The following is a 144,179-nucleotide window of genomic DNA, read 5'->3' as shown; positions in this document are numbered from 1 at the left end:
AAAGTTAAGCCAAAGATCTCATTATACAGAAAATATGATAAGATTACTATTAACAGTAGAGGTAGAGCAAATAGAGTCCAATGGATTTTCCGATATATATTGGCCGATACAAACCTTTCGCAGACATATGGTTGTATGTCTATCGATATATGCCCAATATGAAAAATGTGATCTTAGAGAAATAACACAATTGTTGTAGAGTTCAGTATTTGAGTCGAATATTAGTCTGTAAAGTAACAATAGTTATTAAACAAGCTAAATCCCTTTTCTCTGTAATGTAGTGGAGTAATTATATGAAACAGCATGATGCCAGATTGCTCGAGCTTACTGTCCGACTGGCAGAGTCCCCTTCTCTCAAAAGCACCAAAGATGGTTTAATTCTCACTGTAAGTCAATCAGCTAGGATCTTAAGATGCTTCTGGGAGACAGGGCCAGGATGTTGTTTTTAAAGATTTCTCTACAAAACAACCCTCTGCCTTTTCATAACATATCTCTACCATTGAGCCATCCTGTGATATTAATGCAGAGGCGGCAGCTTTCAATTAGGCCTGATTGGTCTTTCAAGTGTTACTTCACCATTAAGTTTTGACCGGCGTGGGAATTCAAAAAGTGCCTGGGAGGCGGAGCTAACACACACACACACACACAACACCCCTCCACGCACAAACATACACAACATACTTGCTAAAGCTCAGTTATCTAGGTTTTCTAGTTATACGCGACGGCTCCAGTAGCAGCACACACACTTTTTTTCGACAGTAATCTCACCTGAAGTAAAGGCTTCTCAAATCCGGGGTTTAATGACGCCCCAGACCAAGGTGGTCCCGAGTCAGGCTGAAACAGCAGAGACGATACCACGTCTGAGGAGCGGCGTGGTCCCTCGCCCTCGAGCCTTTTATAAATTTGGTAATAAATGTGATTTTAAAACCAGAATTAATTACCCGGGAACAGCCTAATAATTTAGTTTACAACTCAAAAACACAATAAAGTTTGCAGCATCACTTTGAACATAAGAAGAAAAACTTGTTTAAAGTGGACTTATGGGTTAAATTTTGATATTGAGATGATATTTTCGAGGGTCTACCTTTACTTTAGAATTACTAAATGTTGATGGAAGCCTCTATAAAATTAATGGTCTGCAACATTTAACGGTCCGCAGCCTTCCAGTGAAATAGTCTATAAAGTTGCATTAAATAAAAACCAGAGTACGAGTGCCTCAACATAACACCAGTCCTTATAGGTTTTTATATTCCACTGTATGAACTGTGTGCACAACCTTTAGAGTCAACATGTGCTCAGACCCACAGCCACATAAACACACAGAAAAACAACATATATACGATCACAGATCCACACGCACACACATGCAAGCGAATACGTGAACAAATAATCACACTCAGAGACTCACTGAAGTACTCTCTCTCTCTCCCTCCCTCCCTCCCTCCATCTCTCCCTCCCTCCTCTCCTCTGTTCGTTCCCCTTGCCCTCAAACACTACTCAGAATATTGATACATCACTCCCTCCTCCTTTTTCTCTCTCTCTCTCTCTCTCCGCCTCTCCCCCCCTCTCTCTCTCCCTCCATCACTCACTTTCTCTACTGAATACTGATAGGCTGTCTACTCCGTGGTCTGAGTTTCAAATCTCTTTCTCTCTCTCCCTCCCTCACGCTTCCCTCCATCGCTGCACCCGCTACGGCAGGAGAAAAAAAAACCCAGCAACATAAAGGAGGAAACAGCAGAAGTTAATGCACTGAGGTAGACATAAATTCACTTAAGTACCATTTCAGATTATGTCAAGCTAAAAATGGGCTTAACATTGTGGAGAGGAGGGTGAAGGGGGGGAGGGGGGGGGGGTGACAGAGGGAGAAAAGTGCCGCTTTTGGTCGGCGGAAACTGGCCGAGCGGCTCGCAGCACCGTGGTGAACAGGCAGCCGGCAACAAAGGGGGAAAGACGTGTGAAAAGTTCAGGCAAATGAAGACGCATTCAGTGTTTCTCTTTTTTTTACTCCTCCTGGGTCTGACTCCCACCCTCCCGTCTCATTGTTGGGCATGTCGGCTGTGGCGCGGCCGAGGGGGAGAAGAAGGGAGTGAATGAGGTCGTCAAAGAGTCCCAGCGAGCCCCCTCCACTTCACACACACACACGCACACGCACACACACACACACACACACACACTCAAGAGCTTGAAACAACTGAGAGCAGGAGACGGTGACAATAAGAGAAACAGAAAATGTCCTGCTTTTCTCAATCGGATGGGAAGGTGGAAGGACCTTTCAGGGTGTTTGTGTGTTTAAGTGTGTGTAAGTGTAAGTGTGTGTCTGCATGGGTAACAGAGTTTGTGTGTGTGTGTGTGGGTTAGTGTGTCTCGTCTCTTTGGAGGAGGCTTTCTGTCTGCATTAGAAGTGCAGCGCGTCTGAGACACTGGGAGAGGGAGTATGTGATTTTGTCCTCCAAGTCTTCCCCAGGCGTCCTTGAAGAAGACTTGCAGGGAATATCTGACTGTGAGTGTGTGTGTGTGTGTGTGAGTGTGTGAGTGTGTCTGTGTGTGTGTGAGTGTGTGAGTGTGTGTGTGTGTGTGAGAGCGCTCTCAGGCGTGGTTTAGAACCGGAGGCTTGCCTCGCGGAGAGGTATTACAGGTGTTCCCTTCACAACCCAGGGTGCTCTTCGAAGTCACACAAAACCACAACCTGAGGCTGATGGAGAATTAATGTGATGAAAATGAAAAGTAATTGAATCAAGTGGGTAAATTAAAAAATAAATCATTAGTCAGTGCTTATGTGTGTTTGTGATGCGTGTGCATCAGCACATGCATGTGGAAGGGCGTGTGACGGCGGCTGCAGGCAGCGAGACGGTCACACCCACGTCTGACCTTGTTTCCCTGCCTGTCTACAGATGCTATTGGTTGTGGTCGTTCAGTGTATCGACTGAAATCTGCCTTCTCAGAGACTCACTTCAAACGATCCAGTGACAGAAGACATGTTTCAAAACTTTAACATCTTTAGAGTGGAAATAACATATTCAAACTTCCTCAATTGAAAGGAAAGATTCTGAAAAATGGAAAAAACTTTTTTCCTCATCATTAAGAGTTTTGTACTCCCTCATATCGCCCTGACTACTTCAATAAAGATCTAATGCCAACTTATTTGCCGATCAAGTATTGTATAAGGTCTTATCTCCTGCTGGTACAAACTGGAGAATATGGATAAAATAAGAGGAAGAGAACTAATTGGTCTGATGTGTAAATACTGTGTAATCTTTATTTTCAGTCTGTGAGCTTGTTACTGGTTTTTCAGGGATCACAGGTCACTGCTGTTTACTCAAACACACAAAAGCTGAGGTCACTAAACAATACAGGGAACAGCTCCAGTCAGTTTCAGGTTTGAGACTGATCAGATTTATAACCACAGACTCTCTGTGAAACCTGGCCGACTCCTTCACAGCTAAAACACACTGCGAGTGTGCGGTGAATGAAAATGAAGCCGCTCTGCTGAAATGCTTCCAAAAATAAACCAGACGATATCAGACACATGCACACATATTTACATTTGATCCAAACATACTGTGTCTTAATCTATGGATCACACAAAGAATAGCCACAGGCTTTTTTCTACGGACAACACCGTGTCAGTGACATGTCTGTTAGAGTTCATTCAGCCTGAAACTGCTGTTTAAATGTGATAAATAGAGATAAGATGGTAAAAAGGTAACACTGATAAGAATTTGTACTGTGTTGTTGAATGTTTTATGAGTCTAGTCTGGGATTTATTTGATACAGAACAAGACTGAGTCACTGGACCAGATTGAATAAGATTGGACCTTGGCATTGTGGGTCAGAATTGGATGTAAGGGAGAGAAGTGCAGTCCAAAGTAACTAAGTTTTGCTCTTAGTCCAACAGGCGCACCAGGATAGACTCTTAATGGACATTGGGAACTTTGTGGTTCAGTCTGCTCAGTTCAGTCAGAGTGTGAAAGGTGACCAGGGTCTAGACCAGCGGATCCAAACTTACCCTGACTAAAGGGGGCTGGTCTCAGTCTGGATCAAACCACGGTTTATTGGATATGACCAATGCAAGTTGAGACAGCATATAACCAATAGAAGAGTAAAAAGAAGCGGAGGAGGCTCACAGGTCTTTGCCTCCCACGATGTAAAGTTTTAACGATGTGGATGTTCTTTTGTATTATTACCATAACGTTAAATGAGTGAAATAAACAAAGTGAACCAGTTCATTCATTTTCTTGAATTCAATGTGGAACACTTTTTATTATGCACTTTATTCTGAAATGTTGACAAAGACAATAGACAACCGGCCGATGTGAGATGAAAGCCCGTCTATAAACCGATCAAAGTCAAGCCTACGTAGTTGTGGACAGGACGGTCATTGGTCATTTCTCTCCATGTGATTCATTTGTGTACATTTAACTTTTAACTGAAAGAAAGTTACCAGTTAACTTTGCTGTTCATTGCATTTTCTGTGCAGAAACACAGGGATTTCCAAAGCATCAGTTTAATCTACAACGTCAAAATCTATCGAGATCTGCGAGATCGGCCGATGTTCTCGTCTCACTGAGGAGAAGTAGAAACTTGACATCTGTGTTTCATAACTCCACCCGTGCAGCCGCCGGCAGATCAAGACAGATCAAGTCCATCCTGAACGCACCTATTGCTTCAGCTGGAACTGGACTCGGAGCTTAAAGTGAGAACAAACAGCTAAAAAATCCATAAATCAGAAGGAGAACCTCAGTCCAAATTTCTCTAAAACTGTTTTTGTTTCAGACAATATATTGAAAGATTTCTTTGCAACCATGAAATCATTTTTTCTGATCTCTTTTCAGTTGAGACGTAACACTGCTACACAGACTCATCTGCTGTCAGCCTGATATTTAAGACTATACAAATCTAGCGTAGCAGAACACAACATTTACGTCACCTTCCCCTACAGCGACTCACAGCCATGATAAGTATGAATGGTTGTTCAAAGATAACTGCCAAAGAGGAGATAATATTCCAAATCTATCAGACAATAATTCTTTGAGGCCATGCGGCTATTAAGGAGCCATTCCATCTTTTGTTGCGTACGCTCCTCCATATTTCATTGAGATGCATATCTGCCTTTCACACTGTCTGCCTGCTCCGCTATTCTCTATTCAACAGTGACCCATTGCTCCCTGCCATACAATCCCTCACCTTTCTGGGCTTAAAAGTAATTACCACTTTAATTTGCTGTCCGCTTTTGTGCATGCCTGAGTGTATCTGTAACTGACTGGGGTGTGTGTCTGTGCGTGTGTGCGTGCGTGTGACGTGGGGGGGGGCAGGGGTTCATGTGTGCATACAGGAGGCAATGGAGTGAATGTGTTCATATACATGTGATTAAAACTGAAATAGTCAATATATTATTAGTTTAGATTGAGCCGAAAAAGGCAAGTTAACTGCCATTGATCAACCGAAGGTAACACTAGTTTTTCCTTTTAGCATCTTTGCTGCTTTAGTTTTCGACACCATTGCAGAGAAGAATTTTATCAGGTGGGAAAAACCAGTGGACTAGCTTACTGGTTAACAGTGTGTTGTTCCTTCATCATGCGTTACAGCAGGTATGACAGTTAAAAGGCAACAGAGATCAAACATTCAATAATAGTCAATAATATATATATAACATATATATTTACATTTTAATTAAGAATTTTAACATTTCTTATTTTATTTTAATTCAAAGAACATGAATACAAATTTACTGTAATTAGAAGATTTAGTGTTTTCATGTTGTGTGTGACCATTAATGTTACATACATGTTTGTGAATGCTGCATCAGCGTTTGGTCTCTGGAGTACAGGCACATAAAATATGTATTCAAAGGCATGTGTGTATGTAAATGTTCTAATGTTTTTTGTGCGTTTTGTTTATGCATCTTTGAACAGAAATTGTGTGCATGTTATTTGTGCGCACCTAAAAGTGGAAGTGAATGTGTGTTTTTGTAGTTTTTAAATGTGTATGCGTGTGTGTTCATGGTTATCCTCCCATTGGCCCAATTACTCCAGAACCAAACTCCCTCTGCTTCCCCCGCTTCCCCCCTAAAATCCCTCACCCCTCTCACCTCACGGTCCCAGCGGTGGACCCCCCTAACACCCCAACCTTCCACCCCCCCGCCTTGCATCCCTGCATCGCCAGATTGCCCATTACAATACACCTGACCCCCTCATGAGGACCTCCACCACCTCCACCTCCTCTCGTCCCTGCAAGTCCCGCGTAGATCTTCACCAAGTTGTCCCCCCACTTTGTCCATCTCCTCCCGTCATCTTGTCTTTCTCCTCCTTCATTTACCCCTTTAACTCCTCCTTTTGCCCCCCCCTCCATCCTCCCTCATCTCTCCCCCCTCTTCATTGCTCCATTCTTCCCCCTCTGCCCTCCCCAGTCCCAGGTGAGCTGACGACACAAGGAGAGCAGAAACACTTGGCGAATATTAATGGTTTGATCTGAATATTAATAAACCATGCATCTTAATGATCTTTAAAAAAACACACACATGCACACAAAGAGCCACAGTCAAGCACTATATACAGCCAGGATACGCGTGTACACACACACAGACAAAGAGAAAGGCCTATATGCTCGCGCACACAGACACACACATACACACACTAAAAGAAAGGCCTATACACACACACACACACACACACACACACACACACACACACACACACACACACACACACACACACACACACACACACACACACACACACACACACACACACACACACACACACACACACACACACACACACACACACACACACACACACCGAGCTGAACTATCTGTCCTGCACACTGTAGATTAGTTAAAACAAGCCCTTATCCTCCGACTTGCTGTTTAAATGCTGGGCATCACGTTCAAGACAAATGCGTTGTCGTTTTTTTCCCTCTCAGTAAATGAAGACACCTCTCCTTTCCCACGTCCTTCTCCTCTATCTCCTCCTGTTGCTCTCTTCATTTTCTTTTTATCTCTTTCTACTTGTTTAGTTCGGGCGGCCCTCCTCCCCTCCCTCCACCTCTCACGGTTGCTTCACTAACCCGCCACCCCTCCTCACCCCTCTCCCATTCCTCTTTACCCTCTCCCTCCCCGTTCTTTTCTCCCACCCTCTCCCTCACTCTATCACTTTCTCACTAGATTACCCCATCTCTCTCCCTCTCTCCCAGCCTCACCTACTCGATATTCCAGCCTTGTTCTCCTGCAGTCTCCAGCACAACTTTTTGACCCACTTCCTCTCCCCTCCCTGGCCCCCTGATCAAAGCCTGCAGGACGGCATCGCCTTGGGCAGAGGAGAGGGAGAGCGCGAGATGGGGGGATGAAGGGATCCGAGTCGAGAGAAGAGAGGAAGAGACAGATAGAGAAGGGGATAGAGCGGCACGAGAGAGGGGGAACAGAGAGATCACAAGGACGGGGAAGAGGAGCCAGGTGCCCTCTCAGCCCAAGGACAAAAGCTCTTCCTGGCTGATCACACACACACACAGTGAGTCCTGTCAGCGCCGTCAGTCCTGCTCATGTACGCTGTCTGTGACGCCGGCGTTGACATTAATGTGGCCCGATAAAAAAATACATTTTTTTTCCTCTCTCCCTGCGACTCAAACCCCCAAAACAGCTCAACTTTACAAGCGATGGCCATTAAAATTCAACAGGATGTTTAATAAATTACACTTTCAGATTACATGTTGTCCCATCTTGTTATTCTGTTTTGCATTCAGGCGTTGCACAGGTGAGCGCGCTGACAGTGTGTATCTGTATCTCCGCGGGTGTCAGTCACAGTGTAAACTCTACTTCTTACCGAGTCAATTTGACCTGAATGTTTTATTTTCTTAAAACAAGCGATTAAATAATCATGTTATGTTTATTTTTTACTTACCAGTTCATTCAGTAAAGCTGGATTTTTCTATATTTTACAGCATAAAACGTCCTTCTCCTTTTTCTCGGAAGACACTTGCGCCGAGAAAATTACGACAGTTCATTACAAATGATTTGCGGCGACCTCTACTAATTCAAATAAGTGTTTCAGGACTCAGTTATGGACAGGAGTGATTTGATAAAGGTGGAGTTGTCTCGCGGTGCGCAGCCTTTCCTCTCGGCGGAGTCGTTATAATTTAAAGAGTCTGCGTCTGGACTTGGGACAGAAGATCTGTCCATCCCTGTGGCCTTGTCGGCTGGGCAGTCAGGGCGGGCGGCGAGGACGGAGGAACACCAGCCCATTTGTACCCAGAGCGAGGTGGCGTGTACGTTAACATTCCCCGCGCATCCCGACAAAGAGCACTAATTATAAATAAATTAGGGACACGACACGGTGTGCCACAGGGGGACCAGCCAGAGCAGTCACAGAATAGAGAGACTGATAGAGAGAGAAGAGGGTGTGTAAAAGAAACAGAAAGGAGGATTGGGGGGGGAGAAGGAGGAGGAGAGGAGAAGACAGAGGAGAGCAGACAGGAGAGAGTTGCCAATGACATAGAGGAGCAAGTAGGAGAAGAAAGTAGATAAGAAAATAGAGGAATGGAGCACGGGGAGGCCTGGGGATAGAGGAAGTGAAGGGGAGGGGAGGGGATACAAGGCCTGAATTCTCAAAATATAGCTTGAACAAACATCTACTGCCAAAGACCTGACAAGACTCTCTCTAGATGACACGGGCAGAGCAATATGTTTGAAAAGAGATAGAAAAAGGTGGCAGGGAAATTAACAACCGAAATGAAACAGAGGGAGGCAGCATCGGAAAATAAATAGACGCGATACAAGATGAACCCTTCAGGAAACACTAAGTAGAAAAAAATTTGCATTTGCTCCGTATCTGTTAGGATGCAACTTTTAGGATTAAATAATACAAATCAGATTAAATAAATACTACGCAATCATCGTAAAGTGGCGATATCTAGCAAAGTGTTCTACACACACTAGTAGTCAACACTCCCTACCTGTCACTCAAGCTTATCTGAGAGGACTTGTCAACCAAGCAAGTGCATGTCAAGAGACTGCCGCATGTGTGTGTGTGTGTGTGTGTGTGTGTGTGTGTGTGTGTGTGTGTGTGTGTGTTTGTGTTTGTGGAAAGAAGAGATCTGTTTCTGTCCATGCGCACAGGTGTGTGTGTGTGTGTGTGTGTGTGTGTGTGTGTTCACGGGCGCACACGTGCTCACGCCTGTGTTTGTTTGTTGCACGGTGTGTGTGTGTGTGTGTGTGTGGAGTAAGTGTCTGAGCGGCGCCGGGAGAGCACCACGCCGCTATCTAAATGGATCACACTTCAGAGTGTGCCACCATTTCTCAGAAGCTGCCATCTCCGTGCAGACAGACAGACAGAAACACAGACAGAGGTAGTTTTTGGCGGGGGTGGGTGGGGTGACGTGGGGTGGGGTGGCGTGTTGTGGGGGGCTGAGCGGGGCTGAGCCGACTTGCTCCACACTCAAGGTTACGTCCTGCCTGAAGTTGAGAACTGATGACTGTCGCCACGGCAGAAAAACACCCGCCGTCTTTCCTCGCGGGGCATTTCTCCGTGGGACGCGCCGTGAATGTGTCTTAAATGATGGAGGGACAAACCTGCCCGCATGATGAAGCCGGGAGACATTCATCGTCTCTGAACAACTGCTTTGTGTCCCTCGCTAGGGCCACGGCTCAGAGCTGACGGGCGGGGGGGGGGAGGTCAGAGGTCAGCCGACTGTGACACAGACAGAGAGAGGTCGGCGGACTGACCCGCGATCGGCCCCTGACATAGTGACCCCCCCCGCTGACACGGCAGGTAGTCATGGCTACTGAGCTGCAGACAAACATGGTGACAGAATAAAACTTAAAGGGGGGGGGGGGGGGGGGCTGCAGGAAAGAGGTACAAAAATGAATAATATGCGATTCCACTCATATCTCTCACTCACACACACACACACACACACACACACACAACAACCCATTAACATCATCATCACACACGCACTTGATTTGCAGAACCAACACCCGCACACGGTTCTTCAAGGTGCAAATAACAGGATGGCGTCAGGGTCCCCCATTATCAAAGTCCACGCTCGTGTCTATAGTCTCTAAACTTTCTGTGCGAAGGAGAGTTGAAGAAGAAGAAGAAAGGTAAAGAGAGGGGGGGGGGGGGGGGGAGAGGAGCAGCTTGTTGCATTAGCATTCCGGCAGCAGAGAGGCTGTCTGTTTGCCTCTGGCAGCAGCCGAGAGAGGGGGACACTCTCTGCATCCTCACACAGCCCGTCTATCTCTCCCTCTGTCACTGTCTATCTCTCCCTCTGTCTGTCTCTGCCTGTCTCCCTCTCTCGGCGCGCCGCTCTGCCTGTCTGTTACGTTCCCTCGCTCCACGCCGCCACTTCCTGTCACCGTTTTTCTCCACTCTGGACAATTTTTACCTCCGCTCTTTTCGTAGCGGTCCATCTTTCCCATTTTATAATTTCTGTTTTGACCCTTTCCCCCCCCACACACACACCTCACAGTCTCCCCAAGTGACGACGCTATTCGCTCACAGAGAAAACCCAAAGGCTTGAGCCTGAGGGCCACAGGGGAGTCCTGAGGCTGCAGTTCATCCTGTAGCTTGACGCTGACACTTCAAACCTATTTGTTTCCCTGTATGTTTACCAGGTTTACCCACGTGTGTATCCATTGAATGAATAAATACACATTCAAACATGCACAATTAAACATTGTGTGCTATTGAACACACACTCTCACTGGCGCAGACGCTGTTTCACGCAGCCAGTCACATCTGTTATGATCGCCTCATTAGATCCTTGCGTTACAACCATAAATGTCACAGACAATTTGTGAGGGTTAATCTGAATTAGAAATTCAATATTAAACCGTGTGTGACCACGTCTTCAATGTAAATACAGTTGTACGGCCCGGCGTCGCAGGAAGTCAGTTAAGCGCAAAGGCCCCCCCGCTGTTGCCATGGTGACTTTAATAAACACAGCCTTGACCATTCCAGATACATGCAGATACATCAAAAGCGATCCATTAAATAGTATCATGTTCACTCTCAATTATTCATTGAATGTATTAAAGGTTGCATTTTTGCATTAATTATTAAACGTAATTCCTGCTGTAAATGAACATAAGGAGAAATGGAGGAGCACGGCCGAGGCAGAGCGTTCAATTTAATCTCCTACACTCAGACTGTAGGTCTGAGGAGAAGAAGAAGAAAGAAGATGTCCCCTCTCCAGCTTATCTGGGCTGGAGGATGACAGCATGTGGACAAATGTACTGTGTCGTCCATAAGGAGCGGAGCAGTGATTACATCGTTCTGGTTCTGTTCTCAGAATTGGATCTGAAATGAGGTTCAAGTCTCGACCTTCAGCTTTTAGCCTTCAAGGGTGTTTGAATCCATATTAGATGAAAAGTGTTTCGTTGGCATTTTCCCTATGTGGGACAGCACAGGGGCAGCAGGACTATAATAAAAAGCACAATGCTCAGGCTTTTGGAATATTTGTGAGTGGACTGATCCAAACTATCACGTCTTTCCTTTGTTGGAGACCAGACTGAAATCTGAAAACCTCAGAGACTAACTAAATTAAAGTGGATGCAGGAAAAAATTCCCCATGTTGATATAAAATGTCTGAGGTCTCTGGCCCTGAACAAAATTCGTACATATCACAAATTCGTACATTCACATTTAAGACTCCTATCACGATTGGTTTCCTTCACATAAAGGTTCAATCTTCATGGAGCAGGTTCCTTTTTGTTGACTGTGTTCACCACCATCTGGGTTAAAGCTGTTTGCTGAAGATGTAAGATCATTCTGATATGGATAAAATCTGTGATTCACAGAGATTTAATGAAAAAGATTTTTAAAAGCTGCAGTTTTAACTATTTAACAATTATTTCAAGAAGACAGTGTTTTCCTTCTGTCTTCAAACACGTCTGGGAGGGTTCGTTCACTCGTGCCTCTGCCTCCCACTGCGCAACTGTAGGGAAACAGTTACAGTTAATCTTATATGAATTTTATCACTTCGTTAAGGTTGAACTAGAATCCTAATAAGATAATACACAAGCCATGGCTGAGCAATCCGCTTATGATTGTCTAGTCCTCAGTAGAAAACTAAAAGATACAAGTGGTCTGATAACCTTTGTCATTTAGGTTATCAGTCCACTTCTTTCATAACCTCCTTGGCTGATGTTGTGAAATTAAAATCCAATTTGACTGAGTTTAACATAGTAGCCTCCTAGAACAATAAAAGTAAAAGAAAAAAATGATGTTAAATGATGTAACCCATAACATACAAACTAAAAACAGTGCAGAGCCCAACAACACAAATATGGGCTCCATCCCACCACATCCAGCCTGCACTGTTTGTTCAGGTGTGTGCCCCCATTTGACTTGAATTACAACTTCTCCAGACCCAGTCTGTCGCTCTCTCTGAAACGAAAGACCTCAAACATTTAGAGAACTCAACTTTGGTCTGCATTCTCTTCTGGATTATGTGAAGATCCAGCAGTTTACTGTCGCCCTCTCCCTGAAAACAATGAGCCAGACTGCAAGACAGTGACTACGGCTTAAAAACACATTCAGACGACAATGAAAAAAAAAGAAGCCTTAAATGAAAACCTTCTATCAAGATGGAAGGAAATCAGCGTATCAGTATGATGAGTACTCACCATAATACTCTGAAGATTACCCTGCTTTATCAAATTTAATTAGATTATAAAGGCTTAGCCTCTGAGTAGCTGCGGGTGAGTGAATCACATGCTGTTCGGGAGCTGAGCTGCAGCCAAGCCAACTTCTTACTGTAGCCAGTGAGACCAAATGCATTCAAACAAATTAATAGTCCATTAAATAAAAGCTAAACTCAGCCAGCTAATAGTGCCTTAAGAGCACATTAGCATTAGCAGAGAACGGACACTCGTTTGTCTCATAGGGCAGCGGGAGGAGTTAGCGGCTGTGGAGATTCTTTTCCTTACATATATGGGGCATCTGGAGGTCTGTCCCCCCAACAACACTGTGAGTGATGCTTTGACCTCAGCCCAACACGATCAATTCCTTGGTTTCTTCTTTTCCTCCCTCTTTCTTTCCTCCTCACGCATTGTCACTGAAACTCATCCCTCTCATTTAAAAGCTGCTGCATTTCCCTCGTCTCAATTAATCTCACTCTTTCCCTCCGTTTGCCCTTCTTGCTTTTCCTTTCCTCGCATCCCTGCATCCATCTTGTTGCGGTCCTCCCCCTTCCTCTTTGCCCTTCCCCCCCCAGGCCCAGCCACTACTCTGGTATTCCCAAAGTCATCAGCAATCAGACATCTTCAATGGATTAATTACACCGTCCTCACACGCGGCTCGACCGAGCATCCACGCTCCCCGGCTCCTCCGACCCAGATGCTCCCTCCTCACCTCCGCCCACTGGCAGAGCCTCCGACGCTTTCTTCTCGCCCTCTTTTCATCTCTTTCTTCCACTAAACCTCTACCTTCAACTCAGGACCCCGACCCAACCGCCCCGCTCTCTAAGAATGACCACAGCAGTTGTCCTCGTCCTCTCTGGGCCTGCGGAGCCTCGCTAATTGGACATTGATTGGTGGGGCCCTCTCCATGATCTCCCCTGAATATCGGGATCACACTAATTGAAGAATTAACTTGGTTGAGACTTGAACCACGGAGAAGGAAGAGGGAGAAAGGTAAATACAGACAAAACGCTTCAGCTTAAAGAAAAGCGATACGGTTCGCGCAGGGGTGTAACCAGGTGCACGCACGGGCACTCATGTACAAAATGAGGAAAAGACATAAGACATAAATCGGTATAGACACTTTGCCACATGGTGGGATTCACGAAATGCTGCACTGATCATTGTTGTCTGATATAGAGTAACTTCAACCGGTGAAGCAGAGGTTTACCAGTTTACCTACCGGCCTCTCTTTATTTTGAGCACAAACACACACAGTCTCCTTTTCTCACTCCACACACAGAAACACGCACACACCCACTTCGCATCAATCACGGATCCCAGACCATAACCCCCAAAAGCGTGAGTGCTGCTTTGAGTCATTCTAAAATCATGATGGATGACAACTTCCCAAAGCAATCCCTCTGCGTGCCAGCATCATTTAACTAAAGGCATCAACCTGCCCCAGCCAATAGCACTCCTCCATTTCCCCAGACTCAGAGCGCCGGACTTCGTCTTTCAAACCCCCCTAACATGATTCTGGCAAAAAAAAAGAAAAATAACAGTCCCCCCCCCCCCCCACCCCCCCCGAGGTGACGTATGCAGGATGCCACAGAGGGATGAGTTTCACCCAAGCTCCTGATCATGAATCCCTTTTCACGAGCGGCGAGGACGTGAGATGAGGCGGCGAGGAGGTTAAGCTGACCTCAGGCTCACGCTTTCCCGAGCAGGCTTACCCCCGGAGTGCGAGATGACAAAACATTTAGCCCGCTCTCGCTCGCAGCTCACTGACAGGCGGAAACAAAAGAGCATCCTCGGAGGAATTCAAAATCATTGAATGAATGTCAATTAATTTCACAAGACAGAGTTGAATTGATTAGAATATAAAACAATCTTTCTCGAAAGCAAAAGGGAATTGATGTCCAAGGCCTTCAAACAGCGAGAGGGGGAAGACAGAAAAACGACAAAATGAAAGAAAGACAGATGATGCTGTGTGTGTATGTGTGCATGTGCTTGTGTGCCCAGGTGCCCAAGCACATGCACACATACACACACAGCATGTTGTGTGTGAGTGTATGTGTGTGTGAGCTCAGCAGTTGTGTTGCACGCTTGGTTGGCAGGGTGTGTGTAAAGTAATTAACATGATAGGCTCCCTCTCAGCCTGATAGCCTGTTCCCTGCAGCGAGGTCGTTCAGCAGACACCTGAGCTGTGTCTTAGACACAACCCTGGATCACATCTCTAATACACACACACACACATGAATGCACGCACAAGCACGCACGCACGCACACACACACACACACATACACACACTCACTCACTCACTCACATACACAAACACACACCAGCGCCTGGCACTGACAAATGCTTTAAACATACAGCCATCAGCAGGAATGACATGGTACAGTAGAATATTGCATGATAGCTGACAAGCAGTTCATTCGATATGAAACTGGCATTTCTTAATTCAGTCAGTCAATCATACAGACAACATGCAAAACGATGTATTCAACAGACGTGTGGCAGCAAAACTAACACACTGTCAAGGCTGCATCATGTGGATATTTTGTTTATTTTTAATAATAAATAAATCTAAGATGTTCGTCATGCACATCTGGATCTGACCTAGAAGATGCATTCTGATATATTTATTCTTTGTCTAATATTGTAATGTATTAAAGATTAGATACAAGAATAGATTTCCAGTTGGAGAAAGTCTGAAGAAAGTCCAGAGGCTCTTAATCGGACATTTGAGTTCAGACAGGAACGTCCTGCTGAGAAGCTGTGGAGGATCTCTGGAGAACGTGTCTGGAAGCAGCTTCATAGCAACCCAGTCTCATCAGAAAACGTTCAATGGCAACGTTGGTCCACTTGGAACGACGTTACCATCTCACAATCTGGCCTCTCAGATTGTGAGATGGTAACATTTAGTCCTCCCATTGTTTTGCATTGGCGTGTTCTCACGTCACGTGACTCTCAAGCTCCCGTCTGCGGAGAGGAAAACATGGCGGAGATTCCTTGTTTTTTCAGATAAAAATATAATTTTGTAACTTAGTTTGGGCATAAAAATACATTCTGACACCATTTCTAGCGAGAAATGTGCTCTTTGCTTCCACACTCTTCAGCCAGTTCGTGCTTATGATAAATATTTTAATAGTTATCACGCATGTGTTTATCGTTGCTATGACGGTTGCCATGCCACCACGGCGCAGCGTGGTGTTTAAATCACAGTCCCTGTGGTGTCCTTCAGTGATCGTGAATGTTATTCATGTTATATAATAGTAATATTTGAGGCTAGATAACATCTCTAATGAGAAGGAACCTGCGAGTCTGCTCATACCGAGGCCGGCCCGAGTGCGCGAGCCGAGCGGCCCGAGTGCGCGAGCCGAGCGGCCCGAGTGCGCGAGCCGAGCGGCCCGAGTGCGCGAGCCGAGCGGCCCGAGTGCGCGAGCCGAGCGGCCCGAGTGCGCGAGCCGAGCGGCCCGAGTGCGCGAGCCGAGCGGCCCGAGTGCGCGAGCCGAGCGGCCCGAGTGCGCGAGCCGAGCGGCCCGAGTGCGCGAGCCGAGCGGCCCGAGTGCGCGAGCCGAGCGGCCCGAGCGGCCCGAGCGGCCCGAGCGGCCCGAGCGGCGCGAGCCGAGCGGCCCGAGTGCGCGAGCAGAGCGGCCCGAGTGCGCGAGCGGACATGACGTGTGGCTGTCGTAAAAACCCTATTTGTAAACAACCAGTCCTTTAACTAAGCGCTACGTCATAAACACGGCGCGCTTGGAAGACCACGATGTCATCTTCCTTCTGTCAGGTAAGTAGTTTATTGTTTTTAAAGATCGTTACGATCTAGGTTTACAGTCCGAGTGCGGAGAGAGTCCGTCAATCCACACTATGGACGCTGTTCATCAGCTAATACGCCATTGTTAGCCACATGCTTCAGCCCAAGGTAGCCTGTGCTACCTGGGAGGTAGCACATTGTTGTTGAAACCAGTTCAAGACGCTTAGCTCATCATTGAGGGACGCTACAATATAAATATAAACATGAATTTGATTTATGAATGCTTTAGATTAATAAGGAGTGTATTTCTCTACTATTACTCCACAATATCAGTTGTTTCATTTTATAAAACAATTGCTATGTTCTGTTTTTTAATCAAGGAGGATCCCAGTGAAGCTACAGGAGTTTCATTAACGTCAACAACTTGGACCGAACGGTTTGTTTTGCTTGATGAAGAGCAGGAAGGGCAGCCTGGAGAGAAAGAGAAGCCGGGTTGAGCCCACTACCATCATCCACGTACCACGAGGAAGATGAGGGAGAGAAATGATCCTACCATTAAAGAGGTACTTTTAAGTTACATACCAGAAACACCATTTTATATAATGTGCTAAATATACATTTTATTACATCCCCAAAGTACGCTTGCTGAAATACAAGTTTATATCACACTGAAAGAATTTTGATCAATCATGCTTCCCTGCTGTGATTGTTTAACTGGGAAAACAACTTTTTCCACAGGAAGGCAAGTAAATTTAAGGAATACATGTGCAAAGTTTTCCTCTGTTATGTATAATGATGACCCCCATCAAACATAATGTTAGCAATATTTACACCTTTTAATTTATACTGATTATTTCTGTCTACATGTGTGAATTTGCCTTCATTAGTTTCAGAAAAGAGCGATGATGTATCGGTCAGTGGGCAGCAGCACGAGACTCCGCAAACTAGTCTGTAAGCAAAGCAGACGAAGGCATCGAGGTTGCGGCCTGCCATCATTGTTATTTTTGCTTAAAGGGCCGAATATGTTTCATGCAGGAATATTAGCATTTCCCTTATATCTACCAAAACTGCTTGTTTCCCAGACTGCAGTTTTGTTTTGATCCGATGTGGTGTGCAAATACAACCGTATCTGCAATGGGTTGTGGGGCATTAACATTTGTAACTCTAATTTTGTTTTGACAGACTGTGAAAAGAACGTTGAGAACATCACCACTCTACAGGAAGACACAGTCCAGTAATGGGTGTCAGAATTTCAGTAGTGAACGACAGGTACTGTGGAAAAATGTGTGTCATTGTTGTACAATGTCCTTTGACTCTGTTTACACAACGTTAACACAAAAAGGTTTGATTGTAAACTGATATTGGTATGAATTCATGTTATTCTCCTCTTCACAAGAAACAAACAATCCAAATTACCTGCAGAAAGCCCTTGATGGACGCTTCAGCTGCATCGTCAGACTGGCCAGACAGCAAGATGCCAACTTTAATGCCAATTTATTTGTGTAACATTCTGTGACCAAATGTATAGATAACTTTTTGTAGATTGTAAAAAAGATAACCCATTTATTAAAAAAAAACTACACTAGAATTATCGCACTGCGTTGTATGACTCCGCTAACCAATGCAATGTCCGTCTACATATTTCTACATATTTTCTCTCGTATAAATGACACTGTATCTCTTGACAACTGAAACCATAAGATGAGGTCAGTGTGGCCTTGACCTTTTGACTTTAACACAAATACACAGTTAGACAATCCGAAAACATACAGTTATGCCAAAATATATTTTGTTTCACATTCTAGATGGCATAAGCAGAGACATCAACTCAGGAAAAATATTTCTGTAGAAAAGAAAGCCCTGTACGTGTGTACGTATGTATACATACACACGTACAAACGCACTATTGAGACGTTTTGTTTTTTATCATATATTCTCAGGAAGGACTGATGCATTTACTGAGACGGGACGTGAGGGCCTACTCTGCGTGCTCAGAGTTCAAGCCCAGCAGGCTGCAGCGGTCCTGACATATTCCGGAACAGCAGCACAGTCTTTGGATGACTCCTCTGAAGATGAAACATGGCGAGGTACTTCTCCACTGATGAAGAACTGTGAGGGCTGTGATTAGCTACACTCTCTTGCTACAAGGCTACTCTTGCTACTCCCTGGCAGCCTTAGGAAGGCATTAGCTTGCTGTTGGGTAGCTGTTAGCTTCAGCATTTTTAGTTTTTAGCGGCCTGTGTGACGTTTATGTTTAAAACCAAAAAATCAGAGGGAACCATCTTCATAATTTAACACTATGGTTTGTTTGTGTGTCCTTCAGTTCTTCTCAAGAGAAGCAGTACAGGTGTGCCTCAGCTCCACGGTCCCTCCTGCAACCTCCGCTTCTGATGCTAACCTCATGTCTCCATCACACCAAGCAGCAGACCTGGATTGACAGACCTTTCTCCAGAGCTGCCCCCTCCCTCTGAAACCCCCCTCTCCAAAACACTATTTGTGTAGTTTTTAAAGTATTTTTTGCATGAGAATTGTTGATCATAACATTTCCAGCAGATGCCTTAATGTAATGTTTGTGCACAATAAATTACATTGATCATAACATATTGCTATTTCCTTGCACTTCTACACCATGATATTGTCAGATAAGATGCTGATTACATTAAAGCAGTGAATGCTCTTCTTTAAGCAACATAAACACACAATGATCCAATGGATCGGAAGTAGAATGGGCACATTACATTCTGTAGAGAATGCCTCAGTAATTGAAGTCAGAAAATAACTTTCTTTATCTGAGGTTCCAGTCATTTATAGTCACAGCAAAGCACACAGGTCTGGTTGTCTAGGGACACCCATATCATATTGTTTAAGATGTGTAACATCAAGTTTATGTATCAGTGCAAAATACATACCGTCATTAGTCAGGAGTTAACTCTTGTTTACACTAAATTTAGGTGACCCAGATGTTTCACAATGCAATCTGATAAGGTCTTATGAGAAACATTCTTAACATTAAAGAAATGAACACAGAGGATAGCAGTAGATGTTTGACTCAAATCAGTAGCTGGTAATCAGCAGCCTGACTTTTTCAAACACATTAATACCACAATGAATGAGGCAGGGATTATCTATCAGAAATCAACTATATCGTCACATTAGGTTTCTCTTGAGCTCATTGGAATTACCTTCACATTCCACTCACTGTCACCTGAACCATACTGTTGTTTCTGTATCTACAGTGACTTTTAGGAAAACATGTATAAAGCAATGTATAAACAATAATACATCTTATTTATATAGAGCTTTTCAAGAAGTGCAAGTACTTAACTGAGGGACAGCTTATACAAACAATATATATGTCTTAAATCCATGTGATGGGACAGCCTCTCACTTGGATGTAAACCAATTTTAAAACACATTTACTTATACTGGAGATCTTTTAAATTAATGTCCCAGAAATGATTTCTGATGGAAAACCCCTGCCTCATTCATTGTAGTATTAATGTGTTTGAATAAGTCAGGCCGCTGATTATCAGCTACGGATTGAAGTCAAACATCTACTGCTATCCTCTGTGTTCATTTCTTTAATGTTAAGAATGTTTCTCATAAGACCTTATCAGATGCATTGTGAAACATCTGGGTCACCTAAATTTAGTGTAAACAAGAGAGTTAACTCTTGACTAATGACGGTATGTATTTTGCACTTATACATAAACTTGATGTTACACATCTTAAACAATATGATATGGGTGTCCCTAGACAACCAGACCTGTGTGATTTGCTGTGACTATAAATGACTGGAACCTCAGATAAAGAAAGTTATTTTCTGACTTCAATTACTGAGGCATTCTCTACAGAATGTAATGTGCCCATTCTACTTCCGATCCATTGGATCATTGTGTGTTTATGTTGCTTAAAGAAGAGCATTCACTGCTTTAATGTAATCAGCATCTTATCTGACAATATCATGGTGTAGAAGTGCAAGGAAATAGCAATATGTTATGATCAATGTCATTTATTGTGCACAAACATTACATTAAGGCATCTGCTGGAAATGTTATGATCAACAATTCTCATGCAAAAAATACTTTAAAAACTACACAAATAGTGTTTTGGAGAGGGGGGTTTCAGAGGGAGGGGGCAGCTCTGGAGAAAGGTCTGTCAATCCAGGTCTGCTGCTTGGTGTGATGGAGACATGAGGTTAGCATCAGGAGCGGAGGTTGCAGGAGGGACCGTGGAGCTGAGGCACACCTGTACTGCTTCTCTTGAGAAGAACTGAAGGACACACAAACAAACCATAGTGTTAAATTATGAAGATGGTTCCCTCTGATTTTTTGGTTTTAAACATAAACGTCACACAGGCCGCTAAAAACTAAAAATGCTGAAGCTAACAGCTACCCAACAGCAAGCTAATGCCTTCCTAAGGCTGCCAGGGAGTAGCAAGAGTAGCCTTGTAGCAAGAGAGTGTAGCTAATCACAGCCCTCACAGTTCTTCATCAGTGGAGAAGTACCTCGCCATGTTTCATCTTCAGAGGAGTCATCCAAAGACTGTGCTGCTGTTCCGGAATATGTCAGGACCGCTGCAGCCTGCTGGGCTTGAACTCTGAGCACGCAGAGTAGGCCCTCACGTCCCGTCTCAGTAAATGCATCAGTCCTTCCTGAGAATATATGATAAAAAACCAAACGTCTCAATAGTGCGTTTGTACGTGTGTATGTATACATACGTACACACGTACAGGGCTTTCTTTTCTACAGAAATATTTTTCCTGAGTTGATGTCTCTGCTTATGCCATCTAGAATGTGAAACAAAATATATTTTGGCATAACTGTATGTTTTCGGATTGTCTAACTGTGTATTTGTGTTAAAGTCAAAAGGTCAAGGCCACACTGACCTCATCTTATGGTTTCAGTTGTCAAGAGACACAGTGTCATTTATACGAGAGAAAATATGTAGAAATATGTAGACGGACATTGCACTGGTTAGCGGAGTCATACAACGCAGTGCGGTAATTCTAGTGTAGTTTTTTTTTAATAAATGGGTTATTTTTTTTACAATCTACAAAAAGTTATCTATACATTTGGTCACAGAATGTTACACAAATAAATTGGCATTAAAGTTGGCATCTTGCTGTCTGGCCAGTCTGACGATGCAGCTGAAGCGTCCATCAAGGGCTTTCTGCAGGTAATTTGGATTGTTTGTTTCTTGTGAAGAGGAGAATAACATGAATTCATACCAATATCAGTTTACAATCAAACCTTTTTGTGTTAACCTTGTGTAAACAGAGTCAAAGGACATTGTACAACAATGACACACATTTTTCCACAGTACCTGTCGTTCACTACTGAAATTCTGACACCCATTACTGGACTGTGTCTTCCTGTAGAGTGGTGATGTTCTCAACGTTCTTTTCACAGTCTGTCAAAACAAAATTAGAGTTACAAATGTTAATGCCCCACAACCCATTGCAGATACGGTTGTATTTGCACACCACATCGGATCAAAACAAAACTGCAGTCTGGGAAACAAGCAGTTTTGGTAGATATAAGGGAAATGCTAATATTCCTGCATGAAACATATTCGGCCCTTTAAGCAAAAATAACAATGATGGCAGGCCGCAACCTCGATGCCTTCGTCTGCTTTGCTTACAGACTAGTTTGCGGAGTCTCGTGCTGCCGCCCACTGACCGATACATCATCGCTCTTTTCTGAAACTAATGAAGGCAAATTCACACATGTAGACAGAAATAATCAGTATAAATTAAAAGGTGTAAATATTGCTAACATTATGTTTGATGGGGGTCATCATTATACATAACAGAGGAAAACTTTGCACATGTATTCCTTAAATTTACTTGCCTTCCTGAGGAAAAAGTTGTTTTCCCAGTTAAACAATCACAGCAGGGAAGCATGATTGATCAAAATTCTTTCAGTGTGATATAAACTTGTATTTCAGCAAGCGTACTTTGGGGATGTAATAAAATGTATATTTAGCACATTATATAAAATGGTGTTTCTGGTATGTAACTTAAAAGTACCTCTTTAATGGTAGGATCATTTCTCTCCCTCATCTTCCTCGTGGTACGTGGATGATGGTAGTGGGCTCAACCCGGCTTCTCTTTCTCTCCAGGCTGCCCTTCCTGCTCTTCATCAAGCAAAACAAACCGTTCGGTCCAAGTTGTTGACGTTAATGAAACTCCTGTAGCTTCACTGGGATCCTCCTTGATTAAAAAACAGAACATAGCAATTGTTTTATAAAATGAAACAACTGATATTGTGGAGTAATAGTAGAGAAATACACTCCTTATTAATCTAAAGCATTCATAAATCAAATTCATGTTTATATTTATATTGTAGCGTCCCTCAATGATGAGCTAAGCGTCTTGAACTGGTTTCAACAACAATGTATTCACCTCCCAGGTAGCACAGGCTACCTTGGGCTGAAGCATGTGGCTAACAATGGCGTATTAGCTGATGAACAGCGTCCATAGTGTGGATTGACGGACTCTCTCCGCACTCGGACTGTAAACCTAGATCGTAACGATCTTTAAAAACAATAAACTACTTACCTGACAGAAGGAAGATGACATCGTGGTCTTCCAAGCGCGCCGTGTTTATGACGTAGCGCTTAGTTAAAGGACTGGTTGTTTACAAATAGGGTTTTTACGACAGCCACACGTCATGTCCGCTCGCGCACTCGGGCCGCTCGGCTCGCGCACTCGGGCCGCTCGGCTCGCGCCGCTCGGGCCGCTCGGGCCGCTCGGGCCGCTCGGTTCGCGCCGCTCGGGCCGCTCGGCTCGCGCACTCGGGCCGGCCTCGGTATGAACAGACTCGCAGGTTCCTTCTCATTAGAGATGTTATCTAGCCTCAAATATTACTATTATATAACATGAATAACATTCACGATCACTGAAGGACACCACAGGGACTGTGATTTAAACACCAAGCTGCGCCGTGGTGGCATGGCAACCGTCATAGCAACGATAAAAACATGCGTGATAACTATTAAAATATTTATCTTAAGCACGAACTGGCTGAAGACTGTGGAAGCAAAGAGCACATTTCTCGCTAGAAATGGTGTCAGAATGTATTTTTATGCCCAAACTAAGTTACAAAATTATATTTTTATCTGAAAAAACAAGGAATCTCCGCCATGTTTTCCTCTCCGCAGACGGGAGCTTGAGAGTCACATGACGTGAGAACACGCCAATGCAAAACAATGGGAGGACTAAATGTTACCATCTCACAATCTGAGAGGCCAGATTGTGAGATGGTAACGTCGTTCCAAGTGGACCAACGTTGCCATTGAACGTTTTCTGATGAGACTGGGTTGTTCATAGTGACGCACCCACATGAACCTGCAGCTTCTCTCGGCCTCATGAGCTTTGCTGCAAGTTCCGGTTCATTGTTTAACTGTACGAGCCACAACTTTGCTTTTGGTTCACCATCACTGGTCTCTGAATCTTTTTCTGATGCAGCAAGAAGTGTTTTTTAACATAAAAACTAAAATAAAGACACAGTAAGCTTCTACCCTGTGAACTAGAACAAGGGGGATACTTCGCAGCTCCGGAGTCAAACTTGGTCTTGACGGGGGAAACCATGCACGTATGAGTCGTAACTGAAAATATGTTAATTTTACCAAACTGCAAAGGAAACCATAATAGAGACAGAGAGACTGACTGAATGTCAGCAGCTTACATAGTTCAATCACAGCAGGTGAACTCAATGTCCCTGACCTGTGAACCATCACCAAGTTCACCTAATACGTATTAAGTCCTTACAGCAATCACAACTGGATTTCTCTGTTCCAAAGTACAAAGTACAAATGAATCATGCCGAGTCAGACTCCAGTGAGTAAGTGCAAAATATAATTACCTTCAGAATGTGCATCAAATTGCTTCAAGGTGAAATTATCCCATTTTATCCAAACATGTTTTTAATGAGTGATGCATTCAAAAAAGATAAGGAGTTAAATTGATCCAATCTATACCTACAAAAGAAATATGAAAAAGCAGTAAGTCAGTATGAAAGTAAATATGACATTTAAAAATAATGAATAACTTTTCAAAAGTCATCAAAGTATGTTGTGTTGCAAGATTCTGTTCAGACAGAAATGTGCAACGCAAGTATAGAAATAACTGTGAAGCCTCTCTGGACTACAGACTGGTGTAATGATCTGTGAGGTATAAACTTGTTCAACTAATAAGACAAACAAAGATGAGGCGACTATAAATCTCTATGTTGGGGTTAATATGAGGTCCTATACGACCACTGGTGGCTGACAATATCCTTCCCTTTTAATTCTTTCGTACAATCTATTGTTTCCCTCCTCTTCATCCCTCGTCACCCCAAGACCTTCGCTCTGGTCCTCTAATCCTAAACCTGAGACCCCCAAACACCCCCTTCAGCCCCACACAGCCCTCATTTGCTGGGGGATTAGAGCGGGGGCACAGAGGTCAGAGTGAGGCCACCACCAGAGACCCTAAAAGAGAAGAAATGCACACACACCAGGGACGGCGGCAGCAGGAATACACGGGCAAACACACACACATTAGCATTGTGTGAACCCTGCACGCATGACACTGCTTTAAAAGCCGGCATTATGTATTCACATACTGTAGGTGTGTAGGCCGGATCCACATCCCCAGGCACGCTCTGAAACAGACACACATTTGCATGAGCATGTGCAGAACTCAATAAAATGACCTTAACTCTCGAACTCCAAAAAAATACAAATAGATGTTTGTGCGACTTTATAAAAACAGGACCAAAAAACTTCAGAGTGAAAGAGAGAGAGAGAAGGAGGGAAGACAGCTGATAAATCGCAGCAGCTCCGAGGCGGCATGAAACGCACCTTCGCAAAGAAATCTAAGTGAGAAAGAAAGACAGGAGGGAGAGTTAGCGAGAGAAGAAAAGTGATTGTCAGAGAGAGAAGAAGCATCAGTCTGAAAACTTCTAAAGAAGGCCCTGCTCTGGGTTTTAAATGCTCTCCTCCCTCTATCACTCCCTCTCTCTTCCCACTTTCCTCTCATCCCTTTCATGAATTAAAAGCACGGCCGGTCTGTGGGGAGAAGCATAGTTAATTCCGATCAGATCTCCTCCTCCCCTCTCTCCGCCTCCCCCCCCACACCCTCCTCCCCTCCTCCCTGGGCGATGGTTGCCGTGCAGTCTGACAGACGGAGATGGGATCTGACAGTAAACAGGCGTGTGGATGCCCGGCTCGTGATTGACACGTAGGCAGGTCGGCGGGGGCCCGCCCCCCTCCTAATCCTGCCCTGTCAGCTCTAATTGGGGAGGTGGGGCTCCATGTCACCAAGGTGACTGATTGACAGGACCCCAGCTTTGCATAGATATGAGGGAAAGGTGGGGAGGTTCACGCAAGGCATAACACGGTTAACACTACTATACTGCTAATAGAGATATGTGTGTGCATACGTGTGTGTGTGTGTGTGTATGTGTGTGTATGCGTGTGTATGTGTGTGTGTGTGTGTGTGTGTGTGCACTGAAGCACATTCACAGACGCCCAGATGCAGGTGAACACTCTCAAGAACATGGCTGAGCACACAAATAAACCTACCACAATAACCATGAGCAAAATCAACATGCACACAAGACATCCGAGTGCACACACACACCCTCTCTTGACATGCTGTGATGAAGAGCAGAGGGTTGTAAACGCTACAAGCGTTGAGATACCAGACGCAAAGGTCTTCACCATGTCGAGGCCAATGAAAGACAGGGCGGGGGGGTGAGACACTTTGCTATGACACCTCCACCCGTGCATACGCAAACGTACGTGCTAATGTGTTGAATGAAAAACTGTGTGTGAGTAAATGTGTTGGCCTGATGCCTTTAGGACACATTTGATGTTCGGTGGGTCTCATCTCAACGCTGCATCCCGATAAGATAGAAAAGATAGAAAACCAGGGGCCAGCGGTTCATCCTCTGGGTACCATGAATACTTGTACAAAATGGTCTCAACAATATTAGCTGCTGAGATGTGTCTGTCTGACTGACAGGCCGACATTACGTCATTCTTTCCGTAACCAATTACTAGAAAAGTGGTTCACCCACTGGTTTGTGTGCTGCCGTTTTTAAGCCTCAAGTTTGGCATTTTGTCCGGCGCCATCTTGATTTTCTGAAACCAGAAGGAACCATATTTAACATCACGGCGCCCACTTTCACCAGCAACCTGCACCAACTGGTCTAAAGTAGATGTGAGACAGTTTCCACGCCCTAATATAGACTGAACTGAATTGTATATTATACTCTAAATAAGACCAATATTAACGAAATGAACATCATGCTGTATTGAAGAAGAGTTGAAACTAGTGGCTATGATTCTAAACTCTGTATGAAAATGTTTACGGACGTTGAGAAGTAGCATCATTTCTCCATAGATTTCTATAGAATCTGATTTCTATTTGCAACCAGTGGAGTCGCCCCCTGTTGGTCAATCGAGAGAATACAGGTTTCAGGTACTTTCCGGACCCGGAGTCTACATCTACTTTTCTAAACAGTCTATTTGGATAGCCCTTATGAAGTGTATTTTAAGTAAATTATAGGATGCTATAAAATTGGGTAAAACGTATTGATTGTAAATTGGTCTGAAGGGTATTTCCTACTCTCTCACTTTTTTTAGACTTCTCTTGTCAAATTGTGAATGTAAAAAAAAGTATAGATCTAAAAATGATCAATATGTAAAAATCTGGAAACGAAAAATCCCTGTAGTTAAGTTGCTCAGTCTCACAGAAATGTACAACTCATGATGAGGGGTCACAAGTTGATCATGTTACTTTATTTTAATGGCTGGGAACCACTGAGACCATCAAATCATCTGCTCCCAGGCATACCAGCTTGTAAAGCTAATTATAAATTGTTAATTGTATAACAATATAGCCATTATCTTTTACGTATGAATTTATTTTAGTGATGGTGTGCGTGTGATTGCATGCGTGCACGTGAGTGTGTACGTGCCTGTGTGTGCATTGGGTGCGTTTTGATTGACAGCTGCCACTGACCTGTGCCAGTCAGAGTGCCATGCTGCGGGGCGGCGGGGTCGATCGCTACAGAGACGACCTTCGCCCTCATCTGCATCCTGCCTTCATTAGCACCGCCAGGCAAGGAGAATAACAACCCAATAAATTAATAAAGAGAAAGAGGGGAGACAGGGGAGGCATGGAGGGGAAGGAAGGAGAGAGGGGAGGCAGTGGACAAGAAGAGAGCAGGGAGAGCAAGGGTAAATGTGAAAGAGAGCGAGCGAGGGAAGGAGGGAGGCGGGCATGAGGAAAGGGCAGGGAAAGAGAGGAAGGAGCGACGCACTGGAGTATAGAGGGCTGGAAGTAAGGACATGCTGCAAAAAATACAGTGTGTGTGTGTGTGTGTGTGTGTGTGTGTGTGTGTGTGTGTGTACTCTAATAGAAAAAGGCTAATGATGTAGAAGTAAAGAGAAGCTAGCCATCACAAGCAATAAAATCCAAATATCGATAAAAGAGAAAACAACATCTATATTGCGAAAATGCACCAAAGCACAGCTGAACTGAGATATACTGGAAACCGATATGGCCAAATATATCTCGGGGCCTGATTAGGAAATGTGACTCGTGGCCGTGTTTAAACAGACTATTGATACATTACCATCTGCACTGGTTCTCCAATGCCTGTATGGACAGAGATGCTCTAACTGGTCCACAGACCGACATTTAAACAGGGACGAAATGTTCCAGATCCCTCCCTCTCTCCCCGTCTCATCCACGATTGGCTTGAATTTAACATCCCAACCACACAGTAAATGTGTCAATAAAGTATGAGGTTTAATCATCTGCTGTGGTACCGGATCCACAGTCGCACACCAGAGCGGGAAATACCTCTCGAATACCGACACAACTTGCAGTGAAAACACACACACGCGCGCGGCAGAGTCCAGGGGAAGCTTGTCGCGTAAATAAATAATGAACGAGTATGTTGCGCGGGATAGACTGTTGGTTGGGAGCTTTCCCAGGAGGACTCGAGTAATGATGCTTTCTCATCTCCTCAGCAGAGTTGTATGGCACACAGCGGCTTCTATTACTCCGCCGTGATGGACGGAGATATGGTCAATCCTCGTGGCAGGAAATCTGTGCTTTGGATTTCTCAAGGAATTGTACATTTCAAACTTGTCCAGTGTTCTGCATCGCTGAGCCGTGATTCCCAACATTTTGATTCATCGTACGTGTCCCTGCCGACCTCTCAGATCAGCTCAAATTCCATCACATTGACACAAGTCTTTATCAACATGTTTTGATTTTAATTGATTATTTTTATAGTATTTATTATATTAAATTTGATGATGCGGATAATTTACATGCCTCAAAAGCACAATGTAGAAGCTGAAGTTTAAACCATTGATCTGTTACAAGTGAGGTGCCCGCTCTACACATGTCAGTTTGGAACATAGACTGCGTTTCAAGATGGACATCGTGTCTCCACTTCCTCTCACTAAATGAAACTAAAATATCACAGATATGAATGCTGCTATATCCTCGCAGTAGTGTTCGAGCAATGGAGTCACAGTATCGAGGTCCCACTAATAGACAGGTACTTTGACTTTTTAGTTTTGTCCATGTCCCATCCACTATAAGGAAGGAGGTGGGATTTATGATCTATAGAGCACACTTTGGCTATAATTATAGGGCGCTGTCAGGTCGTCCATCTTTTTATAAAGTTTACAAACAGGTCCTTAGCTTTGTCCATTGGGATGCTATAGTTACAGCTTCCTTGCACAGTGAGAGTCACCTGCACTGATTGAGCCAAAGTGAGTAAAGACTGGCTGTGGACTTGGTGAGGACATGGTGGACACCTCAGAGTCCAGCCGTTCAAAGAGCCGTTCACCTGTTTGTTGAAAAGTTCAGTGAAGCTCAACTCAGAAGTCTGAACTTGAGAATCAGTTGCTATCGTCCTGATTGATTTCACTTACATTTATGAGTACCAGTCCCTGCTGCTACAGAGCACCAGTCCACTGTTTATTATTTTTATTATTTACGAATTTCAAGATAAGCTGTGAGACCCTAACCCATACATACAGAACTCACATTAAAATATGATACTTGGGGACTATTCTAATAATTCACACTGTTGCTAGCTTGCAGTAGTTTTCACACATTCTTAACTTGAGCTGTCAGTGAAGAAGAGGAATAAGGCTGCAGAGAGATCAGTTCTGACTGCAGCCCGTGTTAGAAGAGACTATACAGCTTGAAACATCATTGAGATCATGACAGCCATGTCAGTCGGAATCTGAAGAGACAACAACACCTGCAACATGCAGCCTGCTATAGCCACCTAATAACTCGCATTGCATCGACAGAACCCATCTGTTGAGAGGGCTCGGGTAATGTGCCTGGCCCTGTTTCCCCTGCCGTCCCTCTGACTGAGAAGAGCTGCCTGCTCAGGGTTCAGGAGCGTGAGCGCCGAGGCGCGGGGCCTGCTGTGCTGGGGAGGAAATTCTCAGGGCGATCGATGGGGAGGATTAGGGCCGGCTTTGGGGCTCAGAGGCCTGGATCTGAGCAGTATTCTCAGTGGGGCCCCAGGGAGAGCTGGAGAGGAAAGCTGGAGGGGAGAGAAGAGGAGGGCCAGGGGGAGAGAGAGGAGTGAGGGCTAACCTGGAACTGTCAGGAGGCTGAGAGAGGGTCGGCCAGGCTGGGAATAGAAGAGCTGCCAGGGTCCCAGTTGACAGTATGAATGGCACTGAAATCCTGCCACCCACTCCGATAAACACACAGTGGCCAGTGTGATTGGATAAGCTGCGGAACACAGGGAAAAGAAAAGGATATTCAATTTTGAAAAAAGAGAAAGAGAGGAAACAGATTTACAAACACGGATGAAGTTGGTTATTCGGTCTCCTCACACCCTCCGTCTTTTAATTTTCTTCGGGCCAAATCGGTAGTTGTCCTCTAACTTGATGAGTGCAGCGCACAACAAAAGGCTCACTCCGTCTGTGTCTGCCTCTGATGCTCATGATTGGTCAGCCTGTTCGCCAGCATGCCGCTCTCCCCCGGGTACAGACGGTTGGATCCATGATTCATTTTGCAATGAGGAGAGAAAAAAAAAGAAAGAAGGAGAGAGCGCGTGTGAGAGAAGAAACAGCCAAGACCACTGGGAAATTATACGGTGGAGCGGCGTGGTGGATCTGGAATTAAACGGCATAATTAATCAAGCAAAAAAACAAGCACGTTGCTCATACATTTATTATTTGCATTTTTTCCACTTCAGGAGATGTAATCAGCAGATATACGTTGGAGCCCCTGATCCGTGTTGCTGGGACCTGGAGGCCGAGCTCCCGCTTCGACCACTGACCCTAAGAGCGTAAAGTGGGATCAGCTCTGCTCAAAGCTTTTACTTTTTCTCCTCGCTGACTATTATCTCCACACAATGCCCTCTGCCTCCGAAGCAATCTCCACAACAAGCAGAACAAGTCCCACGGAATCATGTGGTGTCCTCTCGGCCCTTTAAATTAGGGTGTCTGCAAAATTGGGTTCACAACTCTCGGCTCTCTGCGGAGTTGTTCTGCATTACGCAGTGTGTGCACTTGACCCAATGAGCAGCAGATACTAGTCACTTTCAGAGTAATAGCGCAGAAATATCAGAAAAATAGGATCTCATGGATGTAGGAGGTGGACAAAGCCATATAAACACCTCCTGAAAACCTTGGTAATAAGTTAACCATTGCACACACAGGGGTGTGGAGGACTGTATGTCCGTCATCACAGCCGTTTGGTATAAGCTGAGACTGGTCCGCTAATGATGTGCAAGTTGTGGACGGATGAAAATTCATCTACCAGGGCAGCGGTAGCCAGGTCTGCTTTGTGCACTCTTGTTCTGAAGCTGCTGATTGACGTGCAACATAACAGGACCTGATATTTGTAGTTTTTTAATGAGGATTTAGTTACTTGAAAGCATTTCTTCCTACATGAGTGGCCTTTTGATCATTTATCCTGTGATGTTTTTTTTTTTAAGGTGTCATTATAAAAAGTGAAGTGAGTCAAGGAGAAGCACGCTGAGCTGCTTACCACTACACGAGGAGTTCAACTGAACACTCTGGTTCTCCTTTCATACGGGTTCCATTTAATAAGGTTTGGTAGATTTGCTGTAACACTGAAAAATTAAAAAATTATTGGACCAACTTAAAAAATGTATTTCAATTTACGACACAGAAATTAATTAAGTTTTATCTAATTAAAGTTACCAATTGTTTGAACTAGTGCAGTGGCCTTCCTGTTAGGACTGGGATACGTGTTTGGTCTGTGGTGATGCTGAAGCTGCAGCGTTCTTTCTGAAACTGTAAACGTGACCTGCAGGGATCGCGCCCCAGCAACTAAAGATGGGACTTCGTCAACACAACTCTGGAGCTGAACTACCGCTGCTGCACAAACAGCTTTTCACCTGTTCAAAGTTCAGTTCGCACAACCCCGAATTGGAGAATCAGTTATTGTTGCTGTTGCCGTGATGCCTGTTGTTTCAAGTTTATTAGCATTGAATGATTTGTGTGTCCAAATTGCTCCAAACTGGTCACTGCACTTCCTCCAGCCTTTAACAATACACATGCCAATTATGAAACCAATAAGATGAACTGTTCTGGAAATATGTGCTCCACAGACAGACAGACAGATTTCTGGATTAAGTAGGTCGATAAACCTTGAGTTGAACAAACTTAATTAATTTGTGTTAGCAGCTGGAATCTTTGTATAAGTTGGTAAAACATTTTAATAAAAAGCAAAGATTCGAGAACACGTAAGTAGCCTATTTTGAGTGTGTGTGTGTGTGTGTGTGTATGTGTGTGTGTGTGTACCTTGCCTTTCAACGCATGTGCTCTTGGATGGAAACAAGCGACCTAGAGGACAAACAGTCTTTCCATGCACACGTTTTAACAAGGTAAATTTAAGACTTGTTAAAAATCATAATGACAGAAACTTAAGATTTCTGTTGAGTATGACAGATATAAAGAAATATCAAAGCAACTAACGATAAGGCGAAGTAGTCTCATGGAGAATAAACCTCAAAACACCACATTATCTAGCAAACTACAGACAGAGATACAGTCTTTCCCACAGCCAAGCTGAGTGAACTGAGATCAAATCGAACCAAGGTTTTTCTAGAACATAAATTGGTCGTATTTGTAGTTTTAATATAATATCATTGAGAAAGAACTACAACACAGAGACATTGCAAACTATGCATGCCAGCAACGATTTCTCCTAAAACAATTCAAAGGTCAACAGAAGTAAAGTTAAATGAACTAGAATTAGACGTTTTAAGACCCGGCAGAAACCCTGATTAGCATTAAGTAAATCCTGTAGAAGTAGTTCACACATTTATGCACATCACGTATGCAGTTTTCTAACTTTGATTTATTATGTTAGTTGTATGTGTTTTTTCTACTAATCTGTATTATATCTGACTTCCCTGCTCTGTTTTTGTGCTGGTGATCAATGAAGTTGCATCTTATTATAATAAGAAAATCTCCGTGCCGCAGCGCTAATAATATCGATAAAAATCTAAATCTTGGTGACACTTGAATTCAGCACTTCATCTCTCACCTGGGTTCCCTGTGCTTCAACCCTCATTAGGCCCATTATGCATGAATACATCCGCCAAACAGAGTAAGAAACCTATCGCTTCTCCAGCTGCTCAATAAGGCTTGTTCCTGAAGCGGCGTCATCAATCGAGTTATCAATATGGAAACACCACTGTGACCCAGACATTAATCAATGGGCCCCTCCGGGATCACCGGGGGGGGGACCGGGAGGGCAGGGGCACCTAAAAACCATCAATGAGACGGATCGGGCCGCAGTCACACTCGGACAGTGCGTATTGATGGGAGCGTTTCCACCTGTGGCGGCGGCCGCGGCACACAGACAGGCCCGCATCTGAATTCAATAGCCGCCACCGCAGCTGCGAGCTCCAGCCCAAGAAAGACACGGTTGAGCGGAGATACGTGCCTCGACTCATCATCAGAGCCAGTCTCTTTCTCTCCCCCCTTTCTTTTTTTTTTCCTCCCATTCCTGCCTCCTCCACATATACAGTACGTCCCCTAAGTGCTGCTCTCCGGCGGGCGGGCAACTTCTCTGGTCGTGGCTTTGAACCAGAGGAAGCACTTCACATCTCTAATACTGAGCAACGATGACTTCAAATCAGGAGGCGGCCGTGCAAATGTTGAAAGATAGAAGTGGAGGATCCGGAGGATGAAGTGGATCCAGTAGATGGCGCTAATGCGCCTTGACATCGGTCACCACCCGTCAATTAAACCAAACAAAGATGAAAAACAGATATCTTGTTTTAAATCAGGTTAAGGAACTGGATTTCATTATTTAAGGATATTTTTTTTTTTAACAAAGATACAAAAACAACATTGATGTTCTCTTTCCGTCATCTGGCTCCAGAACTTATGTCGTTTGTTTGGTCTCGTTCACACCCGAGTTGTTTTGAACAAGATATTTCCCAACGTATTGAATTGAATTAAAAAAGATGTCTTCTTCTTTTATTACTCTTACAATAACAATAATGCAATATTATACAATAAGCTAAATGTGTTATACTTTTTGTATATTTTTATTCCTTATATTTTGTGTATTTATGTTCTAATATTCTTTATGTTTTGTGTATTTATGTTCTCATATTCATACTTGTGAATATACTCGTGATCAATAAATTTAACTCTTTGAATAAATATACTGCAGTAATCCAAATATTGTAATTATAAAGATTAAACCAAATTATGTGTTGAAGTAAATGTCAGTTCAGAAAGTGAGGTAAGAGGTTGTCGTGGGAGGGACTATTTGAACTTTGTGTGACTTTGTCCCCATGCGTTGTGTTGACGTTGTTACAAAGTTAAAAACCAAAGACCTCACGTTAAGTTAGTCTTTACTTACTTTGTGCTCACCCCCGTGCCCCCCCCCCCCCCCCCCCCCCCCCCCACCACCACACACCTCTGAAGCCATGTTTCCTGCTCCATCCTCAAACTGCGAGAGGAGGAAGTCGGGTTCTCGACATCAATGAGAGATGTGTTCACCTCAGTGTGAGCTCAGGATTAAACCTTCTTCTTCCCCGTCGACATCCACAGTCTTCACCACACCTGTCAGGCCCACGTGGCTCCGCGCGCGCTTCGTCTTTACCCGGATACAGCAGAGGAGCGGTGCCTAATGGGTAACTGTGGGACAACACCGCCTCCCAGTGGAGCAATCGAGTCTGCACAAGGAAAAGTGTCTTTTTAGAAAAATTTTACTGAGTAGGAAAAAGCCGGGAGTGAAATTGTGTTGAGGTTAAATGGCTTGTGATAAATACAAATAACAACAGAACAAAAGAAGAGAGAAGAAAAAGGATATTGAAAACTAAAACGAAATAAAATGAAAATGAAAACCCATTCCACATCCCCCAATTAAATTTCATGATAATCCCTCCAGTAGTTTTTACTATGAGACAAACAGTCTGTGTAAATAAGAGCCAATGTCAATAATATATCAACGCTTTAATAAAAACTCAAATAAAACTCTGAACAGATTCAAAAGACGTTGGAGAAAGAGTCTATTAAAGTTCAGGGGGGGGGGGGGGGGGGGGAATTCCATATAATGTGTTGGCTGTGTCAGCAAAGGTTCAGTCACCCTCTGTTACAAGGTGAGACCTGGGAGTAACCAGCATGGCTCCATCTGCGGATCTTAGTGCTTGAGAGGACACGAACCAGGTCAATACAGCTGACAGGTATCTGGATGCAAGGCCACCAGGCGGAATGGAGCTGTATGAACTTGTAATTTGTGCAAATTGACTTCACACTGATGACTTATCCTGACATTCCCGATTGGTTTCAACCCCCGTCCTTGACTTCCAATCAAACCACCCTCCACTCGCTCCCTCACGACACCTCTCAAAGGTTTGAGTTCAAGGGTCGTGTGTCCTGTGTGCACACAGGCCTGCCCTTTTCATACCCAATCAGCTGCTCTACTTTTTCCCCACTGCGCCAGAATGGAGAGATGCACCACAAAGGTCATGGAAATAGATTACCTTTGGTTTGACTCAATGAAAAGGTCAGATGAGGGCACCAGGAAATGGCAGCGAGGCCTTCACGTCGTCCTCTCGGGGACCCAAGTCCTTACATCACCCTGAAATGGCACGGGATGAGCCCGTCTGTGGGCCGGTCCCTCAGGAAGTGGGAGGGTCCCGAGGGCCGGTGGGACCCCGGCTGGTCCCTGTCTGGGGTGAGTGTCCCCACAAAGGTGTGGAGAGAGGACAGAGCGACAAACTGTGACGCAGAGTTTATCACATGTTGTTTGGAAGAAATTATTTAACATAAATTCATGGGACTCAGGGGGATGTAAAGGTAATTTACTTAGCTGACTAGATTTACACAAACTGACCTGCAGCTGACAAAGGATTATGGAAATATACTCTTTACCTTCTTAATCAGTATACGGCCTGTCCTTGTGTTTGTTTGTTTTTTCACACCCCAAAACATTTTCTGGGTCATCAGAAGAACAGGTTGGCCATTAACTCCTAGGTTTGTGAGCGGCACAGTGAGACAGTGGTTGGCACTGTCGCTTCATGGCAAGAAGGTTTGAATCCCTGGTTCTCCCCGTGTCTGTGTGGGTTTTCTCTGAGCTCTTCCTCCCTCAGTCCAACATGATGGCACACAGATTAGGGTTAGTTGATCAGAACCTGTAAATGGACTGAAGTGAATGGTGGTTTGTTGGTGTATGTCAGCTAGAATTGACTCCAGGTCCCTCTTCCGACCCTTACGATGGATAAAGTGGTATAGATGATAGATGAATGTAAAGTATGTAGACATCCAAACTGCTTCCTGTCCTTGAGCAGAACTAGAACCCTAAACAACTCCCAGTGAAATCTGAAAGAATCTGGACAACTTAACTTTTTGTTAAGTAACTGTACAAATTTATAATTTAAATCGTAATTTTGCAAAGGATGACAAAGTGAGCATGTTCTTACAGATAAAAAAACTTAAATATGGCATTTACAAAAGTATTATACTTTATAGAAGCTCATTTGGCAGTAATCACAAGTTTGTGTTGAATGATGAAGAAAAAAATGCAAAATTTATTTCCATTTAAAATTAAACACAGCTAGTCTGAATGATGTCTGAAAACATACGGAGAATAGATGTTAACCATCGAACTGGAGACTTTTACTGCAGAACCTTGCTCAGGATTTCATCTGTGTTCCACATGTCAGCAGTAATTCAATGAGACGAGAAAAGCAGGAGTTTTACAAGATTTGATTTATTAACTATGATACAGATCACATAAGGCCTTGCTGTATACACCATTCCCATTTTAGACAAATTACCATACTCAGCAAATAATGACAGTTTTTTTGTTTGTTATCTTTTCATTTTACAGTACTTGTTTTTTTTCATATTTTCTTCCCCCCCACCCACCCCATCATTTCTTAATATTCTTCTTTTTTTTATCATCTCTTTAAATAGTGAGAGTGGTGGAGCCCTCTTCCTTTGCTCGGGAAGAAATCATGCACTATACTGGGCTGGTCTCTCAGTCGTTCACAAAGAAATAGTTAAAAAATGCTTTGTATTATTTAATTATTAAAATAAAACATAAAAAGAAACTTTTTTTTTTCTATCACCACTGACTAAAGGGCAAAGTGTTAGAACCCCCTAACATACCAATAAACAACCATTTGAATATAGTTTTGCTTGTTTCTCATTTTAAATTAACAGACATCTGTCACCATTGTTGCAAAAAAAAAGGAGGAAAGAAAGAAAAGCAATGCAGCCACATATTATCTCTGAACCACGGTCACATTTTTTTTTTTTTAAACTCAATTGTTCTTCAAAACTGTCACTTTGCTTCCCATCGCTCCCTTGACCCTTTTTTCCACAGTCTTTGGCTGCCTCACAGTCAGTTCAGTATTAACACATTGATATACACGGGGAACGCCACTGGCCGACGCTCGCACACAAGTACCAGTGGTCACCCCTGCTTCCTCCCTCCGTCTCCCAAATAATGATCCCATTCACCCGTTTGCCGCCCCCCCTCCACCTCACTCTGCCCCTCGTCTCTGTCACACTCTCTCTGAGGCTCAGTGTGTATAATCTGGACGAGCTAACAGGGTAACACAGCGAGAGCTGCATCCTTCACGTCTGTGCCGAGATCACGCTCGTGGCCGTGAGCCAAGCACAGCGTGTTAGCACGTTAGCTGAAACCCCTTAAAACACAGACACACACAAACACAGACACACAAGGTAAATAGGTAGTGTCGACTGATAAAGGCTCCTTTTAGAGTTCAGTGATTGGTTAAAAGGTTTTTCTTCTTCTCGTTTCGACCAGACAGGAGAATCTGTGCAGACACGCATTTCAGTGTCAAACTCAATGAGTGACCTTGGTGAGCATCTGCTTAACGTTGACACATGTATGTTCACATGAGCACACTCTTTCTCCAGCTCACGCAAACAATATACACACACACACAAACACACTCTTCAACAGCTTAGATGAAGGCTCAGCAATTCTGCTCGAGCCCCATCTCGCTGGTTTCTACGGATACAGCAAGCTGGGCCGAGGAATTCTGTGATGCTCCAGTCCAGTCATGCAGACGGATGAATGGACTGTCTGTTCTGACCCAACCGTCTCACACAGACAGGGACTGACTAGCAGGGGTGGGTGGGTGGGTGGGTGGGGTGGGGGTGTGTAGTGGTTACACTCTTGCTAATTATATTTCGAGTCCTCGAGTCTCTTCTCCACAGGCGCTGTGTTTTTAAGAGGATGTGCGCTGACACCTGGAGCGACCGGCTGCCAGTTACTTCCAAGAATAAAAAAAACCTCCCACCTGTCTCGGGTCAAGTCTCGCTCCCGGCTCTTCAATCTGGCCTGTGGTGCTACATCGGGCCTCAATCTTGTAAATCATCACCTCCTTAATCTCAAATTAGAGCCTGAATCTACGGAATCTCATCTCATCTGATCTGTGCCAAGTGTATAAACTGCTGTTGCTCTTTTATTTACACTCTTACGCTCTTTGAGATTCTAATGTTAATTTTTTTGAATTCTACCCGAAATTAAAAAATTACAATGCATCTGGACAACTGCACCTAATGAGAATCTGATGCTACAACAACCACAGTTTGAAAATGGTGCTACGCCCATGCAGTAGTGGAAGTGAGGTTATGGCTGCAATACCCATCTCTTCCTCTAGATGTCAGTGGTGTGCTCCCAGAGAGAAAGAGAGAGATGGAGAAAGAGAGAAAGAGACAGGGAGGGAGGAGTGGACTGACGATATAAAGTGAATGGTGGCTGTCATGTTGTGGCAGCTCCAATTTAAAATGTGCCTTCAAAGTGCTCAGAAAAGTGCTTTTTGAACAAGGTCCTCACTACGAAAACTGCATTGACCGACTCGAGCGTCAAACCACCACAAGAGAAGCAACATGACAGGCAAAGTCCGACACTGGACTTATTCCCACTATTCTCCTCATGTAGGGAAATTCAGGTGAAAGAAAAGGGTCATTATATCAGCTCACACAAATGGATCGTCAGACAGCCAGACGCTTACCCACAAGGCCATTCATTGACAGACGAGGCTCAGGTTTATGTGAATTTTCTCAAATGTAAAAAAACACACACTTGGGAATGTGAAAGTAGAATTATGAAATCCACTTTTTGGGCTGTTTACTTTGTTTGTTTGTTTAAAAACTCAGGGCATGAGGTCAAAGATCAAATGGAGAGAGAGCGAAGGGATTCAGGAGGAAGGAAGGAACCTTCCCAGAATGCCAAGGGTGTAAGAGCACCCATAATCCTTTGCTCCGATTTGCTGCCCAGCAGATCCTGTTGGTTGAGTTTTTTTTCTGTGCTTGGCATACTGCCTCGACTGACACTGATTATGTCCGTGTGTGTGTGTGTGTGTGTGTGTGTGTGTGTTTGTGTGTGTGAGGGGTTGACGGATAGGAATGTGTGAGTCGCAGAGGACAGAACATCCTGCCGGGTGAGTAGTAACACATGTTTCTTGCTAAAGTCTTCTCTGTACAGTGGTGAAATAAACACGTTCACGACTCGCACTCTGCTACAATCCCAGCCACGGCCTCCAGGTAGGTACAGCAGGTGGGTCTGCTTGCAAAAAGAAAAAAGGAAAAGAATTCCAAATTTCCCAGGAATTGAGGAGAATGGTTGTCAGAGGCACACTGGCCACTGTTTTTGTGATTGTGTGTGTGTGTTGATGTGTGTGTGCATGTGTGTGTAGTGTAGCAATCCCAACATAACAGATTTCACATTCCCCATTTTGCACTTTACTTCTGTGTCCCTCCCTGAGTCCGTTTAACAGTGACTGGCAACTCCTCCCTCTTCATTAGTGTGTTTGTGTGTTGGTATAAGGCAAGGAGAGAGACAAAGGGATACAAGTGGCGACGGGGAAGAGAAAGATCATACAGCCAGTTCAGAGGCTTTGCAGTGTTCCCCTTTGGGTCTTGTGTGTGTGTCCATTTTTTCTAAAAGCAACGGAGGCTCAAACCCCTCTTCATCTCCCAAACAGGTAGGTTTCTCCCTGTACATACTGCATCTCACTCAAAGTCTCCCAACTTCTCCTGTCCTCCTTTCAATACATCCTCTTCAGTTCCTTCCCAAATTTCAAGATTTCTTATTTTGAACCTTTGAACCTCTCTGAATCCTGTCCTCGTCTTAGTTTTTTTCTTCTTCTCTTTCCCTTGATCCCTGGTTCACAGCGTGTGTTGTTCCGTATGGGGGTGGTGGGGGTGCAGGGAAGGCGGCAGCAGGGCTGGGATGGGGGACTGAGGAGTAGCAGGCGGGGAGTGGGGTGGGGTCTGGTGATGATGGTGGTGGTGGTGGAGATGATGATGGAGAGGAGGGCCGTAGTGGGGGATGACAGGAGGGGTGGCGGGGAGGACGTAGGGAGCCGGGGACGGAGTCGGCGAGGATGAGTAGCCTCCAGCCATGCTGGAGTACGCCGAGGTTCCTCCCGAGGAGTACGAGGAGGTGGGGGAGCCAGGGAGGCCATCGGCCAGCGGCTGGTTGTAGAAGAAGTACATGCACTGGTGGATGAAGCTCTCGATCAGTGTCTGGTAGATGCGGGTGGCAGTCAGGGCGTCCATGGTGGTGAAGTCTGGTCTCATCAGTGTGGGCCAGAAACAGATGGACAGGTTCTCACTGGTCATCAGGTTCGACTTGTTGTTCTGACTCACCCTGACAAACAGAGAAAGCAAAAAGAGGATGAATTCAGTACTTTGACAAAACATGATGGTGTCCTCTGAATCTCCAGATTTGTAATAAAATCCCTCCAGGTGTGTTCTGTAGGGCTGTTATTAACAATTATTAATTAATTTGCCGATCATTTTGAAGTCCTAACTGATTTCATCATATATCTTGTTTAGTCAATTTACAAAGATAAAAATTAAAGAAGAGAAGAAAATCCAATTTGAGAAACTGCAACCAGAACAGGCCTAGAGTTCCTGTTAAAAACAATAGGACAAGTTTTATACTAATGTTTTCATTGTTATTTGGACTTGTGAGGAGATCAACAGAGTCAGTAGGGTTCAAATCTGAGGACCATGAATATCTGTACAAAATCATACGTCAATCCATCAGTGATCTGACTGACCTACACTGCTGCTCCCACAGCAATATGCTACTATGGGTAAAAAGCCACATAGGTTATTGTGCTTATCCTCTTTCTCTGCACACCAACTTCAGACTTTAATTCTGAAAACAAGATAATGAACTATAATCTATTATAGTGGTTCACAATCTTTTCAGCTTGGGACATCTTAAGATGAAGCAATATCTACCTGAGAGCTAATTAAAGCTGACAGCTCTGTTGTAAATATATTGTGTCAGTAGCTGATTTTACAATCATAAAGGAAAGGCTTTGTTAGACAACAGAAACACAAGAAATAACTGATGGATATTTTCCTAGTGACGCATCAGAATCACCTTGGGACCTAATGATGGTCTAACATAACATTAAAAATCCTCATACAAAAAGGATATTAAATAACTGTGTGGTGTATTACCACAGATCATGACTCAACCTCTATTCTGTCTGTGTGCCAGTTTCTATGATGTCACTGCGAGGTCACTTGACCAGCGGTTTAGTCGGCGCGGCTGCCAGGGGCCGCCTCTGACCCGCCGCATTCACTCACTTGAGCAAGTGGCTGGTGACATATTTGAAGACCTCGTAATTCTCCTTGGGGAAGCGGCGCAGAATGTCCTTCATCGTCTGGAAGCGCTGCTCCCTATCGTTGATCTCTGAATGGTGGAGGGGAGAGAGAGAGAGAGAGACAGAGAGAGAGAGATGGTAGGTTAGAGTAGGGAAGAAAAGAGGCTGAAAGGAAAGATTAGGGGGAATCTGAGGAAAAGATGTCAAGGGAGTGAGAATGAAGGGTGAAGGAAAGATGAGAGGGGTATTGGGAGGGCAGTGGCCAAGAGGAGAGTTTGAAGATCACAGTGAGAGGAATTGGATTCAGCTCTCAAAAAGGATCTGAGCAGGACTCAGTGAGTTTATTCTACAATCGCCAGAGTTCCTCACAACTTAGTGACAAACACACACACACGCAAACGCACACACGCACACACTCAAAAGGACTTAATATTACAGTTATCATAAATAAATCAGACAAAGACTTTACACATTCCAGAAGAACATACCAGGCGTCCACCCATCACAGTGTCCTACAGAAACACACACATGCACACGCACACGCACTGGGTGTGTTGAGCCCGATGGCAGCGAGGAGTGACTCAGAGGAGCTGACGTCACCCGCTAACACAGTCCATCCTGTGTGTATGAGAGCGCGAGGCAGAGAGCAGCGGCGGCGGCAGCGGCGAGAGCAGCAGATGTTCTCCTCCACATCCCAAACGTGATTTACAATCAGGGAATCTGAGTTTGTATTCCCACAATGAGGTCAGTGTGGATCAGAAACAGATTTGAGGCCGAGTGACTTCACACGGGCCCGGTTCCCTCCCACTGTTCATCCGTCATCCGCAATCAAAACTTAACCCAACTTCCTACAGCTCATTTAAAGTAATGTCACCATGACAACATCCACCGAAATCCACACATACCCTGCGTCATCTGAACCTCCCTCATCCCCCACCTTCCAGTCTGGTAACAGTTAAATAAATAAAGCATGAATAATTAAATAAATAAAAACAGCAAAAAATGCCCAATTTGCCGTTTTCTTCTGAAGCTTCTTCATCTCTCACTCCACCCCACATTCTTTTTCACTCTCTCCTCTTCTTCCTCCTCTGTTGCGACACAGTCTGCAAGTCTGCTTTATCAGGGCTCTGTCACGGCTGAAGGGTCTCACTGCGGCCATTACACGCGCACGCACGCACGCACGCACGCACGCACGCACGCACGCACGCACGCACGCACGCACGCACGCACGCACGCACGCACGCACGCACGCACGCACGCACGCACGCACGCACGCACGCACGCACGCACGCACGCACGCACGCACGCACGCACGCACGCACGCACGCACGCACGCACGCACGCACGCACGCACGCACGCACGCACGCACGCACGCACGCACGCACGCACGCACGCACGCACACACACACACACACACACACACACACACACACACACACACACACACACACACACACACACACACACACACACACACACACACACACACACACACACACACACACACACACACACACACACACACACACACACACACACAGAGCTCGGTGAGTATCAACAACCCTTCAGCCCAAGGGTAAATCTCTCCTGCGAGATGCAAGACTGAGCTACACCTTAAATCTCCGTTGCGACAGATTACAGGACACAAAAAGAAAAAGACAGGCGGTGCAGAGTGCATCAGCACCGTCATTTATCTACAATATGACCGTTTTCTTATGACTTCATTCAGAGCCACGTTATCCATAGCGCTGGTGTGTCGCTCCATCATGTGCAATCATCCCCGCATCCTGCTCCACCCTCTCTTTCTATACTCCCTCCCTCCGGCTCCTCGCCGAGTGGCAAATCCAATTCTCCCCATGGATGGATTTGGATTGCAAGACTTTTTGCTTGTTATGTTTAAGAAAAGTTACAATGTATGGAAAAAAGTATCTCAGGCAAAATCCAATATGCCTCGGGTTTTAAAGACAGACTCTGCCCGACGACCCTCTGTCCTCCCGCCCCCTCAGTACCAGGGCCCCGCAACTTACTGAAGGCCTCCACCAGCTCTCCCTGCATGTGGTAGGGCACCAGAGGGTCCGGCAGCTCTGAGAAGAAGGCCTTCATGGCTCCAGCTACTGTGTTGATGGTGAAGTCCTTCTCCACAAGGTCCAGGTTGTGGTCTGGGAAAAGAAAAGGACGTTTGAATCCCACAGCACTGTTACATACACACATGAATATACAATGGAGGTGGAGATAATAAACATCTTATAAACACTTTCTGAAATAAAAGCCACAGAAGCTTTGCTGTATTGTTTAATCTATACCAATTGTACTAAAGTTTTGTTTTTATTGTATGTCCCCTCAGGAATTTCAGGACAGAAGTCTGAAAAACAAAACGCTGCCAATATAATAAAGTTTCCAACTTACAAAATAAGAAAAATGTCTTGTTCTATTTTCCTTGCTTAGACTTTTATGTCATATCTTCTGGTGTTTTATGTTGTAGTGTGTCTGAACTTGGTGACAGCGGTAGGTATTGCTTAGGTATCTCTGGGTTTTATGAGACAATATTGAAAAAACAATGGACTGGAGCGTTTAAAAAAAAGAAAACAAACTTTTGTAGGATTTATAAATCATTTCTATAATTACTTTGTATGTAGTATAAGTATCACATTTTCCAAAATCAGGAAAAGATGGGTTATGGATTTTATAGAAAATGTGCTGGATCATGATATGGAGAGGTATAATATTGCTAAACTATATATACAATGTTTACTTACAGTTTTCAGCCATGTTTGTATCTTTATTTGTTTTCCAGATTACAGGCTAATTAAAAACTATTACAGCAAAGTTCAGTCTGGAGACAAATCAGCAGTTGCCCTTTAAACTCTTCAAAGATGCAATTTGAGAGGCTTTGCAACCAACACAGTTCTAGCAGGCTAAATATCTAGTCGGAGACAAGCTCAGCCAATCAGAGTACAGGACGGGATATTGTGAATGTACATGTAGTGTTGAGGTGACTTCTTACACTGCATTTGTTTGTAATCGGGGAAAACAAGCAATAACCATGCATGTCAGGGACAGTGTAACTCAAACTCACTGCAGGACGCTCACTGCGGGATTATGCAGAAATGACTTAACTGATTCCCACCGAACTTGGTCTGGGAGCCTGAGATCATCTTTGCTGAAGCATCATTGGATCATTCTCATTAATTAAAAAGGGCTAAATAAAGGTAGAACGAACACAAAAAGGAACAGCTCAGAGAACCAAAGACAGCAAAACCACTTGAGCACCACTCTTGTAGAATGAGTGTACGTGTGTCTGTGAACAAGCGGCTTAATTAAAAAAGCCATTTCCTGATAACATTTTACCTCACAAAAGGTAGAATGTGCAGAAAGAGAAAACTAGTACAGATAAAGTTTGAGAGTTTCTTTCACAGTCTGAGAGGAGCTCCCACTTTGAGAGCTTCCAAAGTGCAGAGCTTCTGATGCTGTTTCCTCCTGTAATACGTTATCGGAATCTTCAGGGAACTGATGAAGTGCCATCTTCAGTGCGGCTATGAGACACATGCGCTGTAGCTTCACCTGTAATTGTCTTGTCCCGTCGGCCCGAGGCTCAGAATGATTCAGCGCAGCGCATCAATTCTGATTACCTGAGCTGGATTTAACCTCAACCAGGCGGGGACGCACTCACACACATCCACACCGACCATCTTGCTCTGCTATCTATCTCGACAGCGACATGCTTCATTAACCAAACCAATCTGGAGGTAATTAACTGCCCACACCAGACAGTCACACACATGGAGACACACATCCTGAACTCTCGTACACGCACACAGGAGCAGGTAGATGACTGAGGAGGCAGCACTGCAGTCTAAAGGGAAGCGAAGGCCAATTCCCTCAGTTGGATTAATGCTCCCTGGTTAATTAAGGAGATCCAGGCTAGTTACAGATAGAAGCAGATGTGCACACGCGCGCGCACGCGCACACACACACACACGCACACACGGCCTCGTATTCAAACACACAGCCTGTCAGTGAATGTTTGAAGCAAGGATGAAAAGTATGTGTGAGCCCTGTGAACAGACAGTAACTCACCTTGGTCAAATTGCCGCTGCATGCTCTCCATCTCGGATTTGTTCCCACTGACCCTGTAGATGCCCTCTGTGCTCAATCCTGAGGAAGAGAGAGAGAGGGATGTTATTAGCTTAGTGTTTTTCTCCATTTGTTTAATTTGCCACAAATATCAGGTATTTAATCTTCTTCTGAATGTCTTTTTTTACAAGGTGAATAGATTCCCTCGGAGGGGCTGATAAAGGGGAGCCACTCCGGACTGCTCTAATGGCCTCTCCCCATATCCCCTACCATCTAAACACAGTATTAGCACTATTTATTAAACCTATAAAGCACTCCTGCAGGCCTGCTAACAGCCCACTAGTGCACTGTGACAAACAGAGGCTACCTTGGTGCCTCACACATTAAAAAAGGGAGTGGTGGAGACCGAGTGGTTTTCCTATACAACTTCAGTCATTGGAGGTTATTTAGTTAGACATGGCAGAGACATTTAGACAGAGAAAATGCATCCATGTTCACTTTATTGACACAAAAAGGAGGAAAAGCAGCAACTCCAAAATGTCCATGTTAGAGTTTAGTAATAGGCAATTACCTAATTTCTATTTAGAGGTGCAAAATATTCTGTAAAGGGCAGCTCGGGCTCTAACACACTGATGGCAGCAGAGCCGAAAGTAACTATGTCAGACTTACAACATCTGGAAAAAGCAGCGTATACTGTGTAGTGTATACTGAAAGCACACAAAGGGAAACTATCACTACATCGAGAGGTTTACAGATAACTTTGACTCATCTAATCTTGAGAAACAGCAATGAAGAATACTGCAGCAAATTCACGGATCAATATTAGAGGAATGTAACAGGAACTCTGTATTAGTCACCTCAACAAAACAAGAAAAAAGGGCAGGAATGCAGCAGTCAGCTGTTTTTCACATGTTTGTGTGTTTATCTCACCTCCTGTTTGAAACATGCAGATTTACAGACACTTAAAGTTTCAACAGCAGGTGCAGACAAGAGTGATACAGTTTTGAGTCTAGGAGGCCTTTTAAGTCGCCCATCTTTTTGTTGAACTGACAATTACAAATTATCTCAGCTAATATTTCCTCACATCCTGCATCAGTTCTAAAACCAGTAGGACCCTGCTGTACATATACAATGTTAGAACATACCCAACAAATATGTGAATTTAGCTGAAGCTGTATTCTGCACTCTTGATAGTATTTGCAGTAAACGTTGGCTACATCCACCCAAGTTTTAGTATTAAAATGCATCAGTATTGTTACGTTTGGGCCATGGTGTCCAGACTCCACAGTTTTAAAGCGCCTAAAACAGAAAACTTTCTAAAGGCTTCTTCTGTAGTTTGAGAGACACCAGGGCTGTGTTCTATATAGACAGGTTTCAAACGGAGATGTTTGGAAACAATGACACTTTCACCTGCATTTGCTTCCTGTTGGGTTCGACCACTGGTGAATGAAAAATTTTGTAAACTGAACAGTTCAATCTTTTGTTGATGCAAGGAAATAAAACCCTGCTCTTATTTTTCACTACTGTTGTTTTTTTATTCCTTCTTAGTATTTTCTGTAACCAAGCACATGATTTTCAGGTGTATTCGTATGTACAGGCATTACTACTGATAAATAGAAAAAATTATTGTGTTTTCCAATTGGTAGTATATCTTAGAAATACATTCATGGAAAACACAATGAAACCGGGTCACAGCAGGACATTGACTGAAAGGAAAAGCATGTGTATAACAGGAGAGAGTGAATGCTCCCTTCATCTTGGTTCATTAATACTTTTTTCCATATTACAAAAAGATAAGATTTCACCTCCCAACCCTTGATTCCCTCTCCGCACACATTTTGCTGGCAATCGGGGAGACAAAGAGCAATCCAGAGCGGGTGAGCGAGATAGGGAGTGGCAGAAAAAGAGGGAGAGATAGGCAGAGGCAGGGAGGAAATGAGAGAGCTCTCAGTCAAGGCATACAGCATCGATCTCCTCCTTCTACCAATCAATTATCCACAAAAGCTTTTCTAGCCAGACTCTAAGAAAACAGGGATGGGACAGATAGGGAGAGGGGAGTAGTGAAGCGGGGGGGGGGGGGGGGGGGGGGGGGGGGGGAGTGTGAGGGAGATTGGGGGAAAATAGGACAAGCACCCAACGATGAGGAGCGATAGTGGGGGAGTGTGAGGACGCATAGGAGTCAGGGTCAGACTGATGAAAGGAGAAATGAGAAAAAATAAATGGATTAAGATAAGGAGGGGTATATACAAGGCTAGGAAGTGTGCTTGAAACAACAAAATGCATTGAAGATGGAGGTTGTGGAAGAGGGGAAAGAATGAAAGAGCAGCAGAGGAAGAAGCGCCAGAAAGGTGAGCTCTGCGAGGCAGCATCCTCTTCCTCTGGGTTCAAACAAGGCACGGGCAATTCCTGAGGTCAATGTAAATCCGAGCACTTCCAGCAACAAACAAATGTTTCATCTACATCCTCTACTTGCCCTAGCCCTGATGAAAAAACACAACTTAATCAAATATAGTGCATTTTAGGATAGATCATTACATTGATCAGACTTTTGCGAATATCCTCATGCACTATACACACGTATACACAGACAACTAAAAATTAACCCATCTATTATCATTTCAGAGCTTCCAGTAACACTCAAGTGGCCAACAACACACCTGAGAACCTGCAATCACACAAACTACGATAGAGCGATAAACGCTGCTGCAGTTAGCAGTTGCGCTCCGATGGCCCGTTACTGTCTAACAACACTCCAGCCCAGGCCCCAGCGTTTCTCTGGGTTCTGCAGCCCAGGGGCTGACTTCATAGTTTACCATGGAGACAGGCAGTCGCTGGGTGCTGCCCTTTACGTCGCTATGGAGGCTCCTAAGGCCAGCAGATATGCCTGCACACCCTAACGCACAGTCATCACCTCAGCACCCTAGAGCAGAACACACTGAGCCTACCGCGCTGGGAGCCGAGGAGAGATAACAGCAGTCACTCTAAGGATTGATTTTATAAAGCTGCTTTTCTACCACCTCCGAATGCATGAAAATAACACAAAATAGCAAAGCCACTCCTATTATACTCCAGGACAAAGGGAGAGAGCCACGGTGCATGAATGAAAAAAGCAACAAAGACGACGTTTTAATAGAAAAATGTAAAAGCAGAAAACAGAAATTGAGTTTTTTCTTCAGTACGTTTGTGCATGTAGAGCCAAAACAACAGAACTGCAGGATTGTCTATGTTTTCGAATACATTTAAAATGCCATAATATAGATAATCCCTTTTCAGACATGAACTTCAGAAAATTTAGTCTGGTTATTCTTGGACATTATTCTGGACATTGTCTTTCACATATTAAGAACTCAGCTCCGACGTAAGTTCAGGTAAGGGGTGGAGCCTTGGTTTTTTGTTTACAGTATATCAACATCTGCGTTGGCCCTCATCGCCAAAACATATTGAACCCTGTTGTCTTTCTAAATGGGCGTTAGCTTCTACGTCGTCTATTTGTATGACACATCTTTTTCTTTCTGATTCTTATTTTTTTCCTTTTTGCATCCATTGTGTGCCATATACACGTAGAATTATAAACATAAGTGCAACTCTGAAAGCCGCGATATATATATATATATATATATATATATATATATATATATATATATATATATATATATATATATATAAGTATATATTGGTGTCCAATAGTATCAATCTTCAGTGTAAAAAATGAAAGTTAAGTTAAGACAGAACTATAAGTAGATTATCAATGACATTTTGACATAAAAGAATGAAGGTGGGAGACTGCGTTTGGGTTTAAGTTAACAATGAGTATTTCTGTTTGAGGTAAAGGGAAAAGGGAAGGATGTAGGTCAAAGCTGCTGGTCTAGGGTCAGCCTTACGACGTCACTCATCAGCTCACACTAAAGTGACAAACACAGTCACGGCGCTGTGTGGTCTTTTCCTGTGTGTGTCTTTATACGCACAGATTGTAGACGTAGATACGGGATAAATAAAGTCTGACTTACGGCGAATACAATCCAAACTAAATAAGACATTGTAACTCATTTCCCCTTCCAGTCTTAGTAGATCTCTGTATACGTGTGCCATTCTGCTCCACATGTAAACAATACGGTTCTGCAAACATTCTCAGTTGATCCGTGTGAGGCTGTAATACTTGCACACTCACAAGAACAAGCTAAACACATAGAAAAGAGATGAGCCCAAACGTTAATCCAATTTCTGACGTTGTGATATTGATCGGACAGAGGGAGCTATCGGGTAGGACATTACCTGGCAACCCCCTGGCTAAAAACACACACACACACAGACACACAACATCCTGACAAGAGGAAGGGGGGGAAATAAAATTACAGTGAATTGAAAGGTGAGGATAGGACCGGGGGAGGAATAAAAATATAGTTTAGGAAGATGATGAGAGTAATCAAAAGTGACAAGTGAAGGTACTTGGAGAGACGGAGAGAGCAGGATGGGCGGATCAGGAGAAACAAGGACACCACGCAGAGAAAGGAGGGGAGAGGAAACATGGGATTAGGAGGAATACTGAGAGAGTGAGTGAGGGTAAAAAAGTGGAAAACACCTCTGAACGAGCAGCGCATTCATCTTAAGTACGCACACACACACACACACACACACAGCTTGTACAGACGTAAATTCAACCAGTTTTTCTCCTTCATCCAGAAGTAACTGCCGTGACTGCTCCAGTTAACATGTGAACGGGTGAGGTGAAATCCAATGTGATGCCTTGTTATCTAGAGCTGTGCCCCGACACTCCTACACAGAGGAAGGCGGTGGATGTTTTGAACGGCTGCAGTAATCCACAAATACATGCTCTTTTATCAGCACAGAGATTACAATGGAATGCATTGGCACGTCAGTGAGCACCAGCAGTGTGTTGACAAACTCACTTTTTTAAACTCAACTCACACCCTGGAAGCTGATTAAGAGAATTTCAAGGAACGAGTGTGGGTATTTTAATTAAACATTACCTAGATGATTTATAAAGTATTGTAAACCACAATAAAATTACATTTAGGACAAACCCAATAACTCTGTAAACAGACTTATATTGAGCGTTTTTTGTCTTATTGACCAAATTCACAAACACAGTCATGCAGCTAAATTTGGGGTTCAGTATCTTCAGAAACAGAGTTCCAACTGGACAATCCGGGAATCGAACCACGGACGTTCTGGTTAATGGACAACCTTTTCAAACTACTTATCCACAGCTGTCCATCCATCAATAACATTGTCCTTTAGCAACCGATAGGGAATTTACATTTCACAGTTATAAATACTTTCTAGTCTGATTCCAGAATTTTGAGATGCAATATTTTTTCAACTAGTCAAAATGTTTAATTCAGCATTACTATGAAATAATCTCAAATCATAGAAAATGTTTGCTGTTGATTGTAAACTTAGATTTAGTTATCATATTTTGAGACAATTAAATGCATAAACGGTGATAATTCCCAAGGGCTCACTTTCTCTTTCTTGCCACGAATGCATTATGCATTTAATTGTCTCAAAATATGATAACTAAATCAAATTAAGAGGGGACAGACCTTTCAACTTGGTATTAGTTAGTTGGGTTGACTTTATAAGCTGTTCTTGATTTCCAGAGGAGATTCAAGGAAATAAAAAATGAAATATCCAACTAATAAAAATGTTGAGTTGTTAATTGTTAGTGGGGCGGGATATTCTGACTTCGGGGATGTGAACAAATATCTATACACATGCATTGTCCCTGCACTCAGTCGCCTTTGAACAGCTGGTGGGAGGTTGAGAGGCAAGCTGGCAGTCCTGGGGCAGTGGGACACAAGCACAGCCTGGCATCTGGGCAATAAGGTTAGATGAGACTATGATACCACATCTGTGTTCCCAGTACTCTCCCGGAGAGGAAGAGGAAAGGAAGAGGAAGAGGTTGTTGATAGTTGGAGGCAAAAAATGAAAGACATGTTCGCTAAACAGAAGGTTAAATCTATAATATTTCAAGTAAACCACTTTCACATTATACTTAATGATAGACCTATTAGTTTTTTCTTATTACCCCATTCATCTGAATATGTCTCTAATGACTCCCTCTCAAGGTAATACAAAATAATAGGTAAGGATTTATATAATGTGATATGTAAATAGGCACGATACTTTTCCACACTTAATTTTGCCGTTGTTATCATTTAGGTTATTAGAACAAGACTGGGTAACGTCCCTGGAACCATTTACCAAACCTTAACAAAGACCAGGGAAGACACAACAGAGAGCAAGGATGCATGTGCACTTGTATGTTAACATGCTGTAACATGAGTGTGATTTAAGGAGATCGATATTGTGACAATCTTAGTGGTGAATGTAACAAACCCACCAACATCCCAAGAGGATTAAAATAAAAAATATATATGAAAAGAGAGTAATTAAAAGAGACAGGTAGCACACATAAAAAAACTGGAAAAAAATATATTTTAATGACTGGAAACAACAACCTGTGATGTGAACAACTGGATACCTTTAAACATACTCAGAGTACACCTTAGTATGTAAAGTATAAGAGATTCTTACCGGTCGTTTCAATGAAGCGGATGCACTTCTCGATGAAGACTGGGATTGGCCTCTCAGGGGACACCACAGAGGCCAGTGGCACCCCGAAGTAGTTGCTTTCACAGGGTTTTGAGATGGAATGCCTGGGTTTGGCTCGAGGTTTCTGAAAGAGGAAAGTTGAGACGATTGGTGAGAGTTCCTCAGAGGAAATCCAATATTATTTGAGCCTAATTGACATGGACACGTCTGACGTAAGCAAACATTTCCAAAATGACACCGAGCCCTGGGGGCATTTATTTAAATGACCTTGTTTTAAAATGTTTTATCAACACACACATGCACACACCCATCCCACACATTCCTCAAAACTGATAAGTGATCATACATTCCTGTCTTAAAGCCTCTTGTGTGCGTCAGTGAGAAATATATCAGCTTCTCTGTCACTCTGCTCTATTCATCCTTCCTTTGGCATCACACAATGTTTCTCTTCTGCTTACTCTCTACTGCACTGCAGCTCTCAGATAATCAAACTCTCTTGTTTTTTAATCACTTTTTAACTCCTGTTAAGAGACCTCCAATACACTCCTGCAACATCCTCTACCTGCATCTGTATGGCTGAAGCATCAGCAGTAATTGTACTGTGCTCTAATGGTCTTCGGCGGGACTGTTTTGACGGCCCCTAAGGCCTGCATCTCTAGTAAGTCTGTCAGCCCCCCCTGAGGCACTGTCCTGGCAGGCTGGGTGGTGAGGGGAGGATGCATGGTTGGCTGCTAACATGGAGTGTGGGTGCAGAGCAGGCCTGAGAGATAGACACAGGAGAAGGAGCAGGAGTGCTCATTAGAGAGAGGGAGCCCAGCGTGCCCTCTGCTCCATTTACTGGCCTTGCTCCCCTCCACCAAACATGCTGGATACCACGTATACACATTCTCACTTACAGCGTTACTCACGGAAACAAGCAGGGGAACGCTAATTGAGAGCCCAGGGGTCCGGGGTGATCAAGGAGGACTCACCTAGACCATTGTCTGAATATTAAGATAAACTATTCTGCTTTTTTGTCATCTTTTTCCACTGGCTCAAAATTGCCAAGCTATTATCTTCCATTCAGTTTTTACCCGACAGATACATATGTACCCCTATGTTATCTGCTAGTATGTGCTAGTTAGAGATTTATCATTATCACTGCATATGTATTACAATAACCAAAAAAATCCTAGAAATTATAATTCCTATGCTGTCAAAAATGTAAGTTACGTTTGAATTTTTTCTCAATTCTATTCAAGCCTCTTCTCAAAACAATAACATAATTTACTCTATTTTCTCTTAATTTCAACTGCATGTCACATGAATCAGGTCCCGTGTTGACTCCGCTGATGTTTCAGTCATTAAAAACTTTGTACTGTCATTATGTAATGATCTTGGTTATTCTATAAACCCAGCTTAATGATGCATGCGCCTCCGCTCTAATGTACTGCTCTGCAAGGATATGAGGCTTAAACAAATGTCAAATTGTAGACACGAGAGAGAACAGAGGTATACAGAGAATAGCACTATACTCTGGTTTCTGGGGATTCACAGACTTTGATCAGTTCAATGTAAATGTGAAATAATCCTACTGTGGAATCCTCTCATCAAAAAGACGTCATGTGTATATGTGGAGTAAATCATACAAATCTCATGAGGGAAAAGGAGCTTTACTCATTTCTGAGAAGGTGCGTATCGAAAGCAATCATTTGTGTTGTAGTGTTAACTAATTTAAAAGTAGGTTGTTATTAGAGTTTGGATACAAAATGGTTGAAAAAACTTAGAGGATACAACAATGCTAGGATGATGGATGCCCATAAAGTGTGAGATACACCGAAGGAAAACAGGCACATCACAAATCAGCAACGAGGAAAGCTGTGCGTAACAGCTTAGCTGTCGCTGCTGTTGGTACGATTGAAGGAAGAAATGCCGTCAAACAAGCAGCAATTCAAGACCTAGCAAAGCATCTCAGGGGAGGAAACTCTGCATTTGGTTTCTGGACTTCAGGCAATCGCTGACTACAAAGGATTTTGTTCTAAATACAAAAGTTCATAATTTTAATTAGGGTTATTACTCAGTCTCTTTCTGAATCTCTTGGTTTTAGCTCCTGTCTCTTTAAGTTGCCCTTTAGATAAAGCCCAGTCTGCTCTGATTGGGCAGCTGGCACACTCCCAGTTTACCGGGTTTTTTCACAGCTGTGCCAGACTACTTGTAAGGCGTCTATTCCTATTAAAACCTTTATACATGTATTAATTTGTATCATTACTTTTTACCCTAAATTTGAGATTAGACTGTGATAATAGTGGTGTGGTATAGAAGCAAAATTACTAAAGCTGTCAGATTTGGATTTGACTGTAAACTTTATTGTCACAGTTGAGGGCTGGTATCCTTCCTCCAGTCATTAATCAGGTTGATTGATTCAAAACCTTCCAAAGGGAAATCAGACTGTGTGATTTGGGCCTGGCGGAAAATGAGTCCAGTTTTCTTTTGTACTGTACAAATTTTGACTATTCAATATGAGCTAATCTTCCCTGAAAAGACTCTACAAAAATTCATAAAATAATCTGTTGTAAACGCTAATGATAGATTATTTTATCAGTATTTATTTTAATCTCTCCAGCACTTCAGTAATGTGGATTTATCTACAATTTATGACACCAGAGAACAGCTGTCTGACGATTTGATAGTGAGAGGTGCTTCTCTATTTTTGGACTCTCTGCTGTTTAAATATGTGAACACGGCACACTGCATTCATTCATGTCTTCATTCATATCTTCAGCCAGACTTATCTTTTATACAAATTTGTTATGCAAAAAGATAATAGTGGTCATTTTCTTAATATTGATACTTCTATTGGCCTGTTTCCTATAATAAGACCTGGAAAAAGGGCACAGTCACCACTACTTACTGAGACATGACTCAGCAACACTGACTGGTCTACTGGAAGTGTCGACACTGAATTCAACAAAAGTCCCTGTGCTGCAATATGTGGGTAAAATAATTACAAACTTTCCCTAGAAATCCGTTCCTGTTACTTCTCATTTATCTTTACATTATGACCCCATGTGAGCAAATTCCTGACTGGACCTTCTTCACAAATCATTGCCAGCTACCTCCACCGCTGTTCTGTCCAATCCCTCTGTGACTCTCCCCCTCTGAACATACAGAAGTTGTCACACTTACAGGTTTTTAGCTGTGTACATAGTGGACATAAAAGCTTTGAGCACAAGAGTATTTAACTAAATGAAAGGGGCAGTAATAATAGAAATTATGTGACTAGACTCCCTGGCAGCTTGGGTTTTTAGCTGCAAGTAGCAGCTCATAATCTATTTGTGTCTCATCAAACTGACTTTGTTTTGTATCTTTGCCCCCATCTCAATTTAGCAGAGCGTCTTTATGCTCCCCCTTCCCTCCGCCACCCACTCTTCTCTCTCACTGTCATCTACCCCTGCAGTTTTGCCTTCTGGCCACTCCTTTTTAGCTGCTGACTGAGACAGGATATATTGCCAGCGCTGAGAGACCAAAACAGACCTCAACCACATAAGACAAACAGAACATATCCTTAATAATAGCATACAGACACCATGGTGAGCGTTTACATACCCTGCACACTGTGGGATGCTGAAAAACAAACCCACAAATGTAAAAAAATAAATAAAAGCAATATCAATTCAATGGAAAACTCTCATCTCTCTCTCTCCTGAGTCTTTATTTCATGTCTCACTCACTCCTTTTTCCTGTACGAGGTAACTAGACTGGAGCTAGGTGACTGAGGAATTTGAAGCATTCCTCTTACTGGCTGAGGAGGTTTAAAAAAAAAAAAAAAAAGCTGCAGGAGAGAGAGAGAGGAAACATTTCCGGACTCTCGCTGAGGGGGGGCGGGCGGGACAAAGACACGGTTGGTCATTGCCTGTGGTAAAGTGGGTTTTAAATTCGCTCAGTTCAACCTGAGCGGCAAAAAATCATAACAATTATCACAATATAATTGTCTTCAATAGCAATATAACAAACGCTTAGTTTATATATATATTGTGTATTATGCAAGCACAATGAGAGCTCTTGAATAAATAGAGTTGAAAGCAATAATGATTTGACACCAAAATAATTAAAGATATCTAATTAAATGAATATGTAATTATTATTAAAAAAATTGACATTGACATTATCTAGTTTAGTCTTTAGTCAAGTTCGGATAACTGAACTGAACCCACCCGTCAGAAACCTAACAGGTAGCGTGGATCACGTTGGTTTGACTTTGTACTTGATTTTTCATGCTGCACTTGCCTGTAATCCAGCCGTACATCGGCTTCAGGTCGGGTTCGAACACAAAAATGTCTGTCGGGTTTGGGTCAAGCTCAGTTAATTTTCTCTTTTCTCTCCGACAGGTTTGGACAGAAAATTGTGGCCTGAGCCGCACTCTAATCTAGTTTCAATTATTTGTTCCTACCTGTCATGACAGTAATTGGTTGACAAGACACAAAGGCTCCATCCAGAAAAATGTTCACACTGCATAACATCCAAGGCTCCACTATTAAACCAAATGAAACTCTGGCTTTGAATTAAATCTGGTCGATTACACGCCAGCAACAGGAGCGGCTGATTCTATCACCAGGTCACCACTACCATACATTTCCCTCAGATGTTCAAAACTCAATAACACATCATCCTGAGGGGATTTCAAGGTGCAGCAGATTGGAAATGGGCTCTTATCTTTGAAATGGCTGCTTAGAAAAACAGGTGATGGAACTTGATCACTTTCTTACAACCACAATTAAGCCATAATGGCCTGTAATGTGAATATCCACATCTCAGACCTGCTGTAGGGCACAAATCAGAGGCTCTAATTAGAGTAATGATGAGAGCACCGATCTAAATTTTGTTGGCTTTAATTTTCCTGGGGATTTGTTTTATTAGACAAGTAGGGTTATAATGTGTCATGTGATACTTAATGATCCCTCTTTCGAGTTGGGTTGAGTTAAGTCAGTAAAACTGGAGATTGTATGAGGCATGGGGCTTGGACTGTGATGTGCACTTCATTGGTAGTTTGTCTGACTGATGAGCGACCTGATGCCTGGTGTTTGAGCGATCCTGGCACACCTTCTTCAGAAAGACAAATGGCACGGCGTAAACTATAAACAAAGTCAGTTTGTGCATAAAGGAGAGCACGCAGTAGAAGCAGTTAAGAGCTACGTGAGATGACAGCCTTCATGCAGGTACTTGGACATCACAGCTGAGTGTGTGAAAACATTAATCATTCTCCTCCTGTTCCACCCTACTGACAGCCACAGTAATTATCACAGGCGCACATGCACAACGAAGACAACTGTAACTCCTATTCAACTGGCACCTCTGTGCCAAGCCATGTGTGTGAATGAACAGCATGCCAAGCTGATAAGCCTAACGGTGTAAGGTCGTAAGTATCGCGCCGCAAGACGTGTGAGGGACAGAAATGAACATGAGAGGGACAGACTAGAAAATAATTGAAGTTGATGGGGGGGAAGCCTTCAGCAGAAAAATAGAAAGGAAAGACAGATATGAGGAGAACATAATAGTGAGAGAGACTGAGTGTGACAAGAATATGAAAAGAGGCAGAAAGTATGAATCAGTAGGAGGGGAGGACAAACATTATGAATATGAAAGAAAGGATGAAAATAAAGCCAAGCTGGGACAGAGTAGAATTTGGAGGCACGTACATCACTGCAATGCTACAACGGTGAACAGTAAAAAACACTGCTCTCACTAGATGATGCTGATGTTGATAACTAATGGCACATTAACTGAGTCCTTTAGCATATAAGTTGTCAAGCACGGGCCATTGAGACAAGAAGCCATATACAAGTAAGGATGAAGTCAAGTTGATTACAAAATCACGTTGTGTAAATTTACAGTGGGGTACTTCACAACTCCTCTTTTTCAAATGTTATGCTCCTTACTACTATCATGAAATGCAGGGCTGTGTAGAGTGACATGACATTAGATTTCATTTATTTTTACGTGCCATTATAATAAGAATTGTAAGATGGAAGTTGACGCTTTCAAAACATTATTATTTCAGCTCTCATATACTGGAAAACCAGATGCATCAGGCAGACATGCACAAGCTCAATAAAATCGTAAAGCGACTGTTGCACAGTCCCACTCATTTAGAGTTCTGTCCTCTGGTGTAAACGTTTGGTTCCCTCTGATGATCTGTCTAGTTAAGAAGGCTCCCGCAGAGAAGTCTGGGGAAAACATGGAAGACTTGTTTCAGAGGAACCAACAAGTCTTCCATGTATGTCATGTTTTCACTGAGCTATACTGAACTGATCAGTCATTGCTCAAACTTTGTAGTTAACATTGTGTCCACGAAAGCAAACAAGTGTTGAATCTCAGCCCCTAGACTATACAGCGGAACAAATTACCTATGTATACATAACAACAACATTGTTTATTCCTCAGGTGGTCATTGAAAATGACTTAGTCAAAATTACCAAGTGTTGTACTTGGGGAGTGTTCCTGGGTAAATATTCTAGATCTTAAAACATTTGCTAACTACTGTTCAGACAAAATAAATATTTGGAAGCGATCAACACTAACCTTCGTATTTCTGCGCAAGCTCTTGAGGATATTTCTTCTTTTAGGGTCTTCAATCTCCTCAATGGAGTTGTCCTTTTGGGCTCCTGCGTCATCCTGGCTAGCCTTGGGTGGACCCACCATCTCATCATCACTGCCTATAGAGAAGCTTGTCCTGAAACTGCTGAACTTGCCAAGTCGTTTGGATCTGTCTCTGTAAAGCTTTGGTTTTACCCCGATGGCAGACAACTTTCTCCTGCGTTCCAGTGAGCTACTGTCCGCTTCACTGTCGGAACCATTCCCTCCAGCGCTCCCGTTGGAGTGACCTTTGCTGGCGTTACGGATGGTGATAATTTTGCCCTGTGTGCTGTCATGAGGGACAGAGTAAATATTCTCCTCTTCTGTGAGTCGAGGTTTGCTAACAGCATCCATGGGCTCGGCATAGTCGGATGGGTCATAGCGTCCTTCGCTACCTGGAGCCCAGGTGACAGCTTGGGGCAAAGAGCGGCGGTTGGTACCACCTTGCTGGTCCATGAAGGGGCTGAGGTTAACCTTACGTACAGGCTTGGGCTTCACTTGAGGAGGAATCTTGTTGTTAAGCTTGCTCTCAAAGGTGCTAAGCTCAGAAATGACAGAGAAGGTATCACTTGAATCCAGATCTGGCAGCTTGTAGCTCCCAAGGTGAGAACTCAGGCTACCATCCTCCCTCAGTGTGGGGTAAGGGGATGATGGGTCGATGTCATCCTCAGAGTCCATAAGAATGTTAACTGGACTTGGAGAGCCACAGCGAGGGCTTATGCTGTCGTTGGTACATGCCTCAGCCACATGATCATACATATGTGTGGCCTCAACAATAGTGTGCTTCTCAACCACATCCTTGAGAAAGGGCTGGAAAAGGTCTATCTTATGAAGGCCCCCTACCACCCCACCATGTCCACATATTACTGTATTAAACCTGGCCTCAAGTTCATTGGCAAGTTCATCTCCCTGACTGACCTGCTCCTTGGCTGACTCTGAGTCTGACAACTCCATCTGACTCTCCCCTACGGCTAGCAACTGGACTGGGATGATGTCTTGGACCTCACACAGGAAAGCGCATAAGGTCTCCATAGAGGCCTTCCGGCGAGCAGAGTAAACTGCAATATAGCCATGGACCAGCCTGGTCTTGCGGAGGGAGAATGTGGAATGGAAAGAGAGTAGTGACAGTTCAATATTCTGCCTCTGACCTCCTATATTGAGATCCAGCAGAATAGAGGTGCCACTGCTAAGAGAAGAGGCAGGACGACAATGCTGGGGCAACAGGAAGGGAGCAAGCAGCTGGTCTAGGTCGTATGTGTCTCCGCACATCAGGCACATAACTATCCTCAAGTCTGCCTCTAGTCCTGGCTGGGACTGTGAATCTCTGAAGGCAGAGGATGGAGGGGGCAGGGGAGGGGAACTGCTCCCTACGCTTCTCCTTAAATCTAAGAGACCCTTTAGCATCTGGTTGATCTGCCTCTCGCTTACATTGCGTGTGTAGCCCATACCTGGAGAGGCAGGGTCTAGGTAAGTACACTGCAGCTTTCCAGCCACCTGCTGTCCCTGATGGATAAGAGTCTGAGCTGTCTCACCCCCAATATCCCCTATGGACCCCACACCCCGCTTGGTGACCAGAATCAGGGACAGCGGGAGTTGTGCTAAGCTGTTTTCCCTTTCCCTTCTGCTTATAGTTGACTCTCTAAGCTTCTCTATACTCTCAACAACATATGAGAGGGATTCTTTTGAGTTGTACAAACACAGGACACCATGGGGTGTGAAAGTTGGTGTGTGGAAGGAATTGACTGGCAGACGTACGTTGCCCTCAATAGGACGAAGGGCTAACTCATACATCTTGCCATCTAACACGTACCGGTCATCACTGCTGCACAAGGCCCTTATCTCATTTGCCATCTCTCTGGCTAGCCCATCTTTTCCTAGGATGACAAGATTTATCCGTTCAGCTCTACCCCCTTCCAGTCTTGAAGTGTCTGATGATGGGTAGCGGGTAGGGAATCTGGAGGACAGAATTTGCTCTAACTTGCTGTCCACACAGTGGGGGCTGTTGGGACAGGTGTCCTTTGTGGGGTGGTAGACAAAGTGGATATGTTTCAATACAAGAGCATCCCTTTCTGCCTGCAGTTTCTGCAGGGCTTTAAACCTTTGCTCTTCACCCAACACTTCCTGAATGGCTCCCATTTTCTCTTTACTTGGCTTTGCATCCACTTCAAGCTCATAAAAGAGCTCAGAGTATTCGAGAAGCAGTTCCTGAAAGTCCTCTTTGGCTCTGTCAATGATTTCCTTCTGGTGTTTGTTGTAGATATCCAGATATTCCGCTTCATCCAGCCACTGGTAAAAGTCTTCATTCATGATGAAGCTTCGGGCCTCCTCCCATGGTTTCCCTGGTGTGATGAAAGGAGAGATACTTAGCTTCTCCTTGAACTCCCATCTCATCTCAGCCCGTTTTCGCTCATTCCTTAGCTGCTCCAGGTGAATCTCATAGATATTTTCAGCTGCAGGGGTCTCCAGAAGGTCCTGGGGGATTCGATCATCCTCTATGTTATCAATGTGTGGTGTGGTCTCCCAAGGGTTGTCATCTAGCACTATAAACCATTGGGAGAAATCTCTCTTTGTCTCAAGGACTTTCTGAACTCCAGACCAGCTGAGGTGGTCTATCACATCCAACTCTGGTAGCAGCACAGACAGGGCCTGTGGTAGAGTAGTTAGATAGGCCTTCCTACGTTTCTCTATATGGTCTTGCTTGAGTCTATGCACATGCTGTTGGAAAAGCTTCTTGGCTTTAGCTGTCCCCTCAAGGAAAATGTAGTCCTTATACTCAGGGGCAGACTGCATGCGACGACTGACATTCGGCCATGTCTCATTGTGGTTTTTCACAATTCTGTTCACAAGCCACTCGTAGCGGTCTTTGGCTGAGGCAATTTGTTGACTCTGCTGTTTTAATGCCTCAAAGTAAGGAATAATTTTGGGCTTTCCCCTACCCTTATCTATTAGCTGAACCAGTGTAAGAAAAGCTGAGTCAACATTGACATTAGAGCGTGCTGATGTTTCTATCACCTGCAGGTTCTTCTTGGCAAGGGCAAAGGTGTGCGAGTCTTTAATATAGCGCTCAACTCCTTCATCACATTTGGTAAGAACCAATACCACTGGTTTCTTCGTCTTGGCTAGCTGGTTGTACAGGTTTGTGACAAACTTCATCTGGTCCTCAAAGCTACGGTTCATCCCCCTGCTAACATCCACACAGAGTAAGAAGCCGTCCACCATTAGCTTGCCTTCAGGCATCTGTTTCTGCTCAAAGTCCTGCTCCAGCCCCAGCTGATCTGTGCAAAAGTACATCAGCTTCTCAGCTGAGGCCAGCTTGCTAGAAGCTGCCCTCTTGATGTAAGGCTGGAGCGCTGTGCTTCGGTGAGGCTGGAACGTCTGATCATCAATGAACTCAGTCTGCTCCACAACATTCATACGGCATTCTGGCCCCTCCTCCATTGTCCGCCCAGCCTCTCCCCAGAACAGGAAGTGGTCATTGTTCACCACACGGCCCCCAAAGTCACTTGTGCTGAGGACAGAGGTGTGGTCTAGGTAGAAGTCATCTGCACTTGGCCGGACAAAGCGGTTACACAGGCAGGACTTGCCCACACCACACTGGCCCTTCTCCTTCTCCGTGCCGGACAGCCCCACCGCGACCAGGTTGTAGATGGGTGTCCGGACATCTTGCTTTTTGGCCATCATTATCGCTGGCAGAGGCTCATCCTGCCATGCTGGCCGCTAGCTCTAGGGTGATGGGAAGTATGCCAAGGAAGGTGGGTTTCCATGCAAAGGGAGCTCAGTGGACTGGGGTTTGGACCTGTAGGATAGAAATACAAAGAGAGAAAAATAATTAAGGTAAAGATTTACAGAAAAAACATTCCATTCCACTGACAGGCCTTATTTTTAGAGAGCTATTGTGTCGCTCATCTAGGCTCCTACTGTGTGGCTATGTGCGGTTAATGATGTTTAATCTGTGATCCTCCACTGAATGTTTCCTGAAAAGATTGAGGTCAGTGGCAAAGCAGCTGGAATGCTGGAGATTACTTAAGACAGCTGTAGCTTCGAAAAAAGGCAATTTTTACCCATTTAATTCATTCAATTTTTATACCGTCAAAACTGCAGTGCTTGCAATGGAGCCTTCCACATTTCACCAGCATGTTCGCTTTGACTTGATATGTGTTTTGGCTTATTAATTGATATCTAACATTCTCAATGCCAGCAGCAGCAGAATAAAGTTGTGTAGGGTTTTCCGCTATAACAGAAAATTGCATGAATGCACACACACACACCACTACTTTGAAAACAGACATACTAAGCTCCCTGCATCCCAAATGAAAGAGACACACAGGAAGATGAAAGAGATAAGTGTTCCAGAGCTAAAGTTACTAATTGGCCAACTAGGGAAAGCCATCTGCATTTTAAAAGGCTGCACTGCCTGTTGGCTGACTCGTCTCTATCAAAAAGCTGGTGTCCTATGTTTCTCACCAAATAGCACACTGCTAACAGATCATAGTTGGCTGATGAGCCCTAAATAAAAAACATATTTACCTACAGGAGTTTCAACAATTTGGTGTGCTGTCAAGAAATAGACCTTTCCCCCAGGAGGACACATGTAGATTTATTTGACCAGTATCAATATAATTCATTACATTAGTGGATGACACCTAAATATAAATGAATGAGAGAGAAAATGGGGGTGTGTGAGATGATGGATTTATGGAATGGCGCTGTTTGACAGTATTTTTTTGGGGGAACAAAAACCTCCTTATTTGGTGAGACAGCCAGCATACAGACTTGCAGTATGAGACTGTCCCCTCCACGTCAAAACTGGCGTTAATATAGTAAAACAGACATTAAAACCACTATCAATTATGAAAAGCTATTTTGACAGAGACCACAAAAGCAGAATAAACGTCACTGTTGCTGAATTGAGTTTGTCAAACAACAGAAGACAGTGGATGCACAAAGATGAACTTCAAAGTCGACAATAAAATAGAAACACAGTACAATGGAACACGATGTGTATAAAAATCAACCCCACAACTAACTAATTGTCAAAAACTGCATACATAGTATTTGCCTGTGTCTTGTTTCTGAGTGCAACTTATCAAAGTTCAAAGCTGCCAGTTAGAGCAAAGCCTTGAAACATTGAGTCTAAAGCAAATTCCAATAAGATTATAAATTAACACTACACAGGCAAGACCTCCTTAGTGCTTCACCAGGTGTAAAACCAAGTGGCAGCAGAAAAAAGGGAATCAATATCAAAAAGAATGTCTTGTGTTTGTAGAGGAAACTTGCATGAAAAATGTATCAGGGCGCACACAGACCCAGTCCCTGCAGTTATAAGGTGCGGTGTGCTCTGCTAGACTTGCTGGTCGATGCATGCAAATAGGTATGAGGCCTGAGGACTATGGTTAATTCAAGGTTTTCTCTTTCTTGACTCTCCTGTCAGTATTTTCACAGTAAATGTGTGTTTTAACTGCATCGTCTGTAAATAGTTTAGGTAATGCTGTAAATACAGCCTTAACTGGATGAGAAGAACTGCAGTTGTTGAATCTAAAGAGCTCATGTCAGCAGGTTAAAAGTGCACCTGTGTCCTGACCTCGTCATGTTCACATTACAGCGCAGACGGCCTCATCTGCAATCAGCCACAGAAAGAAACATGACCTGATGCCCTTGGAGATGGTCCACTGGCTAAACAGAACATGCACACAGCCTGCTAATCATCATGTTTTTAATGTATCGCATCTGCATGATCCTCTCCTGAGCAACCCAGCGACCACATTCACAGACATAAAACTGAAAGGTTACATTCCAAATACATTAAATATGAAGTCCACTGATAATCAGTAATGGTTCCTTATCCTCTGCTGTCATTTTAATTTACTGCTAATGCAATTATGTGTGGCAGATGTCCCTTACTGCATACTAAACGGTGTCTAACGTTTTCATTTGGAGGTCAAAATGGATTTCAGGTGGGATTGTGGGCTCAGTCATTGCAAAGGTTGCTGCGGACTGTATCTCTGTGGAGAGAACTGTTGTGACATGCTTGAAATAGCTGCCTACTGAGCTGACAGAGGGTGTTACATTAACAGATAAGTATGAAAGTCATGGAATAGACCAGCATCACCACAAATGACCTATATGAGCTCACACTTGCATACATGCATGTGTGCGCACACACACACACACATATATATGTATGTAGCCTCAGATTTGATCCTATCTATCTTGTTGATCACTGGGTTTTGTGTTAAATAGGTCATGTTCGGGACCAGTTGTGAGAGTGTCTGGATTAAATAAAGTCGAGCACTCACGAAGTCCCTCTGGTGCCACAGGCTCAACACTCACACAGATGCATTGCTAGCATCTGCTTCAATTACCCCACCTATTTTTTTTTTCTAAGAAAGTTCCTAGGTGTGCACTGTGTATGTGAATGGACAAGCTCATACACATTTAGTGACATTCAACTAACACAGTACTGCAGTAGAGAGTGAATTAGGATTGTGTGTATGTCACAAAGGGCTGTAGGACTTTTGCAATAATCTCAAATGGAATGGCAAACAGAGGAGACATATTGCACTTATCTGTTTTTCTGCTCTGTCCCATAGTGACATGTCAGTGCAGGAATCTAAGAATTCAATCATAAGTGACGTGGGGATGCAGTGGTTTAGAACACAGCAGAAGATGACAATGGAGGAAAATAAAACGCCTCATGAGACCGGCTGATGTACCCAAACTGAGACACATATGTGACATTACAAGCACACATTTCAGCTTGTTTCAACAGCCTGTCTACTGGTGGTCTAAGTGCAGGATTTCATACACAATAGATCTAGTCATTTAGGGAATACGTTTCCTCTTTCCGCAGACCTATAAAGACACCACTGCCTGTGCTCTAGCTTTGGTGCAGCATCCAGTTTGCCCTGAGGCATGGTGTCTGCTGCGCATGTCCAGCCACATACCATTGTCTCGAGGCCGAGGGCTGTTTAGGGCTGAGGCAGAGATAGTTTAGGGCCTGCGTTGCATTTGCCTCTGACCCTGAATCATGAGGGTAAGCAGTAAAGGAGAAGGAGAGAGAAAGGGAGGAGGTGAAGGAGATGCAGGAAGGAGTGGAAGGCACAGGGGGAGGAGACAGGGGGGTGGGAAGCTAGTGCAAACTGAGAGAATGGGGGTATTTAGAAGAATGGATATGAGGGGAAGGGGAGAGAGGTCAGTGGCCTGGGTCATGTGAGCTGCACATTGCAATCCCCTCAGGCAAGAGGGCCAGGGCGTGGTGAGGCCTGGATGAGTTGGCCTGATGAAAAGATAGGCTGCATGTGTAGGGCAAAGGAGTGCAGCCTGAAGCTAACGCTGGGGTGGCAGTGCGTGAAGTTCATCATAACACGTGCTACAAAGGGCAACAGGGAAGAGGCTGTGTTCACTGGCCATGAAGAGAGAGACCATGTAGCTTTCACGCGGTGGCTGCATTCCTTTCATTACAAAGTTAAGAAGAGTTAGCAAGGGAGCATTGCCCACGAGTTTAAAGTAACGGTCAGTCAGGCCTGTTTTGATATACCCCAAAAAATCCTTATTGCTTTGAAACCGGAGCCTAACTGAAGAGTGCACTCGGACTGACACAATTCTGAATATAAAAGCGAATAACACAGAGGACTTTCTAATATAAGACGGAGCATATATCCTTTAATTCATTACACCGCTTATCCTTTGAAAGTCAAAGGGGGAGCTAGAGTCGAGCAGGGAAACACCCGTGTAACAAACATCATTCACACTCAAATTCACTTTACAACAAGTATGTCTTAGGGAAGAAGCGGGAGTACGCAGAGAAAAACCCACAGAGACAAAGAGAGATACAAACTCGGCAAAGAAAGACCCCTGCCAAACCTCTGACTTTCTTGTTGTGAGGAAACAGTGCTAACCCACCCCAACTTTTGAGATGTTCTTTGTAGTTTTCTTTGTCAAAAGTATCAAATATTTCTTACTGACTGACAAAGTACCTACTGAAAACTGCTAAACGAGAATAAACAAGCTTGCTTGCACCGTTCACCAGCAAGCGCTCTGGTTGTATAATGTTATATACTCAGGACGGCTGGGAGTTGACAGAAACAAAGGTCATGAAATAGTCATGAAAGAGTGCGATGGTGATGATGATGACAGAAAGGCAACAGGGAAAATCTCTCTCCCCCTGTTCACTACGATACAAGACAGAGTGGCCATCCTATTGCTTCATGACATAAAAATGTCTTCCCTCTCTTTTTCACTCCTTCGGCCAAATGTAAATTTACAGCCAGTTGTGCGTCCCCTTAGCTCTTTTGTCTCTCTCAGCTTTGACCTGCAATATTGTTTGTTCCGTCAAACAGCATCTCGATCACTCGCTCCCACGCTCCTCTTACCTCCCATATTCACACCCTCTCTGGAGACGTGTTGTCCATTAGTAAGAAACTGAGGTTGTGGGCAGAGGACTGACGTGTGGGTGGGTGGACTCAGTCCTTACACTGACCCCACTTCCTGATGCTCTTTCCATGGACAAGCGTTTTGAAGGATGAATACAGAGAGTAAAGAGGGCGTGGGTGCTGAAGAAAATGGGTCCAAAACCACAAAATGCAAATTTAACAATGCATAGATAAACTTTAACAATGACTTAAATGTACAGCATGTTACTTAGGACGCTAGGTGTCTCACAAACAAAACAATAATAACAAGAATAATGTTTTTAGACATTTTTATATAGAATTGTTACATGTTATAACTTACAATGTATTCATATGTAAGTGGGTTCACATACCACATCTAACATAATGAAGTGCTCTGTGTATCAGCGTATGTTCTAAAACACAAGTCATTCGTCTTTTTCACGAGGGCAGCGCATCTCTCACCAAACAGGAAATATAAATTTCCTTGCCGTTTCCATCCACTGTATGTGAGCGGACACCGGCAGAAAACATAAACACTGCAATCAAACCATCGCTAATGTGTTTCACATGTGGTCAGGCACACAAAAAGTACACAAAATACACTGCCAAAACCACACAAGCAAATCCCATAATAAATTATCCTTACGAGAACAAAACACAGATTAAACCACAAGAGCTTAAGACTGTATCCATCCACCTCATTTACCGTAAAACACAATTTTGGAAATCTCATCATTACACATTAAACTCACCAACTGCTATTGCAGAAGTAGTCTCTAGTTTGTTATCAGAGTTTCACTCAAACCAATTAAATCCCTTGTCAGTTGACCCTATCGTCTATTTTGAATTTGTATATACGTAAAACCCATTTGGTTAATTTCTGCTGTTAATAGCTAATGAACAACTCCAATTTGTACAATATGAAGTTATTAATAATTAGTCAGTCGCTTCAATTATAACCTCAGAGTGTTCGTATCGCAGCAGAGCAAAGACGTCTGATCATGTACCGACGGAGGAGAGACGACCGACACGGTTCAGGGTTTGGTGTCAAAGTGAATGGTACAGATTCATCCTGAAGCCCAAAAGGGAACAGGATGACGTTAATGAGGTAATTGGCAAATGTTGTCTGGTGAAGGCTGCAGCATCCGGAGAGAATTCTCTCACACACACACACACACACCTTGAAGTGCACCACAACAGTGAAGCCTGACCGCAGCAAAGTCTAAAGACAAAGATCTGAGTAAGCGCTCTGTTGATATTAAACCATCAAATGTCTTTTCTTAGCAGCCCGTTTACTGACATAAATTTATATTAATGCGGCAAAAACACATCCATCACATATCCAGGTCCTGATCCAGGAAGAACTGGTCACTTACGACACTCTGTGGATTAGCTGCGGCTATTTGCATAGGTCTATTTGCAAGATCACAAGTAGGGCTGTTTGTGCATCAGCATGATCCGATGGCGTGGTGATGAATCCACATAAAAAAAAACACCTAAGACGCAAATCCCCCACTGCAGTTTTATAACAATATACATGCTGACAGAAAAAACACATTTAATAGAGGCATGAGGTAAATTATGCTACATCTTCTACTTCTGCACAACTTAGCCTGCAATACCCACTACTCAGTCCACATTTATTGATTTTTTTTTGTATTATATCATTATTAGCATAATCATTGTCATTAGCTGTAGTATAATAGTAACGACAACTAAAATGTAACGTGGCTGCCGGCTCGCAGCTCCACGTTCACTTCCTTCCTCCACCTTGCACTGTGGAGATAGAGGGCTAGCTGCTAATAGACCCCCTGAGGAGAGAAGCAAATGGGCAGACAGAGGGAGGAAGGATGCAGGATAAGAGCAGAGAAAAAAAGGGCACAAGTTGGACAAAGACGTAAATAAAAACTCAACAATTGAGAATGTGCAATATCAGTCTAAGAATAAGACAGAAGGAAGAGGGCACAGGAGGCTATATACAGTGTAATTTGAAATTCAAGACTGTAACCGAACACTTCAAGACAGAGGAGGGAGCAAAGTTTAAGTCCGATAAAGAAGTGATCTTGAAAGACTGGACAGTCTATTTAGGGAGTGGAAGGAGAGAGAGCAGGGAGGGCAGGAGAGGGAGTGTGTCACTGCGGTTTAACCTCTTCAACTGCAGCAGAAGGCCTCACTGATAGCATGGCTAAATATAATGTGCTGGAAACATGAACAATGACGGCTATGAATTTGAACGGCGACCACATGAATACGCTCACACTCGCACAAATATGAACGCAAATACTCACAGCGCGGTGCCTTTGCCACTGAAAAGGTCACTTCTTTGCAAAGCTGACAGCGAGTGAGTGAAAAGTGAGAGGCCACAGTCTGTCTGCGGCGCCGGCTCTGTGACCTTCACATTCCACTGCTTAGATGTTTTAATTTTACTCAACTTAAAATTATTTATCAAGCAAACACCAAAAACATTCTGTGATTTAAGTTTTTTAAATGTGTCGAGTTGCTGCTTCTTTTCATGCGACTATAATTTCAATACATCGCCTGCGTTTTGACTGTTGGTCAGACGAAATCAGGCTTTTCGAAACTTGTGATGAGTATTTCTCAATATTCAGTCTCTTCCTTCACTCCCCCCCCCCATTTGTACCATCTTGTCACTTAAAGCTTAATGACCAACCAATAAATTGTTTTTTTAATTGACAATAATTCCTAAGATGTCATTATCAACAACTTAGGACAAAGAAATGTAATGTGAGGGATGATATTGTACTGTTTAACCATATGTATTAAAAACAACTATAAAGAAAAAGAAAAAACTAATGCTAAATATATAGGACTTGAATTAAGATGATAAACATGTAAACATTAATACACATCTTTTCTGCGTTGTTTATTCTATAAGATTAACGCTGTCATATTTTCTGACATCGGGACATGTAATTGCTGATTCCGATGAGGCTCACACCAGCCGATAGTGTCAGCTAACCGATAAATCAGTCAGGCTCTTGTGAACATCCTCATTAGATGCAGAAAAGCTGGATGTGTAGCGCCTGGGCTGACAGATGATGTGGGAACTGAACACCAAGATCTGTGCATTCTCGACACACCCTGTTGTACATGGAAAAATTTGCTCCTGAAAGTCCCTGTTCAACAGGCTACACAACAACATGGACATCAACAACTGTTGCTTTACATGCAAGGTCAGACAAACAGACAAGCCTGTGTTTTCTCTTTGGCACAGAAGCTCATGTGTGGGCCTCGATTCTGCCTCCCTCTTAATTCCCTCAGCCAGAACTGCCTCGCTCCTCGCTTCTTTCACTGCCTCTGGCCCTTGTCTGATTCTCCCAATATTTCCCTCCTCAGCCTGCCGCCCCTCAGCTGTCTCCTCCTGCAGTAGTACCTAACCTCGCAGGCCAGCCCCTGTCAGAGTAGCAGACTGTCTGCTGGTGATGTTACACGCACACATCTGATCCCCGTTCTCCCCGCCAGCAGGCTTGTCAGCATCAGCACAACTGTGTGCACACACTGCGACATCCAATACAGTTGTCCTGTCCTCCAAGTCAAACAGCCCAAACAAACAGCTACAACACAGACAGATTTAGACTGTACGCAAATGTGTCCAATACACTCAACGGGACAGGGTATCAAATGCAGATGGGGCATGAACATAAACACACAACTGGTTGGTGGTAATATATGAAAGCATTTTGCTTCCTCTTTGTTAAGTAGGAGAGGGGGGAGGTAGGTGGGTCTTACAGCAAGCTGCTAATCTTCCACCTGAAGGAGCCGCCAATTGTATCGGCTAGTGTAACAAGTTTGTGTGTGTGTATGTGTGTGTGCAACATTCATCTTTCAAGACCAGGGGCCAGATATCATTTGAAGAATACATTCCCCGAGTTTTTCTAGCAAAACGAAAAAATTCTACATTTGTCTTCGTCAAAATATATGTCCACGTCTTGGTGCATTAGCGGGAAATTGCATCCAGTGCATCCTCTCTTGTTTACAAATGAAATCAGACATGAGTGCATGAATGATTGCCTCAATAAAAAAGCCCTTAAACCACAGAGGGGATTGTTGAAGAACAGAAGTCTGTCCTCTTTATGTGCCACAGATGACTCTCACCTCTGGGTACAAAGGCTTAATATAGTCAGGAAATATCTGGATAAAACAAATATTGCAGCTCGACGTGTCTTAGATTTCCAATAACTCGACTCAGTGACTCGCATATATTCAAAGCCACAAATTAACCTCAGAAGGGAAAGTATCCACATAAAATAAGATGATTCGAGAGCGACAGATCAACTGCAAACATTACCTTTAATTTAAGTGTCATTATTAACCCATTTTCAGTGGAGCGCTCATCCTTGGCTGTAGAGTGAGCACCTAATAGATGTGCAGGGTGTGTTTTCCAGATGGTGAACGGGACGGGGAAGCTGTGCACACTCTCGGATAATGCTGCCGCCACTACAGCTTCGGTTTTATCACTTTATCAACTGCTGTGAAGATTCTAACTGCCAGACTAAACTCTCGGCACAGTCTTGATTGCAACAACTGCTTGATTGCAGCTACACAGTGTCCATTGTTTAGCCTAACTATGACAGAGTTTCCACTGTGCAGCGTATGGGCTGCATTCACCTGCGTCAATTACACCCCCTGCACCCTGCTTTAGCTGGGTAGTGGAGGATAGGGTGGAAAGACCAGTAACAAAATGGCTACTGCTGATGCGGGAAGGTAACATGTCAAAATCCAAATTGGCAAATTATACGCAGACATATTTTGAGATGTATATGGTGCCCCAGTAGCTGGTTAAGTTTTTTATTTAGCCTCACTACACTCCCAAAACAACAAAAATATGAATAAGCCTAGTCAGCCATAGTCTATAACTCAGGTATACACATTGTAATATATTAAATATAGAGACATTTGTAAATTGCAGCACTCTCTGAAAATCATCAGACCAGACAGACCCCACTAAAAACACTGGATTCAGAAATGTGCAGCAGCCGTGACTTTAACACCTGAATATCTTCCCTCTGAAGTTTAAGTATTGTTTTTCTCAACTCAGAATCTGGAGATAATGCTGCTTAACTCCCTCCATCTGGACTTATAACCTGCAGCCTCTGTATATAATCAGGCGTTATGATCTCTACAGGGAGATCTTACATTAACCAGGGATGAACCAAACTGTTACTAGGTGACAGATGGTCTTTTCACACACACACACACACACACACACACACACACACACACACACACACACACACACACACACACACACACACACACACACACACACACACACACACACACACACACACACACAGCTGTCATATACACCTACACCATATGCTCCCAACGTTGATACGGCACGTTCACATCTCACACGTACACATGCCCTCTAACTCGCCTCCTAACAGCTTGAATTAAAGAAGTTCAAACAAATTGTGTTTTTTAAGTCTTTTTTTTTCCCACCCTCTTCTCTGCCAAGATAAATGTTCATGCACTGCTGATTCTTGAGGCCAATTAAATCTGAAATGACAGAAATGAAGGAACATGGATTGGCCAAAAGGGAATTGCAAGATAATATAAACCCACTTTCTGCAGAATACTGGAAAGTGTAAGCTCGGAAACATAAAGCGCTGGCTGTGAAATCAGCGAGCGCCAGCAGCTACGGTAGATCACTGCAAGGCTGTGAATGTCACGCTGCGTGCTGTCTGTTCTTGTCATGTTCTCATGTGTGGTGTCTAAGTGCTAATGGGCTGGACCGGGCCGCAGCATCCTCATAGCATCATCGCGCCCTGCCAGTAGCGCAAGAAGACAAACTAGTCAATAGGTGCCACTTTCACTTGCATCTCAAGTCAATCTTCTTAATCCTTCCCAGCTCGGTGGAAGGCTAATAAAGCAGGCAGCAGTAATAAAAAGGTACACGTCTGGACACTGCACTTACCAACTGGTTCTGACAGCCTCTCTGATAGTTTCAGACGCGAGCCAGATTCAAACAATAGCTGCAGACACAACAGCCCACAAAAATGGTTGTGCAATTATTTATTCCATTGAACTGGACATTTTGTTCCCGCCAGCTGATCGACTAAGCTGGTAATGGTGGTGAAGAACACCTTGTTATAATCAAATTGATTTGGAAAACTACAAACTGCTTTCTGAAGGCTTGTATTGTTTGTAGACACCAGGACAAAGCTGTATTTTTCATTTTGAGAAGAAATTATTTTTCCATCGATAAATGCAACTTTTCAAAAACTTGGATGCCCCTAACTTTTAAAGAGAAGCAAAACAAAACTAGACAAAAGAACAAAAGCGTGTTGCTTGTGGATGTATCGCGAGGGACGAACATGTGTGTGTGTGTGTAATCATAACTTAGGCAATGAACCCCCCGTTCATGACCTGGTCCATACAGACCTGGTCCACACAGCGCTAAGTACAGGTTTGAAACGCAACCAAACACGTCCCTAATGGGTCCTGAGATCTGATCACTCAGACCACATTCAGAGGGGGTCACATTCTTTGAGCTGTGTGAATGAAAATGCAACCTGGGCCACATATGGACCACCTACTCAGCTGACGTCCTCTGACCCGTTACAGTTTCATTATGAACCATACTTATTTTTACACTCTCTGCGTTTGTGGTCAGCGCCACAATATTATAACTAACCACCACATAATGATTGATACTTTCCGAAAATCAGCCCCTACAGACTCACACACATAAACATCATCATCAGACTCATCTGTAACCTCAGACTGGGTTAAAACAACACGTATGTGATTAATTGTAAAGAGAGCGGGGAAGTAAGAGCCTATCACAAGTAGTCACATGAGACACATTCAGGACGCATTTTCATACCAGGTGTGATGAGACAAAGTTACCGCTGTCCACTTGTGATCAGATCTCTCAGGAAGGTTGAACATACTGGACCATGTCCGAGCAGGGCAAGAGTTTTCATCGACGTGAGGTGAGAAGGGGAAGGAGCGCTTTGGGGGAGGAGAGGAGGTGGTTAACACAAGCGGCTTCTGGTAAGTGCTTAGCACTTGCGGTTGCCTAATGGTACACAGACAGGGCTACTTTACGATCGCTCATCTGCACTTCTTGCTGCCACCCTGACAAGCCTCAACATGAAAGAAATAAGCCCCTCTTAAAAGGATAGACAACCACTTTCCCTGCGTCTTTGCCCTTTATCTTCCCCGCAGTCGTCTCCCGCTGCACTTCAAATTTCTGTCATTTTACTCTTTCACTTCTTGTGTCATAATGTCAACCACCCATACTGCTCGCCATCTAAGAGCACAGTAGCATCATACTACACGTCCTAGAAGCAGGATAACCTTACGAAGGGAGACAAGTGCTTGACAAACAAACACTAAATTACCCATGTAGGGAGCTAAAAGAAAGGTAACACAGCGTGCTATAACAACGGATGACACAAGGGGGAGGAGAAAAAACGGAAGAGCCTCAGAATGGAGTGGAGGACCGCTGCCAGAGACGGGTGAGTCACGGCCGAGAGAAGAAAAAAAAGCTAATGATACAATTGAAAACACCTGAACCTGCAACAGTGTCAATTAAAGATAATGGCTTTTTACTCGTTGCCACAGAAACCAACTGTTGGCACAAAGGCAGATGGCTGCAGAGACCCCCCGCCCCCCCCCCCCAACATTTTCAGTTTTTTTCAAAAGCTTCACTCTCTTTCTTCCCTCCCGCGAGCAACACCAAAGTGCAATTCATGCAGGGGCAATAGAGAGCCAAACAAATGAAACATGTTCATGCTTTAATAACTCTGAGCTAAAATACCCCCGGCTTTGTCTCTACGGTGACAAAATATCAGATTCGAGTTCATAGGTGAATGAGTAAGATGGAAAAGTGGTTAGTTAGGCCAACTCCGGAAAGTCTCCTGTGGTCTAACGTATTTCACAAGCTGTAGCCCTGCATCTATATGTAAACACGTCACCTTTTAGCAGTGGGCTAGCTGTTCTCGTGTGTGCACATGTGGGAGTGTCACCTCTGAGCTCCTTCTACAGTCTGAGTGGAGGAGGCTGACAGGCTCTAGGGCAGCTAGTCCAGGGGTTACAGGGGTTATGCTTGGTCATCCATTTTAAATCAGTCTCCAGACAGACACTAGAGCGCCATTACAGCTCAAGACTTTGCTGCTCTGAGCGGATCTGCCTGCAGCTGCAGCAGTATTAGGGGCCAAGGCCGAGCTCTGCCTGCGGAGACTCACTTACTGCAGCCGTCTCCACTGTCCAGTTGGTTCTTCCTAATACATAGCAGTGGTCTGATATTAGCAAAGTCACATAAAAACACTGGGCCCAGGGTATTGTGTAATTGATGTGTTATTCTAGTAAAGACATTGCAATACTGTATTCAGGGGGTATCACAATTACAAGATTTATGTTACCACAATAAGTCTAAATGTAGTATTATGATTTGTCCATGAGCTGCACACCAAGAGCACTGAGTGGAAGAAAATGACAAAAAGATGGATGAAATGAAAGCTCTCAAGAATATCCTATTCTATCCTGTTTTTGTACAGGGTAGATGTGTTGTCCATATTAATGAATTTACTGATGGAAGATGACATAGTTACAATGCATAAAACACATTGCCACTATTTATTGTCATTATTTTGTGCTGAGGCTAAAATATCTGCTGTGAACGGAACAACATGTGAGACCTAAATGTATAACTACAGCATCAGGGCTAATGCACCCAGTGAGCTGCAGAGACTATATATAATTGACATGCGAGTAACAAATTTTGAATGTGTCAGTGAGACTATTTTTTTAAACTTTGAAGAGAGTCAGGCTAACTGCTTTCCCATGCTACCATTCGTTATGTTAATCTGAGCGAATGGCCCTCTGGCTCCAGCTCCATAGTGAGGGTGGAGTATCAATCTTCTCTCTGCAAGAAAGCAAATAAGGGTAATTTTCTAAATGTCAAGCTATTGATTTAATACTGCATATATTGTATATTTCTTCCCGGCCTAGAAAGTGTTGGCCCCTCCGAGAGACCTTTGCCTGTGTTGAGAGTGGCAGTTAGAGGCAATGAGCTGGCTAGAAGTCAGGATCTATTACGAAAGGTTGCAGAGATTTTCAAACTATAGGAGAAGTGTATAAATGTACTCTGCAATGCTGTAAACACCGATAGAGTCATATAGAAAACACAAATCAATCTTGACCTCTGTTGACCTTATCCTCCTCCATGTTTCTTAAAGTTAAACATGTGCTATGTTATGTATTTATTATGTAAATTATGGTTATTATTCCTCAAACTGGTTTCTAAGTTCTGTTCCCTCTCTAGGCCCGATGGAAGAAAAGTCTCAGGAAACGCAGGGGGTGAAAATTACATCATTCTTTCTGCTTAAACAGGAAAGGAACCAGGTTGGATTTTATTGCCATTCTTCTGGCTCCAATCCAAGTGCTAACCCCCCCACCTCCCACGACACACACACACACACGCACGCACACACACACGCACACACACACGCACACACACACGCACACACACACGCACACGCACACAAGAACAAATTCCTATACTAAGTTATGATGCCAAAACTCCTCCACCCATCCCGGTTTCTCCCTCTGATTGGCACTGCTGCTCCACACTACTTCATATCCCAGGGTTCTCATATGAGCCAACTGGCCAATCACGTTACCTGATATGGCTCAATATTCTCCAGGAAGGCAGAATAAGGATATCAGGATGAAAAACTGTGCTGGAATTCATGCTGCGTTTTAGTCTGATATTCCCTCCTATTAAAAAATACACTGGTTAAACCAACCTTAAATATTGTGCTTCATTACTGTATTTTAAGCCCCCATGTAGCAGTTATAATAGGGTTTGGCTGATGGATGATGCCATCGTTACACGATAACCGACAGCCAGACTATAATTGTAGAGTCTACTATAACTTAGAAAAATATATTAATTACTTGTTTAGGATTTCCCCAAAAGCTTGACTTCCCTCTCCACTGATCAAAGGTAACTGGGCAGAAGCAAAGATGCAGGTAATGAGTTCAGGACGAAAGGAAGTGTTGGGTTTGGGTTTCTCGACAGCACCTGAAGGCAGCAAGTTTCAAAACTAAACTTATGGGGTAAATGTAGTTTGCCATGCAACTCTTCGCTGTCAACGAGTGTGTTATCATGGTGGAACTGTCGTATAATATTAATATTATAAGTCTTGACCTCACTTTGTTAGGTTCCTAGTGTGTTATGAGTTGGTGGTGCCATTTTAATAGAATAATAATAATAATAACAATAATAAACTGTTGATGAATGCATTAATAAGGATTCAAATGAGTCCTTATATCTGCTGAAAAGTATGTTATTGTGTGCTGTAGTTTTTTTAGTACTGTATGTTCCAAAATAAAGTCATGAACATGAATAAAAATGTATCCTATTAGCATGATGGTGATGACGCCACATGAGACTATCATGACTTGCAGAAATCAAAGTAAATACATTCCTGTCAAAACTTTCCACTTTTCAATCCTGGACCAGTTTTACTGCAGCCTGTGCACTTGAGTGTTTCAGATGCAGCACCACTCGCTCCTCTTGCTGACGTCATCTTAGATACGCTCACCTCACAAAGACGCACAAACACACACACACATCCGGCTGGCCGTACCATCCTTAAGCCTTTCTAATCCCTGATCTCAGACAAAGGATGGGTCTCACACACGCTACCTGTCTCCCCCCTGAAGATGCAAGACCGTCTACCGACGAGCCGCAGGCTAAGGTCATTACTGTTATTTTGGTGTGAAGGTAAAGAGGGATTATTTTACCCGCGTCCACTCAACACACATCAGGGGACTAAAGGTTCTCTCTTTTGTGTTTATCCCTCGCTCTTTTTCTAACAAATCTCTCCAGCTCACGTTTCTCCCTTTTCTTTTTCCTCTCCTGTCTCCATGGGGATTTGAGCAGAGAGGAAGAGGTTGAAGGAGGGAGTAGTGGAGCTATGAGCCAGTCAACAGGTTTTTTTTATATCAAGAGATAACGGAAGTATGTGAGAGCTGTGTGCGCTCAACAGGCACAGTGACCAGGTGACCTTGAGTGGACTCTTTCATAGAAAGCCAATGTATATAGCAGGGGGGGGATACGTCTAAACATTTAAACAAGATACAATCTTGGAAGGGTGGGGGGGCCGGAAAGAAAGGAATAAACGAATTAAAGCCAGATAAAGCAGTGTTCCCATTGCACTCAGGAGACTCGCTGCCATGGTAGTGGAAAGGGTAGCGAGGAAGAGAAAGCACTTGGAACGAAAGAAAGGGAAAGTGGTGAGCCGAGGCAAAACCTAAAACAGCTTACTACAGCTATTCACAACTTTATAAGAGAAAAAAGTTATTTTATATTTGTCAGTACAGCCACTTCTCAATTTACACACCAAATTGATTTAAGGCAATGTACCCAGATATTGGCGTCCAATAACCTTTAAAATCCTTCAGTGGCTGTGGCACATGGCGATAGCAGCAGACTGCTCCTGGCTCCCATCCCACAATCCACTCTGATGTTTAGGTTTTCAAGTGAGGCTCTTGCCTCAGTAGAAACAACATATGATAGAGGCTTAATCAAATTCCTGGCAAATTGCGAAGCATGATAATGAATGGTCAGAATTAAACGAGAAGAATTCCAAGACAAATGATGCACAGAGGAGGGGCGAGAACAATTTAAACACAAGCTGACATTGTTCAGAATAGTAAATATTGCCCTGTTAAAATAAATCTACAGCTCATCCTCGACTGCCTATTAAACCCTATCCCTTCATCTCCCCATTAACTGGTCTGTCAGGCTTGTCTGTTTGCTGGGCTGCTCGACACAATGACATGTTTACCTCCACTCAGATTCCCATTTAGATCCCTGAAGAAGCAGAAGGAGGTGAGAGCGTGTGTGTATGTGTGTGTGTGTGTGTGTGTGTGTGTGTGTGTGTGTGTGAGTGAATGCGTGCATTTGTGTGTCCGAAAATAAAGCATTGCTGTAATGTTGCTATCACCACATATATTTTAATGGTTTTCAAAGTAAACATAGGTAAACATTGGAGTAGGTTGGTTTAGTCCAACTCCTGTGACAGAATATTATCCCTAGGAATAAAATAAGCTCAAATTAATAAAAGGTAATAAAAACAACAGTGGTTTAACGGAGTAAAATGACAAGTATCCTGTTTGCAGAGTGTGACGTAAGCACACAGGCTACAATCAAACCGTCCACATTAATCAAGCAAACCTCCCCTCGCTCCAATGACACCAGTAGAATTCAAGGGCAGTAAGAGGATGTTGAGGAACCTGGAGCATAGTGAGGCCTTAAAGCATAAGCACACTAAATCTGGGGATTGGATTTTGCAGGGATGCACTGGTGCAGTGCAAAGCCAGCGAGTCATCCCTGTTGCGTATTTGGTCCTGTTTGATAGGCTTTCTCAGACGAGAAGTGTGGATAATGCCTGGAAAATTGGGTTCGGGCATGTTATGGACTTTACCATTCGATTATGAAGAGGTCAGATGCATTCACACAGCAGGAAAATCTCCAGAACATTCAGACGAGGGGCGGTGCCTTGGTGGAGCAAGTAAATCATGTATTTTTATACCAACTTGCTCGCTGGGATTTCATGCAGTCTTCTCATATGGGCTCAATTGGACATTTTACTAGAATGCTTGCAAGAAAATTCCAGAGTTTAATGCATATCTAAACACAAAGCATTAAGTGCCGTATAACCAAAATGCTGTGAAGTCTGTTTCATAGAATCCAACCTCAAACATTTGAGGTCTACACTGTACAGTAACATCTCCATTATAACAAGACAGAAGGTCGATGTGTGTCTGAGATCGGGTGGAAAAGTCTGAAAGCCGATCTTGTGCATCTACAGTGATAAGACTACCTTATAGCAGGGAGAAAGTCAACACATACAATACAGGAAAATATTTGAAAGTGTTGATGTGGTGACAAATGTCTGATCAAGTCAGGGACATATCACTTATATGGCATTTTCACACCTTAAACTCTGGAGCAAGGTTCGTGTGATTGTTACATTGTTTACATTTGATCCAATTTGTTGTGGCTTCACATTGGAATTTAGGGAGCGCACTAAAAATGCACATACGTACATCCTGTTGTCACCTACACAGGCTGTGTCTAAATACTTGACACAGATTGGTTTGAAGACGGGTGTGTATCTGACATCTGTGTGTATTCAATTCTGCTTTTGTTTTTCCAAAGTCCCAACTATCCAAAAGCAAATGAATAAGCCATGGTTCAGTTTGATCTGAGACCCCACTTTTTTAGTCAGGGTCAATTTTGGCCTCTTATTCCAGGCTGTGCTCAAGACACCTTTCACACTTTTTTTCTGAAAAGCCCACAGTTCCACATCAAACAAGGTATCGTGAAAGTGCCCTTAGAAGACAATCCAATACCTTCTTAGACTCCAGAATGACCGGCTTCCACATCCACTGAACAACGCAATTCCAAAATCCTATTCATATGTATAAAGCAAAGAATTTAAGAGGAATTAAGTTATCTTCTCTCCATGAATACGTGTGTGTGTGTGTGTGTGATGTGGTGCCTGTGTGTGTAGTACGTATACTCTCCATGTCTTCTAAGAGAGGTCCCAGTGGGACCAGAATCCATGTATAGACCAGCAGGGGAAAAAAGAGCCCTCCACATTCAGCTATGGGTTTTCTCATATCACACACTATCAGTAAACCATACAGCCGGTCTACTGGAAGGCAAATTTATGCACACACACACACATCACCGTATCATGAATGTGTCTGCAGGCAAATTATTCCGCTTCTGCTTTGACAGCATTTTCTCAGAGCCCTCAACTCACACACTGACACATCTCCATGCAGACACAGGAGACATCCTCTCCTGCTGGCTGAAAGCCAAGGACACACACACTCTCGCATAATTATCCATGCGAGGTGTGTGTGGTGCAATCACACGTCACACACACACACACACAGGTGCATTGTCTGCATTTTGAAGAAAGGATGTGGAGGTTTACACAAGGTTTACGAATGTGGTTCTAAGATCCTACGTGTTGACACGATGCTCATACACGTGTATGGCACATGAACATCATAACTGACTGAGAATTTTTTTTATTCAAGCCACACATCACACATGCAGCACTTGTGGTATAATAGGAGAACATGCAGCATAAAGACAGCACAAAGAGCTGGACCTGACTGGTGACAACACTCCCATTCATCACCATGCCCCTGGAGACTCTACATCCCTTCACAGTGACAGCAGTCAGCAGAGCACACACACACACACACACACACACAGAGGCACGCACGCACGCACAGTTGCGTTACCAAGAGCACAAACGCACAGCACAACAGCCCATGTCAGCATCACCAGCAATCGAAAAGGGTTACTTGTTCTTGTGTTTGAGCCTTCGTGCGTATGTGTGTGTTAGTGTGAATGTGTGTGTGCTTGCACGCTCTCGTATCCACATATATTATTCATCTGCATGCGAGCACATGAACGAAGAGTCTCTGGTAGGAGAGATAAAGGGCTTCTTTATTTCAGTCTTTCGCTCGTGTGTGAATGAATGTGTGCATGTGTGTTCCTCTTCCAATCATCTATTTAATAGACCATTGGTAAAAGGCAGGACTGGAAATGTATAGAGCTCCACTAAACGAAGCAAACATTTCTAGGACAAGGAAAAATAAAGAGGATGAGGCAGAAAAGAAGGATCAATTATCGGATGGAGAAATATGAGAAAGTAACAAAAGAAAGGCAATGAATGAGGGACTGAGGCTCGGTGATGGCAAAGGAGGAGCTTGGGGGAGCTTGCTGTTGTCATATTTTCATTTTAGTGCGCAACCTTGAATTTACCAAGAGAACATTTGCAGAATTCAGACACATAAAGTGCCAGAAAACATTACAGATCCGCCCTCCTATTCCAGCCCACAGTACTCAGCATTCATCCACCCCATCAGCACTAACAAGCCAACACTGTCAACGCTCACACTGGGCTTTATTCCATCGACAACGCAGTCTGCTTCCACAAAACCAAACATACACGCTGGCACAGGCACACAGAATTACACATGAAAACATCGCAAGAAGAAAAAACCCAGAGAGAACAAAAATCATTCTTTTTCATATTGCTACGATAAGCCAAATTTTCTGGGCTCTCTCATCCTTCTCCATCTATCTGTGCCTGGATAAAACACAGAGTCTAGTCATCAGATGGGCAGCAGACAAGAGGATGGGATGAGCACGCTTCAGAAAGCACAAGAGGATTTTTGTTTGAAGCTGTCTTGTATGTGTTGAGGAGCATTCCCATGATTCCAACTGCATGTATTCATATCTGCATGAGAAGAGGGATTAAAGCCTAGTTTCATCCAGGGACCTGCAGGGACAATGCAGCAGGTCTAAAGGAGTCATTGATTTTACATTGAAAGATTGCAACTTCTAAATCACACGTTCTCCCATTGTAATTATAAAAAGGCACAATTAGAAGTATCTTAACAAGCTGATGTAATCGAAAGTTTGAGCCAACAACTGTTGATTATAGCGGCGATAATGACAATCGTTATTGGCAAATTCACTCAGCTGTAGCTAATGAATGCTAATGAAGTTAGCCATGGTAAACCGTTGTCTCGTTTAAAAGCTCCCTGCTTTGCAGAATGCATCTTCACTGGGTTGTTGAGGATATAAGGGCTGTGTAATTTTTATGTAGAAAACATCAAGAGAAAGGGAATTGTTTTTGTAAAAGACCAGCCGAGTCTATAAACATTTAATTGGTCTGAAATCAAAGACAGTTCTCCACTTCCTCCCATTGTCCAAAAATGAAGTCAAAATATCCCTGACATAATAGCGCAATAGTGATCGTGGTGTGGAGCCGCTGTATCAAGGTCTCATAGAAACACATGCTCAACCAATCGCTAGTATGCCTCAGCTGTCAATCATGATGCTCCACCCCAATTTTATAGCATCAAATTACTAAATAACGCCAAACTTACTGATGAGAACTACGTAAAATGACATAATCCATCATTGAGACAATTCATTCAGGATTTATTTTGTTTAGTCCATGTCCAAGACACTCACATGCAGGATACAGGGACCTAAACTGCTTCCAGCCGTGAGAGGGTGATCGAGACTATTTGGCTTCACTTTTTCAGAGAGGTCTTTTTGTCCATCTTTACGTGCAGTCTATGTGTAAGACAAGAAGATAGCTGCTAGCTAGACAGTTGTTGGGTGTGATTGGCCGACAGCTGGAGGGGAGAGCTGTCGGGTTGTATTTAAGAAGGAGATCCTGTTTTTTAGGCTTTTCAGTTTAAAGATTCAAAGCTATGAAGCAGTTAGCTCACCCTGTCAAGTAAAATAAGTCAACATTAAAGCAGCTACAGTGCCGAGCTGTTAACTGTACAAGTGGGTGTAACCTGTTATTATCCTAACTGGCGAACTACGCAGCTTGAAAATATGTACGTTACTGAAAAATGTTGAGCACTTTATCACTTACATGTGCTATGTGATTATATTCATGTTCAAAACAAGACAGGTTTATGGGGATGTGACTGACTGGTGATCTGGTTTCTTTAGCAACCACACCCACAACCTACAGGAGCTGCAGTATGAGAGCGATCAATGTGTCTCCTAAAGGAACTCTAAGGCCCTGGTCCCAGAGGTTTACAAAATAACTACATTTTGTCTATGTATGTGCAGACACTACCACACAGAGCTTCTATATTTTACGAGAAAACCTATTAAAGCCCATCATGCATGTATGTATTAAAGTGGTGCAGTGCAGGGATTCAGGGATTTGTAGTGTCTGAATATTAACATGTTTCCAGCTCAAAATCGCAGGCTGCAATCTCGTAGACTGAAACAAAAGAGGGTAGTAACTGTGTGCATGCACTTCCATAGGCAGAAAGACGCACACACACGTAAGTGCACACACCAATACCCCACAATAGAAAGTCGGTCAATGAATGGGAGGGGGCCAGTAGACTAGCAGGTGCTGTGTTGGTGGAAGATATTGCATCTGTCCACCTCAGCGTTTCTAAACACTCAGTTATCTTTCCTCTCCACAGGAGGAGGTCATTTCTTTTCACTTTTCTCCTGTGCATCATCGTCCTCTCCGGAATTCTGTTTTCCCCTTCTTGCTCCTGCCGCTTTCTCCCGTCTCATTTATCTTCTCCCCACCTATCTTTTTATATCCTTCCTCCTTTTCCATTTTTTCCCCACTGTGTTCTCCTGCTTTTTCCTTTTCCACTCCACCCTTCTCCCATCCATCCCCTCCTTCCTCGCCGTCTCCTGCGCTCTCAGCGGAACAGTCCATTCAGCAACAAAACAAAGCTGCCTACAGCATCACACACTGGCTAATCAAGCGAGACCAGAATGCAGCAGCCCTTAGATCCGCTGAACAGCACCACGATACTGGGCAGTGCTGGGACTCCTGTACAGCAGGGGGGGGGAGACAGATGTGCACATGACAATATTACCTGATAAGTGTTCGCGGCTGATAAGAGCCTATTGCAATTTTAATACCAAAGCTGCAGGATGTGTTTAGATGTGCATCACCTCAATGAATGTAAAATGTAAAAGTACTATCAAGCAAAACATAGTTAAAGCAATGAGTTGGACAGAACAAAAGGATAAAAGGTACAGGCGAGGCAGACAGGAGGGCTAGAGGAGGGCATGGAGGAGAGGCAGAAAGATAATGGGCTGAGGAAAACTCCCTGACAGACCATCACTAGTGAGGAATCGCATTCATGACGATGATGAAACCCAACAATGGTCCGTTGCAATCTCCTCCTGGACTGAGGATGAGCGTATTACAAGCCAGCAATGCCAGCCACTCCTCTGCGATGGAAAATAACTGCTGTTCGGCTTCAGGGAAAATTCAAAACATGACAAAGAAAGCTGGTCCTGCAAGATGCAGAGATAGGAGAGATATGTAAACACAGCACAGCAACAAGAGAGAGGGGGCAACATCAAGATCTGGGATGCGAACAAAGCGTTTCTGTAAGCTGGAAAAAAGTTGAAATCACTCATCCACCTATAGGGGTAAATATAAATACACATTGTCAATGCACAGATTGATCTCATGGAGGGATTAGAGGGAGGGATTGTGTCGGTGACATGAGAAACTTGTCCTCTTCGTACTGCAGTAAAAAGAGTGAGGGCCTGAGAACAAGGGCGGGGAAGAGGGTGGAAGCAGAGTGTTCAACTACAGCACACTCTGCCAAATATCTTGCGATAACACTCACCACTTCCCCCTGGTTCCTACTCTGGCTTCAACCTTTTTTAGCCATTAGTGCCAAAACCTCAGCAGCCATTATAAGGTTTTCTTTGTTTATATGATGTGCATCAATGTTGGAGGAACTTAATCACACAACTGTGAATTTAGATGTGGAAGTTTCCAGTAAGCAAATGAAAAATCTAAAGCTCGCCATAACCTTATATAGAATAATATTTTCCTGATTCATATGTGTTAAGGTGGTGATGGAATGACAAGAGCTCAGAAGTGTGCACCTGCAGCACGATTCGGAGTTGTGTCCTGTTGTCCAGTATCATGATGCGGGAGAGTCAACGTTTTTAAAAATCACAATTTCGGTCTTGGTCTCTGAATCTTTACAGCCCTATTGTATGATCATTGTACACATATATTTGTACATATTCATCACCGTGTTACTAAAGTCTATTCTGAGTTCCTAGTTTGCAATTTGAATAAACTGTCAAACTACCCGTCTCATCTTGAATGTGAATGTTGTCCTCAACAGGTCGAAAACCACGTTAGCATAAAGAGAACGCAAACAGAGCTCAAATAGAAGAAAGGCGTTAAAGTAATCTTGCCTGTTCCTTTGTTAGATTACCAACCAATGACAACTAGAAAATAACAGCCCCCCGTCGAGACAGAGTTTTGCATTAACCCCCGTCAAAGCACTAATAGCCATTATTAAACAACACATTTTTTTGGGAGAATTGAAAAAGCAATTTATAAAACATGTGCTTTAGACCGTTAATATGTTGATTTACCAATGGGCAGAGCAAGGCAAGCTGTTTCCTTTTGTTTCTACATTCAAGCTAAGCTAATTGGCCGTTTCATGTTTAAGGGACACATGTGACTGGCATGGATCTCTTCATCTTTTCTATGAAGAAAGCTAATTAGCATATTTAACAACATATCAAAGTGTGCACCTAAAAGTTAAATTAAGGATTGATGATTTTCTGGGGGTGGTGATAATAGCTCCAGGGGTTTGAGTGATGGAGGGATGGAAGGGATATCGGAGGAACAGTGGTATGACAGGGAAGAAGACACGGGAGAGTGTGCTGTGAGGAGGAGAGGGTGTGATGGCAGGTAGCAGAGAGGAGAGCGTGTAGTGATGAGACGGAGAGGTGCATGAGATGGTGTGGAGCAGAGGAGAGGGTGATGGCAGGATGGGATTTGAGTCTTTTAACTTCATTAGTTCTGCCTCAGTCTGGGGTCTGTAGATTATGTCTAATTAAGCAGCTTAACATGGCTTAAAAAGCACCACACAGAAAGCACAAGAGCCTTATCTGTCAACCTGCTCAAACGATTCTCCGCTTCCGCTTTTCTTCCCGTGGCAGACGAACATAAATTCCCTTTGCATGGCCTTTATGCAAAAGAGATTAGAGGCTCTGACATTGGCGCGAGCTGGATAGCTAGCAGCATGCAGCGATAGCGGTGTGGGCTGTGGGCTGTGGAGGGAGAGCCTGTGTGGCGAGCGGTGGCGGAGGCAGAGGGGGAGGCAGATGCTTCCTTTCAGACTGCAGGGGGAGAGAGTCAATAAAGAAAGGGTGGGGCTCAACACAAGTTCTACTGTTCTTCTAATCATTACTATTAAACCGGCAAAAACTAGGCCATACAGTCTGCTCATTATCAGAGTGTAACAAGATGCCACCAACCAGTGACGCTCAAGTATTGCTCTAAAATTAAAAGGTGATTAGTTGCTCAACAGGTGTATGAGCCAAAGAGGATCAATATTCCCTCCTAAATACTGAGAGGGTTAATAGGCAAAGCAGTGTTAACATCATATCCTGGTTTATAAAGCTGGATAAACCGCTCATCCCGGCTTTGAGAAACCTGGACAGACTCGTTTTCTGTATGATGAGTTCATACATGAGTGCGGGAAAATTCCCCAAAATTGGGTCCGAGATTTACCCAGAATCTTCTGTTCACACAACGCTCACAACAGCGACAAATCCTCTGCATTGTTGAGGCGAGAGGTGGATCACATGATTCTCTTGACAACACACAGACACCGGTGTCGGCTGTTTTCACCACAAACTCTGTCGACGTCTTTGTCGGTGTCTTCTACTTGTGTCACCGCTTTTTCACCGGGAGATCCTTTTGCGTCTGTCGGGCGTTAGAAGCGTCATCATAACCCCCGCTCCCTCTCAGCGAATCCTGTGGAGGAACTATCTGTTGTGATCTCATATAGAATTCTGCTTAATTTCTACTGACTTTTTCCACCTAGCCCCATGGTATAAAGATAATCCAGAGCCCCTCACTCTGACAATTACGTTCAGTGAATATCTGAAAGCAGCTTTAGTGACGTCACAGGATCGATCCCACCAGTGTTTGAATCATCAAACTGCACCACCCTAAAACTATTAGAATCCTAACTCATGCTGAAATAAACAGCAGGGGCTTGTTTTTAATGTATTTTGTCTAATATGGCCAAAACCACCAGTGAAAACTTGGATATTGTTATGGCTGAAGAGTATGCAAAAGATAATATTGGAGTAGAGAGACCTGTCCACAAACTTGAAGGGCGGCGAGTTCGATCCCCAGCACCTCCAGTCTGCATTTTAGATAATACATTTAAATTGCCCCTGACAGCTGTACCAACATATTATGACTGGTTTGTGATAGCGCTGTATGAATGTGTGAATGTGACTTCTACTGCAAAGCGCTTCGAGTGGTTGATAAGACTGGCAAAGCCCTATAGAAATACATTTGTATTTACTTCTGCAGAATATAATTTGTAGCATCATCACTTTAGCATCACAATGCTTCATGTATTAAAAGGGGGTTGTGACACATTTTACCTACATGGCACTTTTACTTATGTTTTTGATGAATTATTCAGCTCATTATAACAAAACCTTTACCAATCAACAATATTTCTGCTGGACTGGGTGAAATGCTGAAACACCTCATCACAACAGCACAGCACTAAAACACACTTCTAATGAAAAGTGTGTTTGTGTGCGTTTCTGTTCCACCTCTTACTACACACCACCTATTAATTATGGAGCTGGAGCACCGTCCCAGTGACAGCCACATTGAGTGACGTCAGAAACGCTTGGCAGCCGTATGTCAGCGCAGAGCGACTCTGCTGGCTGTTATACAAGACTGAGGAGGAGTTATCATGAGCTGCCACGAAACACAGGAGGTCACAGGGAATTTGGCTCCATGACAATGCAGCATCCACCCCACCTCAGGGAAGTGTGTACCCAGACAGAGAGCTGCACAAAAATACCTCTCTTTTCCACTATCTATCTCACTCCTTAACTTTCTTTCTTTCTACCTCAGTCAAGCTGGTCAGCAAAAATAAAACCACGTGCAGAAAAACGAATTCCCTCTAACCCAGAAGCACTACGCAGGATGTACAAAATTACATCCTGTGTAATTTCAGTTGGGGCAAAGTAAAATGGCTGCCCTCAAAACAGGTCCATCTTGTTAACATGCACAAACACAGCAGGGGATACTGAACTGCACACACGCGCACACACACATGCAAACATACACATACATACACACAAACACGATGTAATGTACAAATGTTAATGAGTAGCCCAAGAGCGAAAACCACAGAGATTCTCATTCTGACACCAACTCATCATAGTCACTACAGGTGCGACGCCCATAGGCTGAGAAAAAAGAAAAGGTTACAAAAAAGGAATTAAAGAATGAGAGGAAAGAGAGAGGAGGAGGGGGGGGGGGGGGGGGTGGAGTAGAGGACAATGGTTTGAGAGAAGAGAAGAGCCAGGTAGAGATAAAGAGATAAAGTCAAAGCCTGACTGATCTAGTGAAGAGAAAGAGAGTGCGGGACTTGGAACGGAGGGAGAGATGAAGAGAGAGCTGCTATCTGATAGAAGGGATTTTGCCTTCCCTGGAACAGTAATTTACTAAAGCCATTCTACAGAGGCCCATCAGTGGCGATCTGCTGGCAGATTAGGCGACAAAATCTCATCCCTCGCTCTCCCGCCAGCCAATCAGCGACAGGCGGCGAGCGCAGGGGCAGATGATGAGGGGAGGTAAGAGGAGGGGAGGGACTTAATTTCCTGTCTCAGTCTGTTGAATTTAGGAAGGCCACATACACAAACACAGACGCACACATGCACACAGAGCACATACAGGAGATTGGATTGGAGTCGGAGCTATCACTGTTGCATTTTCCCACCCTCAGGACACAGCAGCTAACTCTGTTTGGTCGCAAGAGCTGGGGATTTGTCATTTATAATCAGTTTTCTGCTTGTTTCCCCTGCACTCACTTGTCCTCCTTGCAGCTTGTATCCTGCCCCAAAGGTCTTTGCAGCATTCCTCAGTTGTATTTGTCCGGCGACTCTATCCCACTCCTCCCTCTCTGACTCTCCTGCCGCTTTTCCTCTAACATGGGACGGGTTCTGTTCCAGTTTGCTCAGCAGATGTATTTAACCGTTTTGCACATTTCGACCAAAGATAAAATGGTTTGGAAACCAAAAGGTTTGTTCCCCATTGGAGACCCCAAAAAAATCTGGGTCCGGAGCAAACCACACTGATGTCTGTGAAAGAGGGGCTGAAGAAGGGAACAATGGGGGAAGTATGTGAGGAGTTCACTAAAAAAAAAGAGAGTAGAGGTCTGCAGACAGAGTATTTGTTAAAAGAACAAATATTCAGGTAATCCCTATGATCCACCATCTTGTGCCGGATTGGTTTATGGGTTGATATGAGCCTTTAACAAACATCAGTATTGAGGTTCATAATTGCAGAAATGTGCAAATATGAATATTGGTGTTTTACATTATGAACAATGCAAGAAATAACTTTATTTTCATAATTAAGGTTCTAAATGTTTGACTGTATTTGTGTTTTCTTATAATTTACAGTTATTCATAAAAAAGTTGGTTATGGTTCAAATGTAAAATTCTACATATGTTATCTGTTCCGATAGAAGTATACAGAGATAAATGTAAAACCGAAGTCAGATTTCTTGTATGTGTATACATACTTGTCCAATAAATATAATTCTGATTCGTAATCAGTAAATTTTTTTAAATATACATATCATTTCTTTTTTCATAATATCGACATTGGCATCGTCCTGAAAAATCCTTTGTGGACAGGCCCTTCTTACTACTTCTGTTCACTTTCTCTGTGCACTGTGCAATGCCCTTTGTTATGACAAATCCTCAATTACAATGGTAACATAGTGGAAACACGGGTTGGTTCACTGGGTAGCACCAAGACTCTGAGAATCCTGAACAGATCCAGTTTTAAAACTAGAGCAAATTTAGTGTAAAAATGATTTTATTGTACAAAGGATATCAGTGGTTCTGATTCCAACCCATCCCTCTTTCCAATTCCCTCTCTCCACGCACTGCAGAGGTCTGTCAAGTGCCCCAGCTGTGCAAGCAGTGAGAACTGTTTACCATGGTACATCATCCTCGAGCCCCGGGAGCACCGCCCCACATGCTCACAGGGGTTTCACAACCGCTGCACAAGTGTTTAGCATACGATGTTTAACATCACAGAACGAGTCAACAACCAAGCGTGTGCCAGGATGCTAGAACAAGCTTTGCTTGAAGAAGTGGCAAACTTCCACAGCATGAAGAGCAAATCTCAACCTAACAAATTCCTGATAACTATTGAAATTAGCAAAAACAAGGACAGTCTGCAGAATAATTTTGTTTTTAATATATCACACAGTCATGAATGAGCTCCTCTTGGTGATAGAGGAGAGAGAGAACATCAACATCCTGTGTCTCCCTCTTTAGCACTGACATGTGAAGAAAACAAACAACAAGTATAAACAACAGTGAGCTGTTCCTTTCCTCTCTATGCCATCACTGCTTCCCCTCTCCCCCCTTGGAACTGCTGCCCAACCTCACAGGATCCCTGAGGACCCCCCCTCCCCCCTCTGAGAGGACGGCTGACATCACCCACCCATGTCTCCTGTCAACTATGACCTCTGCGGGAGCGGGCGGAGGGGAAAGGAGGAAAAGGAAAAGGCAGGGCCTGAGATGTAAGCTGCGCTCTGTGGTCTAAAAGCTGCATGTGAACACTCTCCAGAGTTGCACAATTTCCTAGAATCTGATCCAATAAGTCCAAACAGCAGGGACAGAGAGGGGGTATATTTACATGGAGAATCATTGTGGATGGGAGTCTCTGTAATAAACGAGTATGTTGGGCTTGCTTAAGGTCTGACAGTGTGCTCGATGCGTGATAATGGTTCATGGACAGGTTAAACTAGTCTCAGGCACCTGTTTGGTTGGTTCCACCAAATAGCACAAAAACAAGAGTTTCCATGGAATCAAACAAGCGTGACTCAAAACGATCTGACAGGTTTGGGTCACACCTAAGCTGATGGCTTTGATATACTCTTAGATTTCTCTTGCAATTCTTGTCCAATTTGATCGACTCTTGTTATTCCTACTTTCTTCCCTCTTCTCCTCTTGATCTTTCTGACACTCATTCCTATTGTGACAATGTAGGCCCAGCAGTTGACATATAAAATGGAAGCATCAACCTCCTTATAATGTTAACTTTTATTTTTGTCATTTTATGGCGGATATTTGACAGGAAACTCATAAAGTCAAAGTATTGACTATTATTTCTGTCACAGTGACAGAAATAATCTGTTCATTTACATGACAACAATGAGAGTGGAAAACACCATTTCAATCACCGGCCCAAAACATGATGGGACTCTCTGTTGGCTTTGTTTAAAAATCATTATTTTAAAGGTTGACGTTTGTTTCATTGTGCATTTCACCAAATCAAAATCACATCAATCACAAAGAGGTTGTTTACAACATTCCATCACCATGTCTATTTGTTGTGTATTGCAACATATGGAAGAACAACCAGCACGAGGGAATTCGGTTTTACAACAGTCAATATGCATTTTACAAACTGTAATCGAAGGTCATGCGGAAACTATGCAGTCAGGGCAGAACTGGACTTGTGGTTAAAAGTAAAAAACAGTTCCATTTTTAAGCAGTAAAACAACAGTGTTATGTTATGTAAAAAATATTTCCGATTGTGTTTATAAGAAGCAGTGGTAGTGTTGTATCTGTATTCATGGTAGTGGCAGATGAAGAGACCCTGATAACAGTTATAGACTTTATGTTTGTTGTCATGTTGAAAAGTCTTTTGTCCACGCTACAGAATCTGCCACTACAGGCTGAGGATTTGCATCGATCAGATCTCATCAACAACTGAAAACAAAAGAAACATTTCCCAACTGTGTTTTCCCGCAATCACTGTAAGATGTATAGGGTATTAGTCATTCAGATTCAATAGTGATTAACCACCTGCCTTTCGGAGAAACTGCATGACTGAAAACAAAAACAAGCAGGCAGAGACATACGCCGACAGATTCTCTCACATGAAGGAGCACCAGACTATTATGACGGACAGATTACTGTGTGGGTTTCACTTAGAATCCGCAGGTCAAGTAAATTCAGTTTGATTCAGACTTAGAGATCTGCAGATTATCTTACTTGATTAATCAATCCATCATTTAGTGTTTAAATTGTCAGCAAACAGTGAAAAAAATGATCAGAGTCAAAGCTGACATCTTGAAATTTCTTGAACTCCAAAATCTATCTATCTATCTATCTATCGATCGGACTATTACTCCAACTAACTTAAGGTAGCTTGGTCACCCTTGAGTTGCATTGTGGGATCCGGTGTTTTTGTAGCTTGACTTATTCTGGACACAAAAAGTCAGTGTCTCCTTTGTGACAGTTTTGAGCATTATTGTATAACTGTCTTCCTTGTGTCCCAAGATTTCAAGAAAATAAAACACTTATTTAATAAGTTTCTCAATATTTGAAAAAGTATATTCTACATTTCATGTTTCACTTTAGAAACTCACACCGTCATGTACAAAAGCTAGTCCAAATGTAAAGAGGGACACGCCTCCACCACTCTCTGTAATATACACAGACTCCTCACCTTTCAGTGAAACACTGAACTAAATAACACATTAACTTCTAATAAGTCATCTAGACGGATGACGAGTCAATACAAGAACTGTGCAGACAAATGGTCTGACAAATAAACACACCAAGCTCAGATTCACCTTTCTCCCGTCTCGTGTTCTCTCTGGCAGTCACATGAATTTAAGCTGCAACAGGCCCGGCTCGTCCTGACCTGACAAACTGCATTCCCAACGACCTTTTCCCTCATTGTGCAAAAAGGCCTGCATTCTCCTCTCTCCAACAACTGTGACTAACACGAGCCGTGGTGTGGCGAAGGCTGTCCTTACTCTCTCTCCGAACAACCGTCCAACCCAAAAACAACCCTTACTAATGTTTACATTCTTCAGCCATGTTTCCCTTATTTTGATCTTCACAACTTATGACATACATGGAAGTCAGCAACAAAGGAAGAGGCATGAATCGAGCAGCCAGAAGTTTCTGGTCTTTACAACCAGTAATGATTTATTAGTGTAAAAGCATCATTAGCAATGGAAACAGCAACAAAACTATAATTGAGGTATTCAGTCTAAAAAAATATCTGACTATCTCACGTTTGAACCCCATGAACGGTAACTTCAATAAGATAATCTCATCCTGTTTGGACAATTTCATACGACCTCAACTCCACTTGTATTCCCTCTAAAACTTGCTACAACATGATCTGTGAGAGATTGTCTCTGACAGTCTGCACAACACCGGTTCGGTCAGCTGGTCTTGGATAACTGCAAACTATGAAATACAGTTTTGGAGTTGAAAATGAAACGAGGGAGGACACCAGCCCTCATCAGGAATGCTACAAAATGGTGGATCCTCAGGAGCTGCTGCAGAACTGCAACAGGAAATGAACTCTGACATAAGAGCTATGGACCTTGGGGCCCCCTACTGCATCCTGGGAAATTATGGCACTGAGAAGAGAAATGACCCATGTAAGCCCCCTGAAAACCCAACTTGGAGCGAATCCATTTTCAGACCTCAAAATGCCACAGTGGACATCGATTTTTTTTTCAACATTCATGGCGCTATTTTCTAATTGCCCCTAGATTCATGCATTAGAGGTGATTCATCACTGAGAGGGTTTATTTAGCACAAATAAATGTGCTGTTTGCTCAACAGTACCAATCGCAGTAATGAGGTCGAAACCAGGCCAACGCAGGGACTGGCAGAAATCACGGTCTGTCTTTCATTCATGCAGATGGGCTGGACAGTCAGTAACAAAAGGAGAAGCACAGAGATAGACCGTGTGAGCAGTAATAGGAATGACAGTGAGTGTTATCATCCTCAGAAAGCATTACACAGTACTACGCAGACTGCTTTGGGTGTGCCTCCTCAATCGCTTAAATCCATCTTTCCCTCTGACGCCGCCGTTACTCGCCGCTCTCTGTTTTATGGCCAGTTTCCAAGCCGTTGGACAATAGTATGGACATAATTAGCTAAGTGGTGGCTGGATGACAGGCAGTGGCGCTGCAATCGATAACGGCAGGCCCAGCCATCTGCAGGGGTTGAGCTGTGCTTACTCATCAGCCCTGGGCTTGCACAGGCCCTCGCTCAGGCCAGAAAGTGGGACTGGGCCAGATAAAGGACGTGAAGGTGTCTGGGGCTCGCGGCCGTCGATAACGAATGGCTATGAACAGCCACCTTATCTTCTCACCTTAAAGAGGATATGATGTCCACTGTCACACAGCTGCCTAATGGCCAGAACCACTCTGACATTTATGTTGTAAGGATGAGGAAGGGTCAGCCACTGTTGTTCTCATTGTGTGTATGTGTGTGTGTGTGTGGAGCAGTGTCCACAATTTACAGGCCATTTCAGTGCCCTCATGACAACAGTTATCCATTTCCACTGCCACATTCCAAACTTTCAAAGTTGAGTTGCATCACCCATGAATACTAATCACTAACAACCAGGTAATGATTTGCAAATGTTAAAATGCCCGGGGCAGGCTCCAAGTTAAGAATACCTAATCAAAACATTTTAATAAAAAAAACAACACCCCTTTTCCAAATAGAAGTGTTTTGTGTTCCTGTTTGTTTGGGAAAGAGACAGCGTCAGCACATGTTCACTGGGGAGATGCCAAAGGGCATCACAGTGGCAGCCAGATCCCCCTGAAGTGGCATCTGAGACAAATATCTAGTGACAAGGTGATGCCCTTCCTCTGTCCTTTACCACAACGGACAATAACATTACACGCACAGAAAGTTTGGAGGAAATAAACAGAAACATTTCAGAGATAATGTTAAAAAGAGAAGAAAGAGACAAAGAGGAAGCTGAAGGGATCGATAGAGCTTATAGGAGGACTTTGAGGAGGGTGAGAAAAACTTGAGGTCAAACGAGGATCTCTCTAAGACTTCTGGTTGCGCAGGCCGTTTCCTCCGCTCTCCATTTCTGTCACTCTCCTTTTGCCCTGACGCTCATCAGTCTGTGATTAAACCTGCCAACTTTAATAAGAGGAAGTTGGATGCAGCACACCTCCGTGCCTCCCACTCTCCTCCTCTCTCTGTCTGAGTGCTGCAGGTGTACGATGACACCTGCAATAAAGTTGTCTGAACACCAGACAGAAGCAGCATGTTGGAGACACTGAGATAAACAGACAACACACTGGCATAGAATACTTAACTAAACCTTATACTCCTGCAGTGTCGATTTGCATTAACATACTAAATACCAAATATATATTGACATGGTGCAAATTCACACCCAAAGAGATAGTGAAGATTCACAATATATGGGTCATAGTCAACGGGAAATCAAGTGTTTTTGCTTAAAAGACATCGACACTGGCATCAACCATTATCAGTAGAAGCTCTCTTATCTCAAAGTCTCTCCAAGTTGACATTTTTGCCTACATATTCTAGGAGCATGGCTCCTCTTTTTCATCCTGAGATATTAGTGTAGTTCTAGTTTTGCATCTGTGGCTTGTTATAAGCGTCATTAATTAATATACCCACACATTTCCCTGCTTTATTCTCACATGGGCTCACTCACATTGGGGAACAAGAAAAGTTCTAAGTAACTATCGTCAGCAGTGAGTAAGTGTTTAAAATTGACTAGTGTATTCAGATCAGGTGTAGACACTGGGTAATATGCTGATTATTATAAAATACTAGAGAGGTACATTGGGGTTCAAGGAACCATAAAACCAAAGGGTGATATGAAGGAAAAGGCCATTGCTGAATTTTAATAGGCAGGGATGTCCTTCTACAGGCAACACTGCCCAGATCAGCTTCAGCCTTGGTCTGTGGCATCAAGGATGAAACTAATTTCACGAAATCAATTTGTATTGCATTCACAAGCAGTGACGTTTCGGGAAATAATTTTATGAATTGTAATATTTGAGAAGAAATGTATCTAAAAGGCATTGAGTAGTGTATTCTGTTCAAGGTGGTTATTTCTGATTATAAATTGAAGTCCATTGTTTCCATCCTCTGACTTTTCTCTTCTCCAACAATCCTACTCTTCTCCTCACCATATTCACTCCTCCTTCAGCCTCCCATTTTCGCGCCATGCACCCATGCATAGGTGGACTTCCTACAGGACAGTCAGGGGCGCCATGAGGGAGAACTTCCAGAGAAAAAGTCAAACAATGACACGCGGGGGCTTCTCCTCCTGACTGCAGCGTAATTTTGGTGGTGAAGCCTGGGGCCTTGCAGATGGGATTAGGGTAGGTCAGCACGACAGGTTGAGGCAGAGATGAAAACTAAGCATTGGGTTAGTGTGGGAAATGTGTGAGTGTGTGTATGTGTCCGCAGACAACAAACATGCTCAGAGTAATATCCTTTAATACGTGTGTAGGTGGATTTCAGGGCAGTCTCTTTGTCTCTGAGGGTGAGAGGTTTCCATCGTCTGTAGCCTCTCAAAATCCCAGGTTTAGCAAAAACACTGACTCACTCGAAAACAATCAGAAGCCATTAGGCCCTTCACCTGATAATGTAATGGCGTGCTGTATGTAATGATGCATTACAAGCCTCCCTTATCACGCTTGTCCCCGATAACAAAACTCACAAAACAAGGAGACGCAGCGGGGCAAGAAGCATGGGGGCACTGCATGTAGGTGGTGCAAACAAGTCCAACCTACTGAACTCCGGGCAGTGGCCTCATTTCATTGGCAGCGACTCAATCATAACATCTTATCTACGGACGTGCTGAGTCATGGAATTCTGCTGTGGCCAATAGCCAAGCAGCAGGGTTACTTATGGCTGTCATTGATTGGTCGATCCCTGAGCACAGAGCTGAAAGGGCACATACCAGGAACACAGCCTGAAGCAGAAACTGGCAGCAGTTTGCTTGCGTTTTACTTTACTCTCTCATTCTTCGTAGCTTTTTTTTTTCTCTACCCCTCCAACTGACTACACACTTTGTTGTGTCACTCTCTCGCTGCTCCTAGTTCTAGTTTCTCCCAGTTTCTCCCCTCGTGTCCTCCCTCTCTACGACCCCTCTGTCCCTCTGTTGTGTAATTGTATCTGGAATAGCAAAGCAGGGCCGCTCACACACACACAGAGGTCACCATTCCTCTGTGGCTTACATCCTGGTCCTTTATCTCCATGGTCACCATGCTTCCAAACAGCCGTCCATGTCTTATTTTTCCACATAGAAACATGATAGCTAGTTTTAAGTATCTGAACATCCACCAGTCCAACCATTGATCATAGAGTCATTACTTCCCACTCTCATTGTCCATTAATAATGCATTTGCATTGGAAAAGCAATACCATAATAAAGTGGGATTGGGATATGGAGCAAATGCAGTCTTTGTTGCTGATTGATTTCATAGGTGACTCATTTGTTATAAAGGGCCTACGCACAAGATACTATTTTATCTTCATGTCACTCAAACATTCACTACAACTGCTCTGGGGTCAGCTCCCTTATACATAAATTGGCCATTCAGGATACAGTTAAACGGTGTGGGGGCACACTACAGAGGCTTTTATATCAAGCTGTCCCCATCTGCAAAATCTGTAATGAGCAAAGGGAGCTGAAACAGTGGGGAGAGAAGAGAACCTCAGTTCAACTGAGGCAGGCACACTTTCTAATGGAAATTCAGATACAATCATCCCAGAATGCACTTCTCTCTGCCTAATAATCGGCCACCAGAACAAGGCAGCCATTGAGAGGAGAGTGACTGTAATCTGGTCCACCAAACTCCAAAGCTGCCCGCTATAATTAGCTCCTTTCTCCATCAAACACAGGCTCACACTGACTCACAAGCAAACCTCTCCTGTAGAACAAGAGAGAGAGGAGATTTGGCGCATTTTTCGGACGAGCAGGGAAATTTCCCGTCCCCTGCAGATACATAGAGTCGCCCCACGTTGACAGGTATCGCTCTGAAATCTGCAAATGAGCAGGTGAGAGGCCGTCGTTTCATTCAGCATTCAAACATTCAATGGTTTGTGGACATAAAAGCCTGAGTTGACATGGAAATATTGCGGCGTGGGGCGAGGTATCAAATTATGTGGTATTACAAGTCAGTCACATATTGTTCCTTTATAATAATATGCTCACAGCAGGACTTAGTGATTGAGAGCGTGTTTAAGACTAAAAAGCTCAAGTCATTTTCCACTTCTTATTTGATTATTGGTCCAGTCTTAAAAAAGGTCCAATGAGGAATCAGAATTATACACATTAAAAAAAGAATCCATCCTATGTTGTCAGTTCTGAAAACTGTTTATCCATCCACATTATATGGGACAGTCTCACATTCTGTGTCCTCATCAAAAGGATATATACGCATCTCTGACCTACATCCTGACCAGCAAAGCCCGCCTCTAATCCCAGGAACATGTTCTAGCCCAGGGATTCACAACACAATCCGCAGCCCAGAGGCAGGCGGGCAGACAGACAGACAGGATTGAGTGGGTATATGCTGGCAGCTAGCCTGCTGCCTGGGCAAATGGCATGGCCATTAGAGGAAGAAGAGGCTTCCTGGAGAGGTGTGACTGCGCTGCAAAGGGCCCAATCAAGCAGAGAACAGAAGTGCTGACAGCTGCTAATACATTTACCCAGGAGCAGAGAGACTGGCACACCAATAAAATGTGTATACGTCCGTGTTTTCCTCTTTTTCAGCATGGTTCTCTCGATGAGGTTGATTAAGCTCAAAGGGCGTCTATAGTGATTATATTACAAGTGGACAGATCAGTATAGTACTGTAGTGACTGCCCCAAGGAAGATCATCCGACTACATTCGGAGTCGGTCTGAGACGCCTGGGGCCACATTCCTTTAACAGGGTGTACACAACTAGTCCTGGGTTCCCCTGAAGGACCACCTGAACTAACGTGAATGGAGGCATATATTCATATGTGCACAGCTTCTTTTTTTTTTAAGTCCATATAAAACACAAGTGGATCAAGCAAGTTGGGTGATTCTGTCCAGGGTGAACCCCACCTCTCACCCAATGTCCGCTGGGATTGCTTCCCTCAGAGGACAAGTGGCATTGATAACGGATGGACACCTAAAGTACGAGGCAGTGAAAGTGCATTTCCGCTTCCCTGTGGTTAAATACAACACATTTAGTCTTTGCAAACAGGAACGATCTACATGTTTATGAGAATATAAAGAAGGGATTTGGGAACACAAGTGGTCATTGGAGACACGTGTTCAGACGCATTCTCCAAAACCAACTCCCTCCCAGTACGCGTGTTAATTCTAGGTGGACCTCGATTGTTTGAAAAAAACATACAAACAAGAATATATCAATTATCAAATGATAAGTGTCCTGAAGCTCTCCCTTCTAGTTGTCAGTGGCACAGCAGTACAGCCATCTTGCTATGCACCTCTGTATTCAGGCCATATAAAAAAAACGACACTGATGTTCACCCACTTGTGTCAACCTGTGAAATTGTTCCCGATCAATATCAAATCAATAATCCGGAGGAAGGTGGACAGATCACTTTAGAAATAAAAGTACTGACGTGCAGGGGAAGGACTGATGAAAAGGGAGTGGCTGACGGGGCAGTGACCACTTTGCAGAGGCAGTTAAAATAAATCTGTGACACACCGGTGACTAGTTCTGGCACAAAAACACCCCACAGACTATTGGTTGTGGTAAAATCAAACATCAGGTGACTTTTATCAGCCCTATCAGCAGCATAGAGAGGGAGACATGCATCACCCGGGGAGTCATGGTAAATATTCCCAACCTGGGATATTTAACTGGTGGAGAAACAGCTACACATTCAATCCAGAGAGATTTGTCATTTTTGTTGTGGTTGCCAGGTACAGTTGAAGGAAAAGGGAACAGGGGAGAGTTTCAGGGCGTATGCACATTAGGTAAGTGTGTCACCAGGAAGCCCTGCACATGCAGCTTTCAGGTTTTGCAAATTCAGGAGGTTTAAGAGCTCCGGGATTTGACCTACAATCTGATGACGGCTACCGAAGTGTTGAGCGTAGGCAGGCAGTTCAAATGAATGGTTTCAAACTTCTCAAAAAACCTCCGGTGTGGTGCATTTATTCATCCAGGAGGTGACTGGCACATTGATGAACAGGCGAAACATGCAGTTGCTTGACAGATGGTGAGAGAGTCCAACACAAACATCCTATTTCCCCTCCACAGAGTCCTCGTGTTTTAAAGGGACACGGTGCAGCCTCTCCAGACCTGATAACACCGATGCATTCCAGGTGATGTTGTGCAAACAATTTTAATGTTTGGACTAGATCTATTTTTTATGACCTCCCTTTTTTCTCCTCTGGAAACTTGTCATTTAAACAAGAAACATTCGGAGCAGCTGTATTCGTTAATTTCTCTTAAATCCACCCATGCGGTATTATTATTTTTAATGATCATTATTATGATTAATACTTTTAAAGGGCTTCAAGTCACACCAGCACTCAATGGGGGGGGGGGGGGGGGGGGCGAGGTTGACTCCCAGTTTTCTCTTGTCGGCTTTGACCAACCCATGCAGCAAAGTAAAGGGAAATAAAGGCCTTCAAACGCCTTTTAAACACAGTTATTCTGTTTAAATGGTCCCTTCACGTGTTGTAAAGGGGAGAGTGTGGTCTACATACCATAGCATTCCTCCCTCTCCAGATCCCGTCCACTCCTTTTCTCCCTCTGCGACTCACGGCCGGTGAAAGACTTTTTTCTTTTTTTAAACAGAAGAGATAGAACCCCTCACGTCGATTCGTCTTCTTCTTCTTCTCTTCTTTCTCTTTCTGTCTCTTTCTCTCTGCCAGTAAACACGCTGCGTGTCCACCGCTGCTCCTTCCCGTCAGCCCTGAAGTTTTCACATGCACATTATCTCTTCGTGTGTCTCGCGGGGAGAAAAACAACTAAAACCTCGTCGGGAGGAGGAGAGCGAGGAAAACGAAGCTGCTGTTCAAACTCCAGTCTTTACACCGAAAAAATGGGGAAGGGGGAGGAGAGGAGCTGCTCCTGCTGCCGCTGCCTGCTTTTTCCTCCTCGCTTCGCCACCACGTTGTTTTGACCAATTATTATTTCCTTTGTTGTGTGAAGAAATAAAGGGTCCGTGTGGAAACGCAGCGTCCCGTCGTCACTCCGCTCGCACGTTCGATTCCCCGCTGAACCACCGCTCGCCCCGCACCGAGCTGCTGCCGCACGTTCAGACCCCGACAGGCCCAAAGTGTGACGGTGTGTACAAGTCTCTGCTGCTTTTTTTCAGCTTCCCAATAATGGCGGACCTTCTCCCGAATCCAGCATCTCCCCTCCGATTCACCCAGAGAGAGAGAGAGTGAGGGAGAGAGACACTGAGAGAGTGAGGGAAAAAAAGAGAGAGAGAGAGCGAGGGAGAGAGACACTGAAAGAGAGCGAGCGAGAGAGACACTGAGAGAGAGATAAAGAGACACTGGGCGAGAATAAGGGAGAAACACGGATAGAATAGGGAAAAGAGAAAGAGAGAGAGCGAGGGAGAGAGACACTGTGAGGGAGGGAGAGAGAGAGAGAGAGTCTCCCAGTGGTTCATGGACACAATTACAACACGCACACACACACACACACACACATATACACAGTTTATATGAATATATAAAGTGATTAAAAAACAAAAATTATACATCAAAACAATAAACAATCATTGGTAAATACATCAATATATGATGCACCACAATAGCCTTAAAGTATCGCGATTGTAAATATCAGTACAATCAGTGCATCAGTACAAATAATAATCCAATTAGTATTTTTACTCTTAATACTTTAAATAAATTCGGCTACCAATGCGTTTGCTCCTCTACTTCAAATAGAATAGTGGGTATTCACTTGTAATTGCATCTTTTTACATAAAGGATCTTCTACGTCACTACTGATGGTAACATATGTTCACGATGTTTGATGGTTTGTATAATATGATACAAAAACAAATTAAAAAGATGCTACAACAATCCAAAATATAATATAAAACTAAAATCTAAAAACATAAAAAGTAACCTTTAAGTAAGGCGGTCAAATATAAGTAGTAAAGTAAAAAATACAATGGTTTCCTCTGAAATGTGTATCAAAAGCAGCATAGACTGACACAGACACACACACAATAATTTGTCCATCTTCTTCCTGTGCTTTCCTGTGCATGCCGAAGTGTCCTTGGCAAGTACCCCTAAAATTGGACTTCACCCACCTATTAATTGCACAATATCTTACACTATGTAAATTTAAACACAATAAAAAAATAAAAGAAATTAAATTAAATTAAATTCAGTCCGCTTCTGCGCAGGAAGTGTGCAGTCCACTTCAGCGCAGGAGGTAAATACAATTTAAATTTATTCTAAATTAAGAAAAAAAAAAAAAAAAAAATATATATATATATATATATATATATATAAAAAGTCAATTAATTTGCATCAATAGGGCCTCACTGTCTGTCAGTGCCTGTCAGTGCTCAGGCCCTAATTAAAGTTCTGGTAAAGCTCTTGTTACATTGTTTTTATTGGTGGTTATTTACCTCATGATGATCAACTGCAGAGCTCAGTTTACGTGCTACTACATCATAGATGTCAAGCTGCTCTGGTCTTGTCTGTTGCAACACTGTTTACAAGCTGAAACAAGAGAATCTCATCACGATTGTAATTAATTAATTTTAGTTTTGGTCCATTTCCTCTCACAAGTAATTTCCCCCTGTACAAACTCAAACATTAGTCACTGACTTTCACGTTTTCATCTTCCACGGCTGCATCACATGGAATAGATTTGTTGTGCGTTCACCCGAAAGTGCCTTTCGGGCCGGACAAAGGTAAAATAGTTAATAGCTTTACAGGGAAAATAAATCATCTCAAAGGTTAGTCCTAATTATACAGTGTGTTTTGTGCACTGAGTCATCCCCTTGGTAAAAGAGTTGCTGAGCAGTTCTCTGTCTGTCGAAGAGTTCAGCCACTCAGTGATGAACAATCTAAACTCCTGAGGTAGATGTCAGACTTTTGGGGGTTGTTTTTTAGGAAGACAATGCAATTACTTCCACATACTTGGAGAAACGTCTGCCGTGTTGTACAAGACAACTGGCTGTACTAACAGCTCAAACAGATGTTCAGTTTCTTACACTGGGGCTTTCTCCTGGAATTCTCCTCTTTCTATTTCTTGTGAACTTCCTCGGACATGCACTTCCAATCCATTACTCCAAGGGCCGGGTGAAAAGAAAACAAATACTTCATAATACTGAAAAACCCAATAAACTATTTTGTAGTGAAGTTTGTCTCTTTAGGGGAAATACTACACCTAAGAAACAATTTGAACATTATGTCAGAGGCGTTAAAGATTAAGTTAAAGTGAAAGCTGCAAAACTGCCTCGGCTGTAGAATTGAAATTCAAAACCATAAGCAATAACATTTGTGAATATAATTTCTGTTTTTACAACATGAGTAGTACAATTAAGATGTATAATGTGCTACGTGTCCTTTGACAGGCTGAAATGGGATCCACCATTAAACGCACAGCCAGGCAGGGTTCAAGGTGAGCTGCCCGCCGTTTGAGTCCACAAGCTTCCGTCCAATCACGTTGGTTCCCTGTGTTCTCAGCAATATTTGCTTGACCCCAATCACACAGAGCGAGATTAGCAGTGGTCAAAGTTTCTGTTGAATAATCTGCCTCTGTTATACGTCCCTTTCTCCTACCGCAGTTGGCTAAACACGGGACAGGCCCCCATCATAAAACTTTGATTTTTTCATACGCTTCATTTACGACACACACTGCTTATTTGTCCTATTTCATTCTCATATAAAGATCACCATAGGGTTGGACATACCAGAATGAAAACACAGCTGCGACCATTATGTGGAAGAAAAACTCCACACTTACCATTTACTCAATGGTTGGTTTCCCCTTTCATTTTATTCCCTTTTTCCCCAATCCTACCTCAGCCCTCTCTGTATTTGCAGCTGAAATATTTCTGGGTCCCAAGGGCAGGCGCATTCCTCCACTCACAGTTGTGCAATCCCTGACAATCCCCCCCCCCCCCCCCCCTGACTCCCTAAAAGCCCTGAATGCTCTGAGAGGCGAGCTGTCCAAGCTGTCTGGGCGATGTTCTGTGGTGAGTTGGCTGCCCGACCAGACCAGTAAACAAACTATGAGCCCTGACTCTGCAGAAAACAACCCACAGATAATGTAACCTCAACATGATGGAAATATATAGTGCTACTTTCTATTTTATTTCAGAGTGTGTATGGAAATAACTTTGAGGGATGTCAGATGTGTGTCAGATGTTTTATATGTACAACATTCAAAATGCTCAAAGACACTTTATCAAGGTTGAAAAAATACAAAGCAAATGAAGGTAAATAAACAAAATTCATATTCGTATTCTTATTCTTATAATATATTACATTACATTACATAACATAACATTACATTGCATTACATAATATAATATCATATCATATCATATCATATCATATCATATCATATTATATTATATCACATTATATTATATTATATTATATTTGACATGGTAAATACGGACACTGCAGTTTGTTTGACGTAAGAAATACTTTTTGATTCTTATTTTATGATTCAGATTTAGAAATAAAAAGGGTACATTATTCATTGGTAGGTATTATTTTTTGTGTTTTGTTACTGCACATTAAATTATTCTACGGCAGAAAAAGGCAACTTACGACCTTTTTTTGCTTCTCATGTGATCCACAGCGCAAGGGACTGCTGGTCTTTGTAGTTTCAAATGAGCTTCTGTATGTTCTCAACGCGACAGGAGGAACTACATCGCCCATCAGGCAGCGCAATTCAGCCTAGTTTAGCTCTTCCGGTTAGCTCTGGGAAGATAGCGGACGAGCGGTCGAAGAAAATACCGATGTTTTTATCTGAAATCGTGGAATAATTGTTCAGGAACGAGCTTCCGTGGGGTTTCCAACGTCCATCTTCTGGAGACGAAAATGGTGAATATGTCTGAGATGAACACGGGTCGTTTATCTTCTCATTCCATTAGCCTGTTAAGATTTGGATGCTCATTCAGGCAGTAGGACACTTTAGCGACAGCTAGCTAGTAAGTTAGCTAACTTGTCATCGCAGAATAAGGCCACATATGTGAAGTCACGATGTTTTACCTCACACACTAACCCGTGTTTAGCTGAAGTGTATCACAGATCATTTAGTTTTACTCTCTCTAATGTCTCGTTCAATTCTCATGTCCAGATAAACGGGTGCGGTTCAGCGAACGCTAGCTGTCACGTTAGCTTAAGCTAACAGCTATAAAGCTGCACAGTTTAACGAGAGGCTCCCAGTATTAGTTAGCAGGATATGAATGGTGTTTATTACTATGTTAATACCAGGCGATGTCAGAGCTCAACGTGAAAGAAGAAGAAACTCAGATATTGTAGATAAATAGATTACTAACACCACAAATTCAAAAAGCAAATCATAAGTCAAAGTAGTGCATTGAAAAACATTGACGTTAAATCGCGTAATCAAGATCAGTACTTAACCCTTTTGTATGAAAAGGGACTCAAACACTGATATGAATATTTTACTACCACTTATTCTTGCTCCACTTGTTTACAATGTTGAGTAGTTTATATTTTCTTCAGATAAATATACTGTAGTAAAATGTACAATATTTCCTTCTGAAATGCAGTTAAATGGAAGAGGGCGAGAATACTTAAAGAGCAAAGTGCCTTTTAAATACAGTGCTTGAGCGGCTGTATTTAGAAACATTTCCCCCGATGGCCACATCCAATTGTCACATATTTCCGTAAAATACTCCCATTCTAATCTCACTTGTCCTTCTGTTTTTTTTCTTCCATCACATAGATCCGCTTCATCCTCATTCAGAATCGAGCAGGGAAGACGCGACTGGCCAAATGGTACATGCAGTTTGACGATGATGAGAAGCAGAAGTTGATTGAGGAAGTTCACGCTGTGGTAACTGTCAGGGATGCCAAACACACCAACTTTGTGGAGGTATGGGATCCATCAGTATCTTCTGTATACATGTGTGGTTCTTTATTTTTGTGGGTAGTTCGGGGACATGCCCAGATCTCCTACTTTGTTTAGAAGAACCGGGCCTTTTTTCAACGACCACAGTGTAATGACTGAAACCGCGCTGTCGTTAAAAATCTCAGTCGTGGCCACTTCACAGTAAAATAATTGAGTGACTCATGTGTGTCCCACATTACAAGCTTTTTCCACAAGCTACTTAAACAAATCATAAAGCAGTTTTCACAATTTCTAAAGGGATTCGATGAAAGAACTCTGAAAATCTGTGGGTCGTCTTCAAGACAATGACACTTCTCATCAGTTTTATGATGCAATATGTTCCAAGTAACTATAGATATACTGAGTGTGTATTATCTCAAAGTTTGGAAGCTTAAGCCCAACTTAAGCTGCTGCTGTTGTCATAATATGAGGGGGAAAAATGTTGAGAGCTTTTATCTGTGTTGTTCTCACAGTTCAGGAACTTCAAGATCATTTACCGGCGTTATGCTGGCCTGTACTTCTGTATCTGTGTGGACGTGACGGATAACAACCTGGCATACCTCGAGGGAATCCACAATTTCGTAGAGGTAACAGACACACAAACACATGATGTATAGATTTAGTAAGTGAACTATGATGATTTAGTTCTCATGGTTCGATTGCTTCCTGGAATGTCTGTTGATGATTTCTTTCAAGATGTTCTGTCCTCTTCTGTCTTGCTTCTCCTCATTAAACCTGGACGCCTGTGAAATACATGGGGCTGCAATCAAATGCAAATAATTTTTTGTCAAGAATTTAAGTTACTAGTGATACACCTCACATTAGAAAACAATTGCTTTCCACACTGACTTCAGGATTTGGATTATCAGCTTGTTGCATGTAAAACAAATGAGTCACAGTTAAACATTCAGCATGACTGTTCATGTCAGTGCAAATTACCAAACACAGAGGGTTTTAAGGGATAGTTCACCCCAAAATGAAAATTCCCTCATTATCTACTTACCACAGTGCTGATGGAAGGGCGGGTGTGGGGTCATCCAAGTTTCCATAAGCCCCGACTTGATAATTCAACCTGAGACGGCCTCATTTACACCATGTCTTTAGCCTAAATGTCTGCTGGGATCCACGCGTGAATGCGGCTCCAGATGAGGCAGTGGTATCCCCAGAGTCTCATAGAGCAAAATGTGTCTGCGTAGATGATTACATTAAGTGGAAAGAAACGAGTTTGCCCACGTTCTGAGAAAAAAAATGTGTGAAGAGCGATAATTGTGGCTGTGAGCTTAAGTTGAACAAAACTTTCAAAAATGGTATAACACTCTTTGTCACGTGCGGATGTCAGCCTGTCTAGCTTCATGGAAATTCACCACAAAATGTTGAATATTTCAGAAATTGTGAGACATATTACTGAGAAAAGGATATTTCGTTCATCTCCTGATTGAGCTGCTCATTGTAACATATGAATTAGAGTAACTATTATAAACAGTGTGGTACAATTAACTGGCTAAAGGAGTCAGTGGAAGAAATATCAAGAGACTATATATAATAATATTATATATAGTATGGAATATATAGAGGGACTCCATTTATTCTAAATCTTGGTTGTTATGTGAAGGCATTAGGCAGCTAACGTCTGGTCTTATCACTTAGTTGAAGTGCTATTTAACTGCTTTTTCTTTTTCTAATCATATTCAGTATAATAAATCAAATAGTAGCAGCTCAAACTGACCCTGGAGTACGATGGACTGTTTGTTCAGGACAGAACAAACAGTAGTTTTCTATCCAGAGTCGTCCGGAGTGAAGGTCATTGGATGTAATGTTTGACTATAAAGGAATGCACGTACACGCACTCTGAAGCACACAGCCGTCTTCATTTCTACTTTTTAAACTTACACGTACCCGACGAGAAACAACCCATTCAAAAATTTATCCTGTTGATTTTAATTTTCATCATAATTTTTACTCTATGTCCAAGTTAATACAAAACGAGATGAAGTGCACGTCAGCTAACTACGGGACGTCACGCCGCTCATTTGAACAGTCACTGATGTTAATTTGAAACAAGGGGTCTGTAATTCGGTCACGCTCCATGACAATATATCAATGCTTCAAAATAATTGCACAGGGAAACAAGATGAGGACCACATTCATTTTAATTTGGTGTGTTTAATAGGAATGTGTTTGGAGTGGAAATTAGCTTATTACATGGTTGTTAAGTGGCTGCAGCCGCCTCCATAGTGTCAGTATATTTCTGCACCAATGGGTCACATTAAAACATTATTACCTTATTAATATATATATTTTTTGCTTATGTATTGTTAGATTATCTGTTATCTGATGAATTCCTGTTCTCGTCTCTCCCGTAAGGTGCTGAATGAGTATTTCCACAACGTGTGTGAACTGGACCTGGTGTTCAACTTCTATAAGGTAAGGAAACACTATCTTTTACCTCGTGAGCTTCTCAAACGATGTAATCAACACCTTGATCAAGCAGAAGGAGCAGAGGAGGACAAGAGGCAGACGAGAAGAGTTCTTTCACCACAATACCATGGCAACCTATAAAGTACTTACAACTAGAAATAACTCACTGAGTGAAATCCATCTGAACGATTATCCTCTATTTTATATAGAAAGAAACACTAAGCAGCTAACACCTTCTAACCCCCCCCCCCCCCAGCTGCCGCCAGTGTCGTTGCTAATTAGCGAAAGCATCTGAACATCCACCCACTAGCTAGCACAAAGCAATTTGATGCAGTGTTACAACCAGAAGTGAAAATTATTTAACATAAACTCGCTCTCTTTCTCTTCTACTGATTCCAAACTAAAAGGTTTCAAAGCCTTAGTGACTCACACCTCGCGTTATAGTTCAATTCTAGTTATACAATTTTGTTTGTTCCTGAGCACCTTGTAACACCGGTAACACCGACTATAGTAGTAACCCTGAACATTGTTTCTTAGTATTTGCTGTATTGGTGTGTAGTCATATGGATGTAGCCTGATCTATCCAGTCAGAGTTAGTCATGTGTGCTAATGTTAGCGTCTCAGTGTGTTTGTCACCCACTGGTTATTTTGACATTTCGATGACACAGCAGTGGAGTTCTCATGCAGACCACAGGTCAGGTGATGACTGGACAATGTAAACATCATTTTCCAGAAACCTCAACAGTTTCATGTGTAGAGCAGGAGATAATGTCCCTCTGGTTTTAGTAACAACACGTGGTTTGTGGTATCTGTGCTGTTTTCGTCCTTAATTGCCACAATCCGGTCTTTTCCTTTCCTGCCCTCTAACGCACTGCGTCTCTCTCTGTGTTTTTAAGGTGTACACGGTGGTGGATGAGATGTTCCTCGCAGGGGAGATCAGGGAGACCAGTCAGACCAAGGTCCTCAAGCAGCTCCTCATGCTCCAGTCGCTCGAGTAGAAACCAGACAACCGTCCTTCCTACCTGCTCGGCATTCTGCTGCCCTGGGACCTGAACCAACCTCCTGTCTCTCTGGAAAGGATTCCCCATCATTGTTTCTCAGAATTTCAGGAGGATTTTTTTTTTAGAAATAGAAATACACAATATTGTTTACATATGATATATAATGTAGAAGTTCGGTAAATCTCTTTGTTATGGCAGTCTACGGCTACATCCATACTACTACGTTTTCTTTTGAAAAGCATTAACTCTGCGAGTTCACACTAACTATAATTCACACTAGAGACTTTAAAACTGAGAAGTTAGGAAACGTTGCTGGCTTTGTTTTAGCCTGAAAACTGCAGGGCTGGGGTTTAGTCCTGATGGGCATAAACACAGACGTATGGAAAAGGTAGAAACTCACAGGCAGCTGCAGATTGGGTCTCACAACGTATCCTTCACTTATTCATCAGCCTCCTATCGGGTTTTTCCTGCAAATACTAGAACGTACAGGTCAGTGTACTTAAGTGGTCAAGAGATTTCATGCATGCTAGTATAAGATGAAAACTGATATGATTACGCTTGTGGGGGACAGGTGTGTAGGTCGTTTGTTTCAAAGTAGCATTTTCAAACAGAATCGTAGTAGTATGGATGCAGCCTCTGTGTTAAAATACTCTGTGTTGTATTCTTGATGAAGTCACTCGATACAAAGGCTGTACATTTCAACATGTTTGCATTTCGTATACCATTTCAGTTACTGTCAGCTTTATATTGGGTTGCCTTGTCCTAACGCCAGAGGCTGCAGAAATGAGTAATTTCATGTTGTTAGTAATTGCATTCATCTCTATTGAGTGTGGAAACACTGACATAAATCCATCAGTGTGACACTGCTCTCCCCTCCTCCTCCTCTCCTCCCTCTATTAACCTCAACTTTCATTTAATGGCACTATTAGAACTAACAAGCACCTGTATGTTCATGAAGACAGCCTGTAATGATCGGATGTTTGCATTGAGAACTTCAAACCACCGGGCAGCCGTCTCTATGAAACCACGCAAGCAAAGACCTGGCAAGTGTGGTGGTGTTGGACTCACCAAGGCTGCTCTGCATCTTATATCTGGATCACAGTACAAGCAGACTCCAACTAGAAAAGGCCCTTTAAAGCAATCGAGCCAGCGCGGCAAGTTCCTAATTGACTGGAGTGTCCTTAGGACCTGAGTACCATTGTGACTGTGTTATGACAACCTGGTGTTCTCACGGCTGATGGGAAACGCAGTTAGTTATGTTAACTCAAGATGGCGTCTGTAATCATCTGATGTGGTGCTCGTTGGTCAAATCTTAAAACGCAAAGGCACTCAGACGGAATAAGACCTGGGCAAAGAGGATATTTTAGACAAAGCAGTGTTGTGACGCTTGCTTGGAATGGTTTGTGTGTACGTGCGTGTGTTGAATATTGTGAAATTAAGTCATTCCAGTGAAACTCTTGAGTCTGAGCAGTATTTACATGTTTAAGATCCATACAACAAACTGGTTTTTAAATCTCCTCTGAGAAGCTTCATGAACTTGAAATTGACAAATAAAAAAGGCCAAAACTTTGCTGGACTTCGATGCTGATGAAATTTCTTTTCATACTCTGATTTAACCAGATCCACTCAGAGAGGCGGTTTCAAACGGCATTGTTGTTAAAGAATTTGTTTATTTTATAGTTATATCTGGCATTATTACTGAAACATGTTGTGCTTCCCTTCTCGTCCACATGTGAGTTTATTGGTGGAAAATGTGTGCGTGCGTATGTGTGTATGTATTGTCTCCAATTCAACTACCCACATCAATATGTCCCATTATATGTAAATAATAAAATAAACAGATGAAGTGATACATGAGCATCGACTATTTCTGACCAATCAATATGAAAATTAGATCCTGACATTGTCCAACATTATCTGATAAATAAGATGTATAAAATCAGGTTCTATTTATTTTCATGCATATACCCTTTTTAACCATGTTAGCTTGATAAGTATTCAGTATGTATTAGATTTGTACAAAACATGTAAACGACTGGCTGAACCAATGGGCTAGGAAGTGCCTTGGTCTTTTAAGCCACTATCTGGTGACTTGCCTGTTCAGTACTTTAGCACCATCTAGTGGCCAAACATCTTCCACAGTAAATAATACTATGTAGTTATGAGGTCATCCTGACAGCTGGTCTCGGATCGATAAATCAGTCAATATATCCACATCAGCTACATTAAGCCACTCTAGCTGTAACTGCATCGACCCAGAAACATAAATCCAGACAATTGGACACAGAGGACATTTACCCTTTATCACTCGACTCCTGTGATATCCTAACATCGCCCTGACTGCCTCCCACAATAAATGACTTGCCTGAAGAATGGAGGTTAAGCCGAATGAATCATGTACACGGATTCAATTGTTAAACTTACAGGTCTGTTAACTCAGCAGAGCCATAAACCTGATGCGAGACAAGTTGTTGCTAAACTAGAATTACCGCCCTGTGGTTGTGGGCCTCAGCCAAACAGTGCAGTTTCAGTCCACACACATATTTTCCAGACTTTTCCAGTTACCCGGACCTTTGACCACTGAAATATAATCAGTTAATCTTTTCGTCCAAGTGACAACTGGTCAAACAGACATTAAAATATCATGTTCAAGGGGACAAAAACAATAATTGTGAGGCGACTTTAACCTTTGACGACCTACATGCTATTAGCTCATCCGAGATTGTAAGTGAACATTTTAATTCAATTTGAAAGAATTCTCTGAAGGGGCTCCACAAAAAAAGGCTTGTGTGAGGTCACATTGACCTTTGACCTCCAAAATCCTAAATGTCCAAATGAATGCTTGTACCAAATTTGAAGAAATTACCACAAGGCCCGAAAAAACACAATGTCTCACAGGAATACAAACCTAACATTCATAAACACTCGTAAACGGAATGAACTTTAACCAACTGAGCATTTTAACAGGAAGTTAACATTAACATGCAGTAGATCGGTGTTACTGGAAAAACAAGCAGTTTACTGGGAATTGCATAATCATTATAATCAATGAGCAACACTCACCCACAAGACACCCTGTATTTACAGCACAGGTTACTAGAGATGTACAGTAGTATTAAGGTTAATTATACATTAGTTACTAGGCAACAACTGCGTTGGATTGCATTCATCACACGATTGAAGAGTCGAGAAAATTAATTTTATCATATGGCTATTTTGATCAGCTCCTACTGACTGTACAAAGAATACATACAAGTGAATGCAGGCTCTCTCTTGTTGTACAGTGTTTAACCACTCAGATGTTTTGATAGCTAACTCGTGACTGAGTGATCCGAGATGTTGCTGACGTCCTCCTGCAGCTCAGGAAGTCAACATCCTTTCATCGTTACCTCCATGTCAGCAGGAAGTGAAAAACAAACACGCCTCGTGACAGTAGAAAAAAATAAAATAAAATCGAATTAAGACTTTCAGTTGTTATTTAGTAAGAAATGATAACATCTACAATTAAAATGTTTATTACAGTTCGAGTCAAATAAAATGTACAATTCTATAGTTACAGCATACAAACATAATATGAAAATTCAAAAGTAAAAGTGCACTTGCAGAAGGAGACAAACTATCACACTATGCCAATATTTTAGGATTTTTTTACCCCTGACCATCTGTCTCTTGATATTCGATAATATCTCATGACGCTCCTCGGCGTGTTGGCTCACAGGAGCTTAAACACATATGGTTCTCTTTCAACATTCAATTCGGTATTTCGCTTTGGGCCCCCCCCTCGGCGCTGTCCACCAGAAACTATTTTAAACCACGCCGGTCCTGACTGGAAGGCATATGCGACGTCGGCCACTAGAGGGACTTCCTACTACTATAACAAACCTGTGGTCATGTCATCACCTCAGACTGGCTACTAGGAGCATCCTCTAGCAAACTGTTCGTAGAGCAAGCTAACCACACGTTCGCTGAGCGCCACCTGAACGCTGCATAGCTTCCTGAGTTAAGTAGCTAGCCACCATACTAGCTACTCACCGCTTCCAACTTTAACGGAGGAGATTACAATCATGGACCCTGCCCTCACCATGGACAAGAGCAAGGAGCTGCCGAGGTTGTGCACATGCGGTAACAAGATCTCGGGGGCGGATACCCACTCTGTGTGTTCAGCATGCCTCATGCAGGACCACGCCTGGGAATCGCTAACTTCTCCGGGTGCCTGTGAGCATTGTGCATGCCTTTCCATAAAAGCCCGCTGGCGCCCCAAGCTAGCTTGTCAGGGGTGGATCCTATGATGGGACAGTGGTCCTCCATCCACGGAGTCAGGGAGAGCACCCAGGGGAAACACCATCCCTGCAGAAGCCAGCAGGACGCCGTTGCATCGCTACATGACCCTGCCGAACATAAAACCGACCGGAGGTCCGGACACGGTGCTATATACCACTTGTTACAAGGGGACATGGCTGAACAGGTACGACACCGACTCGCCGTTGTGAGTTCTACGGAGGGCCTCTGCAAGGATCATGGAGATGTCAATGACCTGAATTTTGGGACAGTGTTTCATCTTCTCCTCCTGAGGGATCGTATTGGTGACAACCACTGCTTCAAAGCAGGCATTGTTGATACGTGAGATAGACTCGGTGGATGAGTCCATTAGCCTCGGCTCTGATTGAAGGGGAGGTGGACGTGGAATCCACTTTCACCCCATCAGCTGATAAGCTGATGACTGAGAATGGAGCATGCAGCCCAAACCCGGCTTCCAGCACGGACCTGCACGATGTCTGTAAGAAAGCAGCGACTAAGCTTGGAATGCGTGGGTTGAAGTTTGCAGGCAGTTTGTGTTATGATATCCTTTCGGCTTGGTCAGTGTGACCTGTTCTCTCAGTGGTGCAGACAGAAGCAGTGCAGTTTTGGTTATTAACTCACAACCTCATATTCCCAGCAGCGCCACAATTCAGACCGTCAGTGTTGTACAGAAAGAGGAAACCGTGTTTGAGAGGGGAATTTCCCAGGTTCTCTTTGGTGCAACGCAGGGCCGGCTCTCAGGACAAAACATCTGGGTTGGCTCAACAAACAATTTGCAGCAGAGATGCTTCGTGCTCAGTGATCAGAAGTGAAAACTACTCAGAGGGTTAAATCCAGGCTCCTGACATTTATCAAGGAGCACTTACAGCCATGCATGATTCAACAGCGTTGAGCTGCTGTGAGGGAACTGGGTGGGCGGCAGAAAAGTTTCCCCAAACATGGCACTGAGGCAAAACCAACTGTGGTTTCCTGTGACGTCCCTCATGCAGTATGTGCATGTAGAACAGTGTGAATCAAAGGGAGGTCATGGAGAGAGAGAAATCGCTGCAGCAGGAGTCAGAAACAGTTTTAGTTTTGCAGAGACTGAAGACGCTTGGTTTGTCTTTCACTGCGATCGGAGCAGAGACACTGAGACTTGAACATGGTTTGAATCTGAAGACATATATCTACAGAGTTTGGGGACTTTGGGATAAAATAAAGAGCATTAGTTCTCTTTTTTTGTGCTTTCAACCTGAACCACAGCTTTCTCTATGTGGATGTAGAATGATGTGACGGGACCAGTTCCTATCACACTTTAGAGACATGGAGACTGGGAATATTATACTGTAGATCCACAATATCAAGTATATTACTAAGGCCAATACTCTACATTAAAACAATGCTTTTAAGGCAAACCAAGAAAAGACTACATATCAGAGTGACACATCTGGGTTCTGCATTAGGAATTAAGTGTCAATTTAAAAAATCAGAAATAACTGATGAGCTGCCTCAGTCTTCAGATCAGATAAAAGGTATTAACAGCCAAAACCTCGGAAACCTTCGTAAAGATTTGAATAATATCTGGTTTAAATTTCTATATGCAAATTTCACAATCAAAATCTGTCTATGTTTAGACTCTTTATAACTCAGTCACCATCAATACAACTCTGAACTTATAAGTACAGTGAAGATAATGGCTAATAAAAACAGAAATATCATCGAACATAAAAAGTCAAAAGCGGAGATAAACGAATCATGAGTCCAACAGACTGTCTGAACAATGAACAGGTGCAACTCAATTTACAGATAATAACTTACAAACAATGACGTGCAAACGCAGAAAGCATGAAATTGTTACTGAAACCAGGATGACAAAAATAAACACAGAGAGAAGAACAGCAGGGCAGCCCATATACACAACCCCCGACTTGTCCTTGTCTGGTCAGTGACTTGAGAAAGTGATTGTTGAAGAAGAGGATTCCCCGTCTTTACGATCACAGTGTGTTCATAATGAGGGGTTTCCCTGTCCAGACACAGGTGCAAGGCTGACCCCTTCAGGTAAGATGGAGTGACTCTTACCAGAGGTCAGGGGTCAAGGGGTTGCAGTGATCTCCACGATCATTTGTCCAGGTGATCCAAGGTGTGTGAGTCCGCAGAGAGAGGGACGACACACCAAAAAACACCTGGAGCTGAGATGTGAGAAGAGAAAGGAGATGAGGAGGTAATCACTCATTCATCATTACTGAGTAAAGTCAAAAAGAAGTATTTAGTGTACCACCGTTACAGCTTGATTTAAGAACAAACCACTGACCTGTAGGGGATGCCCCGTCTCCGTCGGCCTGTAGGTGAGCGTAGGGTCACGATCCCTAGCAATTACAATGCTGCTTATTCTGTGTGGGGGTGCCTCTTGGCTGCCGCAGCTGCCTCAACGACGCGTCTCCATACTGGATACCTGAACCCATCCTCTCTGGGTCTAACTCACCTTCGAAAGAAATGAAAACTGTTGGCAACGCAGACATGTGCAGAGCGATGCACTGGACTGAATGTCCTCACAGGTTCATTTACTCATGCACAGAGATCAAAGTAAACACGTGCAAACGTCTGCAAACTTGCACACGGAGGCTCAACCTCCTTATCAAACAAAGTGTACCTGATTCTATCTTGTTGAGGATGATGCGAGCGCACTTCAGAAAACCCTCCTCCACATTCTCCCCGGTCAGAGCACTGGTCTCGAGAAAAATCAGCTCTTCATTGGCATGAAAATACAAGAAACAAGGAAAATGAGAGAGACACAATCGGTAAGCATACATGGAAATAGGGCTGGGCAATTAACCGAAAATCTATAACCTCTAACCGATCTAATTTTCAAGGCTAAGGTGACCGCAACGATCCAGGATTCACGATCCGATGTCATCGATAAATAACTAAATATGTGATCGTCATTTTAGGTGAATCGCAACAGGGAAAAAGAGACACACACACACACACACACACTGAGGAGTATGTCCCATAATATAATCGTTCATTAATTCTTATCGAGGTAAAAATTCGAAACGATCATGATATTGTTTGAAAGACGCCAAGCCCTACATGAAAAGCAATCAATCAAAAAACGAGACAAACTTAAAATGTGTGATGAATTTAACATCACTTACCGTTCTCCTGGGCAAAGCGTGAGGCCTCTAAGAAGGTCACCTCTCTGTCTGCGTCCAGGTCTTTCTTGTTGCCGCACAGGATAATAACAATGTTGGGACTCGCCAGTGTCCGTGCATCTGTCAGCCAGTTGGTCAGGGCATTATATGTCTCCCGGCTGTGAGACAGGAGGACAGATGGACACAATGTTGTTTACTGCTGAGGGTAATATATTAAACTCAATTTGTTTTTCTTTATCTGACTCCTTTTTATTAATAATTAGCATTCTTGCTAGAATGTGGCACGTTAACAGTGTTATTATACTGATGATCATTAACATACTCTGTCTCTATCAAATACATAAATAAACACACAGGGTAAATATTTTTGCCTCCATAAACACACAATGTTGTATAAACAGAAGTCCTGGCCTGTTGGAGACTATGGCCTAAGAACACTCATTACTTTGAGTGGGAGATATCTCAGTTCCTTAAATAAGCTCTCGTAAAGATGTGTACTTTTACTTTCCTTCCTCAAACCGTATCCTCATATAAAACACATGAGGATTTACCATCAGCAGGTTATTTCCATCTCAGATGTGTAACAAGGGCTAAAGTTACTGTTAGCTAGTTGAAAAATATAGGATCTTTAAATGTTTAAAACTAAAGCTGAACAAAAACCAACAAGCACAACAATTACATGTTTCACTTAAGAAAACAAACAAACTGCATGTTTGGTTTTGTATAATGGAAAAAGAAGAGGATGTGTACTAATGCCTTTTAAAGACTAACTTAATAACTTGGTCATACACAATCAAATACAACTTCATAATACACAGTTATAATGTAAATATTTAGTTCTGAAAGAGAAAACTCATCTATTTCAACGGCTGCCAAGTAAAGCCAAAAATGCAGCAACTACATATTTCATCAAGACCAGAATATAAAGCTCAATACTTATTATAAAAACAATAGTCAAGGATTGCAAGTTTAATGGTTTTTAAAGTAATTTAAAATTAAGCAAAAACAAGCTCTGCTTAATGCTAACAAACAACCTAATTATCTAGGGGCTGGTAGCATTGATGAGCAGACTAGTCTCTTGTATACACATGATTTCATGTGATTGATCTACTTTCAAATTCACAAATTTAATTTACTTCATCAAAGTAGCTCCAGAGAAAAAAAAGACCAGAAAGCTTGAGAAGAAACATAGTGTTTGCAGATGTTGCTTTTTCACTTTGTCCTTGAGATACAGTTTGTCCCGTTTTTTGTTTTTTTTCAGGCCGGTGAGCTGAAGAGGGGGGGGGGGGGTCACTGGAGTTTTGTTTAACAGCTGCTTTCACTAACAGATTAAGAATGACACTCGCTCCTCGTCCACACACTGAGGAGACCAAGCAGCTCAGTCACAATCTGCTTAACATGTTCTCTTCCATCTTCCTGCCACCTTTACACCTGTGAAAAGTGATACACATCTCCATCTCCCACTCAAGTTTTCCATCGCCTCCTTTTTGTGCTCCCTCCCTGCTCCCTCCCTCCCTCCCTCCCTCCCTCCCTCCCTCCTCCCTCCTCCCTCCTCCCTGCAGTATTCGTCGTCCACTCTCCGTTTTTCTTCCTCTGGGGATACTTTTGATGATGGACTTTTGCTTTCTCTTCTGTTGCTGGCTGCCAGAAGACACCTCTATATTACAGCTCCTGTCACACTGCCCTCCCCTACAGTAAAGACACTAGAGTCTCACAAACACACACTATATTACATTCCTATCTCTCTGCATCACTGCATTTACAACTGCTTGAATGCAACTGTAAGCTAGTGAAATACAGACCAGTGAGTAGATTCTGGTGCATATTCATTGTATGTATAGTCACTAAATTGCAACATTTCTTGAGATGGTGTAGAAAGATGACAGACTGAAATCAACAATATACTGTATGTGTTCATACACACATACACATTATAAATAGAAAACTATTGACAGTTAATAGTGGTTGAGTACATTTCCATTTCAAACCAGATTCAATTAAAGCTTAAAATGTAATCTTATTTAGTAGTAGTTTTAATTCTGTAACACAAAATGTATAATTTGTGCTTAGGCAGAGGGACAGTTGTGTTCTTGCCTGATACTGGGTATGCCCAACGCACTGATACTGGCATGAAACATCATAACCACAACAACCACACAACTTCCTGCTCGGGACACACAACAGAGATGTCTCTCTTGCTAACGTGCCATGCTAGCAGTCAATCGATGCTAAAGGTAGGTACATGGTACACAACCAGATGAACACACAACAGGTTCACCAGCTGCCTCTTTTAGTATTTGATGTCAGGCAGGACCTGTAGAAGCATTAACACGATTTGATTGGCTGCTGCCTACGTTGCCGCTTGAGAATCTGAGCTCGCAGCACAAGAAAATAACGGAACCACAATGCAACACAGAGCATTTCCCCATTCAAAGTGAATGAGCAGTGTTTCAGTTGAAGCCTCCAGCGGCTGTAGGTGTGAGTGCAGTGATTGTTTCACCTGGTAATGTCATAGACCAGGAGGGCTCCAGCTGCTCCTCTGTAGTAGCTGCGAGTTACAGAACTGAGGAGAAAACAGACAATTTGGTTGACAATCATTCATCTACAATATCAATGAAATATGGTTCAGAAACTTCAATATGAAACTAGAGTCATTACCGGAATCGTTCCTGTCCAGCAGTGTCCCATATCTGCAGCTTAACTGTCTTTCCAGCAACGTTCACCACTCTGGATCCAAACTCCACGCCGATGGTGTGGTTGGAATCCTGTTTAACTGAAACAGGGACGCAGCGAGAAGAGTGTGAACAATTCTATAATGAGAACTAACAGTTAAACAGAAAAATAAAACAATTCTCCATTTCTTTCCCTGAGCATTATCATGTGGTTAATAAGGAAACGCCTTCCCAACAGGTGCAATGGGGACTTTCAACTCTGCTCTTTGTATCTTACTTGTGATCTGTAATATGTTGGTGTGTTGTGCTTGTGTAAAAAATTAAGTAGTTTGATCTTCAGACATATCACATCAGGGAGTCGAGATGAGATTAACACTGTCAACCCCTCCTCCCTCTCTCCCTCTGCGCTGACAGCACTGAAACCTAACACCTTTAATCAAATTCATACAAGTGCGTGTGTGTGTGTGTATAGGTGTGTGTGTGTGTGAGTCTCTGTGTGCTCATAAAGAAAAACTGTGGAGCTTGACACAACGACCAGTTAATATCACACTGATCATTTTGTTTATTTCCTGTTTTACTTGTGAGTCATCTTCAGTGTCATCTTACTTACTTTTAACAGATAATTCAAAAGAACAACTGATCCCAAACTTAAACTGTCTTAGGAAAATCCTCCTAGGATATTTATATTCTCTTTTTCTATTTTCAGTTTTCATTAGAAATGCCATTAGCACGCCCGGAGCAACTAGCTTTTGCATTTTATTGTTATTTAACTTTTATTTTCAAGCAAAATTAAGCTTAACGTAAGTCATGTAACCCCCCCTGTAGGAACATTTAGTGTGTATCTTCTTTTTAGATTGTCTTAGTCCAGAACATTCAAAAGCAGAGAACTGTGGTGTCATGTGTTGTATCCTGCTGGCTCAATAATCATCTACTCTGGTTTGATTCATTATGGAAGTCAATGAATGACTTTCTCAGGAGGAACTAAATTCCACAGAGTCTAACCCCACGGGAGCGTGAGAGGCTTTATGTGATATGGGAATCTGTGACACTAATTACATGACCATTCTTTGTAATAACTCTCTAATTAATTCACTCTTATCCAACCCTGAAGCAACTAATGGGCTTTAAAGAAGAAAAACTTACACTTGTTCTCAATGAACTGGTGCAGGAGGCAGGATTTCCCAGTCCCAGCACTGCCAATCACCAGGAACTTAAACAGGAAGTCTGAAAGCAGAGGAGAGGAGGAAGAGATCAATGTAACACTAAGCCTGCTGCTCTTCGCACTTCCATCCTCAGAGACAATCTATCAGATTTCCTCTTAATCCCATTGAGCTGCTACTTTCACAGTGTTCAACAACCTTAAATTAGACTACAAATCGCAAAGCCTAGCATGTAATCACCATAACATGCTACTTCTGATTCTAATTGAATATGCTTGTTTGTCTGAGGTGAAAAAAACAAATGTGTTTGAAGCCGTGAAGAAGCAACAGCACTTAATAAACATGTCATTAGAGCAAAGCCCTGGCCGTGGAGCTATTAAACTTGGTTTCGGGTAACTGACTCATCCAGGGATAGAATGACGTCAGCCAGCTGGCTGTACAGATGTTGTTGTTTTGGTGAGTCGGCCGACACCATCATAAGAGGCAGAATGACCCGGGACTCTGACATGCAAGGCCAGCACAGGCAGCCTTTGTGTGCTGTGACCGAAGTTACTGCAAAGGGCATTTACGTGTGTAGATCCATGAGACCTGAAACAATGATGATGTTCAGACCTGGAATTTACATCCACCCTGACTGATTCCATCAAATGCCTCCTCAATGTGTCTTGAGATCTGATTACTCAGTCAACACTCGGAGGTGGTCTTTTCTCTGTGTGAACTGAAATGTGTCGTCCTGCACCGTATTACAGACAGCCTACTGAAATGATGTCATCTGCACAATCTGAAGGACATCCTCATTCATGCCACAACAGGCCACAACAACACTTAAGAATACAGAGGTTACAACAACAACAACAACAACAAATGACTAGATGATGGATTGTCTTTAAATCTATAAAATGACACGGCAACAAAATAATAAGTAGAACAATTTCCATACCATAATGCCATGATGACATTATCTCCAAGCCATGGAAGATAATGTGCAGCGATGAATTATGCTCACTGTGTTCAAAGGTGTCACTTTTGTGCAAAGGTCATCGTTAACACAGCTTATTTCTAAGCAATACAACATTTTTGTAATTGTTTTCAATGTTTTTTCTGCTGTATTTGAGGGCGTTGTGTTTTTCTGCTGTAAGAAGAATACATAGGAGAATATAAGCAAATCTGGTAATGGTGGTGTTTTTCCAAAGAATATTAGAGAAAAACAAAGATAGCACTACATCACAACTTTCCCTCTGAGCTTCTGCTTCAGTTAGAATTTGAAGGTGCAGTGTGTACTTTTTGGTTGAAGCCTAAGCGCAGGCTCTACGTGCAGAAGTAATGGTCTGGCAAATGATTAGTGTAGAGATTAGCCAGGTGAACATCCTGTGAATATTCAGCTTCACACACGGTTAACAGAAAGATTCACTGCGGAAAAAGAACGTAGAGATTGGATGAGATAGATTTTCAGTTCCTGTGTGACATTTACTAGGGATGTCCCGATCCGATATTGATATCGGAAATCAGTCCGATATCAGCCAAAAAAGTGAATATCGGATTTTATCGGACTGAATCTAAAAACTCCGATATAAGCGCTCCGATATAAGCTGTCCATTTACCGCTCCAGGACTTCTATAATAGGTGACTCTGGTTTGATCACACTCCAACACAGTAGGTGGTAATGCCCCTTAATTAACGTTGGTGCCGGCCGCGGAAGAAGAGCGTCTCTGATCCAGCATGCACAGCCCACGTGATCACAACAACGACAACGTGTGTGCCTGCAGCAAGGTGTAGTGATGTCGGCTGTGTGGAAGTATTTTACCGTAAACTCGGACACGCATTGTGAGTTATTTACTGGGTTCACACCGGACGCTTCAGCGCAGCGCCAAGCCTTAAATAACAGCTGGCTCCCATCCACTCCCATGTTAAAACTTTGTGCCGGTCACACCGGAGGCTGAAGCACCGCGAGGCAGCCTTGGCGCAGCGCGGTGCTTCAGCCTCCGGTGTGACCGGCACAAAGCCGTGCAGCGATCTACTGGATCAACGGGTGATATTATTAGCGCTGCCCGGCGGTTCAGCGTCGCTTCAGTGTCCGGTGTGAACAGCCAAGCGCCGGGGCGATAGGGATTAGCGCGGTGCTCTGGCGTCGCCTCCACGTTCTGTGTTCCTCTTTCAAAATGAATGCGCTGTCGATGTCTTCTAAAACAGACTCAATGGCAGCATCTACACATCTCAGCTCGCCAGCGGCAGGCATGTTTGTTGAAAACGAATTCAACCCGAGGGCACTTTGATGACGTGGTTGATTACGTTACCGTTGATCATCTGTCAATCATCGTATAAAGCCCGCCCTGACAATCTGATTGGCCCAGTCCGGCCATAATTTTTTCCCAATGGAGCGACCCCAGGCCGAACTGCCCGACCAAATCTGTTGTGGGCGGGGCTAAATTCGTCTGGCATCCAGGCTATGACAAACTACCACGGGACAGCAAAAAGGCAATGGCCATAACAGAAAAGATAGCCCAGTTTATTGTGCTTGATGACCAGCCCCTGTCGGTGGTGAGTAATGTCGGGTTTAAACGCTTAATGGAGCACCTCGAACCTCGCTACATTATTCCTACAGTTTTTGTTGTTTTTGTCCCTGCCCACAGTTGTTTCCAACATATGCTGACAGTAGAAAAATAACTGAAGTGAACTTGAATTGTTTGCACTTTAAAATTTAATTTATTCTATTCAATTGTATAATGATGTTGGTAACCAGTGGTTATTTTGCACTTTAAATATAACATTTTGTTTTCATTGGATTTGTTGAGGTAATACTCTTATGTTGAAGGTTAAAATTTATGTAACCAATTGGTTAATAATAAATGGGTCAGTTTTTCCTATACCTACTGTTGCTGACTATTGTTTTCTGTTATATCACTACAACATCAGTAACAGTAACATCACTTTATCAAGCCTTTTCTAACATTCCACACAACAAAATAAGGAATAAATATATGTATGATTTGTGCCTATATCGTATCGTATTGATATCGGTATCGGCCAATACTCAAGGCTACAATATCGGTATCGTATCGGAAGTGAAAAAGTTGTATCGGGACATCCCTAACATTTACCCTAATCAAGCTAGGGCTTTTGGAGCCACCTTCATCTGCCAACACACACAGCCGCAGGCTCTGTTTATGGTGCACCTTTGTTTGTTGAGGCGGATGTTTTCTCAAGCAACACAAGCCAGAGGACAAATTCGTGGTAATGGAACAGCTACAGAAAAGCACCAGCACTTTCAAGCACTTACAGTTTTCTCCTGCAACAATCTCAACCGCACATTGTCAACGGCCATGAAAGCCGGACTGACAGATTCAAAGGCTAACAGATCTGTAATAAAAGTCTACCTCAGCTTTTTCCCATCTTCCCAGACATTATATATTCCCACACGAGATCTGCAGACAACAATCAAGCTGTCAATATGTCAAAGCAATGAGGAGCGAGGAATGCAGCACTGCCCTCTCAAAAGCAGCCTTTAAGGTATTTATTTATTTATAAACAAGTCGATTTCACATACTAACCCTGATGGAACAGACTAACACTGTTATCTGCATTCACTTACACTTTGACAACATTTAACACACTCAGACCTAAATTATTTTTCCTGTTTCCTCTACAGACAGACAGTGCACTGAGCAATTACTACTGCAACTAACACTAAGTCATTATCAATGAATCTTCTGATTATTTCCTAAAATAATCATTTGCTATTAAAATGACATCTGTGGAAAGGGTATTCTATGCAGTGTCCAAGGGGCAGATAGGGGATATATTCTGTTAACTTTCATATATCACAAAGAAAAAAAGTTAATCCTCTCATTTAAGGAACATGGGATTCATTCCCCTATTCTTGCAGCAGCTGTATTCATGTCCTTTTTTTTTATTTTGCTATTTCCACCACTGACCGTGCTGGAGAAGAGACAGCACAGGAGATTGAGACAGAAATCAATAAAGGGCTATTACAGCTACCATCAGAGCTGGCCCTTTACACTTATTCTACCCACTGGGAGGAAGTTTCATGCAAGGACCGAAGGAGACAGGGAACAAGTGGAAACAGAGAGTGCAACAGAGCAGGAGGCTGGTGTGCAGTTTAAAAACAACTGGGACTATTGTGTCAGTGCTTTTGTGCTGAGAGTTCTTTAAACCAGAGTCAGACTAGTCCTTTCTAGAGCCATCGAAGACCAGCTGATGTTATTGCCTGAAAACGTATCAAAATCAAGAAATATGTTGCAAGTTGATTATGTGCTCCAACATGTTAATAACATTTAATGCATCAGAGATGTTCTGATAGCAGTACCAGCATTGGAAATGCCTGCAATACTGTCAAAAGTACTGGGTCAGGTATCAACACGAATTTATGTTCTGATCTACCACATTTTCTATAGCACATTAGTTTAATATAGATAAAACTGCAATTCTCTTTATCTGGAAATCATTTATTGGTCACCGCTCCAAAACAGCAGTTGCATTGCACTGCTGTTTTGTAGTACTATAGTACTGTTGTTAGAAAGGCGAAGAAGTGATTCCCGGTGGTGCAGTGTCAGCCACAGCTGGCTGAAATGTCAGCAATTTGAAAATATTCCATGCGTGGAAGTCTCACAAGCAAAACGACGACGTGTTGTTTGCAAGAAATCTGTTTCATGGGGGGGGGGGGGGGGGGGCACTAGTGTTTCCAATTACAAATGTAGCAATCGGCCATAAAACAATGATAGCAATCATCATTTCCATATGAGTACTTTTTTTAAAGCATTGGTATTGACTTGGTACTCGTCAGTCGATATGAAAAGTCCAGGTATCGAAACCCCTATTGTGAGGGGGGAAGTATATATGAATATATATCATATGTCAATAAAAATATATCTCTAAAGTCTATGTCAGAAACGTTCAGTATCAATATCAGCCCCAAAATCGACTATTGATTGTGTTTTACTCATTTCTTCTGTTAGTAGTACTGGTGGTCGGTCATTATGACAGGGCTCATGGACTATGGATGTGTTACAAGAACTCACTATACACACTACATCCATGTCACAGACAGGCGCAGCCATCTCTTCATTTGCTTAAGAGGCAAATGATCTGTGGTGAAAAGAGAAGTCAACTGACACGGGATCAGAATGACACCTCACAGCTGCTGCTCCACAGGTAACTCGGGGCTGATAAGATCTGCCTCCATCCAACAGGCCCCGCAGCTGATAGCCACCCTTTAAATACTAAAACACACACAGCACCTTCACCTAAAGCAAACAGTCTCCCAGCCCTGCAAGGTCACTGCTCCGGCTCCAGGTCCCAGCTCCCCTCGGTGCTGCAGCCAGGTCCTTCACGTGTCAACATGTTATCGCTGAGTGCGAAGTTTGAAACAACTTTTACCTGGGGAGCCGTCTTATCGTCTGTAGGCTCTTGTTTATCCCCGTTTGAGGAAGCAGCCTGCTCCGCCATTGCATGACAGAGGTGTCGGTTTGTCACAAGCTGAACGCGGGCACCTCAACCGTGTATTTAAACGGACTGTCAGCAGGAAGATGTTGTTTAATCGCCATTAAAAGACGCAGACGTGACGAGGCGTCAGGTTAGCTAGGTGCTAGCCTGAGCTAACCGTGCAGCCAGCTAACTAGCAGCGTCGCTAAGAGCCGCGCAGCTAGCGAGCTTTGAATAACAGCACAATCCCACACGTACCGTACGTCTCCGACATGTCGACCCTCGCTGTGTGGAGGACTCGGTCCGAGCTTTGGAGCTGTTCTCTCGGTTGTCTGACAGCTGTTTGCTCGCTGGGCTCACACCTCTCCCGGGTGTTTATCTATCTACGACGCCTGAGGTTTCCTAGCTTCCTCCAGATACACTGACTGCGTCACACGTCATCCGCCGTCGGCCGTGATGCGCGGGTGCTTGTTGTCATCACACTTTTATTATGACGTTAACAAATAATCAGCAATAACATTTAAGGTAATTAAAATTAGAGGTAAACATCGATTTCACACAATGTTTATTCAACTGATCTGTATCCACTTCAAATGTTTAGAGAATGAAAACAAATGCAACGATCAACCATTTTACTTATTTTACCATTGTAGTAATTCTATAAATGTTTGGAAGGATTATATATTTTATATATATATAATTATATTTAATTTTATCCTAGTGTTAAATTTGCCATTATACATGTTTACTATGACACTGACTGCATCATAAACTCGATGATTCTGTTTGATTCGTTTCACAGAATGGCAAACATTTACCCTTCTTTCACAGGATTTCTTTAATTTCAAGAATAAAACAAGACTTTTCAGAATCTATCAAAACTTTACACAATATATGAAGACTTTACACAATGAATCAAAACTTTACACAATTAATCAAAACTTTACACAATATATCAAGACTTTACACAATACATAAAAACTTTACACAATATATCAAGACTTTACACAATGTATCAAGACTCTATAACGTATACACTAAAAACACAAAAAGAGAAACAAAACTGACCAACTTATCATCAAATTAAATCGATTGCCCAACCCCCGGCCCCCAGTATATTTAGACATATTGTGTGTACTGTTTAACTTTTTCAAATATTATTATTAATATCCTCGTATTTATCCACATGACTGTTTATTTAACTGTGGTGTCATTTTAGCTGTATATTTTTGGTGTTAATCACTTATATCGCAAAACACTCATTTAAATTGGGAGCTTTTACACTGAAAAAAAAACAATTGTTTATCAAATGAAAAGAAGTGAATTGGGAACCGTCTTATGTTGGAAAGGTCAGCGTTAAACCATCTTATTAGTCTTTATCATAAAGCCAAGTTCTCAAGATCTCGACCATCGTTTGAATCTTTTGGCTATTTAGGGCCCGAGAACTGAACAGTGGGAGACAGTGTGACAGTGAGGCCCTATTGAAATTGTAAGGAGATTTTTTTTGCTCACTACATCAGAGCCCCTACTTGAACAGATCTATTAGTCTGTTTGTCTGTGTGTAATACCGATTGGCAACCGGAAATAAGCTTTGTTTTACAACTATCCTTCAATTTACATAAAGTTTTCACAGTGTGATGTGCAATTTATAGTGTGGACCGTTATGATCAATTAGCAGGCAAGAATCAACATCACGTGACGGATGCAGGAAGGGAAGCGTTTATCCTCTCCGCAGTGCGCAAAACGCATGCAAAGCTTCAAAATGCATGTACTCGGGCCCGTTCAGTGCTGCTTTTCAGTCCTAGAAATTGTTGTTTATTTTTGGTTTTACTGACGGAGTTTGTTTGATTTAATTATTGAGTATTTCTACTTCACTGTCTTAGTACTTTTACTTGAAATGGAATATTACTTTACTGTCTGGGTACTTTTACCTCAGTGAATGATCCGAATTCTTCTTCAAACATTGGTTAAGTTTATTTTGTGGCTAATACAGAGTATTTCTGCTGTGCAGTTTTTTTAATTTCCTTTCCTCTTCGTCCTACAGTCCAAAAGGGGTCGCTGCTCAAAATGAAAACCTTTTTTATCAGAAACCCTCTGATTTATGCTGCTTCCTTTACGAGCTGCGTCTTAACACCAACTGTAAACGACCTCAACATCTCTAGTTCCTGAATGTGATCATTCAAAAATCACAACAGTCTGCATTAAACGACACTTTTTCAAAACACTTCAGGAAACTCTGAAATGATAAACACGTGTATTTGTATTTCAGTGTGTCCTGCAGATGTCCAGCAACTGATGCTGAATAAAGAAGAGGTTTCCCCTGAGCAGCAGCAGTGGAGCCCTCTTGTGGACCCGGAGGACCGGAGGAAAAAAAATCGTTTAGTTGATCTGAGTGTGGTAAAAGATTTAACCACAGGGGCGATCTAAATATACATATGAGGCATCATACAGGAGAGAAACTGTTTAGTTGCTCTGAGTGTGGTCAAAGATTTAACCGTAGGGGCCATCTAAATATACATATGAGGAGTCATACAGGAGAGAAACAGTTTAGTTGATCTGAGCATGATAAAATATTTAGCCATAGGGGCAGTTTAAATAGACATGAGGAGTCATACAGGTTAGAAACCCTTTAGTTGATCTGAGTGTGGTAAAAGATTTAAGATTCAGTCATATTGTACGAGACGTGAGGATTCATAAAGGAGAGAAAGAAAAGATTTATTAGGATTTATCAGCAGATATTCATATTATACATATTCATCGTTCATTGTTTTCAATAGACTATTAACAGTTTTATGTCCCTAGAAAATATAGCTCATTGAACAACAAAAGATTTGTTTATATATCTTGTTTCTACTGAGTTCTACATAATTTATCTATTTTTCATAATGTCCTTCATGTCATTTTAGGGTTAAAGTGTATTCCTTGCACAGTAGGAATGTGTGTTCTTAACTAGTTCATATGATTAAATATGTTTGTTTTAAAACAATGGTTCCTTGGTTCATGAGATCCAATGACAGTGTGTGTTCTCCTTTATGTATTGAATGTGTTTCCAAGAATAAAAGTTTCCTCGCCCTCCTCCTCTTTGTTTCTGTACGAACGGAAGCTGCACTGGCTACAGTTGAATTGTCTCATCACGAGACAAATTAATCAGCTTCTCACAGTCAGACATGTTTGTTTACGTTTGACGTGAAGTCGGAACTGGGCAATTTCAGGTCAGAATATCTGACATACGAGTTGTCTGGACCGCAGCATTACTCTCACACACACGGACAGTGAGTAGCGATGACGGAGGAGCCCTCGTTGACATGGATGATGATAAATGTCAAACAGCAGGTTGTTAAATTCAGAGACAGCTGTGATGTCCCCAATTTATAAAATGTAATTATAATTATATTGATATGCTTGTGTTTGTACTGGGATGGTTAGGTTTCGTCGGTCAATCTGTGTGATACTGGACTCAGAAGATCTCAGATCTATGAAACAACAGATCATAGGGCAGTGATTCAAAACAAACATAATTAATCTAATGAGCAATTTGCATTGGCAAGGATCGACGTCACGTGACGGAGGCAGGAAGGGAAGCGTTTATCCTTGTTTTAAGTTTAATTCTTAGTCTATTCAATGCATGAACACGTGTGTGTGTGTGTGTGTGTGTGTGTGTGTGTGTGTGTGTGTGTGTGTGTGTGTGTGTGTGTGTGTGTGTGTGTGTGTGCACCAATAAGCCAGGAGGTGGCAGGCAAACATAGAGAGACGTGAGGACTGCATTTTCGAGAGACAGCGTCATGTATGGACTTAAACCTTTTCAGATGCTGAAGCCTGAACGTGACATAACATGATCCTGTATTTTTGTTATGTTGCACAATTGTATTTCTGTTATTCTGTTATGGATACTTATTAACACTTCTGCTTGAACACCCCCATCCAAAACAGAAATTAGAACATTCACATGTAGCATCACAATCTGTGGTAAAGGGAGCTATGCATGTGCTGTCTTTGGCATGCAGACGATGGGTTTTTCCCTGAAAATAATTTCTCAAACCAACGTCTTTTGAGGTTTTAGAGGAGAAAAGAATCTCTTCTCTTGTTCTTCTTTGCTTATTCATTCATCACCTTTCCAATCATTCATACACACACACTCACACAGAGCCCACGAGGTGGAGAGCAGGGCCGCCCAAGGGCAACAGGTGATAAATTACAGAGCCTTCCACTCTGCTACTATCTCTCGGAGTTCCTCCCTGGCTTTGTTCTGCTTTGGCAGATCCCCCCCCAACCACCCCCACCCACCATCCATCCACTCCAGCCCTGTTAAAAGCTCTTTTCATAAGATTAAAGGCAGAAGGAAACACAAGGCTCAGCGTCGTGTGGGGGCACGGATGTTTTCCTAAGGTGGGCTACAAGAAACGCCGGCCTCAAAGGTGTGCGAGCAGACAAAAAGAGGAAAGCTCTTCCGGTAGGTGCAGGGGCGTCTGATTGTTTCTTTGTCCTACTTCTTGTCCTCTTGTTCCTGAGCAGGTGTCTTCTGCAGGGAAAACAAGGCGCGGGTCTGCGACTGTTGCGTGGGATGTTTTGGGGATTTTGACCTTGGACTGAACAGTTTAGACCAGCAGCAGAGAGAGAGAGAGCCCCCCGCCCACCGCTGGATTCACGTGTACTTTTAGAAAGATATCTCAAATGGAAAATAACTATGGAGGTAGGGAGGGGGGGGGGGGGGGGGGGTGAATAGAAAACAGTGATCAGACGCTTTGATGTCCCGTCAACCTCAGGTTAAATGAAATGATGAGCACATAGGGGAAGCCCCGCGTAAACCCAACAACATTCACAGTGTTTACAACAAACATTGAGTCATTTTCCACAAGATCATTGGAGTGAATCATCATTTGACACAGATGAGCTCTGCGGTCGGCCGGTGGCATCACTGCAAACATAAAGGTGTAGGTTACATCATGACTCACTGCCCGTACAGTTAAAACACAGGGGCTCTAGACAACCGGCTGTTTTATACATAGAAACAAAGTGATTCAACAAAGCATCGGCTGTGAACACATGTGATGAATAAGGCCACGAGGTGTGAGCTCATTAATGAGTTGAAACAAGCACAATGATTTCTTGTAGGCTGGTATTCACTTGAGCTGACGGACGTTGCAGGTAGAGGCCGAGCGACTGCAGCAACACGCGATCTTTGAAAAATCACAAATTCAAAAGCCAACGGTCAGACGCCTGCAGAGAGACAGTCATGTGTTGGAGTGGAGGACGACCTGTGCAGCTCTGATTCGGACTGAGAGGCTGTGTTCATGTGCATACCCACTCCGCACAGTCAGTGCTTGTGCAACTGCCTGTTTGCACGCCAGGGTATTGACTTTAATTTCTACCTCAGCACACTGTGCTTCACTCAGGCAACCCCGAGCAGAGTGCTGCACATTAGATCAGGGACCCCCAGGTTTTTTGAATGATTCAATGTAAAGTGAATGGGACCCCTCACGTTACCAAGCTGCCGTCTTTGAAACAAGCATGTAGAGCAGTGGTTCCCAAACTTTTTACAGTCTCGTACCCCTTCAGACATTCAATCTCCAGCTACGTACCCCCCCCCCGACGCACGTATACAGCCTATAACACTTGAAACTTTGAAATTGTCAGGGATTTCAGGACTTATAATAATCGTAGATGACAAAATAATGTCATCTACGAAATTCTTAAGGATCAATTAATCGATTGTCGATTAATTATGCCCATCCCTAGTTTTGACTAACGGTCACTGACCTACCTGTAACTTTTTTTGGCAGTGTTATTATTTAGCTGAATATGGGTATTTTTGGCAATGCGAGTTGGCTATTCAGACTATTTAATATTGCGCGATTATATATAGCTCAGTTGAAAAATGTAATGGGCTTTTTCACTTTGAAAACGCAGATAAAATGTTCTCCCCACGTACCCCCTGAACCACTTCGCGTATCCCTTGGGGTACATGTACCCCAGTTTGGGAACCGAGGATCTAGATTAACTACATTCATCCCTTCCTTTCAATAGGGTTTTTAAAAGGACATTTTACTGATTTCCTAGGGAACAATCCTATTTAGGGGTTAGATTTCAAGCATAATCATTTGTTTGAAATGAGTCAAAAAGAAAATGTATTCAATGTTTACAAGAACTATGATCTGGTCCCATCTGTGCAATAAATGATTATATGTAAATTAAAGGCATTTACAGATGCAAGTGTCCATTTTCTAACAAATGTTGCTATTAACAGAAAGGGTTTTCTTCATTTGCAGTGCGTTCAGCTCTCTCGGCCACCGTAACCATGTAATCCCACCCCGGAGCGGCCGGAGGCGGTATGGAGCATCAGACAACACCGTGGTAGTCTCGCACTAAAACGGAAGCAAGAAGTCCCTCAAACGTGTATCCAACATGTCCGACCTCAGTGTTTTGACTTGCTGAGACGCTACGAGCCGAGATATCTTTACTTCACTGCCCACACATTAAAGTTGTCCAGCGACGGTTGAAGGAGCGTCGGAGACTCTGACTGTACATCGTGCCCACTGACTTCAAACAGCGCTGCAAACGTTTTGCCTGCCATATTAGTGCCACTGATTTCCCTCGAAGGACACATTTCCACGTGGTGGTTTGACCAAATTAAAACTGTTGTTGTAAAAACTCTTGAAAGCGACACATTTACCAATATGAAACAGGCATTATCGTTCCTTATTAGCATGAATGCTACTAGCCCCCCTATACCCCAACCGCCCACCCCCCCCAGATAGATCTAAATTGATGTAGATAAATAGATGTACTTTATTTTTGTAACACACAGTTTCAGAAGCATCATCGGGGATTTTTCACTCAAACCGTTAAGTTTGAATTTAATGTTTATCTAAATTAAACTTGTACATTTAAAAAAAAAAAATAGGCATTTTCTGAATTTTTTTGAACGTTATCACTCAGGCTTTGTTCCTTTGATGAATGTCACTGAAGGTCACCAAAGCAGCAGCCATATACCTTTGAAGTCTGTCCCTACATAAGCGTCAGTTTTCAGTCAGTTTTCAGTCAGTTCTCTTCGGAATACTTGGCTCGTTGCACCTGAACTCTGTTCTTGCTCCTGAACTCTGTTCTTGCCCCTGAACTCTGTTCTTGCACCTGAACTCGTTTCTTTGGATTTGCCTTTAAGAGAACTACGATTGATTTGAATCAACATGATCCCAACACACGTGGCCTTTCTCGGCGCTGCCTCCTACGAGGCCGTCAGCTGCGTCACTGCAAACTTTCAAGCCTTCGTGACGGATCTGAGTCACGAGGACTTGGACGTTGAGGAGAACCTGCAGGAAATGGTTGAGCTCATTTTCAAGAGGGCCGTGAAGAAACCAGACTCTGCTGCAGTCTTCGCGGAGCTGTGTCAACACCTCTCAGAAGTAAGTGATGCATCTATGACTGGAAGCTACTTTATCCTGTTTCTTACTTAGTTGGACACCTTGTATTTGTATGCAGGTTGTAACCTTAATTTAACACACTGATCACTATGTATGTATGTGAGTTACATTATTGTTAATATTCTTTTATGGTTTTCTCCTCTTCAGGTGGAGTTCCAGTCCTTGTCTGACTGGTCAGCCAGTGTCTCCTTCAGGTCTCTGCTGGTTAAACACTGCCAGGCAGAGTTCATGAAGAACTTGGACAAGGAGGGCATTCATCAAAAGAGTTGGTCCTGCCTGAAGCCAGTCCAGGACGTGAGGGTCACCGACCGGCTGAGGGAAGAGCAACAGAACACCAAACCTTCCGGTCGCTTCCTCAATATGCTGAGGTTTATTGGGGAGCTGTTCCTCTCCAAGGTGCTGGCAGAGAAATCCATGCACTGCTGCATCAGGAGGCTGTTGCAGAAAGGAGACGGGCCGTCTCTTGAGGGCCTCTGTCAGCTCCTCCAGATGATCCAGCAGGACCTGGAGGTGGTGACGGAAAAGGAAGTGATGGACACCTACTATAACCAGCTGGACCATATGGCAGAGAAAGGGAAGAGGGCACCAAGGCTCTCCCTTTTGTTGAGGGAAACAGTGGATGCCAGGAAGATGGCATACTCCACCCCCCACTAAGTTTTTAATGAAAACTCATGTGGGAAATACAACTTATACACTTATACAACTTATACAGTGATATTTGTAAATGGACACTAACCCCCCACTGCAACCCCTGCTCCTACTCTGTATAATTTGCACTGGGTGACATCATGTCTGTACTCTGTTTGTGGTTTGTACTATGTTGTCGACTAATGAATAAAATGTTTTAAATTTAATTTGGGTGTTTTTATGTCTTGCATGCAGCTGCCCTCACATTTCAATTAAAACACATGTGGGAAATACAACTTATACAACTTTCCCAATAATCAATGAAAAGCACAGATGCCTGGAGAGTTTCTGGGACAACATTTGACAAAAGTACTTATTCTGAACTGAACATCAAATCTAAATGAGAATTCAGTAAAAAAAACATAATTGATGTCATATTTTATCTCCTAACAGCTGGTTGTGTACCACTAGTTTCACTTCAAGCTGTGAGGATATTCAATATAAGCCTCTGGAGAGTGATATTTATGAATGGACAAAAAGCTTGGCTTTATTATATCATCAGCAAGAGCATGATATTATTTGACAAGGACAGACAAACTGCAGCTTTGTGTTGAATAACACTATTTTCAACCAATCCTTTAGACATTTCAGTGCATGTGTAATAAATATGGCATCAGAGGTCAAACTCCTAAAATTAGCTCAGTATCGTCTGCTGAAACTCAGAGACTCTAAAAATGTGTTTCTTTTGGGAGACAAACTCGCAGCATATTTCAGGATTCCAGTAGCTTAAGTGGGACAGTTGTTGCATGGATGGATTGGCCTGGCCTGCCAAAACGTCCTATGCACCCACTGCATGAAAAGCTATGCAACAGGCAGTACTGCACTGATTGTCTTCCTTTGCCCCATGAGCTTCTTCGAATTAAGTAAATATATAGTCATCACAAACAAGGCATTAAAATTAAGGCATATTACAACAGTGCTTTAAGGATTTATTTCTCTCATTTGTACACGTATAAAGAATATATTCATCGCTTCATGAGTTCCCAGATAATAGGATAGACAGACAAATAACTGAGATTATTCCTGAATAATGAGCAACTGAGAATTTGAAATTGCAGGACAGTCTGACACTGGGTCCGCACAATCCTGTCAGTGTCAGCTTTACTTAAGAGCATGCGATTCTGCTGTCTTCTTGCCATATCATGCACCAAAGAATGAGGCTGTGAATGAATAAATAAAAGAATAAATCATAAATATTAAGAAGTTGGGGAGACCAATTCAAATGAATGGAGGTTAATCTAGATCAGTGGTTCCCAAACTTTTTACAGTCTCGTACCCCTTCAGACATTCAATCTCCAGCTACGTACCCCCCCCCCCCCCCCCCCCACGCACGTATACAGCCTATAACACTTGAAACTTTGAAATTGTCAGGGATTTCAGGACTTATAATAATCGTAGATGACAGAAATTCTTAAGGATCAATTAATCAATTGTCGATTAATTATGCCCATCCCTAGTTTTGACTAACGGTCACTAACCTACCTGTAACTTTTTTTGGCAGTGTAATTATTTTGCTGAATATGGGTATTTTTGGCAATGCGAGTTGGCTATTCAGACTATTTAATATTGCGCGATTATTTATAGCTCAGTTTGAAAATGTAATGGGCTTTTTCACTTTGAAAACGCAGATAAAATGTTCTCCCCACGTACCCCCTGAACCACTTCGCGTACCCCTTGGGGTACATGTACCCCAGTTTGGGAACCGAGGGTGTAAAGCATCTTGTAAAGTCACACTGAGGGCTGTGTGTGGTGGAGAAAGGTCCGGTATCACGTTCCTCTCAGCTGTTCATAGTTCACCTCTCTTTGATCTTTCCATTATCGAGAGTTGTTGTGCAGTTGGTCCAACACAGGCAGCTGTCAATAAACCACAGTAGCACTTTTTATCTATTAGAAAATAAAACCATAAAGGGAGGACAACTTTATGACGCCCATGTCATACTTTGAACACAGTTTTATTATTATTATCTCCACGAAGGAGGTCATGTTTTCATCCTGTTTATTAATTTCAAAACTCGATAAAATGTTAGTGCAGATCAGGATCCGGAGGAGGATCCAGGAGTGTTTCCTCACCTTCTTTAACATTGTGAGATGCAGCGTTACTCAACTTTTTCATTAATTTCCCGTAAAATCATGAATGGTTCCATAGGGGAAAAATCTGGCATATCTAGGGGACTGATGTTACTGTGCAATTTAATGCAGCTTGATTGAATTTAGGGATGCATGGAGTTCTATGAAATTTTTTTTGACGAATGAGACAAAGGCTGAGAAAGGAGGTCTTACATTTTGGCACAGATCTGGACAGAGGGGCGGATCCAGGATCTGTTTTCCCAAGTTCTTCAACATTGTTTTCATGGATTGTCTTGTTGATAATTCATGGATCTTGATGAAAAAAATCTGGCATATTTAGTGAACTGATGTCTTTGAATTATTCCAATTTGGTGCATCTTGATTGAATTAACAGAGACTGTGTGACTGGCTTGAAGGAGGTATGCAGAGTGTTGTGTCATTTATTTTGTTTGTAGCGCATATCTTGATATTTCCTTCTTTTTGGGAAATTAACTTTTTGTATAACATGGATATCATGAGTAGACTTCTTTGCTTTGTGTTCTTTTTAGGTTTATTGGGTCCTTCCACCGATATTTCTGTGAGTGAGTATAAGTCAAAGTCGAGACGTGGTCATCAGAGGTCAGGGGTTAAGAGCATGAACAGGAGCGGCTGTGTCAGTGGAAAGAAACCTTGCTGACCTTTTCAGTGGCAGATCACTATTTTTACCCCAGCAGCTTCCTCCATACATCTTCTACTACCAGAGCACAGAGTCACCTCTCTTCACCTCCACACCAACAACTCCTTCCACCTCTCATGCAGCCACACCACCTCCTGGAGGAGCACAGGATGTTGTCTGTGGTCAGGAGGAAGTTGTTTACTTCTCAGCCGCAACTTTTGTTTTTTCAAAACTTTTTGAAGATTTCCACAAAACCCACTGTGTCAAAACCCACTGTGTCATTTTGATAAACAAAAATTCAAAAAAAGAAAAAGGGAATAATACAATTATTACCTCTGCAGAAGTGTTATGTTGTAATTTGAGGTTTGTTTGTAGAGCACTGTGTTAGTTAGCGGGATTACACAAAAATTACAAGAGACATTACCACGAAATGTGGTGAAAGGATGTGGTATGAGTAAAAAAAAAACATAATACATTTTAATGTGGATCCAGATCAGGGGATGTGTCCAGGATTTCTTTTTCACTTTCTGTAACTTTGCATGATAGGGCGTTTTTCAACATTTTTAATGATTTCACAAAGAATAATTTATGGATCTTGATGTAAAAACGCTGGCAGAGGACTGTTATTTATGAGTGTGTGCAATTTGGTGCATATCCAAATAACTATCTGGATCTAGTGAATTTAATTGGTATCTCAAGGCGACTGTTGGGCCTTTGTGGATGTGCTCAACTGAGTGTCGTACCAGTTATTCCTTGAATTCCATTTAACTGCTTTGGTTTCAGGGTCCTGATATTTAATTCTGGCTCAGTGGGACACTATCATGACTGACTGGGACACTTGAATACAGCAGAACCATTAGTGACACATGTGCTTTTTTAATACTAGCCAAAATATGTTTGTTTTTGTCATATGAAAATACAACCTGAATTAAAAAGAACACTGTAGAAGACTTGAAGTGAGAGAATTAAAGAAAACACAAACAAAAAGTGTGTGTTACATTCTGAAAGGAGACATCTCTACTTTGTTGTTTTTCCTGTTGTTCAGGGCGTGCGCATTTCAACCAAATCAAATTCTTATGTTGCAAAAGACAGTTGCATAAAACGTTGGGATCATCAGCCAGGGGCTGTTGCTGAAATAAAAGAGAGAGAGAGAGAAAAAAAAATTACCACACCATATTTCGATCAGCAACATGCTCTGATGCGTTCTTTCGTCTCCTTGGCTCCATTCAAAATAATCAATCACAGTCCTCTGCCTCATGTTATGACACATATTGACATATGGAAGGTCTTATCATCCTCCCTCACTGCATGCCTGCTGGATGTAACATGTTGAGGAATCTCTGAATGATGTCATTCAAAATGTGTGGAATTCATACAGATCTGCTGTGAAGATCATCTTGCAATTCATCCTTGGGGTAAAAAGTGAAGAGGTAGCCAGAGGCGCCACATTTCCTATAGCGGACTGTCGGTGCTTGTTCTCTTTTCAGCTCCAGCCCCACAAAACAACCAAGAAGCCATCGTTTTTTTCATTCAGGGGTTTATTCTGCAAATCTCATTGTCGGCTCCTTTTCAAAACACACTTAACTGAAAAGACCCCTCCAGAAAACATCAAGCCTTTCAGAGACACGCCAGACTGCACGTACACAAAGGCCTGATGTTTGCCGGAGAAGAAAAGGCTCCGTTCTTTACATTGTATCTGTGTGTGTGTGTGTGTGCGTGTGTGTGTGTGCTGAAGTCGGAGGAAATACCTGTGACCCACAAAGTCTCTTTCCCTAACCACTCCAGAATACATTTATGGAACAAAAACGACCTCAAACACAAAACAGCCTGAATTATTAGTCACTCAATCTGTGTCTGTTATCTCCCCCCCCCCCCCCCCCCCCCACCGACTTGCTTTTCTTTGCCATCTCAGAGGTTATCTCTCACGTTCTCAGAGTCACAAAGGGCTCATATACCTCCCTCAGGCACAAACATATGCCAAACCCTTCTCTATATTTCCCCTTCCTGTCACAGCTGTCAGGAAGCCAGGGAGTTCATCCTCCCTCCGTACACATATAATCCTGTAATTATTTGTTGTGCAAAGACAACTTGCCTCATTTACATTAAGTGGATGGATTGCTGTTATGTCTGTGCAGCAAATCCAGATGTTTGGCAAATCGCTGTCTGGCAGGATCATTCTTTAATGATAAGACATCTAATCCAGAAAAAGCCATGTTTGGCAAAGCAGAACCTAAACTGATGTTGATTTATTAAATGGAGTTCAAGTCACCAGGCAGAATCTAGGTCGGTGGAACATGTCTGTATTGAAATTCAGATGTGAGTGTGTGAACAGGAGACCCTCTCTGAGACGGGGTGTTCATTGTACGCTCCTGCCCGTTCATGCACGTCCCTTATTAGCCGGCCCTGCGGCGATGTGTCACGCTGCCTTCCAGCGGGGTCGTGTTTACCATGTTCATGAGAAGAGTTCATATCAACGCCCTCTTCTCGACAACATCCGAACTGGACATTTTTCAGAAAACGTGGAGCTCTCGAGTTTGGGGCGTGTTGGGTCACGTTTTCAGAAATTGCGAAGGCCATTAAGGTTCAGGTTTCATAGGTTAGTATATTGTAATTTTTGGTAAGGAAAACATTCCTCAATTTTGTCTTCTGTCATTATGCCTTTACCTTACCAACATACTAACAAACATAAGTTTCTCATTTGTTCGACTTTGTGGCTTCATGACAGCCTCATTGACCTTAGCGTCCATGTTGCCATTGAACTATCAGTGATCTTCACACAACTTAACCACTCGCACACTGAGCGTACAATGTTCATCACACCACATGCAAGTATCGGCTTCTGAAATTTGTGACATTTGGATATATTTGAGCTTTAGACTTCTGTCTAAACACAATCACTTGGGTTCTGGGATATTTTGACAGACATATACTTTACAGTCTAATAAATAAGAAGATGACTCGAAAAAGAACAATTGATTTGAACAAGAGTCCTCCATTCGATAAGAGCACGTGTAAACTGTGAAGCGATGCTGTCAAAAGCCTGAACATGCTCCCGTGTCCTAGTTCCACCTCCCAATCCCTCCTCTCTATTTGTAACAGCAGAGAGGGTCATTGACCTCGGTGAGGCGGGTTAATCTTTGGCTAATGGGGACACCCTGGGGCCCAGGTGACACCTGTGCTTTGGTGGGACCGCTCCTGCATGCGAGTGTGGTTCACCTTCATCCCCTCTCCACCACTCTGCCCCCCCCCCCCCCCCCCCCCCCCCCCCCGCCCTGCCACTGCTGCTGGCCTCCTCTAAGCTCCTCTAAAGAGTTTGTGTTTAGAGGGATGAGACCACATCCCTTCACAAAGATCCAAACACAAAGTTAGGCCTCATGCTGACGTTTCTTCTCACGCAGAGAAAAGATATATAACACAATGTGTTGTGTTGTGTTCCACAATATATACTGGTCGATTTCCTGGCCATTTCCTATTTTCAGTGACACATCCATAAAACTTTTGCCCATTTTAACAAACTCACTTAAGTTACTTGAAGAAATGCTCTGAACTTTGGACGTTTTCCTGAAATGTTCCGCACAGTATGAAGGAACCTTTAAAGGAACTTTTTTGTACTCTATTTTTTCATTAGTCTATCATTACTCAAAACTAATATTTGTTGTGTTTTTATTGCCTCAGAAGGATCCCTTCATATTCACATATATGGATCCACTTCCAAGGAAACTGCTGCCATATTGCACCACCATGTTTCCAGAAGTGACAAACCAAACTCTGACTCTACAGAAGGCTTGTCATGCTTTTACAGAACCTGAAAGCCACTAGAGCCACATGCACAGAAGGCAAAGATGAGGCGAGGGTTATTCAGGTTGGTTGTAATTTACAACTTCACTGCAAGATGCTGCAAAATCCAACACACGTAACCTTTATCTTGATATATGTAAACATCTGCTGCACCATGTTCTGCAGCTATAAGTGGAATGATTGACTGTCTGTGCTTTAAGTCTATAATGGTCAAGGACTCATTATATGACAGCAGCCCCCCCCCCCCTCCCCCCACGGGAATACATACTTGTGTGTTAGTTATTATGTATTTGCTATTTTAAGTCCTTTTGTATCTCTTTGTATTTGTTTTCTGTCTCCTAGGTCATTTCCACGGCTTGTTATTTTAAGTCAAAACCTTTTTTGTCCGATTCAGATTCTTCGATTGACTTTCCAACAACAACTGTTAAAGAGTCATTTCAAACAGAAGCTCTGATCCTCAACTCTCTTATCCCCTCTGGCCCCAGGGCTTCTTCCTGATGAGCCCACACAAGAGCACGCTTGACACTAAAAATCCCTCACGAGTGTCAGGTGACTTGACTTGAAAAAAATCAAAAAATCGACCAATTAACAAAATGTGAATCAACTCAAACGTAAATTGTGAATCACAATGTGACGAGGCTTGAATCTTGGTTAGATTGAGGTGATTTCTAAAGTTTAGCTCAGTTCAACATTTGCGGAAGACATTTCTGCCTGGACCTGAGGTCTTTTCTTTTTCAAGCAGCCTAAACAAACTTGTGTAATTGCATGGTTGACTTCTCCAGGGTCAGCCCGGGATAAGAAGCACCTTATTGTGGTGACGTGGTGATGATGAGTCCCCCTGTGTTTTAAAGGAGTGCAGCTGCAGCTCTCTGTCCTCATTTCCTCTCACTTGTCATTGCTCCTCGCCTCAAATGACGGGGTCTGTGCAAACAAAGCGGTCTCTCATTTCCAGCAGGAGTGTGCCTCTGTTGTTTGCTCAACCTTCTCTCTTCATCCACCTTTTCTCTCTCTCTCTCTCTCTCTCTCTCTCTCTCTCTCTCTCTCTCTCTCTCTTTCGGCCTCGTGTCCCCACTGCAAACATTGGCCGCAGACTTGTCATCTTGGCTTAATTAAAAGGGGTGAATTTGGCTAAACGTGGCCACCCCCGCTTGGCTCGCTCATTAGCTACTCCATCACCGTTTTTCTCAAATCATTCCATAAAGGCTCGTTTCCTTGGAGGGTCGGGGGCTTGACCTGACCGCATCAAAAGGACTTTCGGTTAATAAAGTTGAACCCTGGCCCCAACGGTGGGGCCTTTCTAAGGGCCACACCGCTCAGAGCGGCCCGACTACAGGGGCCAGAATGGTGGCTGAGCAGGACACAAAGGAGAGGAGAGATTATCTTTTGTGGAAGTGACAAGTTTTGAGTCTGAGTCGGGGGGTCAGGGGTCCTTTTGAGCCAACCTGGGAAAGTAGCCATTTAGCCGATCCCCTCTTAAGTTACCATGGCAACTATTTCTCTTTCTCAAACACTCACAAGCGTAAACACGCATCACAGCGGATTATAATCCACTCAATCCTGCCCGGATTTGAGCTCTTTGCAGAACTTTCTGGGTTTCACACGCTTAATTTTCTAACCTGACTATCACTTGAGACATAAGCACACCCTGAGGCTATGTACAGGGACCCCACCCCCACCTGAATACCCACTCCCCTCTCTCCAGGCCCCCCTCAGCCTCCAGGCAGAAACAAATAACCTCCTCTGGGATTTCTCAGCAGGAGCCTTCAGCGGTGCAGAGCCGCCGGTCGTGTTCTCGTGTCCGGCAGCTGAGGAGAGGAAGAACCTTTTGATGTTTCCGCTTCTTAAAGTGCGACATTGCTTCTCTACAGTCAACAGTTTGATGGCACATGGCTGACATGTGGCGTTTATCTCACAAGATGAGTTTTCAATGAACGCACAAATATTAAATGTAGTGTTGATCAGATGCCAAGACAGAGAGACAAATATCAGCCTGATGTTGTGATTGCAGAGAAAAGCTGCGTAACCTGAACAGATGTAGCTAACAGCAACAGAGTTTACAGCATACAAGGCTGGGATTAACCTTCATTCAACTCGGAAAAGTTGCTCAGGTGGAAAATGCTTATTTTCAGCCGAAAGTCTTCAAAGTCAGGTGGAGACGAAGTTGTTCTTGAGGTGTGGATGAGTGGATGTAGGAGGAGAAATATTTGGGGCTTGTTTGTCCGTAGTCAAGCTGAATCAGCTCCTTCCATTCTTGACTCAGAGCTGCAAGTGGCTGCCGGCCAGGACAGGCAACCCCGGTGACCTCACTTCCTTTACCTTCGAGACACACACTCACTCACGCATATTCGTATAACCCCGCTTTCCAGACATTCATATACACTAAAGGCCTTATTGCATGTTCTCATCGGTATGCCCTCATGTGTGTGTGTGTCTGTGTGTGTGTGTGTGTGTGTTTCAGTGTATGTGCATGTGTGTCTGAAAAGCTCTTTCATTTCCTCTGTAATCTCTTAATCATGAAGCCCACCTGGGGGCTGCAGCCTCTGTTTGCACAGCAATCACTTTCCACGATGTCACTTCCCCTCTCTGAAACCCCTCACTCACACATACACACACACACACACACACACACACACACACACACACACACACACTCACACACACACACAGTACCTTCGTAAGCACACAACCTAGAATCTGTTTATTTCTTTTAACCCGCAAAC

The 144,179-nt window shown here is 43.1% G+C and overlaps 6 protein-coding genes and 1 long non-coding RNA gene across 9 annotated transcripts in view; 3 read left to right on the top strand and 4 right to left on the bottom strand.

Moving 5' to 3' along the window:
* Positions 1-34,468, bottom strand: part of npas1 (neuronal PAS domain protein 1) — a 74,488-nt gene extending 40,020 nt beyond the window's left edge. Inside the window, exons 1-3 of the mRNA XM_053423636.1 lie at positions 34,418-34,468; positions 30,257-30,378; positions 30,012-30,152 (exon numbers count right to left, since the gene is read on the bottom strand). The gene's annotated coding sequence lies outside the window, so the exon portion shown is untranslated. The remainder of the gene's footprint in view (positions 1-30,011; positions 30,153-30,256; positions 30,379-34,417) is intronic.
* On the top strand, positions 16,281-18,952 carry LOC128440797 (uncharacterized). 3 transcript variants are annotated; one of them, XR_008338577.1, is made up of 5 exons: positions 16,281-16,413; positions 16,761-16,943; positions 17,563-17,649; positions 18,321-18,467; positions 18,704-18,952. It is a non-coding gene; the product is annotated as an uncharacterized LOC128440797 (long non-coding RNA). The 3 variants fall into 3 exon arrangements; XR_008338578.1 differs by having other exon boundaries at positions 17,777-18,467; XR_008338576.1 differs by having other exon boundaries at positions 17,563-18,467.
* A 5,064-nt stretch (positions 34,469-39,532) lies between the features above and the next one.
* On the bottom strand, positions 39,533-102,211 carry arhgap35a (Rho GTPase activating protein 35a). Its single transcript, XM_053422486.1, has 7 exons — positions 101,353-102,211; positions 58,736-62,585; positions 52,160-52,301; positions 45,605-45,682; positions 43,555-43,686; positions 41,510-41,615; positions 39,533-40,553 (listed from the first exon to the last, which is right to left on the bottom strand). Exons 2-7 carry the CDS (start codon positions 62,468-62,470, stop codon positions 40,070-40,072), a joined length of 4,677 nt encoding a protein of 1,558 aa, XP_053278461.1. The 5' UTR covers positions 62,471-62,585; positions 101,353-102,211; the 3' UTR covers positions 39,533-40,069.
* A 3,305-nt stretch (positions 102,212-105,516) lies between these two features.
* On the top strand, positions 105,517-111,985 carry ap2s1 (adaptor related protein complex 2 subunit sigma 1). Its single transcript, XM_053422485.1, has 5 exons — positions 105,517-105,678; positions 106,550-106,699; positions 107,188-107,301; positions 109,079-109,138; positions 110,029-111,985. The coding sequence occupies exons 1-5, from the start codon at positions 105,676-105,678 to the stop codon at positions 110,128-110,130; spliced, it is 429 nt and encodes a 142-aa protein (XP_053278460.1). The 5' UTR covers positions 105,517-105,675; the 3' UTR covers positions 110,131-111,985.
* Positions 111,986-114,567: 2,582 nt separating this feature from the next.
* Positions 114,568-114,781, bottom strand: LOC128439706 (ribose-phosphate pyrophosphokinase 1-like). The gene has a single exon (XM_053422095.1). It carries the CDS (start codon positions 114,779-114,781, stop codon positions 114,575-114,577), a length of 207 nt encoding a protein of 68 aa, XP_053278070.1. The 3' UTR covers positions 114,568-114,574.
* Positions 114,782-115,481: 700 nt separating this feature from the next.
* On the bottom strand, positions 115,482-127,286 carry rab4b (RAB4B, member RAS oncogene family). The gene is made up of 8 exons (XM_053422484.1): positions 127,093-127,286; positions 121,379-121,459; positions 120,222-120,336; positions 120,064-120,126; positions 117,567-117,721; positions 117,062-117,157; positions 116,723-116,893; positions 115,482-116,600 (listed from the first exon to the last, which is right to left on the bottom strand). Exons 1-7 carry the CDS (start codon positions 127,106-127,108, stop codon positions 116,778-116,780), a joined length of 642 nt encoding a protein of 213 aa, XP_053278459.1. The 5' UTR covers positions 127,109-127,286; the 3' UTR covers positions 115,482-116,600; positions 116,723-116,777.
* Positions 127,287-131,171: 3,885 nt separating this feature from the next.
* On the top strand, positions 131,172-135,106 carry LOC128440469 (eukaryotic translation initiation factor 4 gamma 1-like). Its single transcript, XM_053423196.1, has 3 exons — positions 131,172-131,284; positions 133,994-134,234; positions 134,400-135,106. Exons 2-3 carry the CDS (start codon positions 134,019-134,021, stop codon positions 134,904-134,906), a joined length of 723 nt encoding a protein of 240 aa, XP_053279171.1. The 5' UTR covers positions 131,172-131,284; positions 133,994-134,018; the 3' UTR covers positions 134,907-135,106.
* The last annotated feature ends 9,073 nt before the right edge of the window (positions 135,107-144,179 follow it).

The sequence above is a fragment of the Pleuronectes platessa genome, chromosome 5 (assembly GCF_947347685.1).
Source record: "Pleuronectes platessa chromosome 5, fPlePla1.1, whole genome shotgun sequence".
NCBI lineage: Eukaryota > Metazoa > Chordata > Actinopteri > Pleuronectiformes > Pleuronectidae > Pleuronectes > Pleuronectes platessa.
This window is presented reverse-complemented; position numbering and strand designations above follow the sequence as displayed.

Excerpts from the sequence above, each read along its gene's own strand:
- arhgap35a (XM_053422486.1), bottom strand. The coding sequence starts at position 62,470 with ATGATGGCCAAAAAGCAAGATGTCCGGACACCCATCTACAACCTGGTC. Across the intron at positions 52,302-58,735 it reads GCTTGCGCAGAAATACGAAG|AAACCTCGAGCCAAACCCAG; the intron begins GTTAGTGTTGAT and ends TTCCTCTTTCAG. Across the intron at positions 40,554-41,509 it reads GTCACCAGCCACTTGCTCAA|GGTGAGTCAGAACAACAAGT; the intron begins GTGAGTGAATGC and ends TCTGTTTGTCAG.
- ap2s1 (XM_053422485.1), top strand. Across the intron at positions 106,700-107,187 it reads AACACACCAACTTTGTGGAG|TTCAGGAACTTCAAGATCAT; the intron begins GTATGGGATCCA and ends TTGTTCTCACAG. Across the intron at positions 107,302-109,078 it reads GAATCCACAATTTCGTAGAG|GTGCTGAATGAGTATTTCCA; the intron begins GTAACAGACACA and ends CTCTCCCGTAAG.
- LOC128439706 (XM_053422095.1), bottom strand. The coding sequence starts at position 114,781 with ATGGACTCATCCACCGAGTCTATCTCACGTATCAACAATGCCTGCTTT.
- rab4b (XM_053422484.1), bottom strand. Across the intron at positions 120,337-121,378 it reads CCAGTTCATTGAGAACAAGT|TTAAACAGGATTCCAACCAC; the intron begins GTAAGTTTTTCT and ends TCCCTGTTTCAG. Across the intron at positions 117,158-117,566 it reads ACGCTTTGCCCAGGAGAACG|AGCTGATTTTTCTCGAGACC; the intron begins GTAAGTGATGTT and ends ATGCCAATGAAG.
- LOC128440469 (XM_053423196.1), top strand. The coding sequence starts at position 134,019 with ATGATCCCAACACACGTGGCCTTTCTCGGCGCTGCCTCCTACGAGGCC. Across the intron at positions 134,235-134,399 it reads TGTGTCAACACCTCTCAGAA|GTGGAGTTCCAGTCCTTGTC; the intron begins GTAAGTGATGCA and ends TCTCCTCTTCAG.